The 144,179-nt window shown below is 37.4% G+C and overlaps 5 protein-coding genes across 18 annotated transcripts in view; 2 read left to right on the top strand and 3 right to left on the bottom strand.

The window, feature by feature from the left end:
* Positions 1-22,711: 22,711 nt before the first annotated feature.
* atg4c (autophagy related 4C, cysteine peptidase) lies at positions 22,712-32,243 on the bottom strand. 3 transcript variants are annotated; one of them, XM_039691657.2, is made up of 11 exons: positions 32,102-32,243; positions 31,683-31,809; positions 31,506-31,589; positions 30,983-31,156; positions 28,428-28,752; positions 28,237-28,307; positions 27,287-27,453; positions 25,743-25,821; positions 25,005-25,081; positions 24,360-24,479; positions 22,712-24,036 (listed from the first exon to the last, which is right to left on the bottom strand). In XM_039691657.2, the coding sequence occupies exons 2-11, from the start codon at positions 31,795-31,797 to the stop codon at positions 23,875-23,877; spliced, it is 1,374 nt and encodes a 457-aa protein (XP_039547591.2). In that variant the 5' UTR covers positions 31,798-31,809; positions 32,102-32,243; the 3' UTR covers positions 22,712-23,874. The 3 variants fall into 3 exon arrangements, with proteins under 3 accessions (XP_039547591.2, XP_039547589.2, XP_039547590.2); XM_039691655.2 differs by having other exon boundaries at positions 30,983-31,216; XM_039691656.2 differs by having other exon boundaries at positions 30,983-31,216; positions 32,130-32,210.
* A 1,234-nt stretch (positions 32,244-33,477) lies between these two features.
* Positions 33,478-82,260, top strand: dock7 (dedicator of cytokinesis 7). 8 transcript variants are annotated; one of them, XM_089134217.1, is made up of 52 exons: positions 33,502-33,606; positions 36,814-36,916; positions 37,097-37,272; positions 37,552-37,620; positions 39,339-39,468; positions 39,597-39,809; positions 39,929-40,014; positions 40,104-40,170; positions 41,268-41,417; positions 41,704-41,784; positions 41,887-42,049; positions 42,194-42,336; positions 42,472-42,565; positions 42,664-42,826; positions 49,751-49,868; positions 50,530-50,600; positions 50,814-50,952; positions 52,866-52,967; positions 53,291-53,377; positions 53,463-53,694; positions 54,091-54,255; positions 54,356-54,525; positions 56,563-56,655; positions 57,448-57,537; positions 57,940-58,035; positions 58,151-58,291; positions 59,120-59,233; positions 59,320-59,487; positions 59,615-59,766; positions 59,966-60,135; positions 60,228-60,382; positions 61,077-61,259; positions 61,498-61,654; positions 61,757-61,853; positions 64,157-64,174; positions 65,441-65,494; positions 66,491-66,587; positions 66,677-66,811; positions 66,979-67,131; positions 67,770-67,928; positions 68,006-68,106; positions 68,743-68,935; positions 69,026-69,169; positions 69,599-69,730; positions 71,660-71,674; positions 76,745-76,870; positions 76,957-77,046; positions 77,132-77,368; positions 78,656-78,799; positions 79,513-79,619; positions 79,969-80,136; positions 81,802-82,260. In XM_089134217.1, the coding sequence occupies exons 1-52, from the start codon at positions 33,569-33,571 to the stop codon at positions 81,842-81,844; spliced, it is 6,492 nt and encodes a 2,163-aa protein (XP_088990343.1). In that variant the 5' UTR covers positions 33,502-33,568; the 3' UTR covers positions 81,845-82,260. The 8 variants fall into 8 exon arrangements, with proteins under 8 accessions (XP_088990342.1, XP_088990343.1, XP_088990344.1 ...); XM_089134218.1 differs by lacking the exon at positions 71,660-71,674 and having other exon boundaries at positions 61,519-61,654; positions 76,736-76,870; XM_089134216.1 differs by lacking the exons at positions 64,157-64,174; positions 65,441-65,494 and having other exon boundaries at positions 33,478-33,606; positions 61,519-61,654.
* On the bottom strand, positions 44,016-47,465 carry angptl3 (angiopoietin like 3). The gene is made up of 7 exons (XM_039691722.2): positions 46,849-47,465; positions 46,525-46,635; positions 45,991-46,108; positions 45,793-45,906; positions 45,566-45,661; positions 45,060-45,332; positions 44,016-44,975 (listed from the first exon to the last, which is right to left on the bottom strand). Exons 1-7 carry the CDS (start codon positions 47,359-47,361, stop codon positions 44,800-44,802), a joined length of 1,401 nt encoding a protein of 466 aa, XP_039547656.2. The 5' UTR covers positions 47,362-47,465; the 3' UTR covers positions 44,016-44,799.
* Positions 82,261-82,409: 149 nt separating the features above from the next.
* Positions 82,410-90,435, bottom strand: usp1 (ubiquitin specific peptidase 1). 2 transcript variants are annotated; one of them, XM_039691468.2, is made up of 9 exons: positions 90,277-90,435; positions 89,715-89,896; positions 89,490-89,616; positions 88,363-88,461; positions 86,926-87,092; positions 86,130-86,800; positions 85,766-85,930; positions 85,453-85,654; positions 82,410-84,780 (listed from the first exon to the last, which is right to left on the bottom strand). In XM_039691468.2, the coding sequence occupies exons 2-9, from the start codon at positions 89,882-89,884 to the stop codon at positions 84,021-84,023; spliced, it is 2,361 nt and encodes a 786-aa protein (XP_039547402.2). In that variant the 5' UTR covers positions 89,885-89,896; positions 90,277-90,435; the 3' UTR covers positions 82,410-84,020. The 2 variants fall into 2 exon arrangements, with proteins under 2 accessions (XP_039547402.2, XP_088990345.1); XM_089134219.1 differs by having other exon boundaries at positions 89,715-89,917; positions 90,277-90,415.
* A 1,488-nt stretch (positions 90,436-91,923) lies between these two features.
* Positions 91,924-144,179, top strand: part of kank4 (KN motif and ankyrin repeat domains 4) — a 52,866-nt gene continuing 610 nt past the window's right edge. Inside the window, exons 1-10 of one of the 4 annotated variants that reach the window (XM_039691465.2) lie at positions 91,925-92,184; positions 132,253-132,310; positions 132,624-135,038; positions 136,464-136,557; positions 138,606-138,839; positions 140,505-140,589; positions 140,731-140,950; positions 142,045-142,187; positions 142,392-142,592; positions 143,466-144,179. The exon at positions 143,466-144,179 is cut by the window's right edge and continues 610 nt beyond it. In XM_039691465.2, coding sequence (XP_039547399.2) covers positions 132,295-132,310; positions 132,624-135,038; positions 136,464-136,557; positions 138,606-138,839; positions 140,505-140,589; positions 140,731-140,950; positions 142,045-142,187; positions 142,392-142,592; positions 143,466-143,579 — 3,522 coding nt within the window. In that variant the 5' untranslated portion in view covers positions 91,925-92,184; positions 132,253-132,294 and the 3' untranslated portion in view covers positions 143,580-144,179. Of the gene's footprint in view, positions 92,185-119,972; positions 120,168-121,957; positions 122,057-132,252; positions 132,311-132,623; positions 135,039-136,463; positions 136,558-138,605; positions 138,840-140,504; positions 140,590-140,730; positions 140,951-142,044; positions 142,188-142,391; positions 142,593-143,465 lie in introns of those variants that run through there. The other 3 variants (XM_039691466.2, XM_089134220.1, XM_039691467.2) reach the window with 3 other exon arrangements.

Raw genomic sequence — 144,179 nt, forward strand, 5'->3', positions numbered from 1 at the left:
TGTTCATTAATTATATTAAAATATTTAAATGGTCAAATTAATAAAATATTGGTGTTGTTATACAATTATTCTTGGATGATGGCAGAGATAAATATAAATATATATCTAATATCTAAATATCTAAATATAAAAAATAACTAATTATCAACTTATACTGATGAATAAAAAAATAATTTATTTTGGCTTATAAACAATATAATACTGAATCCTTATAGATTTTATTTATCAAGAATATAATGGATCTTTAAAAAATGGTGATTACATATCACAATGGAGCTAGACCGAATGCAAATTTGCTTAAACAACGAAATGAAAGTATTTATTTGACTATAAACATTAATAAAGAATAGTCAGATGAAGAGTAAATGACTACATTTTGATTAAATATTATGCAGTTCTACTTTTTTTCCCATTAAAATAACAATGAACTGATTAACCGTTTACAATACCAGTAATGTCCATTAAAGAGGGTACATTTTGAATTCACGTTGACTAAAACAAGCACAATTGTTTGTTTATCTGTCTAGTCAGACCCAGCATGTTTTCAGCAAAATATCGAGACACCCCAAGTTTTCAGCTTCATTTGTCACCATTGTCGTTTTCAGTTTACACAGACTTCAGAGATCCATTCAGTCTCTCTATTGTCCAATATGGCCAGCATGCTAATCCTTTAGATCTTGTATTGTTTGAAAAGAATAGTGAACACAAAAGAGAGACAAGTGGTGACAAATGATACACCCCCAGAACACCGTTCCCAATCGCACAATATAAGCAGCGAGAAGAGTTGGACACAAACAATGTATCAATCAGAACTGTCAAGACATTGTTAGCACAAAACATTAACATTCATGGTGCAACGCTTTTAGCCTCAGCCACTGATGACACTACTTTAACTTATTGATATTCCAGTGGGGGGGGGGGGGAAAGAACATTTGATATAAGATAACCCGAAGAGACGCTTCCGTTATTTGTGTATTTCAATCCAACAAACAGTGGGAAATTGGAGCACCGAGGGCAGTAGATAACCTTGGCGTATAAGTGCAGCTAAAATGTTATGCCTACTCTCGACAAGCCGAGGTAATGATATGCCTCGGGGGACTGTTCAACATACAGGCTGATTAGCGATCAGTGTTATAATTAAGAGTAGCTTTGACACAGGCAGTGTTCCAGAAAACCCTCTCAGTGTGTCCCCACCCTCTGCCAGTGTCCATTCATTCATTCCCCGTGCAGCTCTCCTCTGGAGGACCCTTGAGACCGTTTCACAAGGCTGTTTATGGCACCATCCCATTATCTGACAACAAAAGGCGGCAGGGCCACACAAGCCCCTCGCCAGCTGCGTGGAGCGCCTCGGCACGAGCTTCCCGACACCGATAAAGAGCAACTCGAGTTTAAACAAAAAAAGTTACACCATATTTGCTCAGACTAACTATGATGAAAGGCAATGAAGACAAGGGCTCCTCATATAGGAATCAATATAAATATTACTGGAAGGTCAATTAATATGTAAATTAACTCCTCCATTTAATTAGCTATTTAACTATTTTCCGAGGCATGGACATATTAAATCATGCTTAAAGACCCCTCTAACTAGCCTCTTGACAATAGTGCGAGGGAGTCACAGGCTCATAAACCACCGGCTTGACCTATAAAGAGCCCCGAGTCTGCTAATTCCATCCCGGGCTAATTTTATTACTTGCATAAAATAACCATAGTGCTGCTTTGTGGCTGTAAAGAGGATATGGGTGATAAAACTAGCTGGGCAAAGCATCTGAAAATCTCCTCTTTACTAGTGTCCTCATTTATTATTCTATTATTCTTTGCCAGGTGCCGAGCCCATGCGAAAGACAAATGACCTTATTATATTAAATAATTTGTGAGGATATTAACAGTTAATCACACATAAACATCATTTAAAAGGTATTGATTTTGCCACACTCTCAACAGCTTGTAAAATTTATGTCCAATAACAAGATAATAGATAATCAGCGAGACCGGGTCAGTCGTGTATAGGGGACGAGGGAAAGGTGAGTCCACACACCTGCGGTGACCTCTGTCCGTGACCTCACGTGTATCGCTCTTGCGGTAAACAAAGGCACATCCTTTCATATTTCAGAACTAATTGTAGTGTTTCTTTGTGTTGTTTAGCTGCTATTTTGTCATATTTATGGACATTTATATTGGGTGTTGCTGAGAAGTACTGTGTGAGGATGCTGTTGAGAGATCCTCCTCTTCACAATAATGCATTAACAGCAGGTATAGCAGCAGAGGACACCACTAGAGATGCAAATCTGTCTTGTGTCCCTTTGGGGCCAGCACTGAAAAGAGAGAATGCAGGTTTGCTGCTGGTCTCAGAAGTTAATGTGCTAGACTCCACCTGAGGACGTATCAAGAATGATGGACACATATAGACTATTTGTTATACGGCATGGTATATTTGATTCCCTTTAGTTGTGTGTATGTGTGTGATTGTTTTGTTTTAATATTATTATCGTTTTTATTTTAGCATAGTTCAAGGCAATGAGTAATATGGTGAATTTGTAATATAGTAGTTCTATTGTCCCTCGTAGCATCTCTTTAGAGGCCTCAGTGTGAAGCCGGGTTCTTACCTGCAGTGTGTGTGTGTGTGTGTGTGTGTGTGTGTGTGTGTGTGTGTGTGTGTGTGTGTGTGTGTGTGTGAGAGAGGGGAGAGTGTGAGAGGCTGACACTGGTCTGGCTGATTGATTATGACAGGGCTATCTTTTATTAGCCTTGTAGTTCTTATTAAAATTCTATCTTACCAGGGAAATGCTGGAGCTTTTGCTAGATTAATCCAGCAGATTTATTATTTTAACACATATAGATCGAGGTAATTAAGGCAGACACCCAACTTTTGACAGTTATGTTAAATAAGGTGCTGTATTCCATTTGGGTGCACTGTCAGTCTCTCAAATATGGCTAAAGTTTGCTTACCATCGTATCGCTTACGTCTTGCTTACCAAAAAATACAAATCTCTACATTAGCATAATAATTTATATTTAGTATATAGCACACATGCTATACATAATAATTAATGGTGACACTTTACACAATAAGGTTCCTAGTTATAATATATATATATATATATATATATTAGGGCTGTGCAAAAATTAATTGCGATTAATCGCATCCAAATTAAATGTCTGTGTTTACATAATATATTTGTGTGTGCTGTATATAATTATTTTGTATATATAAATACACACACATGCATGTATATATTTAAGAAAATGTGTTATTCATATATAAAATATTTATATTTATATAATGTATATTATGTATTTATTTATATATACAGAATTTAAGTGAAAATTATTCTTAAACATATACATGCATGCATAGGTATTATGTATATTATGTAAACACAGACTTTTATTTTGGATGCGATTAATCGCAATTAATTTTTGCACAGCCCTAATATATATATATATATATACAGGTATACAGGTATACTATATATATATATACAGGTTTGTGTTCAAACCTGTAAGGCCTTTGTTCATTTTGGGAACACAAATTATGATATTTTTGTTAAAATACGGGAGCTTTCTGACCCCATGTGACCAACAGTGGTTCATCTTTAATGTTATGGCTCTGATGTCTCTAGTCTAGTGGTTAAACATGAGATATTATTCGTCTTGTGTATATCTAACGGGCAATCTTTGGTCTCACAAAAATAGACAGGGCTGTGACAATTTATTTTATATATCCTATGTAGGGATATTTTAAAAAATATAAATTATTTTATACATTATCTTCACTGTATGTATTTATGATATTATATATTTATACTATGCATTACTATTTAATTTGCTGTATTTTTTTATTGATTAAACTATGAACTAATTACTATTTTACTATCATATGTATTACCATAATAGCGGATCCATCAGTTATCTTTGTTATTTTTACATATATATATGTGTGTGTGTGTGTGTGTGTGTGTGTGTGTGTGTCTTATTATTTAAAATGATAATCAATAATCTCTAATATAATACAAATTAAATGAAATAATATAATAAAAATAATAAAAATTTGTTATTATATAGCGCTTTTCTGGGAACTCAAAGCATTTTACATAGAATATCTCCTCAACCACCACCAATGTACAGCATCCACCTGGATGGTGCGACGGCAGCCACACACAAATATTAAAATACAGTCACTAATTAAAAAGAGAAAATCAATAGGTGTGTATGGACAAACAATTACATCAACAAAAGCTTTTTTTGTTTAGATATATCAGATCATTTTTAACTTAGTTTTCTCATCCCCCAAAAAAGTAAGAAGATTGTGACCTTTGTATGTTATGTCTTATTATATATATATATATATATATATATATATATATATATATATATATATATATATATATATATATAAATGACTTAAAATAAGTTTAGATATGAAACCCTGCAGAAATATTGATAGAGGTTATCAGACAGTGTGATTCAGTACAGTTCTTCTATCAACAATGGGGAGGTTTTACAATCTTCTCAGGGCAGTGAACAGAAACTGGGCTAAATTAATTTGGAATTCACAGGGTTTGTTACAAGCTGGTCATAAAAAATTAAATGTAATGAAATCATATTCTGCAATGGCAAGAAAGCAGAATATTACAGCAACATAAACTGCCCTTTTTTCTTCCTTTTAATCGTGTAATTCAAACTCAAAAATTGAAGTTCCTTAACACAGTGCACTGATTTCATACATGCAAAGAGTTTAAGTACCCGCGGATGTGTCAATCTGTTTCCAATGTGTCTGTTTTCCACACGCACTCTGCCGATCTGATCTCACGTTTCTTGTTTTTATGCCAGGCAACAGACAGGCCTGCTGAAGCCGTCTGTGGCAATTTCAGGGCTCGGATGAGTGTGAAGATGGCAAGTCTTTCTCTGCTCAGAGGCTGTGACCATCGCCAGAGCCCAGGAATCAATTCCTTCTGTTTACAGACCATTTCACAGCCCTTTACCTGCAACATCACTTGTGTCAGGCCCATAAATAGCCTTGGATATATAATGGTTGGATTAGCATAATGGTCCGAGCCGTAGCCTCTTGCCGGCACAAAAGGAAATGTCAACACATCCCCCTCTTCGCGAAAGCAATTAGAGGCCCATTATGCGGCCTCACTGGAAACATCATCAAGGTTAAAGACAAGTCCAACACCCCTCTGACTGCTCTTTTATTCCACTCTCTGATAGATGAGCCATAGAAACTGAAATGTTGGTAAACAGTGGCTTGGAGTGCTCTCTTTAAGATCAGCTCCAATCAGCCCATGTACTCAGCATTAGAGAGCTCGTGTGTGTGTGTGGGAGCAAGCGTTGGGTAGGAATGCAAGTATTTCCTTAACTACAGCCTGGGTTAGCCTGGGGATGCTGAATGTACAGAGAAGGCGATAGATGAAACGACAGACGGAGAGAGTGGAACGAGGACTTCATGTTGTTAGTCTTGATAAAAAGGCTAACGGGGCAACACTTCCACCTCATTGGATCCCAGTGCTGAATGTGAATTTTTAAAGTAGCTTGCAATGAAGTTCCGCTGAACCACATCGTCTTTGTTTAATAGCTCGTTTCACATATCATGGAAAGTGGTTTGATTTTTCTTGCTCAGAAACATGAGTTTAATTGTAATTATTTGTTATTGTTTTTTTCCCCGCAAAACTGTATACGGCATTATAATACACTTAAAGCTAGGTAACTTTTGTAAACAAATATTTTTTTTTTTACATATTTGTTAAAACTGTCATTATGTTCTGACAGTAGACTATGAGACAGATAATCTGTGAAAAAAAATACACCGCTCCTGGTCAGAAACAACCAATCAGAGCCAGGAGGAGTGTCAATCACTATTGTAGCGCGCCGTCATTCAAACCAATCTTAAGATTGCCGGTGTGCTGCAGCTGTGCTAATGGTGGAGAAACAACCTAAACTGCCAATTTCTCGAGTGGCACCTGCTCATAAAACAAAGAAGGGAAAAAGGAAAAAAAAAAAGATGATAAACAAGCGAAAAAGAAAGAATTAGACCGAGCCTATTGACTCGTTGTCAAAACCTGTTAATTCACTGGTTTGCTGAAATAATATTGTGGCGAGTAGGACAAGGCAGAGGGACAGGGACGTGAGAGCGGCGCGAGGCCTGTGGCGTGAGTGATAATGAACGACACCTGTGAGACCAGCCCGTTCTTATCCCAAGACGTCATCTAACTGACGCTTTTGACCATACTTCAACATCCAACGTTTTAGGGTACCCTTTAACGTCAGTTAGATGAGGCTATCTAATCCTAACCCTACCCCTGACCTAAACCTACCTGCGTCATCTAACTGACGCTAAAGGTAAAGCATCAGTTGAATGACGCCCTAGGATTGTCATCTAACTGACGTTAAAGGGTACCTTAAGGCCGTGTGTCCACCAAAGCGTTTTTAGCCAGCTGAAAACGCTAGACGCTCTGCTGAAGACGCCGTGCTTTGGGTGCTTGAGAGCGTTTTGGCAGTGCAGCGTTTTTTCCGTTGAGACGTTTTGTTGCTATACAGAATATCATCAGCAGTTTCTGTGCTTCAGCGTGAAAAAAACGCTCAGCGCCTCGGTACGCTCATGTCGTTTAAAAAACTGACGTACGATAAAAACGTCAGTTAGATGACTGGGATGAGAATGTGTTGGTGAGAAGCACCAGTCTCGCATCTCTCACGGAAGAGCGGAGGCATTTGTTTACAAAATATTTGTTTACAAATGTCACCTACTGCAGCTTTAAGTCATGTATGATATAATATAATATAATATAATATAATATTGTCACGTTGTGGGTTTTGTTTTGCTTTGTGTATCACGTGTTTCCTTGTTTGTCATGTGATCCTGCCATGTGTCTTGTCTTTTGTTATGATGTTGCTCAGTGTCCACAGGTGTTTCTTATTTACCACACCCCCTTGTTAGCTTGATTAGCTTGTTTGTCTGTGTATTTATACCCCTGTGTTTCAGTTGTTGGTTGTCGGTTGTTGTTTCATGTCACTTGGTTCCTGCCTGTTTATCTGTCCTGCTCATCTGTCCTGCTCTGAGGTCCCTGGATTATCTGTTAGTGTGATTAATAAATGCTTGCGATTGGATTCGCTTTCTGTCTCGTTCCTGACCCGATGTGACAGAACAACCGACCGCAAATGAATCCAGCAGCACAAATCCGGGAGTTTGCTGGTCAGATCGCGGCCTTGGCCCTGAATAGCTGTGATTTGTTCCAGTATACCTGGGGGTTTGTTCCTCTCGCTGCCTCCTGCTCTCTCGGTGATGAGGCTATTAAGCTGTGTTACCAGCTAGGGGCTAAGGAGGTCAACCCGAGGGAGCTCCCCAATCTCTCGGGTCTGAACTGGAGAGAGGCGATCTTCGTTTGTGAAGAGAGTTTCATTCCAAAGCTCACTGTCAGCCCTGCCGAGCCTGCGCTCACCGTCAGCCCTGCCGAGCCTGCGCTCACCGTCAGCCCTGCCGAGCCTGCGCTCACCGTCAGCCCTGCCGAGCCCGAGCTTTCAACGCTGGTTCCGTCCAGCTCTCCAGAGATTGAATGCTCTTCACCGCTGGTTCCGTCCAGCTCTCCAGAGATTGAATGCTCTTCGCCGCTGGTTCCGTCCAGCTCTCCAGAGATTGAATGCTCTTCGCCGCTGGTTCCGTCCAGCTCTCCAGAGTCTGAATGCTCTTCGCCGCTGGTCCCGTCCAGCTCTCCAGAGATTGAATGCTCTTCACCGCTGGTTCCGTCCAGCTCTCCAGAGATTGAATGCTCTTCACCGCTGGTTCCGTCCAGCTCTCCAGAGATTGAATGCTCTTCACCGCTGGTTCCGTCCAGCTCTCCAGAGATTGAATGCTCTTCACCGCTGGTTCCGTCCAGCTCGCCAGAGTCTGAATGCACTTCACCGCTGGTTCCGTCCAGCTCTCCAGAGACTGTATGCTCTTCACTGCTGGTTCCGTCCAGCTCTCCAGAGACTGTATGCTCTTCACTGCTGGTTCCGTCCAGCTCGCCAGAGACTGTATGCTCTTCACCGCTGGTTCCGTCCAGCTCTCCAGAGACTGTAGGCTCTTCACTGCTGGTTCCGTCCAGCTCTCCAGAGACTGTATGCTCTTCACTGCTGGTTCCGTCCAGCTCGCCAGAGACTGTATGCTCTTCATCGCTGGTTCCGTCCAGCTCTCCAGAGACTGTATGCTCTTCACTGCTGGTTCCGTCCAGCCCTCCAGAGACTGTAGGCTCTTCACTGCTGGTTCCGTCCAGCTCGCCAGAGACTGTATGCTCTTCACCGCTGGTTCCGTCCAGCCCTCCAGAGACTGTAGGCTCTTCACTGCTGGTTCCGTCCAGCTCGCCAGAGACTGTATGCTCTTCACCGCTGGTTCCGTCCAGCTCTCCAGAGACTGTAGGCTCTTCACTGCTGGTTCCGTCCAGCCCTCCAGAGACTGTAGGCTCTTCACTGCTGGTTCCGTCCAGCTCGCCAGAGACTGTAGGCTCTTCACTGCTGGTTCCGTCCAGCCCTCCAGAGACTGTAGGCTCTTCACTGCTGGTTCCGTCCAGCCCTCCAGAGACGGTAGGCTCTTCACTGCTGGCTCCGTCCAGCTCTCCAGAGACTGGATGCTCTTTACTGCTGGTTCCGTCCAGCCCTCCAGAGACCGTCCAGCCCGTCCAGCCAGAGACCGTCCAGCCCGTCCAGCCAAAGACCGTCCAGACCGTCCAGCCAGAGACCGTCCAGACCGTCCAGCCCGAGACCATCCACTCCCCATCTGCCCTTCACCCGGGGACTCAACCCAAATATTTTTTTGGGGGGGGCCCAGTGTCCCAGCCACGGCCGCCTGAAGGGCTCTCACCGCCGTGGCCGCCCGAAGGGCTCTCACCGCCGTGGCCGCCCGAGGGGTCTTCACCGCCGTGGCCGCCCGAGGGGTCTTCACCGCCGTGGCCGCCCGAGGGGTCTTCACCGCCGTGGCCGCCCGAGGGGTCTTCACCGCCGTGGCCGCCCGAGGGGTCTTCACCGCCGTGGCCTTCGCCTGGTCCTGCTCCGCCCTGGCCTTCGCCTGGTCGTCTGCTCCAAGTCTGGTCCTGTTCCCCTGCACAGACTTGGCCCTCCTTCCCTCCCCCAGGACCACCTCCGCGTCACCACCCTCCTGAACTTGTGTTTTGGGTTTTGTTTTGGGTGTTACACTAGGGGCGTCGGGAGCCGCCCATAGGGGGGAGGCTATGTCACGTTGTGGGTTTTGTTTTGCTTTGTGTATCACGTGTTTCCTTGTTTGTCATGTGATCCTGCCATGTGTCTTGTCTTTTGTTATGATGTTGCTCAGTGTCCACAGGTGTTTCTTATTTACCACACCCCCTTGTTAGCTTGATTAGCTTGTTTGTCTGTGTATTTATACCCCTGTGTTTCAGTTGTTGGTTGTCGGTTGTTGTTTCATGTCACTTGGTTCCTGCCTGTTTATCTGTCCTGCTCATCTGTCCTGCTCTGAGGTCCCTGGATTATCTGTTAGTGTGATTAATAAATGCTTGCGATTGGATTCGCTTTCTGTCTCGTTCCTGACCCGATGTGACAAATATAATATAATATAATATAATATAATATAATATAATATAATATAATATAATATAATATAATATAATATAATATAATATAATACATATAATATAATGTTTCTGTGATAATTTACATTTGAGTCAAATTTCAAGTATTAACCTTTGAACAAAATTATTTTTATGGTATGTTTAGGAAATATTTACATTTGAATATAACGATAATATAATATAATATAATATAATATAATATAATATAATATAATATAATATAATATAATATAATATAATATAATATAATATAATATAATATAATCCGTATTACGGTGGTCGAGAAAGCTCAACGCGCTGCAATTCAAAGAAAACACGTGCAAACAGAAGAAAACTCATGCAAATAAAAACCGCGCATGCAAATAGAAAATATAACGCATACAAATAGAAAAAAAACACCAGCAAATTAAGAAAACGTCTCCATCAGTTTCACAACACAGGCGAGCTCCAAATACTCACAACACCACCCATGTGGAAATGTAAGGATAATATCGAAAAAAATGTGCCAACCTTTCATTTTTCTTTTCTTTGTAATTTGTGGAGCAGTTTATAACAGCTGGCAAGGAAGAGTTAAGAATCAAAAGGCCTTGCAAGTATTGCCACAAAACTGCAAAGGCAAGCAAGGCCATAGAGCAATGGTTCATGACCACCTATCATTCTGTGTGTGTGTGTGTCTGAGAGAGTGTGGTCAGCTTAGGGGGCTGTAGTTAGCAACCTAAATGTCACGGCCTTCAGCACTGAGAGAAAATAAAACTCGGCTGCACTGACCAAAGTTAGGAAGTGCAAAAGCACACAAATCATAATTCCCAGGCCTAAATCCTTTTGGCTGTACTGCCTAGGTCCAAACAACAATCGCCAGGGCTATGTGCATACTTTTCATACTTTATGTGATAAGAATTTAGTAGTGTTTGCTTTCTTAAAGGAACAGTTCACACCAGAATCATTTACGCAGTGTACAGTTAGTCTACAGCTTAAAATATTGTAATTTTTCTTACAAACACTTATCGTTTCCCTTCAGAAGATATTGATCCATCCATTGGGGTCGTATGGATACTACAGTTATTGCAGTATGTGCTGTTTGATGCTCCACCTTTTATGAACACATTAGCTTGCATTATAAGTGTTCTGAATTAAGCTGTTTTTCATATAAAGGTTTCCGAGTCAATGATATAAGATGTATTTATTTTTATTGTACTTACCGTGTAACTACATGAAACAAGAAGGTAACAACCACTAATGAAGAACAAGTATCTTTCCCAAATTTTTAAGTAAAAGTTAGTATAGTTGTCAGTGGTCTTTTGTTTAAAATATTACTGTATAAATGCATAGATATGTACCCTATAATTTTTTAAAAGCCTATACAATATGTATTGGTACACCATTATTATAAAGGGCAGTGTATGTTCTTGCTAAATTGCTCCCAAATGATTGTTTTATCATAATTGTAGAATAAGTTGCCCTTAGTTATATAATACTTACAGTATAAATATTTTTTTTTAATTCTCCTGGTTGTTAACCCTTTATTTCCCAAACTTTACATATTGTTCCCTCATACTTACATGTAAGCACTTTATAGGTAAACTCTAATTACCAAAAGTTAAACTGTAAAATCATTTTTATTACGCAGTACTTTCCGGGCTGTAGTCTAAAGCATTACCGATTATTTTTATTTTCATTTAGCCAAAAAGCTTTATGATCTTACAGAAACAGTTAATAAATCTCTTTGTCTCTGCAGCAACATTCACGTTTATGTTATGATCCTAGTTCCTTAACCACCATCCCACTGGTAATCCATTATTACAAAAGGTGTGGTTATGTTGCACAGAACAAGATGATAAGTCACGAGGCTGTGTAGTATTGATTGGGGTCCTGGAGACTTACCTAAAGAGGAGGTGGGGGTGAGTGATTGTGTTTTACAGAGGACATTATCAGTCCCTCAGTGGCATTAGAGTCCTATTCACACATACACACAGGCTGCTATGTCACAAACCGACTTAGCCGAAGTACATCCGATCTTAAAGCTACTGTGTGATTTTTACCCCCATCTAGCAGTGAAAAGATATATGACCATCCAGTGAATATTAGTTTCTGTTCCTCTCAATTCCGATTTCGTTTTAACTCCTACGGTGGCCAATGTAGTTCAAGATTAACATGGCTTCCAGTTCGACCTCGTCCATGAGTGTTAACTGAAACGTAAACGCGAAAGGCGAAGCTAACGGGTATGTCCCTCTTTGGCTACTGTACTTTCAAGATGGAGGGTCAACATGGCGACCGACATTAGGACCCCTTACCCATGTATTTTCAATGGCATATTATACACTCACGAGAATACTTTATTACTTGAACGAAGTAAATATAGGCTACATTAATGAGCACATATATTTTTGAAAGAACTAAGTGTTTTTAACTAAGAACTAAGTGTTTTTTTTTCTAAGAATAAACTAGTGTAGCTTTAAAGCCAAATTGTAGACTGAAACCTAAATGCTTGCTGTCTGTCCATGATGTTTTTCATTTCTATTCTTGACCACATATGCAATTGCTATGTCTTACATACCCAGTGGGGAAAATGAAGCACTGTTATTTCCTATGCCTTTTTCATAGCTTCATAAAAAAAAAAAAAAAAAAAAAAAAAAAAAAAAAACGCATCTTCTTTTGTTCCCAGAGTGTGTGTCTGGTTTTAATCTTGTTCACCTGTTCCTTTTCTCTGCAAAGATGAAATAGGAAAGGATGACTTTGTCAAAGAGGCTGTGCAGAGCATTGACTGAGCACGGCACGCCGAGAGCACCAGGATGGATAAATCTGTCCATTAGGAGAATTTAAATAACTTTTACAGTTTTATCAGGGTCTATTTGTTAGGCAGGAGATTTATGGTCAGCCTGTGAGGGCGTCCGTGTTTCTGATCTGCCCAGTCTGGAGATTAAATCTGGATCAGCCTGAGGAGAGACCAGCTTGACTGCCACAATCCACAATTGGAGATGATCTTATCTCTTTAAAAATTGTCTCGAGTCAACGGCGGGGATGAGAAAGAGCCCTTCTCTCTCTCTTCCTCTCTCTCTCTCTTCGTCCTCTACTCGCAAACCGTATGTACGCCATCTTGCTTTAGCCCTCCCCGGACGCTCCACGTAAACTCCATATAATCACAACTGATTCCTTGCACTGATAACACTCACGGAAAGCCTCTCTCAACAGCCAGGTGCAATCTGAGGCACGGGCCAGCCTAATAAGGAATTAAATATTTTTTCATGCCACTGCCCCCCACTTTAATTGATTGATGCTAAAAGTTTAGCTAATAAAAAGCTAGCAGGTGATCAGAGGCAATCCTGGATGCGTCCTCGGAGGGGAACAGGCTGGATCGAAAGTGACAGCTTGCATCTTCGGCTTGAGCCGGTTCTGTCATCTCAGGGGCTGGATGTGTGGGTCTGCCTCTTCAGACCAGAGCCCGTCTGAAACACACATGTACTGCGAATCAGGGAATCAATAGAACACTTAATGAACAATTAGGGGAACAGCTGTAGACCTGTCAAAGACCCATCTGTACATAGCTGGGAGTGAAGAGAGGGGAAAGAGAGAGACAGAAGGATTTTTGGTGAGGATGGGGGTCCTAAACGATAAGATTATTGTGAATACTTGTGCAAGTAGTAGGCATATTGTTACTTAAACATGCTTATTTGAATTTCAAAACAACCTGTGAATAAATGTAGCTGTGAATAAAAGCTTCAATGCCAACAAACTGGTGCCTAATTGAAGACAACATAATGTTTTCAATGTTTAATTGCCTATGATAGCAACTTTAGCTATAGCCTTAGCCTTTAGCTTGTATAGTAAATGATATTTAGGAGCTTAAGATAATAAATGTAATCCATAAATTCCTAATTGAAGAAAACAAAAGGTTTGTTTTCAGTGAGCTTTAATTAGCCTTTAGCTTTATAGCCAAATAGTGAGGTTGAAGCTAATACAGGCTAATTTAAGGTAGTAATAGATTATACAAAAATAATACAAAATCAAATATTTCTCACAGAGGGGACAGGACCGCAATATCACATACACCCTGTCTGCCACAATTGAATAATATCTCGCCCATATTCTGTCTTGACTCTCAAGCTATTCATGATGCATAGAGATATATTCCCCAAAGCTGACAAGCACTGTAAATGATGGGGATGAAGTGAGCCTCTTTGTCCACTTGTTAACTGGAAATGTCGACCTTACGTGCCAATCAAAGGGAAAAATAGCCAACAGTGTGCACACACACACACACACACACACACAAAGTAGTATGCATGCACTGACATGCAAAAACATTTCTGTTAGATCGCTTCAGCCTTCGCTTGCCTCCTCAGACATTATGGATTACTGGTCTATGACTGACAGATATTATGCTTAACTAAGCACAAGTATCTGTACCTGGGGAAAGGAAGATTATAATTGACCTTGGACACCCTCGGTCGTGCTTTATTAAAACTTCATTTAAAAAAGACAAAACCTTGGTGAGACAAGGAGCCACAGCCATAATGGATTAGATGGAAATCCATTATGCATCGCACACAAGAAAAAGTAGGGACGGAGACCTGCTTTAAAAATATATTTTTAGTACAGAAAATTAATGCCCCCACACAGGGCCACTGAATCATTTTAAATGGCCTTTTTTAGTATATAGGTATATGTGTTGAGAAGGCCAATAATTCAGCAGCACAGATTAATGGATCATTAATAGATAAATGTTTTTTGGATTTTTTTTTTCATTTTTCGATGTAGGATGCTATTTTGGGATTTTTTTGTGAATAAGTAAAGAGTATTTTGCTTTTAACAGAATCTGTTCATCATGTATTTACATTTAGATAAAAAAAATGCCAATAAAGTTTCTTAATTTGTTACTTACTTTGTTGTCAAGAATAATCCAATGCTCTTATATAGCATACAGTCACGTGACTATGTTCATAGCACAGCCTACCATTTTTTTTTTTGCTTATTTAAACTTCCAGTCCTCAGATTTTATTGTCCAAGCAATTTTCCAAGAAGGCTGATGTTTAGTCCAACAGCAAATTACTTTTTGTGTATTATGAGCGAGTCACACTTTGGCTATGTCCGAAATCGACCCCGATACCCTTAAATAGGGCACTATTTGAGGGCACAGCCATTTATAGTGGTGTCCGAAACCATAGTGGACGTTTTCGAGTGCACTCATTTAATCCCATAATGCACTGCAATAATGGGTGTACAACCGATGTACACTCAAGGTGGTAATCCGTCAGCTGGAAGTTGAAGCCTCGAGGGAGCCACCATTGTAGCAGAACTTCACCTGCTTTTAGCATTCCATTGACTCCCATTCATTTTGGCGTCACTTTGACAGCGAATAATTTTACATCTGAGGTGTCCAAAGACTCCATTTGTCCATAGTTTATTTCTAAAGAAACATGACTATGTATAAAAGGCTCCATTACCTTGTATCTTACGTCATGGCCCCGAAGAAGCATTTTTTAAAAAAAATAGGCTAACGATTGCGTCATAATGAATCGACTCTCCGTCGCACAGTAGAGAAATTACCGTATAAACAGGAGGAGAAGCTTGCAGGCGATTGGGGGGACGTGGAGGCATAAAGTCTGATAAATTCGAGGGAGAAGCCCATAGAGAGTCATAAAGTTGATCATGCTGCTAGCTCATGGACAGCTAATAATCACTATCTCAGTCTCTGTGAGATTCGGAAGGGAATTATTCAGATTTCACTCAGACCAGCTACTAGAAGACTTACAGGTTGCTCATGTGACAGGCTCAGTTTGAACTTGTGCAGTACGCCTGGCTATCAGCTTTAAACAGGCTTCAATTTTCTCAGTTGAAATCAATGTGAAATCGCTGTGTCAATTTTTTTTTGTGTACACTCAACGGCTAGAGAATACCCATAATACACTGTGATGGTCACGCCAAATTAATTCCCGCGTCTTGCCAGAAGATGCCGCCCGCAGGTGAATTCATGAATATTATTAGCGGCTGTCTCTATAGGCTACTATACAAGCCATCCGCCATTTTGGAATGGTCAAAGCTGGTCCATGAACATTCATGCAAAATGAGTGAGTGGCAAATGGTGAATCATCCATCCATCTATTATCAGTGCAGTCTCATCCCAAGACGTCATATAACTGACGTCTTGGGATGTCTTTTGACCATACGTCAACATCCACCTTTTTAGGGTACCCTTAAACGTCGGTTAGATGACGTTATCGGATCCTAACCCTACCCCAGACCTAAACCTACCCCGTCACCTAACTGACGTTAAAGGTAAAGCGTCAGTTCTATGACGGCCCGGGATCGTCATGAAACGTTTAAGGGTACCCTAAAAAGGAGGATGTTGACGTATGGTCAAAAGACGTCCCAAGACGTCAGTTATATGACTGCTTGGGATGAGACTGTGTTACTATTATCCAAATCACTGGTTCAATGTGGGTACAACATAATATCATACAGGTATAAATTCCTTTTTAATTGAATATTCAATTGTTTAATTAAGGTTTATACATGCTAATTTCCATGACAGAGTTCAAGATTAATCGTTTCATTACTACTGGAGCTGCCAGTTTGCTAAGTTTCAAATGATTATTAAACAACAAGCACAAACTAAGCAAAGCCAGCAGCCCTTCTGGAGCACTCATGGTGCATTCACGTGCTATATGGAAAATATGATATTTTCCACTTGTGAACTGGTATTTACCTGTGTGTTGCTTTCAAGTGCTTTTGTTGTCGTAATGTGGTAAAAAGATGGAGATCCAGACCTGTTATTTAGCTAAAACTATTTTTAATAGTTAAAATATAAAAATGTCAATCTTATTTTAATACATTTTCTAATTTTTAATAAAAAAATATATTCAATTAAAATATTTTCTGGAGATCATGAATAGTACATATTTTTACCTTTCACGACTCGCGTTGCTCTCCGCCATTTTGAAAAGGTCAAAGGTTTTTCCGTCAAGTGGACTAATAGTGAAGTAACACAGGGAATAGTGAATGAGGGGGTGATTTCGAACGCAGCCACTGATTTGCTCTGTGACGCAAATGGTTGATTCTGCTTTGTTTGGAATATTTTCTTTGGCAGAGGAAAAGACGGCGAACTTTACCAGATTAAATATTTTAGCTTGACATAAAAATGTCCATGGAGTTGAAAAACTTGAAATAACACTTTTTAAAATTAACAGCATACTTATTCTATAGAAAGTATAGAATATACTGTTAAAGTAAAAGTATGCTATATACTTTTTTTTCTTCAGAGAATAAAAAAAAAAGTATTTACAGTAGTTGTTCTGGCTTATTTTAATTTAGTTCTCCCTTTATTGTAGAGGTTTCATTGTAGCATAAAGTGGACATTTTGAAGACAGTGATTAAGTTTATTCACGGTTGCAATTACCGTCATATCTCTGTTAATTAATGGGAGACTTTTACAGTGTCTTGTTTAGATAATGAGACAAGCAACCTAATTTGATCTGTGCACCGAAAATAATTTCTGTCCTAACTTTGATTAAAATGCACACCTTGGATATGTTTTTACGACTGTAAAGGTACACTGGATGACAAAAGAGTGTCTGTGAGATAGATGTTGTGCCTCTCTGTGGTGTAAAGTGTCTCCTCTCATTGGAATGAATGTCTGTGTGTGCATTAGCAATACTCCTCTCCAAAGCCCCCATCTCAACTGTGGAGCACACATAGCTGACTCGACAGGCTCAACAGCAGGCAATATCCCCTGCTTTCAAGCCTTTGCTCCCGCCAGCTCTGGATGGATTTGGTTAGTAAATCGTGACAGGGGGTCGGCCATGCCTGAGAGGAGAGGGGAATGAGGAAACAAGTGTTTGCTCCATATAGCCCAAGAGATGCAGGAAACAGCCCCTGTGATGTCCTGTCACCTGAAAGGCGTATGAAAACAGACACACACATCTGTTATCCAAATGTTAACTCCGGGCGCCCTGTGTTGTCACGGTGGAGGGGGAACGGGGTTGTGGCTGGCTAAAGGCCCTCCTCAGGGGAGCCTTGGGTGCTCGGTAGTGGGAAATAATGGGAAAAAAAAACAAACCGATAAACATTTCATTTAACATTTAAGAGTATATTTCACTAAAGTGAAAAGCCTGTAATTTATTTTTATTCCAAATCTGTATGACTTCCTTCTCCATTTTCTGTTCTATACGCAAGCTGCTCTAATCTTTAATTAGGAGCCAAGCGCTGAATGTGCGTAGACACCTATTGAAATCGTTGCCGTCCTTCTTCCTTTTCTTCTTCTTCTAGATGTCTATGGCAGCTCATTGAACCGCTTGCGGGAAAGTTGTGAAATTTGGCAAACTGATAGAGGACAGTCTGAACAGTCATAGTAAATTTGGAGTCTCTGACTCAATCCCTTTAGTGCCACTAACTGTCCAAAATGTCACTGATGTTTATGCTAAAAACTTTTGAAACATAAGGGCTAGTAACAAAATTCCATTATAAAACTACTAGTTTCAGTCCTTGATTCTGATTGGTTGTTCGAAGCCGTTGTAAATTACTCAACAAACATACGCCATCTATGACCATATTACATTAGTATTACTGTGCAACTGACGTTTGTGATTCTTTGTTGCTGCATGTGTTGCTTGGCAACTTCATTGGAACTACATTGCTTGGCGGAGGAATAAATGTGTTATGACGTTATTTTTTGTTTCTGGTGTTTATTTTATGAATAAGCTAAATATTAAAATTTATATTTTTATTGAGTAACCGTTTTATAAAAGCAATAAGCCACTTGAAGCCATGTTTTACAGTAAATTTAGAACAGCTAAGGGGCATAGTTAGGCATGACACGGCTTTGTGGGGCTTTATTGCATCATATGACGTAATTTTCCGTCATATAAATCGAAAAAAAAAAAAAACTTTTTCAAACTCATCGAATGGTTGCTCTGATTTTCATGAAAATTGAAACAGATCATCTTCAGACCATGCCGGCAAACCGTTCTTGTAACCGCGCAATTTTAAGTAGCGCTTGCAAAAACGGACGCAAGGCTGTATCTCCGCAACGCTTTATCGTATTAAGACCAAACTTAGTAAATGTCATCACAAGCATGACCTGAGGCTACATGCTGTGTTTCGGGACAGCACAACTTATTGGTCCAGAGATATAAAAAATGTTTGTTTATATTTTTGGATATAACATCTGAATGGTTTGTCCTAAAATCATAAAAGTGATTTTGTTAGATTCAGGGTGTCATGCTGATTTGACTGATATCCAATTTTTCCATATCAGCCATTGTGGAAAATGATTTATTATAACTTTGGATTTGGTTGACTTATTTTCACAGTAGTCATGTCCTTCCGGAATCCTTGCCGAGTCTAACGATACCAAACATTCCATGTTTTGCCTTAAGGTTAGCACAATGTTGTAAATTAGCACTTAAAAAAACATTTGCCAATATCTTTGAAACCATTAGACCGATCATGACGAAACCATCGTAGGAGGTTTGGAAACATTGGTCACTGGTTAAATGTTACCCCCCCCCCCCCCCCAATCTTTGATCCAATCAAAGCCAGCCGTGGGTCATTTTTTATGCTCTCGTACATATAAATGTCTTTAACTCCAACGCAAAATTAGATATTTTGACCAAATTTGACATGTATGGGCTCACTCTGAGAACACATAAAAAAAGTGGTGGAAATGCACCACTTGGTGGTGCTATAATAGAACAAAATAAGGACAATGCCATTAATTACAATATAATATCATGAAATTAAATGCAAGACTTTACGAATGCATTGGTGTACCATTACAAAACTTGGTATGTGTCTTGATAATCCATTAAATCACATTTTTTAGTTACTGTAAGATTTTCCAGCCATTTTGTCTAAAATCATCTTTAAATATTCTCTTATTGGTTGTTCTCAAAGTGTGGGGCATTGGTGGTTCTCAAGGATACTGCAGGGGTTGCAACAGCATTCAATGGGGCATATTTCTTTTAAGAATTAAGGGGGCACGACGGGGTCTTCTTTGCGCTTGGCCCTGATAATTGCTGCTTGCAGCTATATTTCTTTATTACAGTTTCATGTTTAAAAAATATAGTTTTTAGTAATAATTCTGTCAAATACAAACCGAATTCCATAAAAGTTGGGACACTGTACAAATTGTGAATAAAAACAGAATGCAATGATGTGGAAGTTTCAAATTTCAATATTATATTTAGAATACAACATAGATGACATATCAAATGTTTAAACTGAGAAAATGCATAATTTTAAGGGAAAAATAAGTTGATTTTAAATTTCATGGCATCAACACATCTCAAAAAAGTTGAGACAAGGCCATTTTTACCACTGTGTGGCATCCCCTCTTCTTTTAATAACAGTCTGCAAACGTCTGGGAACTGAGGAGACAAGTTGCTCAAGTTTAGGAATAGGAATGTTGTCCCATTCTTGTCTAATAAAGGCTTCTAGCTGCTCAACTGTCTTAGGTCTTCTTTGTTGCATCTTCCTTTTTATGATGCGCCAAATGTTTTCTCTGGACTGCAGGCTGGCCATTTCAGTACCCGGATCCTTCTTCTACGCAGCCATGATGTTGTAATTGATGCAGTATGTGGTTTGGCATTGTCTTGTTGGAAAATACAAGGTCTTCCCTGAAAGAGACGATGTCTGGATGGGAGCATATGTTGTTCTAGAACTTGGATATACCTTTCAGCATTGATGGTGCCTTTCCAGATGTGTAAGCTGCCCATGCCACACGCACTCATGCAACCCCATACCATCAGAGATGCAGGCTTCTGAACTGAGCGCTGATAACAACTTGGGTTGTCCTTGTCCTCTTTAGTCCGGATGACATGGCGTCCCAGTTTTCCAAAAAGAACTTCAAATTTTGATTCGTCTGACCACAGAACAGTTTTCCACTTTGCTAGAGTCCACTTTAAATGAGCCTTGGCCCAGAGAAAACGCCTGCGCTTCTGGTTCCCGTTTAGATATGGCTTCTTTTTTGACCTATAGAGCTTTAGCTGGCAACGATGAATGGCACGGTGGATTGTGTTCACTGACAATGTTTTCTGGAAGTATTCTTGAGCCCATGTTGCGATTTCTATTACAGTAGCATTCCTGTGTGTGATGCAGTGCCGTCTAAGGGCCCGAAGATCACGGGCATTCAGTATGGTTTTCCGGCCTTGACCCTTATGCACAGAGATTGTTCCAGATTCTCTGAATCTTTGGATGATATTATGCACTGTTGATGATGATAACTTCAAACTCTTTGCAATTTTTCTCTGAGAAACTCCTTTCTGATATTGCTCCACTATTTTTTTTGCCTCAGCATTGGGGGAATTGGTGATCCTCTGCCCATCTTGACTTCTGAGAGACACTGCCACTCTGAGAGGCTCTTTTTATACCCAATCATGTTGCCAATTGACCTAATAAGTTGCAAATTGGTCCTCCAGATGTTCCTTACACTGTATGTACATTTAACTTTTCTGGCCTCTTATTTCTACCTGTCCCAACTTTTTTTGGAATTTGTAGCCCTCATGAAATCCAAAAGGAGCCAATATTTGACATGGCAATTCAAAATGTCTCACTTTCAACATTTGATATGTCATCTATGTTTTATTCTAAATATAATATTGAAATTTGAAACTTCCACATCATTGCATTCTGTTTTTATTCACAATTTGTACAGTGTCCCAACTTTTATGGAATTGGGTTTGTATAATAAAACAAACAACATAAAAATTATTAAATACATTTTTTTTTCTTATACAGTAAAATAGTATTAGTAATATATTTCTTTATTGGTTTGGTAATTCCAGTGTTGTTTTGAAACCCAGTGACATTCAATGCACAAAACATCTATCTATCTATCTATCTATCTATCTATCTATCTATCTATCTATCTATCTATCTATCTATCTATCTATCTATCTATCTATCTATCTATCTATCTATCTATCTATCTATCTATCTATCTATCTATCTATCTATCTATCTATCTATCTATCTATCTATCTATCTATCTATCTATCTATCTATCTATCGTCTGACTACACAGACTTTCCTAAACTTGGTGTAAATGTGTGTCTATTTCCATCTGGAGGAAGCGATCTAGTGCATTGTCTAATTTTGCTTGGGTTTTTACAAGAGATGGTCTTAGAAACTAAAAGAAAGACATTAACACTGAACTGATTGTTGATAGTTCTTTCTGAATGAATGACTGCACTTTCCCCATTACAGCCTGCAGCAAAAAAAACCTTATGTCATATCCTATCTTGTCAAAATGCATATCAAAAAGAGAGAGAAGAGAGAAAACTTTATTCAATCCAAATTGTCTGCAAAACGAAGCCTCTCGGAGAATTCCGCTTCTTTCATCTGTGGAATTCGCTCGCCGGAGCAGATTAGATTTTAAGGAATCTGTCGGAATCAATGCCTCTATTGGCAGCTGTGCTATAACAGAGAGATGAGGTCTGGCATGGTCCAGTAGCCGCTGTTGAGATACAGAGGTCCCCCCTCAGGAGAGAATGATTCATTAATCAAATATTCATACAGGCAGCATCATAAAAATACGGCTCGAACACAAAGTCTTCTCAAAGCAGCCATGCCTCCCAGCACAAGCGACCTTTCATGTAACACTGACGGAAAGGGCGGCATGTTGCCTCACCCCTAATGTCCCAATCTTCCCTTTTTCCGCTCTCCCCCTATGTTTCCTAAATACAGCCCAAAATGAATTTACTGATCACAGACACTGAGACGATGGGGCTATTGTGCGTCGCCGCTTCCGTCTTCACAACATGTAGTGGTGAGACAGGCAGTGACTTATTCTGCTTGCTTGGTTCCACGGATTGTTCCCCCAACCAGACCCTATGGGCCATGACCTTATTAATATAAGAATTTGTATTTTACATGAAAATAGCAAAGCATTGCTCAAACGGAAAAGAAACAGAAGAATTAACCATGGCAACACTGAGTCCAACACAAGGATGATGAATAGATCACCATACAGATCTGTTCCACGAATGGGTTATGAAAAGGAGTTAGTAAGTGCGGGTCATTTGGAGTGTTTGTTGAGAAGATTAATTAATAATAGACTAAAAAAATAGCTCAATAACAAAGAACGAAAGTTGAACCACTTAAAATAAATCGTGTAGGTAATTACAGATTGCAGAAACACGTTTTGATTTTTTAACCATATTAGATTTATTTTTCATTTTTGAAACCAACAATTATAAAACTGAAACGTTCATTGTGCAAAATGATTTTGGCAATCAAAGTATGGTGTTACAAAAAATTATTTTGTTCAAATTATTAACTACAATTTACACAACTCTTAAAATTGACAAATGGTGGATTTAATATGTTTGAATAAATAAAAGAAAAAAAAAATGATGCCAGTTACCTATAATATATCAACATTGTATTAGAGCTAGTGTTACAATTTTGTTCAATGCCAAGTGCTTTGGTTCAAACAAAAATTAAAGCTATTCATGGCAGATCAGTATCATCAAATTTACAATTTTGTTAAAATGATACATCACCAAGAAAATAAACTTGACTCACCCATTACACCGTAAAAAATAACACAGTGAGCTCCCAAAGATTTTTGTAGCGCTGAAATAATGTTTTTTTCATATTGGCTACTGTATTGTTGTTAATTGACATTAATTAATCTTATATTAAGCACAGTTTCCTTGCATATCAATGCACTACGACTAAGATTTCTAAAAACGCTGGCAGCAGAAAGGGCTTTTTTTAATCTAGCTAACACTATATGTAGTTATACGTCATACAGTGTTTTCTACTTACTTGTAAAGGCACATTATTCTTCCAGTTAATATAACATAAAACTAAGTTTTGTGAAGTTAAATCACCATATAATGTAAATCTTTCAAAAAAGTACACTAGATAGGTGTTTTGAGTCATTGTTTTAAAAAACAAATTAATTATAACATGATTCTATTGAGAAAAAAATACATTCTTGTTAAAAAAAATATATGTATTAACCACGCATGTCCATTGCATGTACCCGAGCACACACTGAAATGTTTCCTGGTTTAGTTAGTAAATAAAATTGCAATCAAAACAAATGTGGATGGCCCATGTGCATGAAACATCCCAGACTATGATCACCATCTCTGGATTAAACTGCGCAGAATTATTGACATCAGTATGGGTTCAGTTAAATGGCCAACTCTGTGAAGCTAGTGAATGCACTGATTGGTCTCTTTGTTAAATGGCTTTTTCTGAGGGTTCTATAGTTTAGGCCCAGTGTCATGTTAATACAGCCCTGATTTGTGGTGCATCACTTGGCTCTTGGTTAGAGGCTTGAAGGGTTCTCTCAGAGCAGCACAAAGTCTCCTGATGTTGTCCCTGCTTTTCTTGAGTCCCTGATGAAAGGCCATTCTCGCTTTTCTGCAGCCATCGAAAGTTCATAATCCTTCCAGTGTCCCTTCATAAAGGTGAATGCAGGGTACTTCTCTTTCGACGAGGGCTCCAATATCTAGCAAATTAACAAACACTGTTTATCAACCCAAAATGTATAAAATAACACAACATTTGCCCCTAACAGTAGTCTCTGATGGGAGCAGCGCCAATAGTTTCACAGTTTCAAATTACCTAGTTAAATGCTGCCACCTGCTGACGGAAACTCAAATAGCTGCTTTTCTAAATATTTTTCTGTTTTTTTCTTGGACAGTTTGTGAATTTAGACATACAACATTTTAAAATTAAAATTAACATGCCATTTATCATCTAAAAAATATGGATATTGTTCTTCAATATTCAATTAAAACATAAACAAATGTTATTGAAAGGTTTACCCACCTTTGAAAGTTCGTTGAAAATTCTTTCATAGTGTTCGACATTTTTTGAGTAGAATCCAATGGTACAGCTCGGGTCCATTTTACTGAAAGGCATTTTCTTTGGTGATGGGCAATGAAAGGACTTTAAAGAAGAAAAAAGATGAGTCAAAAGCAGCAATTTGTTTTCCATGTTTGTGAAATCACAGTAATCCATACGCACAACTAAAGAATTATATACATTTCCGTCTGTAATAACCATCTACAGCGCAATAGGTGTGTTAAACTGTTCGATCCTGCGATTCCAAATGATGGATGCGTGTTCAGGCGAAACAATCAGATTGCAGAAATAAAAAAATTCGACTTTTTGACAAATGTTGAATTCTGCCGGAGATCTGAAAGGCTTAGACAGCCGAGTAAAAAGTATGGCCCAATATTTCTCTTTTTCGCCAGGCCACTTTCTACAGCATTCAAAAAGCGTAAAAATAAGTTATGATGCATCGTTGGAGCTATATAAAATGTTGGAGCTGATACAAAGACCAGAACAATGTAAATCTCGAGCGTTCGTAATTGAGTGTGGAGGTCTACTTTCAGATTCATACCCTTAAGTACAGAAACTATTAAATTCACATCACTGTGCGGCGGTCAGCTTTTTGTAATTCCACATTACCTGCAGAGGGAAATCGCTTGTGCTGACATCCACAAAAGACTGACAGTAATGAGGATCCATGTAAATCAAGCTGTCATCTGCAAGGACAAAACAAAAGACAAGTTATTCAAAAAACACAGTGATTATTATAATGCCCATCCTTGCCCAATTTCTATGCAGAGCAGCTCAAAGTCACCCACCCCAGTTGGGCTTCGAACAATCAAATACGAGAATTTTTTTTGGTTCCTCCTAAACTCGGTTGGATTAAACGCCGCATAATCGAATCTGGTTGTACAAGCACATTCTTTATGCAGCAAAGGGGGCTGTCATTTAATTTTGGTGGGGAGAAATTACTTTTACAAACATGCAATTATAATACGTCATTTGCATATGATAAATGCAGACGACGGACTGGGCCTGGCAGGGAGAATGTATTGCTTGTCATTTAGACATCATCGCCGAGTGTGTTTCAAATTGCTAAAATGTAAATGGGTAAATATTGACTACCAACATGTCCAACTGAAGGTTTCCACTGGCTACTGAAGGTGATGGAGAGTGGGCTACTCTGGGTAGCTCTGAAATCTATGCAAGCTACTTATGTAAGTGGAGAGAGCCTGCTATTTCAGATTGCCTCACATGATAAATGGTGTAGTATTTTTGATGGGTTCGGGAAAAAAATAAAAAGCTTCTCTGATGCCGCTGGCCTTCTCTTAGCATGCTTGAAGAGTGTGCACAATGACTTGTGAATAAAAAACTAACCTTGAAATCCAACAAAATAGTAGGCCTGCTTTGGCTTTCCTCCAATGATGCCGATACAGTACTCTAAGCTTAATATGCTCTGAGGAGGAAAGAAAAAGAGCACAGTTAAGATCACTGTATTGTAAGTTGATAGCCACATCTTTAACAATGATTTCTCTTTTTTTGTCATTGTATGATCTAGTTTTTATTTGTACAAAAGGGTGATCTCCAAAGTATAGAAGCTCGTTTCCGCTACAGAATACAAATTAAAAAAGGTAATCGCGACTTAAATCTCGTAAGTCTGACTTTTTTTTATCTCATTAAATTGATTTGAGATATAAACTTGCAATTGCAGGAACTAATCTCAATTCTAACGGTTTTTTTTCTTTTCTCAGAATTGTATGTTTAGATCTTGCAATTCTAACTTTATAACACAATTGGGAGATATAAAGTAGCAATCGTGTGTTATAAAGTCAGAATTGTGAGATATATTAGTCTTTTTCCCTTAGAATTGGACTTCATAATTCGCATTTGCAAGTTTATATTTTACAATTCGGAGAAAAGATGTCAATCGCGAGATATAAACTCGGAATTGCGACATAAATTTGCCATTGTGTGTTATAAAGTCAGAATTGCGAGATGTAAACTTGCAATTGCAGGAACTAAACTCATTTTTTCTCAGAATTGCATGTTTAGATCTTGCAATTCTGACTTAATTATACACAATTGGAAGATATATCAGAATTGCATGATATAAAGTTCCAATTGCATGTTATAAGGTCAGAATTGTGAGATATATTAGTCTTTTTTCCTTAGAATTGGACTTTATAATTCGCATTTGCAAGTTTATATTTTACAATTCTGAGAAAAGATGTCAATTGCGAGATGTAAATTTGGAATAGCGACATAAATTTGCCATTGTGTGTTATAAAGTCAGAATTGCGAGATGTAAACTTGCAATTGCAGGAACTAAACTAATTTTTTCTCAGAATTGCATGTTTAGATCTCGCAATTCTGACTTTGCAGAATTGCATGATATAAAGTTGCAATTGCATGTTATAAAGTCAGAATTGTGAAGTCTTTTTTCCTTAGAATTGGACTTTATAATTCGCATTTGCAAGTTTATATGTTACAATTCGGAGAAAAGATGTCAATTGCGAGATATAAACTCAGAATTGTGACATAAATTTGCCATTGTGTGTTATGAAGTCAGAATTGCAAGATGTAAACCTACAATTGCAGAAACTAAACTCATTTTTTCTCAGAATTGCATGTTTAGATCTCGCAATTCTGACTTTATAATACACAATTGGAAGATTTTAAGTCAGAATTGCATGATATAAAGTCGCAATTGCATGTTATGAAGTCATAATTGTGAGATATAATAGTCTTTTTTTCCTTAGAATTGGACTTTAGAACTCGTATTTGCAAGTTTATAATTTACAATTCGGAGAAAAGATGTAAATGGCAAGATATAAACTTGCAATTGCGAGATAAAAAGTTGCAATTATCTTTTAAAATGTTTTATTCTGTGGTGGAAACAAGCTTCCATACCAAAGCCTCACCTTGACAAAGCTTAAGTATTCTGGGTTGATCTTCTCTCCACCCAATCTCACAGGAATGAGGATGATGACAGCTCTACTATCAGGGACAGCTCCAGTATTGAGTCCCTGAGGATCACAGTGGCTGCTTGTCCGCGCTGAATGGCTATCAATAACATCAGCACTGTACACTGCAAACAATCAACAACAGAGGTCAAAAAACAGGTACCTTACATGTGAAGTGGGAAAAATATAGCCATTACTGAATCTAAGGGTGCTTTCTGCTTTCACACTAGCACTTTTGGTGCGCACCCGGGTTCGATTGACAACAGACTTTGGTTCGTTTGGATGATGTGAACGCAGTTTTCCAAACTCGGGTACACACCAGCGAACCAAATCAAGAGTGAAAGTGACCTAATTGTACTTGTACTCTCACAATATACAATTCAGCTACAATTGTATTATGTCTGCGGGTATGTTGATTTATATTATATATACACACACACACACACACACACTACTATTCTACTATTACTATTAAGACTGCATTTATTTGATCAAAAATACAATAAAAAAACAGTAATATTGTGCAATATTACAATTGAAAAGAATTAATGGATTATTTTCTAAACTATTTTAAAATGTTATTCATTCCCGTAAGGGCAAAGACTTTTCAGCAGTCATTATAGCAGTCATCAGTGTCACATGATCCTTTAGAAATCATTCTAATATGTTGATTTGCTGCTCAAGAAACATTTCTTACTATTATCAGAGCTGAAAATGGTTGTATAATATTTTTTGTTGAAACTGTGATGGACTTTTTGCTTATAAAATATTTATTTTTAATTAATATTTATAATAAATAAAAAGACAAAGTATAAGCAATTTCACTAGTGGTTTTAAATGTCAGAAGTCTTCTATTAATCACATTTGCCCTTTTTCTGTGAAAGATTTTAGATCGAAATGTTCCATACCAGTGCAGTCCTGTGCTACATAAACACTTATCCCTTTCAGCATTGCATCTGCTGCCTCATCCACAGCTTTTCTAGGGGATGTATAGGAAGAAAGAGTGACAAGGTGAGATATATTTGACATCCTGAACATTATAATGAGGAATGGGTGACTTAAAAACTATAAAAACATGTATGTATTGTGGACTCTTTACCTGAGTATGTGTGCCACCACTGCTGGGCCGTACCAATCTCCAGCCTGTTTTCCAGAAGTCATTCCTAGCTGCACTAGTCTGTGGATGCCCAGCTGGGCTGATGGTCCGTCCCCAAACCAGGACACAATGGTGCGATGATATGCCTCTTGTAGGTATGAGTCGGCCTCCTCAGCCCCTCCTTGAGCAGGACAGAGAGGCAGGGTGACCTGTACTCTTTCTCCCTGAATGGAGGCCTCTAATGTGGCCACCAGTCTCCGTGCAGCACTGCTGGTCCATGTCTCTGCATCCAGCGGCTCCAAGGTCAGTGCTTCGGACCAGGTCCAGTCTGGTGACAGAAAAAATTATTTGAAAAAATTTAAAAAAAAAAAGAGAAAAATACTTTTGTGTTTTTTAAGGATGCAGAAAGTAAATACTTTTGCAGAGCTTGATTTGCATTTACTTTTCAACATCAGTTGTTAATAATATGCCATTCTCTTAATACTAATTTTTATTTTGTTAACTACCTCATAAGTTATATCCATATACGTTGCATTAAGAAACAATGAAGCAAAGGTCTTTCAGAACTCCTGAAAGTTTGTCCTAGATTTTTTCAAATGTGACAGACATAAATTTGACTTTTAAATGGACAGTAGGGCTTGGGCTAGAACAAAAGTCCAATTATGATATTCAATGTAGTCAGTATTTCACTTTTACTACATTTTATCCTCACAAACAGAGTGGGTGTCTGAAGTGCTGAGGGTCATAAAGGTGCCGGACCTGGCAGTGGGGCCATTAGGTAATGACCTTGCTAAGTGTCAAGGCCTGTAATTGGCCAATAAGTATATTTTATTAGCCGTTAGAGTCTTTATAGACAGATATTTCTATAATGACATATTTCATTATAGGCGTGGGCTCTGGATGACGCTTCAATGTTGTTTTTTGAATGAAGGTATTAAACTGATAAATGCCGTGGCCTGTTCAACATATTACACAAAACTGCCCTCTGTTAATCATTTGAGAACTCATTCTTTAGTGAAAACCTCTGGCACTGAAATACCTCAACCCCAACCTCTAAAATACTTTTTTAATAAGAATTTCATTATGTAAATGAGAAAAGCTTTGTCTAATTATATTTCACACCAGAACATTTTTCGTGAGCTCTCTCTCTCTCATTTTTGAAAGAAGTCTTTTATGCTCACCAAGGCTGTATTTATTTAATTCAAAATACAAAAACAGTAAAAAAAAACATTCATTATTATTATCAGTCTTAAACAGTTGTGTACAATTTGTTTTCAACACTTCTTATATATATATATATATATGCACACATTATTATATATAACATTCAATTTCAGATAAATACTGTTCTTTTGAACTTTCTATTCGTCAAAGAATCTTGATTTTTTTTTACAAAACTGTTTTAACTAATAATATTAAACGCAGCAAATCATCATATTAGAATAATTTCTGAAGGATCATGTGACTCTGAAGACTGGAGCAATGATGATGAAAATTCAGCTTTGCACATTTTTTTTTGTATTTTTAATCAAATAAATGCAGCCTTGGGGATCATGAGAGACTTCTTTTAAAAATATGAAACTTAACGATCCCAAACTTTTGAACGAAAGTGTACACTCACCTAAAGGATTATTAGAAACATCTGTTCAGTTTCTCATTAATGCAATTATTTAATCAAACAATCACATGGCAGTTGGTTCAATGCATTTAGGGGTGTGGTCCTGGTCAAGACAATCTCCTGAACTCCAAACTGAATGTCAGAATGGGAAAGAAAGATGATTTAAGCAATTTTGTGCGTGGTATGGTTGTTGGTGCCAGACGGGCCGGTCTATTTCACAATCTGTTCAGTTACTGGGATTTTCACGCACAACCATTTCTAGGGTTTACAAAGAATGGTGTGAAAAGGGAAAAAACATCCCGTATGTGGCAGTCGTGTGGACGAAAATGCCTTGTTGATGCTAGAGTTCAGAGGAGAATGGGCCGACTGATTCAAGCTGATAGATGAGCAACTTTGACTGAAATAACCACTCGCGTTATAACCGAGGTATGCAGCAAAGCATCTGTGAAGCCACAACACGAACAACCTTGAGGCCGATGGGCTACAACAGCCGAAGACCCCACCGAGCACCACTAATCTCCACTACAAATAGGAAAAAGAACTAAAATTGGACAGTTGGACTGGAAAATGTAGCCAGTCTTGATTTCTGTTCAGATGGTAGATTCAGAATTTGGCGTAAACAGAATGAGAACATGGATCCATCATGCCTTGTTACCACTGTGCAGGCTGGTGGTGGTGGTGTAATGGTGTGGGGGATGTTTTCTTGGCACACTTTAGGCCCCTTAGTGACAATTGGACATTGTTTAAATGCCACGGCACAGTATTTGTTTAAATGCCACGACACAGTATTATGGTGTTCCAAATAATCCTTTAGGTGAGGGTATATATAATAGAAAAGTGGGCAGATGCTGAATGCATCTACTCATTACGCATCATCATCATCATCATCATCATCATCATCATCATCATCATAACCGATTCTCTCTCCAGCTGATCTTACCTCTACCCAAGATGTGAAGCATGAGAGCCTGGGCCAATATCATCTGCCCTGCCCGAATTGTACAACCCCACCCACAGTCTGAAGTAAGGGTGGAGCCTGGAAGGGCGGGAAACACTTCTCGATAGGTCAGCCAAACTCGTGAGGTGAAATCCCTTCGAAATCCATCAACATTGCCTGTGACAACATCGACATCTAAAGCCTCAGCAGAACAACTCTCAGTAGGACTTTCATCATCTGAAGGGCAACAGTTAGAACAAACATTCATTCAAACATTCACACCCGTTGTATCGGTGTGAGAAATTAGAGCCATCATTTTATTACATCATAATATGGTTTCAATAAAAAAACTAAAAAAAACAAACTTATTGGACTACTGAGGAAGTTAAGTTCTGAGAGGTTTTTACAGGACAATATGACCTACATTAAAGAAAATTAGATATTCATGATCCCTTTAAATAAAAATAGAATGTGAAGCATGACAGAATAAGAAATTGGTGTAAATGTTCTGTATAAAACATCTTACCCACAGCCTTGAAGTGGTAACATTTCCCCAACAAGAAAACAGGAGAATTACGGCTGAAGGCAGTTTTTGATTTGAGAGCCCAACCTTGAAGGGTTAAAGTAAATACAAGATTAGTCACGTGCACAGATATGTCACTTGACTGCAATTAACATCCCAGTGAGATCTGTCAATACATACTGTACTTCACATTGTTCCATGCTGACATAAACTTGGACTTCAGTTTCTCCACCTCGTCGGCCTCTTTAGTCTCCATTTTAATATTAGCCACGGAGCAGAACCCATCACAGCACATACGATGGAGTTTCTATTAAAAGTTTTCAGTATAACCAAAACAAGTTATGTCGTATTGGAAAGATGTCATTTAACTCATTTACTCACACAGATCACATTTCCATAATAAAGTTGCATAGAAAATATAATAATCATCAGAATACGACCGTATTAACACAATTGCAGCACAGAAAAGAGGCTAGTATGCTAATTAATAAGTGAGCGTAGCGTTACACTTCAAAACGTTACGACGTTGTCTACAATAAATACAAATGCGAACGGATTGTAAAATAAACAATTAAATATATAAAAAGACACTTGCTCACATGTCTTGTTATACAGAAGAACTCACTGTGTGCAACTGCTCACTTCTGTTTACATTTTGAGGAAGTGGCTATTCTCGTTGGGTCTCGCGGTATTTCAAGAAATTCTCCCTTCTTTTTTATGGTCTGGCACCACCATGGTCTGTCTGGCAGACTGGCACATTCATGGGGTCGTCTGGATTATTGCAGAGCATACCTCTAAATTACATGGCTTGGATTAGTGGATGTCTGACTCATTTCCAACCGGTTCTTTTGAACCACTCGTTTTTTTTTTGTTTTTTTTAAAAAAAAGTTAATAACCTTTGGAGATACATGGTGCTTATTACGGGTTTACAATTTCATGTTAGGGATTAGGTTAGTGAAAGTGTTATTAGCATAATTTAGCTCCGGTTAGACCCACTAGTTATTTGATAGCTACCAGTTACAATATTAACAGCAACTAATTAGGCTATGTGTTTATTGATAAAACGTAGTGAACAATATTTTGTAATAACGTTACAAATACTTTGTTCAGTACTGCGTAAACGAATAATCGTTTAGATGGGTTTTGTAAACGGTTGGATTTTCCTTCACGAATCGGACGATATCACATGATATGGATCACTTTTTTAAAAAAATACCTTAATAACTTATTCATGGGAGAGACATCCAAAATACCATATCATATCAAAAACTCATTTGGATATGCTTTACTTTAGTGGAGATGTAGTAAATAAAAATTGACATTAAATTATTTTTCGCTGATTATTTTCCACTCTTGCTTGTTAAGGGCTGAAATCTACTTTTTTAATTATCAAATGAAATAAGTAGGCCTATCTTTTCTCTAAGCTTTCTTTTCTTCAAGCTAACATAGCCTATTTCTCTTTGCAATTAGTTATCGAATGCTCAAAATTAAGCATGAATATTACAAAAAAAAAAACAAAAACAAAAAAAAAAAACGATGTGGTTATACACAAATAAAGATGTCATTGACTACAGATTGCACTATCCGTGGATGTGGAAACGGATGTATTTCACACTTTTTAAACATTGATAGCTTCCTGTAAAAGAGCCCTCTATTGTAGGCACAGGATATGAATCATAGGAGGACTCCAGCCCCACGATCCCAAAAGACTGCTCTGTTAATTCCCTATAAAATGTCATGCTGCTAAAGAAAAATCTAAAAAACAAATAGACAAAAAAAAACAACAACAATGATAATAATAATTTCATTTAATCTGTAAAATATCTGCGCTTGTTTGTCCAGTTTTACGGTACGTTCTTCTCCTTGTGCGTTTTCCTGCCCCTGAGCTACTCTCACTGTTTATTATGGTTACTACGGTTTTGTGAGTGACTTTGCAACTGTCCAATCACAGACGTCTTTGGGGAGTCAGGGGGTGGGGCTTAACGGAATTCGGGTACGGGTGGGGAAGGAATATCGCGGCTGGGAGCGCTGGAGTGGAGTTACTCGAGCACTCAGCGGCTACAGTCATGGCTGAGCGCCGCGCCTTTGCCCAAAAAATCAGCAGGTAAGGATATCTAACGCATCTTCTGTTTATATATATATATGTTCTCCCCGAGCCGTGCGACCATTCTTTGTATTCTGCTTGATGCAGTTGGCGAGTGTGCCAGTCTTTTCCAAATAAGGCCTAGGCGTTGAGTTAGCTGGATCAGACCCTGATTTATAGGCTGTGTTTTAAAACCTAGTGAGCTCCCTACCCAGCCTACACGTCTGAGACGGATAAGCTCGTCTGGAATGCTGCTATGTAGACAGCTCTCTAGTTTTTGAGTCACAGCCATAGAGATGCCCGAGTGACCCACCCTAAGCTGCAAGACAGTAGTATGATGCCTTTGTGCTTCTGTGCATTAAAATCAGTCTTCATCGCTGGGTGTATAAAATCCACAAATGCGCCTTTTGTTGAGTATTAGGGAATTCACGATGCAGACTTGGAGTGGATCAATGGGATGCAGTGTTTGGGTTTTGTGAGACGATGGCTTGACATACTGACACATCGATAGGATCATGAGATGTTATGCTGTCAGTATGCAATACATGAAATATATTACGGCAGCAGTCAATATTGTAAATGTACAGTTCACTACGATTTTGATTTCAAGAATATGATTCATTAAATCAAAAAGAATGTTTATTGAAAATAATGTAAACAATGACTTTACGGCAAGAGATCATAATTATGCATATTATGAGTAGTAAGAGTAATAATAATGCATAGCCATTTATCTTGTATCAGAGAATATCAACTTCAACTGACAAGTGGTCAGATTGCATGATGTAGTGGTCATAAAGGCAATTTCAGAATAAGATCTAAAATAACCTGAAATACAATGTATGATTAAATTTAATCAGTTACTTAGCCCTGTAATGACACTGTGATTGATGCTTAAATGAAATCTGCAAGATTTTGGCTAGTGGCCTGTACGTTATGGAGCAGGCCAGGGTCCCTGGGTTATTGTAATAGAATATAATTAAGTCTCATCATTGACTTTAGACATAATTTTTCAATTGAGATTTTTTTTTGTGATGATAAGTCACAGATTAGAGCTCATGGATCTAAAAAGGAAGGGACCTATCTCCCCGGTGTTTTTTACATGGCATATCCCAGATGCTTAAAAATGTTGTTTTTTTCTCAGTGACGTGTAATGTGATAAGATCATTCAATATAGACTCGTTGGCACCCTTATTCCAATCGTTAGTTCTTACTAACTACATAGAAATACATGTTTATTGATATGATCAAAAACTATTTTGTTTTATTCATTGAGGAATAAGTCAGTAGATGTTTTATTATTATTACCGATAGTATATATAATATAAAGTCTCAGAAAATTCAATGTATTTCAAATTTTTTCACAGTCAAAACAAAAGTGAAAACTCTGAACATTGTGGATTTCCCCCTTTTTTCCATTTTATTTTTATTGAATGCAGTGCTAATTGGATCTGAAAGCTTTTCTCGTAAGTCACTGAAACGGTTTCTCATGACTCTGTTAAGACTTTTTCAGAGGTGTGTGAAATGCACCGAAATTCATGCTTAGCCCGGTCCTCGGTAAACAAAACATCTGTGGGCTAATCATATGTTCCCTCTTCAGGAATGTCCAGCCTAAATAAAGGTCCCTCCAGAAGCAACTGAGGCAGAGTTTTTGTTTTGGTGTATGTACGTCATCCCTACACGTAGTAGAAGAGGATTCTGATTAGTAATATTGATGCACTACAAAGACATTCTGAAAAATAATACTGCCAATTTGACTCTTACTGCAGAAATATAATTCAGCTAGCTATAATTCAGTCTGTGAAATCTAAAAGTAAAAAAAAAAAGTAATACAATGAAACGTATGTTATACTCAATAGTAATGCAATTTACCTTTGGCAATAAGCTGTTGGCAGACATAAGCAACAGGCACTTGAGTGTGTCTGTGTGGATATATATATATATATATATATATATTATTTATTTTAAAAAAAATTGATGTGAACTTGCCAAGCCGAGTCCCATTAAATATCCATTAGTAGTATGCTTTTGTGTCTTTTTTGACTGTTCCTCCTGCCTGATTGTACATGGTCATCTTAAAGGATATTTTGTTAGATAAACATGTAAAATACTGAGCCCTATATGCTGTATTTGTTATTTAATTTATCATATATTGTTGTTATTTACAAAAGCCTGAGGCAAGACCATAAAAGATGGCTGTTTGGAATGGCATAACTACTTGTTTCATTTAAGCAGGAAGCAATTTGCATACTGTACACCGGTTACTGGAATACATGGATGGTGTTTTACTGTACTGTATTGAGTGCTGTTTTTTATAATGCTGTGTGCTTGATTTCCAGTGGGATGGACAAGTCAGTAAGATTTATCATGAATATAATTTGTTGGGTCACATTTTAAGAAAGACACTTTAGTCTTATATAAAAATGCAAAATAACCATATTTGTTTACAAGGTGATGATGGCATTGAATTAAACATGCAAACCTAGCAAGGTCATGCGACAACTGTTGTGTTTTACACTTTCTTTCGAAAACATATCTGGGATTGGTAAGATCTTTTAATGTTTCAAAAAGAAGTCTCTTATGTTCACAAAGGATGCATTTATTTAATAATAATAATAAAAAAAACAGAAAAAATTATTAAAAATGTGAAATATTCTCATATCATAGTCAAATAACTATTTTTAAAAATATTGAAATGTAGTATTCCTGTAATGAAAAAGTTATTACTCCATTGCCACACGATTTTTCTGAGTTAATTATAATATGCTGATTTGGTGCTCAATGAACATTTCTAAATTAGCCTATTATTATTATTATTATTATTATTTTCAATTTTGAAAACAATTGAAAACAGCTGTGTTATTATTTTTGTGGAAAACAGTGATGCGTTTTTTCCAGATTGCTCCATGACTAGTAGTTCAAAAAAGCAGCATTTGAAACTTAAATCGTGTTACATTATACACATCTTTACTATCGCTTCTGATCAATTTAATGCATCCTTGCTGAAGTAAAGTATTAATTTCTTTCAACAACAAAACAAATATTGTGTATTATTATCTTACTACCCCAAACTTCGAACAATAGTATGCATACATAGTAATTGTGTAGTCCACTCTCCATAGCCTTCATTCTATGATTTATCTTGCATGTGAGATGACTGTCAGGTCATGGGAATCTTTTTTGTGGTTTGTATTATAATACCATCTACGCTCTCTTGTTGTTCTCCAGGACTGTAGCAGCTGAGGTCAGGAAGCAGATTGCTGGTCAGTACGGTGGCTCTCCTCAACTTCTCAAAAACCTCAGTGTGGGTGGGAATGCCACCAGCAATGCTGTAAGTAAAACATTTCCAAGATAATATACTTTTCTATGTTAAATCTGAGAGATTGACTCTTCAGAAAGTATATACCCCTACTATCCCTTCAGTGTGAGAGTGAGACTGTCTGTCTTGGTGGATAGTGGCAACAGTTCTTCTCACATTCTCTTTATTTCCTCTTTGAATTTCTCTCTACAGATTCCTCTGACAGAGGCAATAGAGCCAGTGGATTTTGAAGAGTATTTGATCACACACCCTCCCATTATAGAGTCAGGACCTCTGAGAGATCTGATCGAATTTCCTCCAGATGACATTGAAGTGCTTTACACTCCAAGAGAGTGCCGAACTCTTGGTCTGGCTGTGCCTGAGGAGGGGTGAGTGTGTTTGGAAGAATTGAGGCAGACATTAGTATGTGAAAGTACGCAATGAAAAAAGTGATTTTGAATTGTCATTGTGAACAGTTTTAAAATCACATGCTATGAATATTTCAATAGTCATTTAGGCCTAAAATGCCTCTAAATGAATTTGTTCATATTTTTTATATGAATAGCAGGTAACCACATTTTTCTCTATGTTACGTATGAGTTGTGAAACTCATAACTGTCATTAACTGATTTAACAAGTTTATCTTCCTATTTGAAATGATTTCACAGTGAGAATGATTCACACGTCAGAGACTGCATCCGGTCTTACACTGAGGACTGGGCCATCGTTAACCGCAAGTACGATATTTATAAGTGCTACATTTTATGAGCTTCACTAGATTTCATTTTTCTCTCCCCCAAGCGGTTTAGTTCCTAGCTTCCTTTTTACATTGATGTTTTTGGAGGACACTCTGAATAATTCTACTACATGGATTTAAATATTGAAAATGTGTTCAATGGAGCTGATGGGGTAATGTTCTTGGTGCCTCGTTGTGATTGACGGATGTTTTAATCATGCGGAAGTATCTGCAACACTATCTGTCGATTTCTGCAGGCATCATTTTTGTGTGGGCCTGTTCATAATTGAAAAAAAGGAATTCAAGTGTATTTTGCCTGCAGTATTTTTTACAACCCAACATGCTTTTATGATACATTAGACTGGGACTTTTAACCAAATTTTAGGGCCTTAAAGGGATACCTTACTTTTTTCGGAAATAGGCTCATTTTACAACTCCCCCAGAGTTTAACAGTTGGGTTTTACCATTTTCGAATCCATTCAGATGATTTTCTGTTATTTAGAAGAATATCAGTAACCAGACAGTTTCTGGTCTCATTGACTTTCATAGTAGGAAAAAAAAATGGAAGTATACTATAGAAGTCAATGAGACCAGAAACTGTCTGGTTACTGATATTCTTCTAAAAATCAGAAAATCGGCTCAATACATTCAAAATGGTAAAACTCGACTGTTTAACTCTGGGGGAGTTGTAAAATGAGCCTATTTCCAAAAAAAGTGGAGTATCCCTTTAATAAGTTACTGTGAATAAGTTGCTTTGGTGATTCTTAATTGATAATCCTAAACTCTTATCCTGACTGACATCATACAATGTTCTTAATGTTAGCCAGGGTTAGTGAGCTAGACATGCCTGCTTTCACACACAAGGCTTCAGCGATTCCCAGACTAAAATGCATGTTTGAGTTGTTTTAATTGAGAGTCATTGTGCTAGAGAAAACAGCATTATGTTGTTGAGAGGCAGAAGGGAATACTTTTTTATATGTGTATAAAAGTTAAGTAATTACTGTCATTCAGGAGATTGGAAGTTTAGCTTGAGCCTACAAACTTTCACATAATTATGTGGACTGAATTTCTGTAATTGTATCCATTAACAAAGCACTACTGAACTGAATTTTTTACATTATTATGCAAACTACTCATCGCAAAAGATAAGTGTGAAGCTTTACTGACAAAATATAAATATAAAAATGTTTTCTTGCTCATTACAATTTGAGTCGTGACTAATTTTAATTAGAAATTAGTTATATATTCACATTTTGTTATGAAAAAAGAATAATTATAAAATTGGATTTTTTAATTTGTCATTGTTACACACACACAAACCCTATATATATATATATATATATATGAAGAGTTCAGATGCAAAAGCCTCTAAATGCCATTTGAAATTTTCTTCTAAAATGATCATTTTTATCAAGCTTGTATATTTAAGTTCAGTAATTTCACTTAAATGGCAATGAAGATTAATTGTAATTTAAGTGAAATTACTGAACTTAAATATACAAGCTTGATAAAAATGGTCATTTTAGAAGAAAATTTCAAATGGCATTTAGAGGCTTTTGCATATGAACTCTTCATATACATATATATATATATATATATATATATATATATGATTAGTTATTTTTTTTAAAGGATTGAAAACAAATTACATGGATTTTATCATTCCATGTATCATTTCATTAGCATACAGGTAATAATCAAGATATTTTGGATCCACAGGTATCACAAGTTGGGCACAGCGTTTAACCCCAACACTTTGGATAAGCAGAAGGAGAGGCAGAGAGGTTTACCCAAGCAGGTTTTTGAGTCTGATGAGTTGCCAGATCACAGCAGCTATCAGGATGATCAGGTAAACCTGTCTTTGCTACTGTTTGCCCACCTAGTAGAATAATACCTTTGCACAATTCCACTGTGTCCCTCTGCTGAGAGTTTCTCTCTAAATTCTCTGAATATAATCAGTGATTTTGCATGTTACAGGATGATCTGAAGCGAAGGTCCATGTCAATTGATGACACCCCGCGGGGCAGCTGGGCTTGCAGTATTTTTGATCTGAAGAACTCTCAGCCTGATGCTCTGCTGGCCCACCTTCTGGATCGAGTACCCAACGAGGAGATCGACCGCCACAATGAGGACCAGCGCAAGTCAAACCGTCATCGAGAGCTCTTCGCACTGCATCCCGCTTTGGATGAGGTAGAGTATGGCATTTTGATTGATTAAATCTCACAAGTCCAAAAACACAAATTTCATATTCATTCTTTTCTGGATTAATTAATTCATTTCTTGCAATCTTTTCCCCTTCCTTCATGTAGGAAGAACCTATTGAGCGCCACTGTGTGCCTGATGTTCCCAAAGAACATTTCGGTCAAAGGCTTCTTGTCAAGTGCTTGTCCTTGAAGTAAGTGGGGAACAGCCGTTGTGGACTCAAATTTAACCTTACAACTACAATTACGATTTTGCTGATACGCTTCTCTTCTTACTTTTAAGGTTCGAGATTGAAATTGAGCCAATATTTGCAAGTTTGGCCTTATATGATATCAAAGAAAAGAAAAGGGTGAGCTGTTATGATTCCTTGTGTAATGTACAGCCCAAATAATGACTATTAAGTAGTTTACTGTTAAACAGAGGTGGGGAGTAACAAAGTACATTTACTCTGTTACATTTACTTTTTTTGGAAAAATTTGTATATGTACAATGGAAGTCAATGGGACCAGAAACTGTCTGGTTACTGATATTCTTTTAAATATCAGAAAATCTGCCGAATGGATTCGAAATTGGTAAAATCCAACTGTTTAACTTTATCTAACTGTTTAAAAGGGAGTTGTAAAATGAGCCTATTTCCAAAAAAAAAAAAAAAGTGGAGTATCCCTTTAACTCGATTACATTTCTAATGAAAACTGAACTTTCACTTTGCTACGCTAGGCGACGTTCCTCTCCTTACTTTATTTACATGTTAATAAATGCATAGTTTATTCCAAGCGCAAGTAAGTTGGCAAAACTGTCTAATTTGGTTTGCGAATCCGTTTGAGTTATTTGTTCAGTTTTCTGCACACACTGAATATTCTGAAGTGATTTCTCAAATTGGAGTCATAACAGGAAGTTTAAGAACATCAGGAGAATAAAAGATTATTACGCTAAATACACAATATTAATACTACAAAGTATGACATTAACAGTTTTTTTGGATGTATACCTTAATTTATACATTAAATACGCAACCATTGTTCACATAGTATGAAATTAAAACCTGCCAACCCGCAATTTGTGTCAGTGGTCCCCTTTAAATGCATTTGAATGCAAAACTCTGCAGGTATGATCCGAAGAAACTACTAGTAACTTGCTACTTGAGAATTTTTTTCTTTGGATACTTGTTAGCTCTTACTCAAGTAGCTATTCAAATGTTTACTTTTTTTACTTTGAGTAAATATTTCTATAAGTACTTGTACTTTTAGTTTTTGGATACTCTACCCACCTCTGCTGTTAAATAAAATGTAGTTTACATTTGTTTGTAGAGAAAACATGACATTGCTAACTGATTCCAACACTAGATGGTAGTAGTCACCTGTTTTCGATTACAGAAAGATTACAGTTGTTCCTAGAGACTCTCACACACATTAATGCATCCTATCATTTTCCTGTCTTAATCCTCAGATATCAGAGAACTTTTACTTTGACTTGAACTCTGAGCAAACGAAGGCCATGCTCCGACCACACATCCCATCTGCTGCTATCTCCACCCTGGCCCGCTCTGCCGTCTTTTCAATCACCTACCCTTCCCAAGATGTTTTCCTTGTTATCAAGGTTGGTTACTATTTATAATCTTAAGCACCAGTTCATCATATTAGAATGATTTCTGAAGTATCTGATGTGATATTGAAGACTGGAGTCGTGTAATAATGTAATTCATTTATTTATGTGCTTTCTAATTTCAAGCCAATTGGACAGTTTAAGTATGAATGGATTTAATAAATGTAATAGTTTTCTTTTTGTAGTGGCATGTTTGATGATTATTCCATTGATTTTTAATATTGTGTTAATGTTTTCTTGTCACATTATCAATGCTCATCTGTTCTGTGTTTGCTTTCAGCTTGAGAAGGTGCTACAGCAGGGAGACATTGGAGAGTGTGCAGAGCCTTACATGGTCTTTAAAGAGTCGGATGCTGCCAAAGTAAGCATTTTATTATAGTTTTTTTACATTATACACCAACTCCTGGTGGAATTCTCTTTAACATGGTGACTGGTATTTCTTTTCTTTTCCTGGGTACCACAGAATAAGGAAAAGATCGAGAAGTTGCGCAGTCAGTCCGAGCAGTTCTGTCAGCGACTAGGGCGTTATCGGATGCCCTTTGCCTGGACGGCCATACACCTCATGAATATAGTGAACAGTGCAGGCAGTCTGGAGAGAGACACAGAGCTGGAGATGGGGCTTTCAGGTGAGTCTACATAAGGCACCAATGGTTGTTGCACAGTTTGAGGTTAGTTTTCCGCACAACATTTTGAATGGGTGACAGAACCCATTTTCATTTTTGCTCTTTATTGGCTCTCTTTCTAACTCTTGACTCTACACCATCACACAGAGAGGAAAGGCTCGTGGTCCGAACGGAGGAACTCCAGTATTGTGGGGCGTCGTTCGTTGGAGAGAACCACCAGCGGAGACGAATCATGCAGTCTGACTAGCTTCAGGCCTGCCACCCTGACGGTCACCAACTTCTTCAAACAGGTTAGACTGTTAAAACAAAAATCATTGGAAGTTGACTGTCCAGTTACCCGACCCGTCATTGCATAGGTCAGACTGCAAAGCTAATGAATGAAATCTTTTCACATGTTATTTATATTATGTTATATATCATATTAGGAAGGAGATCGACTAAGTGATGAAGATCTCTACAAGTTCCTAGCCGACATGCGGCGTCCATCCTCTGTGCTGCGTAGACTGAGGCCCATCACAGGTAGAGCTCTCTTGGCATGTTTTTGCAATATATTTTGACCTCATGTCATTAACCATTTATGCATTGAGCTATGCAACTCATTTACTTTATGCCCTTAGCCCAGCTGAAGATCGACATCTCTCCAGCCCCTGAGAACCCTCACTATTGTCTGACGCCTGAGCTGCTCCAATTGAAGCCTTACCCTGACAGTCGAGTGCGGCCGACAAAAGATATCCTGGAGTTCCCTGCCAGGGACGTTTATGTGCCAAACACCACTTACAGGTATAACCAACTTTTAAATGTCTACATCAGTGATTCTCAACATTTTTGACTCTAACACCACAATAATAATTCAAAGGCCACTATGGGCACTCTTAGTTACTCAAAAAATACAAATAATTAAAATTAAAATAGTTACATTTCACTATTCTAGAATGTTCTTGAGGGATTCTACACTTTTAAAACCAGTGAATTTACATGGATTAAAAAAAAACATATTTGGCTTAAAAGCGTGGCATAACTAATAAAATGTATATTCTTTATAAAAACGTTTTAGCTGGTTATTAATTTACATGACTTTTCCAGGTCAAGAAATCGCCATTTTAAAATTAGACTACCTCATATGTCCATGTTTTCCAAGACTGGAAATCCCAAGAATGGAAAACAGTTGTTGGGGCGGGGGGTGAATTGAAATAACAAAATGTTCTGTTTTTAGTTGTTTTAGCTTATTTAGTCTTATTTTACACAGTTTGTTGGATTTTTCTTTGGATGTTTGTTGAAGCCCTGCCCCCTAGATAAGAACCACTGGTCTGGATTAAATTTAGAATTGGCCTCACTTTTAGCCTCGTCTTACTTTTTCTCATGCCATCAGTGTAAGCAGTCGGCCTTACTGTATGGTCTAAACCCGCTATTTAAGCTTAGTAGTTTAGTTAAGGTTGGTCAGATAAAGATACTTGTCTTCTGCATATATTGACATAACCTGTCATTCAGAGGACATGTTTGTCCACTCTCAGCCTGTGCCAACGTTGTTATCTTCCTTAGGACGATCCATGCAGTCAGCCTTGATTTGAGCTGTGCTGAATAGGCAGATTGGGACAAGTTTACTGCAGACAAATTTCATGCTCTAGATTTATCACACGTGTCATGCAGGTCGTATAACATGTTAATTATGAAGGGTTGATTTCCCACTTAGGTTAAGCTTGATCCTCCTGCTGGTTTGTTATCAGTTAAATAATTGTTTTTCTCCCCCACATACTAACAGTAGCTCGTGTGGAAACTGGTTCATTTCATTTATGTGAGCCCCCAATAAAATTGGTCATATATTGTGTTCTCTGCTGAGAAGATATTGCTGAAATTTGTTTTCATTATTTAGTGGTTTACAGTTATTACCAGTAAAAAAAAAAAGCTTACCCGTCGTGTGAGTCCAAGTATGTAGTCAGAACGAGAGATTTACTCGAGTGCTGTAAGTGGCTAATTTAAAGAAAGATTTATTTTTATAATTTTTTAATATTGTCTAAATGTGTTGCTATAAATATGATGCACCCAACCATCAATGAGAAACATTCTGTAAACCAAATATACACAATACAGCTGAGTATGTACAAAGCATAACCAGGAGTCAATATGACTCAGTAACAGAAAGAGACATGCAGACCATAACGATACATGTTTTTGGTAACACTTTGTAATAATTTTCAACATCAAAATTACAAGAGCATATTTATGGCATTTTTTTTGTATAATATAAATGTGTTCTTAAGCATTATCTTTATGATTTAATGAAAGTTATTATAAAGTGTTACCCATTGCTTTTTTTTCTACTGTTGCACATTTGTGTAAATTGCTTAAATACATTCTTTAAGTAAACATACAATTATGTTGAGTAGTTCTATAGTTGAATGCAGTGCAGTTGTATAATATTATCCATTCCTGTTGAATCTTGATAATAACATGCACCACATCCTGTTTCAGAGGTGTGCTCTTGCCATTTTAACTTTTTCAGTTTTAGAATTTTTTTTTTAACAACTCTTCTTGGTCAGTAAGCTAAAAGTGTGTTATCTGGTGACCTATGAAGTTTTTGAACTAACATGTTGCAATAACCCTTTGACTTGGTTTTTACCCTCTACCAGAGTCAATGACCTCTTGCAGTTGCATAATTCAAAGGGAAAAGTTTTGTTGGCCAGTGTCTACTGCCAGTGTGACACCTCTAATTGATCTTGAATTACCCAATAAGAGAGTGAGAATAGGGTCAGGGATTATTTAAACTGGGTTGATGGTCTGATGGTGATCTTTGTGGATTTGAGAGTGAAGGAGCTTCCTTTGTCTGGCTTCCAGTAGATTCCTTTCCTGCGCTGGTGGCGAGTCCTCAGCCTCACCCAGGCGTATCTCCCGTTTAAGTTGGTGTCCCCACATGCATCGAACCACCAACCACCTGAAACCAGCGAACAATTATTATTCGAGGGATACTTAATTATACATTGTATGATATTAAATATTTAATTTGACCGTTTGATACCCGTGTAATTGCGGGCACAGTTGGACTCGTCATGATTATCGTTGTCTCTGTCTTTGGTTGAGAACTTCATGCCCGTGTGGTTGCTCATGGCATCAGGCAGATCTCCGGACAAAGGTGCCACGTGAAGGGCGTAATCAGATGCAGGGCCTTCCAGGGTGAACATGTACTCTATGAATCTTTTTTCCTCCTTCCAGTCTTCCAGTTCAATGTGTAAAATGTATTCTCCTTGTTGAGCAATGGAATGGATCTTTTCCAAGCCAAGCCAAAACTCTTCTGTAATACAAGAGCATTTGTGCTTAGTTGAAAGCTGAAGTTTACATTTCTAGTGGTCATGCCTTGAATAATTTTTAATCATGGCAGGAAGAGACATGATTAGAATCAATTTGAATCTGTTGCCTCTGCTTTAGCTTTTTTTTACAGTGTTCTTCCGCTAAAGATATTATCAAGCATCTATAGTAGGAGTAGTAGAGAAGGAAACATGACATGACACAAAAGGGCATACTTACTCTCCAATTTGCCGAAGCCATGTTCATATTTTTCCCATGACTGGTCAAAATCAACGGAACCATCCTCCCTCTTCTGAATCACTGTTGCTGCTCCATCTTAAAATAAAGAGTTAAAGGCACAACCTTCTTAGTTAGGGTTGTAACCACCTAGGTAGGGTTTCTTGTGCCGGATTTTGTAACAGATATCAGTAGGAAGTCTGATTAGAAGTGCATTATTGGTCTCTTACCGGAACTTATCTCGCAGTAAACATAGAAAGGTTCAGATTGGTTGGGTTTGATTGGGTAAATTCCACTGGTCCTCTGGCCTCTTCTGAACACATCACTGCAGTCTGTTGGGAAGTCTGTGCAGAAAAGCACTCCGTTGATGGTTTTGGTTTTAATAAAGCAACAATTTAAATCGCTAATTGATTTCATGCTCTTCTTACCGTTTATTTCTGTAGTTCCATTGGTGGAGTTGATTGATAGGTACCGAAAAGGGTCTAGCATTTCTGGGTTTAAATCCAAAGGTTTTTCTGCTGTGTCTTGAAAAGTATCATAGTTCACCTGAAAATAAATGCATATATTTAATCTCAGTAAATGCAAATAAAGCCAGGAGAGTTAAAGTGATGGTCATTTTAAATTCAGTAAATATTCTTTGTTTTAAATTCTGAAGGATTTCTAAACACTTTAATTTTATCAAACTGCTTAATTTATTAAAAAAATATTTTAATCCAGTTATAAACAAATAATATATATATATATATATATATATATATAAAACACATATTTACACACACACACCCACACATATAATAAATATATGTGTGTGTATATGTATGTGTGTGTAAATAAAATATGCTACATTTTTTTGCCTGAAAATGTTCATTGGTGAGTGCAATAAGTGTGGGGGACCCTTTTTTATTACAAATATACATTGAATGATACATTTAAATCTGAATTTTGTTATGAAAATAACATACCTTATCCTCAAGACTCTTAATTTTGATCTTCTGGTAATTTAGCTGTTCGTGTTGCTCTTTAACGGATTTAAGCAAGTCTGTAATGGTCTTTTCTTGTGTTTCAATCACATCCTGCAACAGATAAACGTTGTTAATGAACCTGTACAGCTACATGATCAGTACATTTTATCTGTACTTTTATCGGTATACTTATTTTTTTTTTGTAGCTCCTGTCATCAAATATGATTCACATGCATTATTAGACATCAATTTTTTAAAAACTGGCATTGCAAAACCCTATATTTATACAAATTTGGACCTTTATGATTTGAAATTCTGACTCACCTTCAAAGCAGTGATCTCTTGAAGTTGCTCCAGAGGCATCATACTCTGAGACAAGCCCTTCAGCTTCTCCTCCAGTCCTCCAACCTTACTATGCAACTGGTTTCGCTCTTGGAGAATATTGTTAATTTTTGAGTTGATCTCCAGTGACAAGTTTCTGATCTCCTCGTTATTGGCCTTCAGAAATATGGTCGTCTCCTTCAACTTCTCTTCTTCCTCTTTGATCTCACTGGTGACCACTGAGAGCTGGTAGAAGGAGCGATCAAAGATGTTGAGCTTCTGGAAGATGTCGTTGATCTGAGACTTGGTTTTGTGCACAAACTCTCGGAGACTCTGGCCGAGCTGGAGTAAACCGTTAGCCAGGAGTCTTACGTCATCTAACATGGCAAAGCGGGATCTAGCCTCAGTTGGCGGCACAGTTATTAGGATTGGCGCCTCGGTTGGCTCTTTTCTCAGGTTAGAGGCTGCGCTTGTTGTGGACAAGCTTAGCCAAAAAAGCAGGAAAATCAGCATCATTTTTGTCCAGTGTGTCAGTCCGTTGCCAATGCCTGTCTGTATGCTAGACTCTTTTAACCTCCCTTTCTCGCTACTCTTCTCATCTCCTACTCAGAGAACAAAAATGACAGAGACTCCTCAAATATATACCACTACACTGAAAGGGGAGGGAGCATTTGGTAATTATTAATCTGGCCTTGTTTGAGCCTCCTCCTCCAAATCTGTGGAAAGTTTACTCTGTGCAGACAATTTACAGTATCACACACACACACACACACTTCCCCCACTCACCACACATTCATAACCTGGTCCCTGGTTGCATCTGATAAGCAAAGATGAATGATGCAGATGAATCTTCCTGCCGATCGATCACATCATAACTGCGGCCACTTGGTGCTCTGTGCATGCACCGCTTGATGGGAATTAATTATAAAAGTATGCGATTTATGGTTCTGGCTTTGATTTAATGGCCTCCTGAATCAGCGGAGCATCACTCTCAGGTGCCACTGAGAGGCTCTGCATGTACAAGCAGGATCGTCGCTGGATCTCAGAACGGTTCGGCTCGGGTAATAGAAATGAGTGATGACTGAAGTTGGGGGATGTACAGGCTTTTTATTTACTGCGGCTTCATATTAATCTCCCCTCAGGGTTCAGCAGTGCTTTTATTTTTCTGTTGGCCTGGTCAGGCCAGTAGTTTCAATTGTAATATAACTTTAATTTAATATAATTTTGTTCATATATTTGAATAATTTGAACAAATTCTATGGTTTAAAAACCTTTACTACAAGGTTTTTTTAAAAAAAATTTTAATGCAGTATTCACTCTTGTTATACACACACACTATTCAACCTGTTACTATTTTTGATGTAGTGAATCCCTGTTGTTTTTACAGATATTTTAAATGTGGAATATTCTCCTCTATTCAACACAATTTTACAAAAAAATACGTCAACTATTAAGGATATATTCCTGTATACAAGATAATGAACATATTCTGATTAAACATGAACGTTATTTTCCATTAAGTTGAGTTGTTGTCATTGAGTTGAAAATTGGATTTATCAAATATCAGCATATTCTTGCGCATGTAAATGCAGACATCTAAACTATTTTGATATACTAATATGTTATGTCTGAAATGTCAAGTATTTTTGATGTAGTTTAAAAAATAACGCGAATAGCCAAATATATGGTTGTTTGAAACTATTTATGGATGCTGTTCTGTAAATTTTAGGGTGAAACAAACTTAAAAAATTTTCCTGCCATATAACTTGTTTTATTTTTGCTGTGTTTCATTGATGTATAATCATTGCCCTGCTGCAAGTACGTACTAACTGGTTCTGTTCAGATAGGTGTGCAAAGTTTGGACTCAGTCCATTTATTTGGATACAGCAAACAAGACCTGACTTCCATTGTGTATCCAGAGGCCATTCAGCTTGTGGGCGTTGTGGATAGAAATGTTATCTCCAATGTCCTTTCTTACACCCTGTGCCAAATCAAAAATTATTAACCCGTTATTATTTGATGAATTTGCTGATCTAGATAGAACTGAATAACATTTTGTCATTTTATTTTATCGAACCTCTTGGTTTTTTTTTTCTTTTGGATTTGAATGCAATTTATAAGGGAATATTCTGAATAGCACAATGTACAAGAACTTATTCACTCATTCCTTGCTCATTTTCTCTTTTGAGAAAATTTGAACCAAAGATCACAGTATGAAATAAGTGATGCATACACACCACATTAGAGAGGTGGTGATATTGAGAGTGCATGAGAGTTATGTGCTCCTTGGAAATCTGTGACCTTTGCGGACTGTGGGGTTTCCCAGGAGAGTATGTTCCACGTCATTGCAGTATTTCTGTCTGTTCCTGCAGCTACTGTAACCGCAGAACGGAAACGGCTGTGCAAGAATGGAAAAGATAATGTTAATGCACCAAATTTTATTACTGGCCTTTTTGAAGATCTTTTCACATGTGAACAGAAACTGCTTTTGAATTTCTGTTTTGTGCAACTTATGTACTTTGAAATTTAATTTTGGTGTAATATTTTGAAATTACTTTAACTTTCAAAGTTTCCATTTCCAGTTAGTTTTAACCATGGGTTGTTGATTTCATCATCATCTTTGTTTTTATTTCATGCACAGTGGACCCATTTCTGTCTCATTTTCAAATAGTCTTATTTCACTTAAGGAATCGGCTGAGAAACCAGCATAACCAACATTTCCAGAATTATTTACCTTTTAAATATAAGATTTACAAAACCTGCTTGAAAAAACATCCACAAATATATATATATATATATATATATATATATATATTAAAATGTCTATTTAATTGAATGGGAGCAGTAGGGAACAAACATTTGATGTATAAACAACTTTCCTTCCTCTGTTTACCTGCATTTGTAGGAACCTACTATACGTGAACCCACAGAGCCTGAACTTCGCAAATCGTCAAGGTTCTGCCCGTAACATTACAGTGAAAGTACAGTTCATGAATGGGGAAGATCCTAGCAACGCTATGCCTGTAAGTTCTGACAGATTCATTTACAAAGTCTCATATACAGGGGTTGGACAATGAAACTGAAACAACCGGTTTTACAACACAATAATTTGTTAGTATGGTGAGGGCCTCATTTTGCATCCAATCACAGCACCAATTCATCTTGGGAATGACAGATAGAAGTCCTTCACAGTGACCAGAGGGATTATGAGCCGTTCCTCTTCCAGAACAGTGTCCAGGTCACTATATGATGCTGGTGGACTCGCTCCTCCAAAACACCTCAATAATATTTAGATCTGGTGACTGTGCATGTTCAACGTCACTTTTATCTTCATCAAACCCTTCTGTCACAAGTCTTGTTGTGTGTGTTGGTGCATGATCATGCTGATACACGGTTTGAGCATCAGGTGCTCATGATCCTCCAGAAGGGTTTGGTAGTCCTCGGCAGTGTCGTGTCCGTCAAATACAATCAGGATTGTCATGATATTGGAGCTCAAACCATAACTGATCCACCCGTGCTTCACTCTGAAGATTGGCCGCCAGGCATATAGATGTGAAACCTCCAACATTGGCCAGTGTTTCCGTTTCATTGTCCAACCCCTGTAGCCAAACATGTCATGGGAAAGCACTCTCGTTTTGGTGAGGTGGAATCATACTTACTGTTCTTTCTTCCACGGTCTCTTAGGTAATATTTGGGAAATCCAGCTGTGCAGAGTATTCAAAGGAGGCTTACACTTCTGTAGTGTATCATAACCGGTGAGTTCATGGCTGCAGCATCTATTAAAAACTCATGCAGAAGTCTTCAACATGAGATCAAACATCAGCTCAGTGACAGTGTTAGTTGGATGTGATTTTTGGACAGTTGGTCAAGTTTTTGTTTGATTTGCATAATAAATGGATTGTTTACACTGACATTTTTACAAATATTTCTTTTTTTTTTTTTTAATTTCTCAAATGTTCTTTCCTCAGATCACCTGATTTCCACGATGAAGTTAAAATCAAGCTTCCAGCCTCGCTGACCGATCATCACCACATCCTTTTCACTTTCTACCACATCAGCTGTCAACAGAAACAGAACACTCCACTGGAGACGCCAGTTGGATACACGGTACATCTTCTTCTTACCTGTCCACCGTGTATGGGTTTGGGTTTAGTGACCCCACCGCTAGTGCCACTTCTCGTGGGCTTTGAGTCCGATCCTTGAGCCGCACACTCGTCCGCAGATGGAGCAAGGGAAACCAGATACCAGATAGTCCGTCTTGGTTGGTTTGGGCAATTGGTGTTCAGCCATGCCTACGGTTCGTCCTATCCAGGGCAGATGTTTTTTTGGCAACGGCTGCTTCCATACAGATTGAGTCAGTGTTGCTGAGGATGACTGTATGGGGGATTCAATCTTCCCAGGACAAACTGAGAATCTTCTGTAGACAGCGAATATGGAAGGCCTCTAGGTTGATGATGTGCTGGCGGTATGGGGTCCATGACTCTGTAAACAGCGACCTTGGTACTGACATTCAGGTTACGGTTTTCAAAAACCCTGCTGCGTAGGCGTCCAAAAGATGATGAGGCTTTATTTATCCGGGTGTGTATTTCTTTGTCCAGGGAGCAGAATGAGGACAAAGTGGAGCTGAGGTAGATATGTTAGGCATATGTTAGGTAGTATTTCTGTTTTTTTGAATCAAATAAATGCAGCTTTAGTTAGACTTGAACAAGACTGTTCACAAACACAAAATTACCACTCGCACAGTGCTAATAGAAAACACATCTATGATCAGATTACACCGATTTTGGCAACACGCCACCTTAAAGGCACAATATGTATTTTTTTCTGCTTTAAAAATAGCAATAATAATAATAGCTGTATCTATGTTATATATTTCTATTAGATGTGTACTTACATTATCCCGACAGTTTCCACCAACTTTCAAATACGGAGAAATGTATAGTTTAATTCGAAGACACCGGGACGTTTCTTTATTTCCGTTTCGTCTATGGCGTCATATAACCTTTGACTATTTTCTCTAACTTCCTGTGGAATCCGGGGAAACCATAGGGCGAAACCGGCAAACACAAAGGGGAACACTGGACTACCGCCAAAAAAGCAAAGTACGTATTTTTATGTGTGTAAAGCACGTGCCCGCTCACGAGCGCTCACTCCCCGGCGCTGCTCGCGCTTCACAGAATGTTCATAAAGCGATCCCCGTTCACAGTAACCGGGTCGTCGCATTCAAAACAGCCAGCTGTTGTTGTCAGCGAGCCGCGCACATTGAATACTCATATGAGTCAGGCTGCGAATGTAAGTTACGTGCCCGCCCCAGCGCGCTCATGCTTACTAAATAAACGTCTCACCTCCGGCGCCGCGCACTCGCTACATTCCCTTTAGCCTTTAGCACATCTAGTGGATGCATAACGCAAACCCAGTCAAATGTTTGACTGCAGTATCTTATGCGGCTTATAATCCGGTGCGCCCTATATATGAAAAATGTTCTAAAATAGATCATTCATTGAAGGGGCGTAATATAAATATTTATATTCGTCTGTATTATAGTTATGGACCACGATTGTGCTTTGCCTGCACGTTCTGCTGCTACAGCCAGCTCAGTAAAGCTCAAACCTACGGGTGAAAAATATGACCCGAGAAGGGTTTCGGACAGGAGAAAAAGCGTGACACAGGTAAACATTGGGGTTGCATTTAAAGCTTCGCGACAAGCTAAATCTACAGAGAGATGCCGTATATCCGTATATTTTGTGAAACGATGATGTCATGTCATGAGCTGAGCTGGTTGTCATTGACAGCGACAACAACTCCCGTGAGCCCACGCTCTTCCCCAAGTACGTCTTTTGTTATTATTTTAAATGAGTGACCCCTGGTGGCCAAAAATTACATACTGTACGTTTAATTCGATAACATAGATTTGCTTTGTTGTGAATTATTGAGATGCATGGAGAATTTTGGAATTGGAGAATGGCTCCTTGAATCATGGTTCCCACCTATAATAAATGTTGTGTCTCTGTCTCCCTCAGTGGATTCCCATGCTGCAGAATGGACGCTTGAGAACAGGTCACTTCTGTCTGCCCGTATCGCTGGAGAAACCCCCTCAGTCTTACTCTGTTCTCTCCCCTGATGTAAGGCAGTTTCTGTCATACAACACACATAGATAAAGCTTGGAAGTTCTTTAATGAGATTTGGTTATGTCAAGTACCTTTCATTTAATGCATTAGGAGTTTCCTCATTGAACAACAATATTTTTCAACAATGTTAAAACAAACTGGAACATGATTTTACAATTTTGTTTACAGACCAAGTATCGAGAGGATACCATTATCGTTAGCAATGAAAAAACAGTGCAGTGGGATGATACAGTACAGATGATTGTTTGACAGCATTTTAGGATAGCGATGTATAATAAGAAATTATACTAGAAGTTCATTCATGCATTTGTGTGTAGGTTCCTCTTCCTGGAATGAAATGGGTGGATAACCACAGAGGAGTGTTTAATGTAGAGGTTGTGGCTGCATCCACCATCCACACGCAGGTAACTAGTAGTTAAACTGTCAAAATACTGATTCATTTAAAGCCTACAAACACATGCCTTCTGATGTGTTTCTTTCTTTCCCCAGGACCAGTATTTAGATAAGTTCTTTGCTCTGGTGCATGCGCTGGATGAGCACATGTTCCCTGTGAGGATAGGAGACATGCGCATTATGGAGAATAATCTGGAGGCTGAGCTGAAGTCTAGTATCGCAGCTTTGAATTCATCTCAGCTGGAGCCAGTGGTGCGCTTCCTTCACCTACTGCTGGACAAACTGGTTCTGCTGATGGTGCGGCCTCCTGTTATAGCCGGGCAGATCGGTACTTGCAGTCCTCCAACCTACATACTCTCAGAAAACACACAGAATATTAGTAATATTTACAACTTTAAAGAAATACTGGGCTAATAGGATAGTGGGTTCCAATGGCAAATCAAAAACAGATCAATTCATTTCACAAATTAGACTGAAGGATTCGTTTGTTAATCAAATCAGAAGTTGGTCGTATAACTTGTTTATTTTTTTAAAATTGGATTCCTTTTTAGAATCGCTAGGATCAACTCATTTACATACAAAGCTGGATAGGAGACTCTAGACTTTCTATTACACTCAAAAAAATATATAATTTTGTTATTTAATTATTTCAGAACTGCATAAAATAGTTGCTAGTCTCTCTGGTTTCCTAATTATCTTGCGTTTTATTTTCTATTCACTGTAGTGAATCTTGGTCAGGCCTCTTTTGAAGTGATGGCATCTATAGTGAACCGTCTACATAAGTACTTGGACACTAGTCAAGATATGCATGGGCGAAACAGCCTTCTCTCCTCATATATCCACTATGTCTTCCGCCTGCCCAACATGGATCCCAACTCCCCCTCTCCAGGTCAGGTTTCTGCTTGATCTTTAAATCTGGGGATTTTGGTGTTTAAAATTGGTTAAATTAGTTGTGTTTCTTATTTAATCTATTCTGTTCTGCATATTAGGCCCAGGAGGATTGGGTGGTTCAGTGCATTATGCCACAATGGCTCGTTCTGCTGTTAGACCTGCAAGCCTCAACCTTAACCGCTCTCGTAGCCTTAGCAACAGCAACCCAGACATCTCTGGCACTCCCACTTCCCCAGATGATGAAGTACGCTCCATCATTGGCAGCAAGGTAAGTAGACACATTTCAGCTGCTCTGTTGGCTATTATACTTTTCAATTAATATTATAGGCAGGTCGTCATAGTTCATATACATATCAAAGTGAATTTTATTAGTGCTGTTGTTAAGACATTCTTTGATTGCTCCAGCTGGATGTGATCTACTGTATGCATTATTCTTATGAGTGCTTTTATAGTTCATTGACATTCTGCTCTAGATTGCTGACTTAGCTGATCAGCATTTCCCAATGTTACAGGTCAACCTATAGCTCACCAGAAAGACAAACTTTAGCTGGAACATTTTATGGACTTAACCCATGTTACACAATCTTGCAAAAACTAAAAAATAAAAATGAACTGTAACACCATCGGTGTGTGGTTGAGAACGGTGGCCAACATCCATTCTACAGTTTGCATTTGATGAATGTGTAGCTGATTGCTCAGTGATTTGTTTGCACTGACTTCCTTGCTGTAGTGCCCAATTTACTGAGTAAATTATGGAAATCAGGTAAAACGCCAAATTTAATAACAGATTTATTATTCCACCATAAATAAACTGAAATCTTTCATTAAGTAAATGGCTGTAAATAAACTTTATCTGAATAAACAAAGTCTAACGAGACTAGATTCAAAACTACATGTTATGTAATGTTACATGTAATGTAAACTATATTTATTAAATGTTTTACAAAAATAAATGTAATAATGTATCTGCAAATCTGTTGAATGTTCTCATGGCATCTCAAGAATTTACTACATACACCACCTATCAGAAGTTTGGGGTCAGTAAGATTTTTTTTTTTTTTTAATGTTTTTGAAAAGTATTTTTATGCTCAACCAAGACTGCATTTATATGATCAAACATACAGTAAAACTGTAATGTTGTGAAATATATTATTTCAATTTAAAATATCTGTTTTTTTTTTGTTGTTTTTTTTTTTTTTTAAAATGCAATTTATTCCTGTGATGGTAAAGCTGAAATTTCAGCATCATTACTCCAGTTTCAGTGCCACATGATTTTTCAGAAATCATTATAATATGCTGATTTGGTGCTCAAGAAACATGTCTTATTATCATCGTTGGAAAGTTTGTTGCTTAATTTTTGTGGAAACTGTGACATTATTTGATACTCTATAACAGCTTTTATTTGAAATAATTGCAATTATTCAGAGTCTTTAAATGCATCTTTGGTGAACACAAGTATTGGTATTGATTTCTTAAAAAAAAAAAAAAAATCTTACTAAGCCTAAACTTTTAAATTTGTAGTGTATATGATGTAGTTGACATGCTTTAAATAATGAACCACATTCTCTGAACAGTTTTTTTTTACTTGAGGTTCACTTAAGTATCATTGGTGCTAACCACTGATCTTTTTCTCCCCTGTTGTATGAATGAAATCAATCTGATTTCACAATCATGCGCTCTGTGCTAACTGTGCCAAACTTAAGCCCAAAGTATATTTCAACCATCCGCATTTCGCGACGGACCGCACAAACACTGACATGATTTTCGTCATCAGGAGGGTCCGCCGACCTCCACACACACGGCATACAAGATGAAAGTTGATACAGAAGAGCCCACTAGTTGGCAATATGCAGTTGTGATACCGGTATATTATGCAGTAGTCGAAAAAGTGTGATGCAGGACAACATTCTGTTCCAAGAACAGTAAACAAATCAGCATTGCATTTTCTTTTTGGGTCTTCTTCTAAACTTTGCATACACTGGCGAATCTACTACTTTTCTTCTTCTATTATGCTATAATGCCCATGTGTGGAACTCGCGTATCTGCTCTTATTGAGTATACTTTAAATGCTGTGTGGACACGGAATGCGGAAAATGAAGTATACCTGGGGCTTAAGCCTTTTTTATTTTGTTACTGAAAGATGCTAGATACTCTAACCTGTTGCTGTTCAGAATTGACAAATTAATATAAACTAACTTGCTCCCTTGCTCACTTGTTTCAATGACCTGTGACTTTTGACCTTTCACTGTTCCCTGGCTTGCTTGCGTCTGCCTGTGATCCTTTTGATGCCACCCTTGGCTTGCAGGGCTTAGATCGCTCCAACTCCTGGGTGCATTCCATGGGGTGCAAAAGCGCCCCCTGGGGGACCAGCCCTGGCTCAACATCCGATTCTAAGCAGGTCATTTTGACTATCCCAACCCCCAAATACTAAGCAGAAACCCACTCTTCACACAACCCTTCACAGTAGCACTAAAACAGCATTATCTAATAACTTCATGGCACATTTCTCCTTCCCTGCATTTTCCTTTTTTTTTTTTTCATTTTTCCATACTTTTTCAACTCATTCACTCTTCTAAAACAGTTATTTTCGAAGCTATCTCATGTTTCTTATTCACCATTTCACTTTGAAAAGCATTGCATGGGCAGAACTAACCAATTTCCATTTTCTTTCTGCTTGGCATGTCATGATATGCTGCATGCACATGTATGCGTGTGTTTGTGTGAATGTTTTGTTTGTCTCGTGAAACTTTTTATTTATTTAATTATTATTTTAATAACTGGCACCTGGTTAAGGCTAATCATTTTACTTTCTCATTACTCAGTGCCTGTAATACTCTTATTCATTAAAGCAAGCATACATGAACACGTGTGTACATACATAAACACATAGTATGCATAATTTATGTCACTCAAACACTTTTTAAAAAATAAATCTCTTCAGTCTCCTTATTGAGTAGACTCTGTAAAGATACCATATCCCTCAGAATTTGTCTGATGAAAACTGTAATTATTCAATTTAATAGTCATTGTGTATATATATTTAATCTATTGTGATATTACAGTTTTTGCAGTCTTGTTGTGTGTGTGTGTGTGTGTGTGTGTGTGTATAGGTATCGGTTGGTGAGTGGCACCACATACTCCTGTCCTCCACACTAATCTATTGTCACCCTTCCATTCATCCCACCCGTAGGCCATGGAGCGCAGTGGCAATCGCATGTCATCGCACACTGAGAGCGCCAGTTTCTTGCAAACATTAACAGGACGCTTGCCGACCAAAAAGGTAGAGAACCAATTCCTGGAGAGCAGGAGCCGACCCTCTCCTCATCTGCGCCTGTCTGTCTTTGGATGACTGGATGTTGTTGTTTTGTTGCTGTGATTGTCGTGTACTTGTGGATGTTGGGTACAAGATCTTCTCTTTACTATGTATGCCACCTGAAGACTGTATGAAGAGGGAATGATCACTATTGGTCTTACCCCAGTAATGGGCACTGTGTTTGTTTGGGCGGTTTATTTGTTCAATGTTTGATCCATAGAATAATGAATCCTCCCCACTCTTGCAGCATCCCAATGGACATTATGTCAAAGGACCGTTTCATATCCCACACTAGAACTAAGACACAGTGACTTATATGCAGTGTATTTGGTGGTGAATGGTTCTTTGATGGTTCCTTCCTGTTCTCAGCTCTTTCATGAGGAGCTTGCCCTGCAGTGGGTGGTCAGCAGTGGCAGCGTGAGGGAGGGAGCCCTGCAACAGGCCTGGTTCTTCTTTGAGCTCATGGTAAGAACTACCACACCCATACGTTTCCATGCTTCCTCCTTTATGATCAAAAGTGTTGCAACTGCTGTTGAGGTTGTGAGAAGAACGGAGTGTTCTTGATCCTTTCTCTTTTCAGGTTAAGAGCATCATACACCACTTATACTTTACGGACCGACTAGAGTCTCCCAGGAAGAATCGCTTCCCTGAGCGCTTCATGGATGACATCACTGCTCTGGTTAGCACCATTGCTGGTGACATTGTCTCACGTTTCCAGAAGGTGAGTGTTTTTTTCTTTGTATTTGCATTATCTATCTATCTATCTATCTATCTATCTATCTATCTATCTATCTATCTATCTATCTATCTATCTATCTATCTATCTATCTATCTATCTATCTATCTATCTATCTATCTATCTATCTATCTATCTATCTATCTATCTCTCTCTCTCTCTCTCTCTCTCTCTCTCTCTCTCTCTCTCTCTCTCTCTCTCTCTCTCTATATATATATATATATATATATATATATATACTGTATATATATATATATATATATATATATATAAGTGCTCTCAATGTAAATGTATGTGATTTTTTTTTTTTTTTATAATTTATGCATTTAATGCAGCATCCATTGTATTAGTATCAGTGATACTGGCCTTCATTCATAAAAAAAATGGCATTTAAACAAGTATTTAAAATAAAGGCTACTTTTTAAAAACTCTTATGTTATTTCTACATTAATTTGGAGATTAACTGACATTAAAATATTAAAACTTATAATAACATAATAAAAACGGAAGTGTTTTTAACTGCAATTAATCGGAAAATGAATTGTGATTTTTTTTTTTAATTGATTGACAGCACAAATATATATATATATATATATATACACTTCAAAATCTTTAACTGGGCACAGTATATATATATATATATATATATATATATATATATATATATATATATATATATATATATATATATATATATATATATATATATATATACTGTGCCCAGTTAAAGATTTTGAAGTGTTGAGTTTGCTCTTTGTATTTCTTTATTTCTTTTGTATTTCTATGTATTTCTTTTCTTTACTGTCTTTTCAGGATCTTGAGTTGGTGGAAAGGCTCAACACTAGCTTGGCCTTCTTCCTCAATGACCTCCTGTCAGTCATGGATAGAGGCTTTGTCTTCACTCTCATCAAAACCTACTGGAAACAGGTACCTTGAAAATTGAGCTTCAAACAACATGATGTGCTTTTTACACATGGTCATTTCTGACGATCTTCTATTTCTCCTATTCCCAGGTGTCCACCAAGCTCTATGCACTACAGAACCCCACTCTAGAGTCTCTGAGACTGGATTTCCTGAGGATAGTCTGTAGCCATGAACACTACGTCACCCTAAACCTGCCATTCAGTCTACTTACACCCCCAGCATCACCTTCTCCTTCTGTCTCCTCTGCCACATCTCAGGTATAACATAAACATTTACTAACATAAAAGTCAAACTGTGATAAATTCTAAATGACAACAAAATTGGATTATAAAGACTTTCTTCCCATTTTTCTTTTGTTTTTCATTGTCTCCCATCTCCCACCAGAGTTCTGGTTTCTCTACCCATGTGCAGGACCAAAAGATAGCCAACATGTTTGAGCTGTCTGTGCCCTTCAGAGAGCAGCATTACCTCGCCGGTCTCGTTCTGACAGAGCTGGCTGTGATTCTAGACCCTGAGGCTGATGGCTCAGTACCCTGGTGTGTGCCCTATTTTCATTCTTCTATGATTTTTAAAAAAAAAGTATTTTAATTTAAAGCAATTATATGTATATATGATTGTATGTTGTATTTTAATAGTTTTATTATTATATCATTAGTTATAATTTATAATTTAATTTAATTTTTCCATCTGGATTTTACCAAATGTGTAATTTGACACTCTCGGCTCTTACTGTAGGATGTTTGGTCTCCATAAGAAGGTTATCAGCGTTGTTCATAATCTGCTGTCCAGTCATGACTCTGACCCACGTTATGCTGACCCTGAGGTCAAAGCCAGAGTCGCCCTGCTCTACCTACCACTCATAGGCATTGTCATGGAAACCCTTCCTCAGCTCCATGATTTCACTGGTATGTGTATATATATATATTCACCAAATTCACCCATGTTGTTTTTTTTTTATTTTAAGGTTTTTATTTTAAACTTTCTATTATCATCACAGAATCCCATAATCAGTGGGGGCGTCCTGTTGGTCCAGGTACTGAGGAGCAGGAAGCTGAGGGTAACAGTATGATCAGCCAAACTGTTGCCATGGCAATTGCAGGAACATCTGTGCCACAGATGTCACGGCCTAGTAGTTTTCTGCTCAATCCACAGGTATTGTGACCTCACTGTTAAAGATGTGTTTGATGTTAGATTTCTTTATCCTATCGCAGCTTAGTATGAAGAGACGCTTACATTTACATGCATTTTTATATTACATTACATTGCATAAAATATGTAATATACAATCAAAACGTTGAGTTTGATCTGATTACATGGGGAGAGTTTTTAGATAGGAAACCTGTTTGAAAACAGACATTTATGCAATTCCATCTGTTGCCCAACTGGGGTTTGTGAACCGCTGGGGGTTCATGGAGAAACTCATAATGAATTTAATTTTACAAATATAGCATTTAAAAAAAAGACATTAACAAATTCTGAATAAAACATCAAATATTTGAAATTTTATCAAAAAACTAAAAATGTAAACATGTTAAAATATTGAAATTTCAATCTCTTAGTAAATATTTTAGACTTTCAGAATCCATGCTGTAGAGGGACAAAAATGGTACCCTTTGCAAGGTTTTGTGAACACCCTTTTTTATTTTCATGAATATTAAGCAGTAATATAAAATGTCTATTATAATAATTCTTCTGAATGAAAAGAAAAGATTACTTGGTTTTACAGACAATTAGACCAAAGCAAAGTTATATAACATGAAAGCTTCATCATGCAGTGTATGGAAAAAGGAGAACACCAGTACGTACTGTACCAATACTCAAATCTATAATACACCTTGTTCTCCAGGCCACCCGTCAGCATGGCTCATTTTCGGCTGAGTCCAGTCGAAGTCTACTCATCTGCCTACTGTGGGTGCTGAAGAATGCAGATGAGATGGTACTTCAGAAATGGTTCACTGACCTGTCTGTCTCCCAGCTCAACCGTCTATTGGACCTGCTCTACCTCTGTGTCTCCTGCTTCGAATACAAGGTTTGAATAAACTCATTTACATATTTGAGGGATTTTTAACGTTATGTATTAATCAGAAGTTGCTCCACAGCACTTTCGGTCTCTTGGTTGCAATATATCTGTTGTCTCATTTATGTCTGTTTACTTTTCCATTCATCTCTAAATAAATGCACACAATCTGCTCATCTATATTCCTACAACTGTTGAGTGAAATTAATTAGTTTTTGTGTGTTTCTACCCATCCACCTCACACAAAAAGGCCCATTTTTTATTCATGCAGGGCAAGAAAGCATTTGAACGAATGAACAGTCTAACCTTTAAGAAATCTAAAGACATGAAGGCTAAGTTGGAGGAAGCCATCCTTGGCAGTATTGGAGCCAGACAGGAGATGGTGCGGCGGAGCAGGGGGCAGCTTGGTTAGTTGCGGGGGAAAAGGGTCAATATTCTGTTGGAAATTTGGAGTTTCAAAACCAATTTGACACAGAAATGTTGCCATTTCTCTATCCTTTCCTATACAGAGAGAAGTCCATCAGGCAGTGCTTTTGGTAGCCAGGAGAACCTGCGCTGGAGAAAAGACATGACCCACTGGCGTCAGACCAGCGAAAAAATGGACAAGTATGGTTTTATTATTTTATTATTATTATTAGGATTATTAAATAATCTTTTTTTTTTTCAGTGTGTTTCAGAGCCAAAATTAAAGTATGTGAACTTTGACTTCCTTTTCAATTATGTAACTTTGCTGATACAAGTGGAAACATTGTAATCTGGTCATCATATAAGGCCAGTAGTAAGATGAAAGAAAGAAAGAATATAATTTTAATAATAGTTAAAAAAGATGAAAAATGATTCAATTCTATTTAAAGCTGCAGTCCGTAGCTTTTCTGGGTTAAAAATTATCCAAGTACATATCGAGCCAGTGTTCAAAACTATCTGCTTGCCTTGGCTCAATTGGCTTTATGCACAGCTGCACTACTTCCTGAACTTAAGCCAGCTCCTTTGTTTCCTGTCTGCCATTATTGGCCAAATTGATTAATTCAGGTGTGCCTGACCTCAGTAGTCACGGCAACAATAATCAGACACACCTGAATTAATCAAGTTTGGCCAATAATGGCAGACGGGAAACAAAGGAGCTGGCTTAAGTTCAGAAAGTAGTGCAGTTGTGCATAAAGCCAAATCAAAACAGTAAGCTTGTAATAGTGTTTTTAATGATGATTTCCGTGGGAAATTCGAGCATGTCTTTGTGTCATTACGTCACATCTGTACACATAAAGAAGGAGTCTCGGCTAGTAGGCTATATTGCGTGTGAGGATACTGGAGGTGGAGATTTATAGCCTTTTCTCACAGCACTTGATATAATTAAACTTATCAATTTGATGGCGGATCCAGAAAGGTTCAAACGACAATCACCAGTGACACCTGGAGATTCACCCACTGCAAAACGCAAAAGACTTTGTTTGGACTTCAGAGTGGCTACAGAAAAAAAGAGACCGCAACAGGACCCATGCGAAAACAACAAGGATACATATCGGAAGGGCATTAATTGTAGTCACGCAATGCTGATGTTGTTTACATTAACAATTTGAGTATAATTTGCATGGTTTTACGTGATATGATAAGCGTTCGTTATATTTAATCAGCGCAATTTACTGCAGTGCTTTTTTCCCTTATAGTTGGTCAGAACAAAAGTGGATGTTACTTACTAGTTCAGATGACATATTTCCGGTAAAAATTCTTATGTTGGTCATTAGAGCCCGACCGATAAAGGATTTTGAAGTCCGATACGATACCAATATTTATTGGTTTCAAAATCCGATATTCCGATATATCAGCCGATATTTTTTAAAAATTATTATTTCAGAAACGCGCAACAAATTGTAAAACATACATTTACAATATAACAGACCATGGAGATGATGCGTCTCATTGCTATAACTGTCACGCGCTATTAAAGAAATACTTCAGTCACATTGTCAAAAGTTAAAAGGACTACACTGTAACAACATAACGTAACTATTACTAGCTAATTCCGCTTCACTCTCGGCTTATTTAACAGCAGCAAAACTGGACATGATAGTCACAAATTTTGTCATGCTTATTTGAGTTAAGAGAACTGATGGAGATGTTCTTTTAATTGTTATTCAAGCAATGTATGTCTCATGACCAACTCAACGAGTGTTGCCAACAGGGACTGTGTAGAGTGCCCTATGGTGGACAAACTATACAACCCCAACACTCATGACATGGTTGAAGCGTGTTTCCTCCGTTTTGTATTTTATTTTTGAAATATTCATTTATCGGCCATTATAACTGCCGATACCGATAGTTTGGAAAATGCCTAATATCGGCCGATAATATCGGCCTGCCGATATATATCGGTCTGGCTCTATTGGTCATACATCCAAAAAGAATAATCTGTGATTCTGAATCCACTCTGAATCCACACTTATCCACACTGGCATGGCGACTGACAGACTCACATTCTCCTCAAAACATCGGGTTCATTCACAATGTGCCATACCGAGGCACAACTCGCGTAAAGTTAATTCCGCAAATAAGATTTCGAACAGAGATGATGACAAAGAGGAAAACCTGCGGACTGCAGGTTTTAAAATAATAATTTAAGTGTTTTTAAATAAAGACATGCATTTATTATTTTTTAAATTCACATATTAGTTATCTAAGTTGTTGTAATTTAGTAATTAGTTTGTTTGCCTTATGGATTTCATGCATTGTCTATATGTTCTATATGTTCATATTGAGAAAAGTGCTTTTTTCCCCTCCCATAAAACTATTAATTTGATCACATTCATAATAGTGTGAACCATATTTTCCCATATTTATTCAGAAACAACTATTAACCATTTGACCTCAAATAACCCCTTTATTTGACCTTGTTCTTTCATGTACCGTGTGTTTAGGGGCCAGAGATCAGTCAGGTATTGTACAGCTGAAGTGTTCTTGTGCTTTCAATGACCCTTGCTTTGCTTCAGACCTCAATGTAAAGCCCCTCCCCCTCTTGCTTTTGTCCTGCTCTCCTCTACTGGTGCTTAGATTGGTTTGGATGCAGTTGTTACTGACCACAATCTGATTCTGCCCCCAGACCAATGTGGGTGTGTGTGTGTGTGTTTATTTGGGGGGATGGTATAGGATGCGGCTTGGATGACATGACGAGTGTGTTTATAACAAGAATGCTACATGGATCTTTAACCAGCCTCTCAGATCGCATATTTAGCTGTGTTACTTATCAGTCTTAGCCTAAGTTTTGCAATTGCAATGTTTGCTGGTGCCACTCGATAGTGTTTTGGCAAAGAATTGCATAGGTTATGTTCAAAAGCTTTTGATTACATTCATCATGTTGTACTCAAAATGACAGTGTTTTTATTTGAATGCTACATGGTGAATGTACACAGTAGTGTTTTTTTATATACAGTGTATTAGTAAATACATCTTCATACAAAGTTTTTTTTTTGCCACTATTTTTCATGCGTCTTTTAACATGCATACCCTGGACGTTTTCTAATGACTCTTTGGGTCGTGTCCCCTCAGTTGATAACCACGGGTCTTCATTCATTTCTCTGGTGGTTATTGTTTGATGTCATTGAATAAAAGACTTGGCTCCCCTCTTGAAAGGGACAAGCACCAGGCTTTGTGGATGCTTCTGAACTTTCCAACCTTATTCAAATCAATCCCATTCAGTAGTAATTCACATGGAATTCAAATTGCAATGGGCCCATTCGAAATGCTACTCTACCTCCTGGAGCCGCTGTGTGCAAACTGATTTTCAATATAAAATAGCTTGTAAAATAAACCTGCAGAAAAATAATTATGCATTTTATGGTTTACGTTTGAAGTCTAACTAAAAAAAAAGACTATATTCAATTTATACTCAAGTTTAATTTAAGTGATAATGCAAGTTTTGTTTAGATTTGGCTTGTAAAAAAATGTGAAACATCCTGATGAGCAAAGCCTAATCACAGATTGCATGATATATGTACATATTGAACCTCCAGGTGCAGAGATGCAGTTTAACAATACGGTTTATACCACATTTTCAAAAACCTTTTAACAACAGGCCACCCTCTCTGCTTCTAACAATAATCAGCCAGGGCCATGGCTCTCTCCTTCCTTAAAGCTTTGGTACAGGGCTATGATATAGACAAGTTTGTGTGTGGCCTCTATTGAATGAATCGTGTACCATGCAGGTTTAAGGGAACCATACCACACAATGGGAGACGCCTGGAGCCCTTCTTAGTTAGGTTTGTAAGCTCATTGGGATATGCTTGCACATAAAATAAGGCAAAGTAAAAGGATAGTGTAAATATTAAAAAGTCTATTTATTTTTTATTATTTAAATATTTCCTTCCTTCCTTTCCTAACTTCCTTCCTTCCTTCTCTTTCCTACCTTCCTTCCTTCCGGAAATATTTAATACTTCCTTCCTTCCTTTCCTTCCTTTCCTACCTTCCTTCCTTCCTTTCCTACCTTCCTTCCTTCTCTTTCCTACCTTCCTTCCTTCTCTTTCCTACCTTCCTTCCTTCCGGAAATATTTAATACTTCCTTCCTTCCTTCCTACCTTTCCTATCTTCCTTCCTTCCTTTCCTACCTTCCTTCCTTCCGTAAATATTTAATACTTCCTTCCTTCCTTCCTTTCCTTCCTTTCCTACCTTCCTTCCTTCCGGAAATATTTAATCTTTCCTTCCTTTCCTACCTTCCTTCCTTCCTTCCTTCCTTTCTTACCTTCCTTTCCTACCTTCCTTCCTTCCGGAAATATTTAATACTTCCTTCCTTCCTTCTGTTTCCTACCTTTCTTCCTTCTCTTTCCTACCTTCCTTCCTTCTCTTTCCTACCTTCCTTCATTCTCTTTCCTACCTTCATTCCTTCTCTTTCATATCTTCCTCCCTCTCATCCTCCATCCCTTCCTCTCTCCCTCTCTCACTCCCTCTTTATTCCTTCCTTTCTGTCTCTCTCCCTTCATTTCTCTCTCACTCTCCCTCCCTCACATCCATCATTCCTTCCTTCCTGTCTCACTCCATTCCTTCTTTTTTCTCTCTCTCTCTCTCTAGGATAAAAACTTACTCAAGTACAAATGTGCAATTGGATCAAAATATTTGGTCTGCATGCAGAGGACACCCTTCCTCTCTATGCACTCACTTGAATGATTGTGTGAAGATTGCGGTGTCATTCAAGGATACACTCCATGTTGTAACTGCCATATTGCACCATTCTAACCATTCGTTTCCTCATTGTTTGTCAGGACCAGGGCTGAGCTGGAGCATGAAGCAATTATTGATGGCAACCTGGCAACTGAAGCTAATCTCATCATATTGGATACACTAGAAATAATAGTTCAGGTAATGATCTCAGCTACTATCAATAACTGTCAATATTTTAAAAGAAGACTTTTATTGTAACTATTATGGTCTCTCTATGTGCCATGTAGACCGTGTCAGTGACAGAGTCCAAAGAAAGCATTCTGGGAGGGGTTCTGAAGGTCCTTCTCCACAGCATGGCATGCAATCAAAGTGCCTTATATTTGCAACACTGCTTTGCTACACAGAGAGCTCTTGTGTCAAAGGTGAGTAAACGCTGAGCAGGTCAAAGACCAGATTTGTTTTGATGAGTTCAGACCAGTTTAGCTCCTGTTAATCTATGCAATTTTGTTTTGGCGAATACTGGACCTTAAATGTTGTACCTTTTATTATGAAGTGTGACCTCATGCGAAGTCTTAATGTGTGTGTTTAGTTTCCAGAGCTGCTGTTTGAGGAAGAGACAGAGCAGTGTGCTGACCTGTGCCTGCGTCTCCTGAGGAATTGTAGCAGTAGCATTGGCACCATCAGAGCCCATGCCAGCGCCTCCCTATACCTCCTCATGAGACAGAACTTTGAGATTGGAAATGTGAGAAAAAAACACTGTCATAGGCCTTGTCCATACGGACAGGGGTATTTTTTTTTATTTTTTAATCTCGTCCACATTAAAACGCAAAAAGACGTTATCAAGCGTTGTCAATAGCATGCAACACCAGTAGGCCACATTATAACCCTAACTGTTAAGCCACGTTAGCCAATCAGAAGCCTGACAAAAAGTTATTACAGGTTCCGGTAAGCGGATAACAGCGCACACTATGACGTTGCAAGGCAAAACCCCCGGTTTTACTGTCTACGTGACCGCACTAACCGGCGTTTCTGAAAATCCTCACCCTGGCAGGGGTTTTTAAAAATGTTCGGTTTCAGTGACCTGATACTGCCTTTACGTATGGACAAGGCCATAATCCCTATAAATATTAGTATACTGTGTGTGTACAATTCTGTACAGCAGCACATGTACATGTAATCTGTATCAGTCTAAATGTGCTATATCTCTACTACTGAGTTGTTTATAGAATTTTTTGCCATTCAAAATTTGTTAATTGTATTCTAAATTATTAAATAGACATGTATAAACTGATATATTTGTTACTTTTTTTAGTCTATTTATTCTCTTTGTTGACAATATGTGTGGGCCTTTGTCTTGTTTGTTCTTTCTCTCTCCTTCAGAACTTTGCTCGAGTGAAAATGCAGGTGACCATGTCTCTTTCATCCCTCGTGGGTACATCCCAGAACTTCAATGAGGAGTTTCTGCGGCGTTCTCTCAAGACCATCCTCACGTATGCAGAGGAGGACCTAGAGCTCAGAGAAACCACCTTCCCTGACCAGGTGAAGCTCACAAATCTGTTTCCATCATTTACTTACTAGCTCTTGACACAAAGCACTGATTTTTGCTTTGGTTTCAGGTTCAAGATCTGGTGTTTAACCTTCACATGATTCTATCGGACACAGTAAAAATGAAGGAACATCAAGAAGATCCAGAGATGCTTATTGATCTCATGTACAGGTACTATACATTAATAAATTAGCTACACTATTATCTGACGTGTTAATCTAGCGTGAAAAATAGTTAAAACAGATTTTATAATATGTACATTATATATATATATATATATATATATATATATATTAATAACTACAAACTAACTATTACTGTCAGTACTGATTGTATTTTTTATACATTCTTTTTCAAAAGTTTTGTCTCTTTCAAAGGGACAATGTGTACTTTTTTTTTTTTTTAGATATTTTATTATTTAAAATCAATATTTTTATTCATAAATATGTCCTCAGTGGTATACAAATACCTCTGCCAATTATCTGACTTATCCTCGTAAACTAAGAATTTATTATCTTTATATACATGGGACGGGTATTTTTTATAATATTGGAAAATATTTCACAATATTAATGTTTTCGTGTTTTTTTTTTTTTTCATCATAAATAAATACAGACTTGGTAAGCATAATAGACTTTCAAAAAACTTTTGGATGTTTGTATATATAGGAAAAAAACATTCTTATAATTTCCTAAAATAAAATCATGCAGTTTTATAGCTTCAATTATAGAAACATGCAAAAAAACTAAATAAATCACAATTTACTCCAGTATTTATCTAGACAAATATCTCATTTTTGTTATGTAGGATTGCCAAGGGCTACCAGACATCCCCAGACCTACGGCTGACTTGGCTGCAAAATATGGCAGGGAAGCACTCCGAGAGGAATAACCATGCAGAGGCGGCCCAATGCTTAGTACACAGCGCCGCCCTGGTGGCAGAGTACCTCAGCATGCTGGAGGACCGCAAATACCTGCCTGTGGGCTGTGTCACATTTCAGGTTCCTGCTGCACCCTGTGACAAAGATAATGATGCATCAGTCATTTACTTTTTGATTGTAATATATTAATGAGGTTTTCTCACACCACAGAACATTTCCTCTAATGTTCTGGAAGAATCTGCTGTGTCAGATGATGTGGTGTCCCCGGATGAGGAGGGTATCTGCTCTGGGAAGTACTTCACTGAGGCAGGCTTAGTTGGGTTGCTGGAACAAGCTGCAGCCTCCTTTTCTATGGTGAGATATTTACTATGTTGTTTAAAAGACCTCTTATCATGATCTTGGCTACATTTCTAATTGTTTCTTTGATTCATATGTATAATAATATTTAACTTGTTAAATTAGTGTTTAGTATCATATTTACCTTTTGGTATATAATAATTTATTTTAATGCATTGGTTTTTTTTTTTTTAATAAATTAATTTTTACTGATAATTTATCATTTTTTTATCATTATGTTACTATGTAATATTTAAATTTAATCTTTTGACCAATTCCACAAATATCTCATGTCTAAAGACTCCTAATAAACCTATTTTCTATATAGGGATATATAGTATATACTGTGCAAATTAAAAAAGCAATCTAGTATGCAATCATTTAACTGCATTGCATCATATTGTTTTATATCGGACATCAGACACTTTATCATTTATTTGTCTCCAGGCTGGTATGTACGAAGCAGTGAACGAAGTCTACAAAGTGCTCATTCCTATTCACGAGGCCAGCAGGGATGCCAAGAAGCTAGCCACTATTCATGGTAAACTTCAGGAAGCCTTTGGCAAAATTGTGCATCAGGTAAATGCTTTAAAAAGGGAGTTTTCATTGTTTTGGATCCTAAAATAAAGACTCTGTTAGCCTCTTGATGCGTGCTGTGAAGCAGTATAAAGGGGATTTCGCACCGGAGGAACCTTTTCATAGTTCCCAGAACTATTGGCGGAAGTACCCGTTTTTTGGTGTGTTCGCACCACATGAACTAGGAACGATTTTAGTTCTAGGAACTCCTTTTGGAGGAACTAATTTAGCTCCTACTTCAGAGTCGGGTCTAAACCAGCACTAAATGAACTATCGGTGACGTTAGTGTACGCTGATCTTCCGAACGCACGCAAAACACCAGCAACCTCCATTTAAAAAAATAAATAAATAAATAAAAACCTGTGTAAACACACAGATTATAGCCTAAATATTTACTCCAGAAGCTTACTGTACGAACATGGAAAAACGTGCTAGATGGGCATTAACCTTATTCGCTAAGGAGAAAATCCAACGCAACTTTGAGGGGACCAAGAGAAACACGATTATGTATTGCTGCTCAGCTAACGACATTGGGCATCAATCACACGGCAAATGCTAATACTTTTTCATATACTGTCTACTTTCTTTGTATAACCATTCTATCTAAGAACGTATTAGATTGTAAACTAATGAACACGTAAAATGCGAGCACTCTGACTGGCGTTCTCATAAAGGTCACAACAACGCGTGGCTTACGTCACTTCAGAGTTCCTTCTGGCGGTGCGAATGCAACCAGGAAAATGTTCCTAGAGGAACCACCCTTGTGGGTACTTCCTAGAACTACCCGGTGCGAAAGCCCTTTAAGACAACAGGACTTTGTATTTTGGCCTAGTAGTACAAAGCATCTGCCAGATGTTTAACTTGGCAATATTTTGCTTGTGTATACACACAGTCGTGATTTATGTGTGACACGTGAAAGACAGAGACTTTGCGTTATCAAGACTGCATGTCTCTGTTTATCTCTTCTACATCAGAGTGAGAGTGAGCATGTGGACTCTTTTTAGTTCGTTTTCTTGGGCATTATGAGTAGTATTCACACTAAGAATGAGAACTATAACGATAACTATATTAGGGGTCCACACCAACGGATGATAATGTTCCGTTTATTATAATCGTCATCTCCCGGTTTAATTGTTCAAGCTCTTTCAAGTCAAATGGACTCTGACTAGCTGTCAATGTTTTACCATTCTTCAGCTTAAAAAATGCTCTGAAAATGATTTTAACGTTATTGTTCCTGTGATGTTATAGTTGTGGTGTGGACTGCTATTCTCTTTTATTCTCAGTTATAGTTCGCATCATTAATGTGAATGGGCCTTGCTCATACTGTGCATAGGGTTAATGATTTGAACAACTACTCTATCTGTGCTATCGATATATCGAATGATACCACAAATTGTGCGGCTGGTTGATGAGAAGTGTGTAATTAACTTCTGTGAGCAGTCAACACTAGTTTATACAAAAAAAAAATCCCAGACATAGATTGAAAGAGATGACAAGAATGTCATAGAGGCATGGGATGACCCTTTTGACCTGGAAACCACGCAGAATATCCTAGACAGTGCATAGCAACCTGCTAAAAAACGCTACATTCACCCTTAGCGTTTGTATAGAAAATCCATGGGAACCACCCAAAACACTGTATTTAAAAAAAATAAAATACATAAATATATATATATATATAAGTTTTTCATATTATTCCATGGAGTATATATGGATTAATTGGATCTTTGACCCATTTAATGAATCCTTGCTGAATAAAAGTATCAATTGTTTTTTTTTTTTTTTTAAATCCTACTGTGTGCAAACTTTTGAACAGTATGGTTTTTCAGAAATGATTGTTTCCCACAATGCTTTGCAATGAGTCTGGGCTTTTAAAGAGGGTTATTGTGACCTGTGAATGTTGATTTGTGCTGTATTCTCTCTGTTATACAGAGCACAGGCTGGGAGGTAGGTGCTAAACTTCATGGTTAATGCTTGGCCCATACGTGCAAGCTGTGGGCGTTTATCATGACTCTATGCTTTGAATTTGACCCATTAACATTTTTATGGACGTTTTCATTTCTTCGTCCATCCCTCCATCTCTCTTTCCATGGGACTGCTGTCAGTGGTGTGTGGGCAGCAGCATCCCTCTTCTCATCTTCCTCTCTCTCTCCCCTCTCTTTTTTTTTTTTTTTTAAAGGAAAAAGCGATGTTAACATTGTCAAATTTGACAGGCCATGCATGGGAGCCACTGTGAACACTAATAACAGATTTATTCACGAATGCCTCATTTCACTTCCTCATCCATCTGTCTCATCAGCACTGTCATCTATGTCTTATGTCTCTCAAAAGCACAGGGTTCGATTTATGCGAGGCATGTAGATGACCTTGAAGGATCGGTTTGCCCAGAAATGAAAATTCTGTCATAATTTTCTCACCCTCGTGTCATTTGCCAAACCTGTATGACTTTATTTGTGCCCTGAAACATAAAAGGAGATATTCTGATCCTGAATAATATACTGGTTTCTTCATTCAACTGGAGTTGGAGCTATCAGACTTTAAATAGGACATGAAAGTGGTCAATTTGACTCATGCTCTATAGTCCAAGTTTTCTGAATTTATAAAATGTCTTTGTGAGACAATCCAATGTTAGCTTCACTTCCTGTCTCTTGAGATACTTTCATCTGATTGAATTTTGAAGGCAGCATAGATGTATCCTTCGCTGCCTTTTGACCACAGTCCTGTTGGTTCCATTCTGTGACAGTTTAGCTAAAAAATATTAAAAAGATGCCATCTAAAAGTTGCGTTTGGTGGTCAGTTTGTATGTTAATGACCAACATTTTCCACTTTTGAAGCCATTTCTAGTGAGAAATGACTATTTTAGTAATTATATATTTGCTTATCACCAAAGCTTGATTTTATTTGGCTGTAGATCATTAAACCAATCCTGTCCAAAATCAGTTTCATGAGGTATGTTTGTGTGCCAATGCTGCCTGCAAAGTCATTGCCTGTCAAGGGCAGTAAGGCAACAAGTCAGCTTATCTTGAGTTTAACTTGAACTTAATGAGTCAGATTCATGTATATTATATGAACTGGATCAAATGATTCATTGCAAAAATCAAATCACAATTTTTGTTTTTCTTCTCGCTTTTGGATTGTTTGTGTGACATTAGACTTGGAATAGAATCACTTTTATCACAATTTAATAGTGTTTGTTTCCCCTAATTTGGAGTTTGACGGCAACATCAACAGACATTTATGGAATGCAACAATCAGGTTCCAGAAGTACAATCCCATTAATTTATTACATAGGAAAATTGATTTGTTAATGATAACCTATACATACTGTGAACTCTGAGGTTGAAATGGATAGCTTTTGTTGAAGTCATCAGTTCACATTATTTGACTTACTTTAAGAACTAATTGTGTTTAACAGCTGGATTCCTGTAATCCAATTCAACTTGTTCCTGGTTGGTTTAGTTCAGGGCATACCTGTATAATTGTTGTTGTGTTTTTTAATCCCTATGAGAAAATTATTAGGAAAATGCTTCCGGAAATCATAGTTGCTGACAAAGTGGGCGGGCACTGTTGTGCTTTTATATGGAAAATAGCAATCAGTATGTCTTCAACAAATCATCTTTAGTGTTCCACGGAATAAATAACGTCATACAGGTTTGAAATTACATGAGGGTGGGTTAACAGTGACACGAGTATCAACTTTGGGGTATGTCTTTAACAAAATGAAAAATAGCATGAATTAGGGACAGGAGCTTCTTAGAAAATATCAGAACATTTTTGGTATCTTGGTAAATGATGTGGTTTTCTTCTTCTGAAGGGTCATGTCCTGGTGATCATCAGTTTAAAACATCTATATTCGTGTGCTGAAAGGGACATCCTTCTCTTTATATGAGCTTTTGTTTCATTGCAAACTAAATCGACCCCTGAGTTCTCATTTACACCGATATGTTTGTATATTAATCTCACTTGATTATTTGCATGGCAGCGAGTCAACAAAACCTTCATATTTGCAGCATTACACCAGGAATGCACTGTCTCCTAATTGTCTATTTAATAAAGACCCTTTAGTGCACTTTTCACTGCCTGCTTCTTCCCCATTGCATGTTTATTGTTGGGTTTTAGTCTTTGTGTGTTTCTTCGTAAAGTATTGATTTATGGAGTTTGGTAGTATTGCTGTTTGTTTTGTGTGTACGTGTTTTGTTTAGCTTTTCAAAGAGTTTCTCGGTTTCCTGATTAAAATATGTTCTGTTCTCTCCTTTTTTTTGTTTCCCTGGTTGCTGACCCCTCCTCTTCCCACTTTAATTATTGTGTCTTGTGGTAAGTTCATAGTTTGAGGGTTTATTTCTGTAGCTTTTATGATGATCACAGTGAACCAGAGACGGGCTGAACCATCTCAGACGCCTTGTAACCAGGCCCACACAGAATCTGAACCCCAAAACTTTAGATTTCTACAGAATTAGAACACACAGTTTTGCACATCCTTTACCCCTTACATTTTGTTTATACATTATTTTGGCTAATTTTAAAATGCGTACTATAGTTCTCTAAAACCTTTTGCTGATAATTTACTCACCCCCATGTCATCCAAGATGTCCATGTCTTTCTTTCTTCAGTCGAAAAGAAATTAAGGTTTTGATGAAAACATTCCAGGATTTTCTCCATATAATGGACTTCAATGGGAACCAAACGGTTTAAGGTCCAAAAGACAGTTTTAGTGCAAACTGCAAACTGTTCAAAGAGCTTTAAATTATTTCAGACGATGAATAAGGGTCTTATCAAGTGAAATGATTGCTTATTTAAAAAAAAAAAAAGAAAAAAAAGAAACAAAGTTTAAGATTTATAAGCTCAAATGGTTACCTTGCCGGGTTCTGTGATGCGCGTTCGTGACACTCCTGTTCGAACTCGTTCATCAAAATGAACTAACCTTTTCCAGAGTCAACTCGTTTATTTAGTTCGTTCAATGAACCAAAATGACACGAAAAAATATTTGTTCATTTGGATAAATGAGTTCGAACAGGAGAGTCACGAACACGCATCACAGAACAGAGCAAAGTGACCATTTGAGCTTATAAAACTAAACTTTGTTTCTTTTTTTTCTTTTCTTAAATGAGCGATCATTTCGCTTGATAAGATGAATTCATCGTCTTATTCATCGTGTGGAATCGTTTAAAGCCCTTTGAACAGTTTGCAGTTTGCACTGAAACTGTCTTTTGGACCTTGAACCATTTGGTTCCCATTGAAGTCCAATATATGAAGAAAAATCCTGGAATGTTTTCATCAAAAACCTTAATTTCTTTTCGACCGAAGAAAGAAAGACATGGACATCTTGGATGACATGGGGGTGAGTAAATTATCAGCAAATGTTTTTTTTCTTTTTTTTTTTCTCCTTTAACTAATGTTTCCATCTAGGCTTACTGACAACTTATGATTTAATGTGCATATTACCATTTTGAACAGCGTGTTATAATCTGAACCAAAGACCGTAGTTATGGTAGTATTTTTGTGTTACTTCTTCAGGAACTTATAATAAATGGGATGTATTACACAAATGGACATTGGAATTTCATGCCTTGCTAAAAACTGACCAAAGTCTATTCAGACTTTTGTTTTATTGTTTTATTTGCACAATCTGATCATTGGCTGTATGTTTGGCCTGCTTTGGTTCAGCCCTTATCTGCACTTTCCTGTTTGTAGAGCACTCAAGACATGTTCCCGGCTTTGTGCAAATACAAACACCTTTCCTTTTCTTTTCTTTTCTTTCTGACCCTATCACTCAAGTACACTAATTCTGACATTCTATTTCTATTATCATAACTATTTCAGTCTGGCGTTCTGTATTAGGCCACAGCAGCACGTTAACTTTCTGACAAGGAGCTTGCTACAACCTAAATGTTCTCTTTTGTTCCATTCTTTCTCTTCTTCGGAGTACAGTTGCTTACTTACTGTTTAAGGACATGGGGTTTACTCAGGTCTTCCTCCTGTTATGTCCACCTTTGCTTATACAGTTTTTAGAGAAAAGTCCAACTTTGTTTTGAACTGCTTCTCGCACCACTATCCACAAGCTTGGCTCAAACTCTCATGTATTTTAGTTAGATTTTGTCTGAAATGGATATCTCACTTTCTTAGCTACTACTTCCTAAAAAAGATCAAATAAATAATGCATACATACATATACTATTCAAAGGTTTGGTGTTGGCAAGATTTTTTTTTTTATGTTTTTTGAAAGAAGTCTCTTATGCTCACCAAGGCTGTGTTTATTTATTTGAAAATACAGTAAAAACTGTAATGTTGTTGCAATTTAAAAAAATAACTCTTCTATTTAATATATTTTATGTAACTTGTTCCTGTGATGGCAAAGCTGAATTTTCCGCATCATTACTAAAGTCTTCAGTGTCGCATGTCAGCCTTTAAAAATCATTCTAATTTGCTGATTTTGGGCTCAAGATACATGAAATAGACATCTTTTAATAAGATGAAAATGTCTTATCACTTTTGATTAATGCTATGAAGAAAAAAAAAAAACTTTCTGATCTCAAACTTTTGAATGGTTGTGTAAAATTGAGAAACTATGCAATATCTGTTAAAATAAATAAATAAAAGTGAAGGTGAAGGAGGATAGAAGCTAACCTTTTGCTTGCTCTTTTTTCGGAGGTTGCAAAATATTCTCAAATATAGTTGATGTTTGTACTATAACAATACTGTATTAGTGTCTGTTTTCCTGTATTTCTCCGTTATGATTGCAGAATCATTGCCAGTGTTGAATGTAGGTTATTTATGTAAACATGTTCCAAACAATGTTTACATTTGTTGTTGTCACTTGATAACCTGCTGCCAAGAGTTGTGTTTGCCTCATTGCACTTTACCTTTCTTTATGAGTAACTGTTTTAGAATGTAAAACCATGCACTTCAACATGAGTACCAACAGACTTTATATTTGTTACGTTATATAGCATTTTGAAATGGTAGCTTCAACGACATCAGATTAGTAATTCACACATTTGTTTGTTTCAGGATGGAAAGCGAATGTTTGGCACCTATTTCAGGGTCGGCTTTTACGGTTCTAAATTTGGTGACTTGGATGAGCAGGAGTTTGTATACAAAGAGCCAGCCATCACCAAGCTTGCAGAAATCTCACATCGACTTGAGGTAATTGAGGAATTGTTTGCATGGGTGCGTTTTCTTCTTCACATGTTTTAGTAGAGTGATTTGACCGTTATTTTCTTAATTCTCAGAGTTTCTATGGCGAAAGGTTTGGTGAGGATCAAGTGGAAGTCATTAAAGATTCCAATCCAGTCGACAAGTGTAAATTGGACCCAAATAAGGTGCGTTATGGTGCAAAATGTGTTAATGGAAATCAAACAATAATACTTTGCACGGAGAATAATATCTCTTTTCTCTCCATCTCAGGCCTTTATTCAGATCACTTATGTTGAACCATATTTTGACACTTATGAAATGAAGGACCGAATCACTTACTTTGATAAGAACTACAACTTGCGGCGCTTCGTGTACTGCACGCCATTCACACTCGATGGAAGAGCTCACGGTGACCTGCATGAACAGTTTAAACGAAAGACCATCCTCACCACCTCCCACGCTTTCCCTTACATCAAGACCCGCATCAACATCATCCACAAAGAGGAGGTAACTCAAACGCGCATGCTTTCTGTAGGCTTATTCATGCTAGACTGAAATTATATGGAAACTATGAAAACATTGTTTTGGTTGTGTTTCGGCTCTGCGTAACTGCCCTACTGCTCATAAAACATTCACTACAAGGCATAAGAGATATAACTTGTTTAGATGGAAAGGATCTCAAGCTGACTAGCTGAAGATGTTACTATACTCATTAATAGACACTGTACTTCACAATGAGCTCTGTTAAAGGGATAAATATGGCAATTTATTTGTTCAAAAAAAAAAAATCCTTGCTCACCTGTTGAGTAATACAAATCAAAAAATGTTGTGTAATTAAAAATATATATATTTATTTATTTTTATAAACATTTGAAATCCCTTAGTTCTCACCATCTATGAAAAGCCAAGCCAATGTTGATTCTTGTTTTATTACGAGCGCTGTCGTATTCTCTTTTTGCAAGCAGGCTCACTTTTTTTTTTTTTTTCTTAAATGGGTAATTTCCCCAGAGGTTCGAGATTTAGCATGTTCCATATCAACCTTTCTTTTTGTTTTTGTCATAACAATGTATGTAAACGGACCATTTTTTTGTGTTTTTATGGATATGACTAGACGGGTGAATTACGTATTTGTGCATATTTCCCGCAAAAAAACATCCCGGTCTAAAATATAAATGCTTATAACAGGCTAATCATAGAGTGCCGAAGTGATGACGTCACTTTGTAGGACAAATCCGAAGCTAGCGCCGCATGGGTTCCCTTGGTCGAAAAGCAATGCATTTTCCCCATAGACTTTTGGAAAATCGCAGAAATTAAGATCTGTGTTATGACCCTCACACGTTTTGTCTAGCAAGATCATTTTTACAAGTTAATCCAAAATGTATACATTTTGAAGCCTAAATCAAGATTTTAAAAACCACAATCAGACACATTGAAGTTTAAAAAACCACAAGCAGGTTATAACTGTGTGTTCTATGTCATAGATCAAAACGTGAAAATATTTAGAGGGTTTGTTCACCACAGACCTTATTTCAGGCGATTTAGCAAAAACCCATTCAAAAATCCCATAGGCTTTAGAGCGAGGGAACCGTAGTGGTAAAATGCTAACTCACTTCCGCGTTTCGGCCTACAGAGTGATGTCGTAACTTCGGCACTCTATAGTGAATCAGGGACAAAAACATGTTTTGGATGTATTGACTCGTTATTTAAATTTAAATTCGTTATTTACATAAAAAGTTGTAAAGGTACTGTGTACCTTTAAGGAAAGATTCTAAGACATTAATATTTGCTTTTCAGATCATCTCCACACCCATTGAAGTAGCCATTGAGGACATGCAGAAGAAGACACAGGAACTGGCCTTTGCCACTCATCAGGACCCATCTGATGCCAAAATGCTGCAGATGGTTCTGCAGGGGTCTGTTGGCACCACTGTTAACCAGGTGACTCCTTGGGCATATTCACTAAATAGTACATATGCAATATCACAGTCATTATTTTCTGGATTAATTTGTGTAATTTGGGCCTGGTTTCACAGAAAGGGCTTAGATTAAGCCAGGATTAGGCCTTGTTTTAATTAGGACACTTATGTAGATTTTATAAATGTCCCTTAGGAAAAAAAAAACATACAGTAACTGACTTGAGACAAGCAACTTGAGACAAACAGTGGCACTGACATATTTTTAGATATGCTAGTGCTAGTTGCTTCTTGTTAAAAGAGCTCAAGCGTGCATTTTAGTCTGGGACTAGGCTTAAGCCTCGTCTGTGAAATCAGGGGTTTATGACACAGTAACAGTATAAATAACCATACAAGTAATTGCTGGAAATTGAACCTCTAGACTTTTTAATATATTGCATTACTATGTAACAGTGCTAGCTATTTGATGAATGTAGTTACTTAAATACTTTAAGAATGATAGACTTCAGAGCTCATTTTATTTTACATGTAAATTATTTGTTTGGAACCTGATGGACAGGCATGAACTAAATATACTCAACAAATTAATTATAAATTTGAATAATAATAGTTTTTCATTTATTTGTATCAAATGGCCATTATTGCACAGCCAAATATCAGTGTGAAATTTGTGATGGTAAGTGGTCAAGTGAGTTAATAATTTGAATATTTCTAACCAACGTGTGTATTTCTCTTCAGGGCCCTCTTGAGGTGGCCCAGGTGTTTCTGTCTGAGATCCCAAGCGATCCTAAACTCTACCGGCACCATAATAAACTGCGACTGTGCTTCAAAGACTTTACTAAGAGGTTTGATTCCAGATGCTCTAACTCTACATTTACATGAACTGCAGTAGTCCAGCTGACTACTTGACCCAAAGTATTTCAGTATATTGAAGACATGTATACTCTGTAATCAAACTTTTTTTTTGTATCAATCAAGAAATACAGCATAGTATATAAATGGGATGATGTTTACATTCTATACTATAGATGATGCCATTAAATTGAAGTATAATCCTAAAAATAGTTGAATAATTGCAGTCCGGTGTTATGGACGATGATTAGAAAAAAATCATTATTTTAATTTTTAAATGATGATAAATAATACAATTAGAACTTGAAATTGCCTACAATCAACCTTCAATTACCTCCTCAGGTGTGAAGATTCCCTTCGCAAAAATAAGAGTCTGATTGGTCCGGACCAGAAAGAGTATCAGAGGGAGCTGGAGAGGAACTATCACAGACTGAAAGAAGCTCTGCAGCCTCTCATTAACAGGAAGATCCCACAACTCTACAAACCTGTGTTACAGGTCAACTCACACAGGTCAGACAATACAAATGATGCAAAAAAAGATTTTAGGAATGTATATTGCAACTGATAATCTAGCTTATTGCAGAAATTTGGTTTACCAAACTATATTGTTTGAATGAATAACGGTAGGAGCTTCCCATTCCCGATAGCACCTTTAGGCCTTAATATACGGTGGCCCAGTAGTGCACAATACAACGGAATTTAAAAAGCAAACATAAGTTCACAACGAAATGAATCCACAACACAACATAAATGAGACACAACACAACGTAAATAAGCCGCAACACAATGAAATTAAGCCACCAAACCGCGGAAATGAGACATAACACAACGGAAAATAAGCCGCAACACAACAGAAAATAAGCCGCAACACAACGAAATAAAGTGCAACAAAGGAAATGAGACACAACACAACGGAAAATTAACAACACAACGGAAATAAGCCACAACATAACGAAATAAACGGACGCATGTGACGGACCATGAAAAGAGAATACATAAATAAATTAAATGAAATTTATTTGCAGTAAACAATTATTTTTGGGTACATTTCTGTAATATAAGTTTTTTTTCTTCTTTTATCATGTAGCTTCAAATGTTGTAGTTCCTTTTAACCAGACTGACTTACAACAGGTGGAATTGTACCCAACCCTAACCCTATTTCTGTATGCACAGTATACAATTTGTTTTTTTATAAAAAACATTAGGCCTACTGTAATTCACCTAAATATCCCAAAGCTTGTGTTAGGTTCATAGTGACCAGACTGACTTACAAATTACTGGTGAATTTGTGCCAATACCTTCCTGTAATTCTGCAATTCGCCAAATGGTTTTTATTTTTATTTATCAAATTATATTATAATAAATTATGTTTTAGCCACTTGTTTGAATTGCCAGACGTTCCCTTGGGGATCATGCGCGTTTGCGCAGCTATAATTCATGTAGGTGATTTTGAAGTATATTTTATGTCGATATACAATGGGTTACATACTGTTAAAACTAATCGTGGGGTTGATATAATTAGACCAGACTGCTGGTGACTCGGAAAACTAACTTTATCACACTCCGAGAGCCCTCTAGTGGTCGGGAGCATTTCCGTTGTGTTGCGGCTTTATTTTGTTGTGTTGTACACTTTCCGTTTTGTTGTGAACTTGTTTGCTTTTTAAATTTCGTTGTATTGTGCACTACTGGACGACCTTATTAATATTTTAGTGACACACCAAGCCAAGGAGTTGAAGAGTTTCTTTAATTTGAAAGCAAAATTGTCGTTTAAATTGAATATTACATATTGTGAAATTAATGAATTCAGTTATTGTGAATCAAAATCAAATTACAATCAGGAAATGGACTCTAATAGCCTATCCTATTTAGTGAAATGTAAACGTGTATCTTTTAAGGCCACATACAGGTCAACTGCAATGAGCAATAGTTGGTTAATCAAAAGGGATGACATGATTGCTATCGCGATTGACATGAAAGCTGTGGGTGTTTTAGAACGCATTTAACCTCTTTGTTCCACTTTAACAAGCAGCAAAAGGACGGCTTGACAAGGTAGCCAAGGTTGTTTGAAAGGATTTTTTTTTAAACATTTTTGTTTACCATTAATAAAACTTGATTCCTCATGAACTTTTTCTTCTTCTATTCTTTCATAACATTAAGCTTTTCTTTTTATTTCAGAGACTCTTTTAGCAGAATGAGCCTTCGCAAGCTAGATGTGTGAAGACTGAAGACATAAAAAGAACATGCAATTTTATTTATTTGTATATATCAATCTTCCTCACCACATCAGTGTTTTTGCCATAAAGTAAAAGAAAAAAAAAGTTGAGTGTTAAGGTCACTGGTACATCGTTCCAATTTTGTATTATTTACAAAATTGCCTGTTACATGATCATATGAACTGATGGTGAATTTAGCATACAATGTGTCAAACCTATAATCAATTCCTGTGTGCACTTTTTTTTAAGTTAAGTTTTTAATTTTTTACTTCATCCCAATGTATTTTTAATAGTCACAGTACAACTTAAGAGTTTATTTAATCATCATGGAAAAAGCAAAAAAAGGTGATGAATTTTTTTCAGCATTATGTACCTTTTGTTTACTTTAAATATTTTACTAAATAAAAAACTCTAATAGCAATTCCAGTGTGGTCGTGTTAAAGAAACTGCACCCAAAGACATTTTCATATGCTGGGGTTTTAATGTGGTAAATAAGAATCTACATAACCAGTAATAGAAAATATTTTAATTTCACCTCCCTTCTCAAATACACAACAGAATGCCATGTAGTGATTTTCCATGAAATCGTTTATTTATTGCTCATGGATATCTAACTGTAATTTCAGGGCCTGCTCACAACATGGAAAAAGGACAAAAGCTTCTTAGACTGGACTGAGGTATGGCTGATAAACTATAAAAATAGAAAAATAGGCCACTTTATCCCTGTGGTCATTTATAGGCAATCAATACTCTGTACTTTCAAAGTAACCCACCTCTTAAACTAAATTTGATTCTCTGTGCAAATAGCCAAATATTAGACCATAACTGCAGCGGGGAACAAAACATTGCCTGTGCCTTCCGATATCAAAACTTAAAAGACTAACATGGAATATACTTTGGATTTGTAAGCCATTAATAATAGCCTCCAAAAGAGGAATGTAAAAATTTGAATTCATACTCAAGACAAACCCAAACAAGCAAGAATAATTGATCTTTAAAAAAAATATATAAAATATCAGTGCACAAGAAAATCATTTTGTGTTATTCACTACAGCTTCGAGGGAATGCTTAAATGTACAGGAAAACTGTCACATGCACTACTGTAAGTGCCAAGGTGCATTTGAAAGCCAAATGACTCAGGCTCACTGAACAACAGAAGAGAGCAAAGTACAAAAACTGTAAAAGAGTGGAGGGGGAGGGGCCGGGGGGGGGAGTGGCAACAAATGTCATATCCTTGAAAGTTTCACATTGGTTTTCCACTGACAATTGTCACACAAACACATGTATAAACTAACACATCCTGACTTGCTTTTCCATTTACCTGCAAATGTACTTTCATAGTCCACGTTTTAAAGGGATAGTTCACCCAAAAATCAAACTTCTGTCAGTAATTACTCACCCTCATGTAGTTCCAACCCCATAAGACTTTCGTTTGTCTTTGGAACACAAATTAAGAAAATTAAAAAAAAATAGATATATATTAAATCTGAGAGCGGTCTCACTCCTCCATAGGCTTCTATGTTATTGAAACTTGACGGCCCAGAAAGTTAAAATAGTCCAAGTGACAACAGTGGTTCAAGCTTAAGTTTACCAGGCGAGGAGAACAAAACTTGGTGCACAAAAAATATTTTAAAAAATAACGTCTTTATTCAACATTTAATTTCCTTCTCTGTGAGCCTCGAGTGAGTTCACGTAGTCTAACAAGCACAGTGCTTCTGTGTTGTACGTCACACGCATCACACACGAGCCATTAGTGAGCCTACATTCCAGTGTACAACACAGAAGCACTGCACTGTTACACTACGTGAACTCACTCGAGGCCCACAGAGAAGAAAATTAATAGTTGAATGAAAGCTTTTTATTTTTTTGCGCACAAAGTGTTCTCCTCGCTTGATAAACTTAAGCTTGAACCACTGTTTTCACTTGGACTATTTTAACAATGTTTTTACTAACGTTCTGGGCGGGCAAGTTTCAAAAACATAGAAGCCTATGGAGGAGTGAGACAGCTTTCAGATTAAATAAATATCTTAATTTATGTTTCGAAGATGAACGAGCTTTATGGGGTTTGAAAAACATGAGGGTGAGTAATTACTGACAGAATTTTCATTTTTGGGTGAACTATCCCTTTCATTTCAACACAATTCATAACTGTGAGGAGTGTCCATATCCAATTACCTATTATTACTGAGAGACTCTCTTGTAGAACAGCAGGTAGGGCGTAGAGGTGGAGCACGTCTCAGGAGAACAGGCTCGGAGGAAGTCCTCTTCATCAAAGAGTCTTACTTCGGAATCATCAAACAGCATCCACTTTCCCTCAAAGTCCAAAAGGTTTCGCAGAGCGAGGTCAAAACTCACCTGGGTCTCGTCGCCCATGGCATCAGCTCCCTCTTCCTCTGTCTCTTTCTTCACAGTGTTCTGAAGCAGAGTACCGGTGGCTCGACTGGCCGAGCTGGAAGCCTTCTCTGGATTGGTTTGCTTGCCGTTGCTGAGCTCATAACTGGTGACGCTCCTCTGTCCGCCTAAAAGCCCAACACCCTCAGAGCTCCTCTTGCCTCCTGCTTTGCCGGACATGCTGCTTGTTGAACTGGCTCTTGCCACATTGCGGCCCCTGCCGGACAAGCTGAAAGACACCTCGCCATCATCGTAATCTGTTTGAGGTGCCTCCGGTTTCTTCTGTTTCAGATCTTCCTCTGTGTCTTGGTCTTGCTCTTCATCCTGAGACTGTGGCCTGAGATTGGTGCGATGGAGATCCATCATGCGGATGTAAGTGGTGTAGTGACCACTGCTGATGGTTACTCCGCTGTGCATGACCACGGCGAAGAGCTCGTAGTGATGGCTCTGGTCAGGAGAATCAGGTTGAGTGCACCACTCGTGCAGTGAAAGTTTGAGAGGGGTCTGCAGAGGTGTGTTCACCTTGGAAAGGCCAGCATAAGGGTCCATCCTGTTAAAAGAGAGAAGAATTAACTTCAAGACATATGATATAAGATATAAATGATATAAAACTGACTTTGCTGTGTGTAACAAAAAAAAGGCAATAATGTTTGCACATTGTTCATGCCCATTGATTGTTTTTTTCTTGTATGAAATTAGTTGTTTCCATCCAAATTTAACTTATGCGCAAAATTGGGATATTGCATAAAACATTTAAGAATAAAGCACCGTTTCCATCCAGCGAGTCAAAGAGAACAAAATAATCAAGTCCTGATAAACTGGTACTAAAAATAACTAAGAGAAGCTACTGTATATAAACATTTCCGTATATAACATCGTAAACCGTAAATTACTTGTTTGGAATAATTCCCTCCCAGAACTGTGTTCCCAAACAGCAGCATCTGCCTCCGAACACAAGATGACATTTCAGAACAACCAAAACAGCATTTCAAAAACATTGTTCTGCTGGTTAGTCCAGTTATGCTAACCCATCGCAGAAATTTTTGATTTTTTTTTTTTTTTGATGCGCACTGAGGAATTGAATGTGTTTCCATTATAGTTTATGTACATGTTTTCTTATCAGATAAAAAAAAAGACTCATGGGAGCTCTTCACTGTGCCCTTCAAGGCTTTAGTAGTTAAAAGAAAGGGATTAAGCTCTAAAATCAAACAAGAGTACATACTCAGAGCCATTGGCAGCAAAGCATTTCAGGTGGATTGTTACAACTTCTGGTGTTTTATCAAACAGAAGACTTCTCTCAGCTTCTGTGTAGTGATGACAGGTCTCACAGAAATATTTATCTTGACCCACAATCCGCTCAACAGATGCAAATTGAGATATGGCCCACTTGAGAGTTTTCAGATCAGGCTTGGGATCTGGAGAAACTGAAAAGGAAGGATACAGTAATGAAAATATGAAATGTTTTAACCAGCATCAGAGAGTGTTGACTGATGGACACAGACACAGATGGATTTAAATGCTTTCAAGGTACTCACTCTCAGAACTGGAGTCAGGGGAGCTGGTCTCATCCTCTTGCACAGGTACGCTGATATCTTGAAAGTCCTCTCTCCTCTCTGTGAAACACTCACATTCCAGACAGCGTGTCCGCAGCACCAGCTGACCCTGGAACATCCACTTCAGCACATCCAGGCCTGATAGATCTAATCATACATTTACATAATATATATACATATTTTTTTTTAAAGTAACATTTCATTGCAACTCTTCAAAACATGTTTTTAAATAAATTGTCCAGCTCAAATGTAGAGACAATTAATGTGTCAGTGAATAGTACAGATTTTCTGTTTCTAAAAAAATCTGGATCGAAGATAGCATTTGATTGCTGACAAAGATATTTACCTTCACTCTTTTCCAGACTCTGTTTAACATCTTGAGTTCTGCTCTCGTTCTCAGATGCATCCTTCTCCTGCTTCTCTTGGACACCACAATCGGATTTCTTCTTGATTTCCCCTTTCCCTCCTATGTGTGAAGTAATCCGTCCCATGCTGCGGAACTTCGAGAAGATGCTAGGCTGCTTCCCAGATGGTTTTAACCAACCAAGCTTCCCTTTCCTTGTCCTCTTTCCCACCTCTTTGGGGGAACTGTCATTATTCTCTTCCTCTGTAGTGCTCCCTCTGTCCTTTTCTTGCTCTTTTTCCTCTCGCTCCTCTGCTACATTCTTGTGGTTAGTTTCCGAACTCTCTGTGGTTATGTCACTGGAGGACTTGCGCTTAGAGCGGGTCATAGGCACATTTTCCTCATTTTTCTTTGTCTTGCTTTGAGATTTTGGCTTTTTCTTAGCGTTGCCTGCTTCTGTGTCGCTCTTTCTCTTTCCACTGAGCTGGCCGTCTGAGCTCCCATCTTCCTCGTAGGTGGTCTCCCCCGTTCCATTGCTCATTGTGCTCTCCTTCTGGTTGTCTATTTGCTCTTTTTTGATAGTGTCACAGGCCTCCTGGATACTTGCTAGGATGCACTGCAGTACCTCCTGTGCATCATGTTGTAAGTAACCCTCATACATTGGATTGAGCTGCCTGTAGAGGAGAAATCGAACTGGTTTGTCTAGAAACTAATTTAAGCCAAGGTGACGGTGGCAAGAAAAACTCAACGAGATGTTTAAATCTCTTTTCAATGTTGTTGAACGACACTCCGGCATTACCTGAGCGTGTTAAGTAGCTTGCGGGGTGGTGTGGCAAGCTCTCCGTCGCTGTATTTTTCAGGGTTAAGCAGGAAGCTGGATTGCAGCTGTTCCACAGAGGAGATGAGGCTGTGGAAACTGCCCAGAAGCTCCATGGGAACAGGTAGGGCATTCTCTCCGGAGTCCCCCTGATAATATCAAACATACAATGTTTATTGCAATCAACTATGGTCAAGGCAGCAATATTACTATATTATTTTCATGTATCCAATTAACTAATTTAATAAATTTATAAAATTGTTTATCCAATAATAAAAAAAAAAATATATATATATATATATATATATATATATATAGAGAGAGAGAGAGAGAGAGAGAGAGAGAGAGAGAGAGAGAGAGAGAGAGAGAGAGAGACAGAGAGATCTTTTTTCTAATTTAGGGCTGTGCCGGTTAGGCCTGTCGTGATAGTCAAATCAACTAATCGCACGATAGAAAAAATGAGCTCCATAATTTTTCCAGCCGCGATAATTTCCATTTGCAAGCTTGTTTGTTTTCCTTATCTCTTTACCAAAGAGACTCGATGAGAACTCTGTTCATTAGCGTAAACTAGAGCTTAGATTCTCTGCCCGAGCCCGAACTTGACCCGACCCGCGGGCCGATATTTCCCGACACTATCCTCGGGCCAGGCCCTTGATCTACAGACGTGCACTCCCAAGTAACGCAAAAGAGTGCGGCGCGGCACTAGATTTGATGGCCGAGCGTGGGCGCAGGCGGTAATGCACTCACTCTGTGTGTGCGGGTTGCAGGAGAATAAAACAATTTGCGGGACTCCCGCAAAATAGAAATATCTATGAATAAAACAAAAACGAATGGATTTTTATTCATCTGTTGCAGAAAAAAAATAAGAACAACTAAAACAAAATAGAAACGACTTAAAAGCCAGAGTTTCTATTCATAACATGTTTAGCGATATAGCCAATCGCAGTCATAATATGTTGATTTACTTGTGGAAGAAAAAAAAAAAAAAAAAAATCGATCTTCAGACCTTTTACAACACATAGAAAACATGAAGATATCAGAAAATAAATCGATGGTCTCTTTCCTGCTCGTGTCCCACATCCCTCTATATGGGCATATGACATGTTTTTTTTTTTAATTGTTTAACTTTATAATATAAAGTTACCATTATTTACTGATATTTATGTCAATGCTTTACAGGATTTAGTGTGTGGTTACTTTTTTGCTCAAATAAACAGTTTTGTTTTTTTTGCACCGTGGTGGTAAAAAACTGCCACCGTCACAGCCCTATTCTAAATAACAAGGTGCTCTAAGTGATGTTGGGTGACGTCACTTCTTTTTGACGTTCAAAGTATTGTCAAACAAAACAGAGGCTAGCTAGACCCTCCTCCTCATCCGCACACTCTCTTGATCTCTTGAAAGATGAAATGTAAGACCCACCTCATTTTTGGCACCATCTTCTTGCTGTTGGTCTTTCAGCTTAGCCAAATGACACAAAGATTTGATGGCCTCTTTAAAACCAGGACAGTAATACAAGACCTGAAATTTGAAAGAAGGGTAAACTCTGTTTAATTAGATCCAGAACGCTATAATATTAATATGCAGATATTTAAGGCAAAACACCACTTGCAAAATAGCCGGTCAATTTTGAAATTTCAGGCTATATTGCTTCCTTAACATGTCTTCTTTCAGACTAGGGGTGTAAATATTAATCGGTTTGTATCGATCCATCGACACATACAGCCGACGATTCAATGCATCAGCAAGAATATCAATTAATGTGTTTATTTTGCCGCCATTCTGTTCGCCTGTCTATTTTCAGCATCCGCTCCAACATGCGTACAACCTACTCCTAAGCTGCGGGTGGCGCTAACCTCATTATTGTCTTCTACTTCACACCGCTTCACATGCGTTACTTACGTTTCACAGTCCATCTACTGTATTTTCACACAGATCGTCGAGTCAGACTTTCAAGCCTAAGGTCTGTATATGAAAGGTATATGAAAGGTGTGAACATTTCCTTTCATACATTCTTAAATTTTGTCATTGTAAATCTTATTATTCATGTATGTTTTTTATGTATCTTAGCCTAACATCAGCCTGCCCAGGGACAACGGGTTAAAAAATTACCTCTTGAGCTAAAACCCGGTACAATGCATCTTCCCCTTTGAGTTTAATGTTTATTGTACACTGTCCCTGTTTCTCTAAATAAATAAATTAAATTAAGAGAGATGGAACCGTCAGAGCGAGCTGACAATGAAAGTGAAATGTTACACACAACAGTCGGCATCAAGTCATGGGTGTGGAAGTATTTTGGCTTCAGGAAAACAGATGGAGCAGTGGTAAGAGATTGCAAAGGCGACAGCTATAATGTAACATACACATTATGTGAATAAAATACCGTGACGAGCAGGCCGAGGGACGTGAGAGAACGGCGTGAGCCTGGTGGTGAGTGTAAATGAACGTCACCTGTGAGACGCCCTGGTCTCGCATCTCTCTCTCTCTCATCTCTTCCCTTAAGAACAGTGTAATGAATAAAACATTAGCAAGTAAGCTAAACAGCATACCTGAAGGATGCTATTCAGATAGCAGGTGTTCCCCAAATTATTAAGCCCTACAAAGGGTGTCAGGCTCTCTTGCTTATCACCAGTAAGAGGAGATGAAGGGCACGGCATTGGCACAACCTGGTCATGACTTGAGGGGGAAAGTGGGAACAGTTAGGAAGAATAATAATATGGTAACGTTACTTCAACATAACCTATATTTGATAGCTCAATAACAACATGCCATACTTAGTGGTCTCTTTTGGTTCAGCGGCACAGCTATCTTCTGCTGGGGGCTCTGAGAAGTCCAGGGCTCGTTTGGTGTCTTTCTTCTGGAAGAACTTTAGAGAGAGTTTGCTTTTCTTCACAGGACTGCCCGCTGCAGCCACCACTCCACCTTCACTATGCAGCCCGGGCATTTTAACAATTCACTAAAGACGATAAAAGAGAAACTAAAGCGAATGTCAAAAACGTTACGCACTCACTCAAAATATTGAAGACAAGCCTCGAACCGCGTGAGAGCCTTGGGCTCAGATGTGCCCTATATAAAACACTAGAAGCTGATCTGCGGTAAATAACTTCAACTATCAAACTTTTATTCATATATAATCGTTTAATGTTAAATATTCGCGTCATACTGTCTCGAAATCCTTAGTGTGATGATCATTATTAATTCATTATGTATGAAGGCATATAGCAGTGTGGCTAACGTTAACCGTAGCGGCCCAGCCCACACAACATGCACATTCATTTTCGCAAGAGTAATTCAGAATTACGTAATAGGACATAGAAGCACATTTAATGTTCTTACCTATTGAGTCCTATTATTCATGCGTTACATTTTCGGAAAAGACCACACAAAGTATGCAGTTCTGTTTTAGACATAAACAACTTGACATTATTATTATGCGCGCCTCCTGTAGAACTTGGCGCTTTTTCCAAGATTGAGACTCCCTGCTACTGCCTGAACAAAATGAGGTGGTCGAATAAATTGTGTGAGATTAAAGAATGAGAGCAGCACGAATTTTAGGATTTATTTTTGTTTTTGCTTGTAAAAATATATATTTTTCCACAATCTTGAATAAAAATGTAAATTAGTTTTCTGGCATAATTTTGGACTACCACATCGTGTCTGTCAAATGCCATTTTAAGCCGATCTGAGATCAGTAACTCCGGTTTGTAATTGTGTTGCGGCTGGAGTTTGTGAATAGAATCTGAATCTGGATCAGCTTAAAAAGGGAGCTTCACAGGTAACCGTCCGCACGGCAAATACATAGACATAAAACTTTTCTCTTTGTAAAATATTCTAAATGATGTGTTTTACACGATCATCCTAACTGCATGCTTTTGTGTGTTTATTTGAATGTGTTTATGGCGTAGCCAAACCAACATGCTTCTGTTATTCATATGTCAGTTTCAAGAAATATTTAAGATATATTGTAGTAAACAAAACCAACATTTTTAAACAAAATAAGTATAAATAAAACAGATTTAAATTTGCTTAAAAATACTAAAATATCATGATTTTGTTCAAGTAGTTTTTACCTTTCACCAGCAGATGGCCATCAATGCACGAGGAAAGCTAACATTCAGCTACAAACCATCACATTTACTTCTTTATTTCTGGTTCCCAGAATTTAATGAACTGTTTAAAATTACGTGGAAAGTGTAGGCATTTATAGATGCTGTAATTGGGCACTTATTTGTGTTTTTCATTATTTTAATGATCATTTTGCAGTAGGCCTACATGTCATGTGACAAATGAAATGTTAAACATGGCATGCAAGAAAATGCTGTGTAGAATAGTGTTATATGGAGCAAACAACACAACATTACATATATATATATATATATATATATATATATATATATATATATATAATATTTTAAATATCCACTGGAGTGTGACTAGATCTGGTCACCCCCTTAAGGTCAAAATAAATTCTTTAAATTTTCAAATTCTCTAAAAAAAGTATTAAAATATAAAATATCTGTATATCTGTGCTAACAAGAAATGCACCTCTTTTTATTCCCCTACAGTGTAAACCATGAATCCTTGTAGAATGCAGTTGCTGTCAGAGGCAAAACAGCCCTGGGATGAAGCTTTTGAGTCTGGAATCGCAGAGAAATAGACCAGCACACTAAAAGAATGAGAGGCATGTCCTGCACTCTTTCAGCCCCAGCTGAGCGGTGTGCTGTTTTTTAAATCACTTTACCACACTACCTCAGTGTCAGTGACACACACACTGGATGATACACATACACACACAGAGAGAAAGATGCAGAGCTCAAGCAGCATATGGGCAATATGGCTAAACATCAGTTTAATCTTTTAGAAGCCATGGTGTACTACTTTAATCCTATAGCATTTGATTGTGATGGGGAAGCTGAATGGGGGGGGGGGGGGGGGCTACTGATGTGTGTGTGTGCTTATGTGTGTCTGAACCAGCTATTGGATAGCTCTCTGGGAGGGGTGTGTTCAAGCTCACAGGATAGCGCTTGTTATGAGAGCATTCTGCCGTCCCCTTCCACAAATCTCAATAACAACAGTATCACAGCCCCAGATTGTGAGTGTGTGTGTGTGTGTGAGTAGGGGAGTGAGGAGTGCCTACGCCGTCGCAGCTGGTTGCTGCTTCCTCCTTGTGCTGGATTTCCCTGAAGGTCTGCCTTACCTCTGCAGTGCCTATAGGAAAAACATTAGGGTCCCCCAGAGACTGAGGTAAGTGATGTGAGATAATGCATTTCTCTAATGTCAGCTTCATTATTCAACTTTTGTCATGTTTACGTTAGGAAAATACTGCAAACCTCTAGACAGTAGATCCCACTCACCCTCCCTTAAATCCACCCTTTTCATTTCTTATTGAGCATTTCAGGAAGCCTTATTATGTGCTGTTTTTCTAGTAATGATTTATTTATTTTTTTTAGACTGGTTGTCCACAAACTAGATCCTCCTTCATTTCAGTCCTGGCTATTTTTATAGTGAGCTGGCCACCTTGACAGCATTGGTCATTTGGCCGTTATTAATGCTCTCTATGTGGGAAGCCCATGTTTCATTGCACAAATAGTCTCATCTCGCGCTTGGCTGTGCTGTTTCAGTTTACCTCCCCGCTGGGTTGTCATAATGTCGACCAGCTGGCTGTTACTATATGTCAATCTGGAAGAGATGTGAGACCGTTTGATTGTGCCGTAGTGCAGCACTGCGCTCGTGACGCTGGGCTGCTAGTTCTCGCGCGTCTGCAGTCAATATAGCGGCTTGGTTATTTCGCGATGGAGGCTGGCTCATTTGTTGGCTCATTTTGCCACCCAGAGACGGTGAGCTCAGCTGGTAAAGATCTCTCTAATATCCTACGATGCCCGAGGCGAGATTATTAGCTGTCATGCAGCAAGGTTCCCTGTTGGATTTGTGTGCAGACCATAGACTGTAGGTGCAGACGTGCTATTCCCTGCCAGTTTCAGTCGCAACACAGATAGTGTTTTTTTTTATTATTATTATTCAGATGCCATGGGTTGGTCAATGTGCAGTCAGTGCATATTATTTTGTACATACCATGTAGCTTTATTAAGCAATGCATTTTCTAAACTGCACGTTGACTGTAGCAACACAATTTGCTTATTTGTCACTGTCATGATGACTGGGAAAGTGTCCAAATTAATCTGACATTCACCCTCAATCAGTGAGTTTATGCAGGAACCAAACTGATTTTGATATGAACAAAATAAAACAAAAAATGATCTCATTAGAAAGGACAGACGGTCATTTCCTTTGCATAGGGTGTAGAGGGGGGGGAGACCATGATGTACCCCAACAAAGGAAGTCAAAACAACCGGCTTCAGGGGTTTCAAAAGTTTAAATAAAGGTAAAGGTTAGATTAGGAGTTAGTCACAGGGGATGTTTTGACCTGTAGCCGAATAGAGACGCTAATGAACAGGCCCGTGTTCTTCCGATGAGGTAACCATGTAGCAACACTGCCGATGGTCACTTTTTATTGCATTTATTAAAGATATAGAATTTAAAAGATAATAGAAGGATTTATTTTTTAAATGATTTTTTAAAAGAAACTTAAAGGATTAAAATCTTTTTTTTTTTTGTAATGTATTATTGGCTTTATATATATATATATATATATATATATATATATATAGTTATCCAAGCCCCTTTGCAAGTCATGTTTATTGGCAAAATTTACTGACTTTCAGCTGTTTTCGCTGAATAAATAAACGCAAGTTGAAACAGCTCAACGCTATACAATTTCAAGTGGTTTCAAAATTCTACTGAACTTTGCCACTTTTAATGTCTTCTGCAGTCTCAAAATTATTCAACCCCTTCATGGCAAGCATCTTTAGTACTTAGAACATCCATTAGATGTTATGCTTCTGGCAGTGTTTCTGCTTAGCCCCTTCCTCATAAGCAATGGCCTCCAGTTCAGTAATATTCTTGGGTTTGCATGCTGCAACCCCCTTTTTCAAATCCCACCAGAGATTTTCTATGGGTTCAATTAAGATGACTGTGATGGCCACTGTAGAATCTTCCAGGACTTCTTCTGCAACCAAGCCTTGGTGGAATTTGAGGTATGCCTGGGATCATTGTCCTGTTGCTTGGATGGTTGCTTGGATGCTCACTGATGGCATGACGTTTTCTTCTAGGATTTCATGATGCTTCAATGAATCTATCTTGCTTTCCACACGCTGCAGGTTTCCAGTGCCAGAGGATGCAAAGCAGCAGATGAGCACCACCATGATTAACTGTAGATAGAGGATTCTTTTCAGGATATGCTTCAATGTTCTACCGATTTTGAGCACATTTCTTGTGATTTTGAGTCAGTAGTCGTATAGTCTTGAAATTCTGCCATGGAAACTGTCTGAATTCAGTACTCGACTTACTGTGCACCAGTGTTAATTTTGACAGCAAATTTTGATTTAGTTTTAGTCTCAGTCTTTTGACTAAAATGCCATTTAGTTTTAGTCATATTTTAGTCATCTGTATTGTTTTAGTTTTAGTATAGTTTTAGTCAACTAAATCTACAGGAGATTTAGTCGACTCAAATATAATGGGTTTAGCTAAATTCTAATGCGTTAATGTAGTATTTCTCTAAATTTTCCAAACCTCCCAGAGAAAACATCTGTTAATCTATTAATATGAATGATTTTAAGTTTGAACGTGCAATACAGATACAGATTTAACTACTGTGACTTAAAAATATCTTAAAATTAAATAAAACCACTTTTCCTAAAGTAGAACAGTCTTCTTTTCAATGAATGAAATATGCATTCTTTATAACTACTTGCATACATCATTCTTCTTTCAAGTAGACAATTATTTGTATGAATTAAATATAATTCATCCTTATTAAAGCTATTAACAAACAGTGAATACTTTTCTCTTTTTCTTCTGTTGCTTGATCAAAATTAAGAACACAGACCGCATTAGGTTTATTGCCACTGTCACTTTAATACATCGGATCATGTCCAATGACATGCGGATACAATTGCACTGATGCACATCCGATACACTCACAACTTGGTTTACATTAATACTCTCCAAAACGGAGATTTAGACATAATGCTGTGTGTATTTGTCCATTCAGACACGAAAGAGCGCTCAATTCAGTACTCGCCCCCTGTATAGGTACATGTACACGGTCTATGTATACGCATGCTTCGGGTTGGTGCGTGGTTGGTTTACATTTTTTACATTTTATGAGACCGTGGATAGATTAGCACGTTACAGTACAAATGTGCATCTACCACACATGCAGGACATCAGTTCTGACTGGATCGATTCCCAGATCGTCACTAACATTTTCGTCTACTTTTGACACTGCTGTACATGCTGAAACCCCGGTGTCTGTTGCCATCAAGTCTTGCTGCAGGTCTTTTGCAGTCTGAACCTGCCTTCTCAGAAATCAAGTTGCAGCCATGATAGCTTCCTTTTTCGGCCCTGTCCAGATAATGTAACCACTGTTCCTTTAACTTTGAACTCGCAAACTATGCTTCCAATGGTGTCTCTAGGTACATTTAGGGCCTTTGCTAAATTTTTGCATCCTGTTCTTTGTTTGTGAAGGGTGATGACTTTTTGGATCATTCTGTTGACTTAGCCATATTTCTAAAATGCAGTCAAACGTGACAAACCTACTAGCAAGTTCAGATATTTTATGTGTTCTAGCTCAATCACACCTGGTGCAACTAATGATCCCTTGATTAGTTGCATGAGGTGTGCTTGAGACAACACATGTTTTGCAGATTTGTGCTGTTGTAAAAGGGAACTCTATTCAGGGGGCTGAAGAATTTTAAGACTGCAGAAGTCATTAAAAGTTGCATTTTCAGTTCAGTCAAAACCTGATTTGCAATGGGGCTTGACTAATTTTGATTAAAACTGTGTACTATGTGTAAGTTTATTTCAAAATATGCATTTAAATATAAATATTAGGCCTACTATACAAATAAGTATTTTTAGAGAGTCGAGAGATTACATAATTCGCAGTGCTTCTTGGGAGTGGGTGAGGCTATTTTCCACGTTTTCCTTGTCTCCACTTTCTGAAACCGCATCATGGTTAATGTAATTTTTCAGTACAAATTCTGATGTTAAACTCATTATTCTAAAATGAAGTTGAAACAATGCGGGCACAGCTTCAACAAAAGCTAATACCATCAATTAACAACCTCATAGCTCACACTAGGGCTGTCTTTAAAGGTTTAAGTTTTGTTATGGAGAAAATAGTATATATTTTCAGAACTCGAGTTGTACTTTATTCCTGTTCAGCTTCTGAGAACAGTAAAGCCTCAACTTCTTTGATTTAATCGGTCATCTTAATCATTTTGACAGTAATGATAATTTTTAAAAATGATTATATTCCAGAAGGCACTAAAAACAAATAAATATCAAACACAGCTGAACATCACGACATGCTTATAAACACACAAACAGAATAATTTATCATCGCTGAGCTGCAATTTTAACTACCCTTATAGACTATCTTGGCAAATCTCATTATTTACATGGCAAACAAAAAAAGATACCATCAATGGTTAAACTATGATGTTTATGTAAGTTTTTAAAAAAATAAAAAAATAATAATTCCAAAGTGGTTATTTCCCCTCCCGTACATACTCTGCAAACATAATATACAAAATAGATATTTAGCTAATTATGCTAATGGTGTCAAATTACAATTTGTGTTGCAACAGGGACTTCTAAAGATTGCTCCCTAAAAATTGCCTTTACATTTTTTATAGTTTACCAGAGTTAAAGAAGAAAGATTAAATTCCTTAAAAATTGAAAGTCATTGTATAATTGGCTCACTGCCTTTCTTTGCACATGTAATGTCTTCCTGGTAGCCTACAGGCTGTTTGATGTTCTCAGAAATGCAGAGGTACATTAAACATGTGACCTAAGGGCCACCCAGGAGGTCTGACTCCCTAAAGATATTCTACAAGTTTACCATAATTTCTATGTTATTTTGCTGACCCTGTGTTGTTGCAGCCCAAGCATCCGTTTTAAGTCTCTCGACTATTGCTGTTATGCTAAAATATTGTACGTTCCTCAGTTTATTGGATGTCTGAGGTGGTGGGCATGAGAAAGCTCTCTGTGGAGGTAATGGAATTTGGCATAGCTAGGTCTCTTGGGGCTTCACATGTGAGGCTTAGTGACGGCGATTCCTTGTCCATTGTTTTCTGCTGAAGGACATTTTTCATAGAACGGAGATGGAAACAATGGCTAATATAATCTGCTCCTGCCCTTTAAATGTATTCCTCATATGTGCTTACAATAAAATGAAAAGTAGTATGAGACCATGTGAACACAGAAAGATCTGTCTAAGAGCTCCTCAAAGGAAAATCTTCTGTGAATTGTAGTTTAGCTACTCCATGGATCTCATATTCACAATGGAAACTTTGATTTGTGTAAGAACCACAAGAGCTGACCAAAGTTGTACTGTTATTGTGTTTTCATGTGAGGAAATCCCTGTGGGTCCAGTGGATGTGAATGTGTAGATGGTAGAAACACTTTGACCTCAATGAGGCCCTGTGTCTATGATTTTGTTAAGCATAAAACTCATTATAAAGGTAGTTCACCCACAAGTGAAAATAATTTCATCATTTACTCTCCCACATGAGTTTTGAAACCTGCAAGAGGTTATGACTTCTTTCTACAATAAAAGTGAATGGTGACCACAGCTGTCAAGCAAGATTTTCAAGGAATGAGGACTTTCATTCTTTTACATGCACAAAGCTATCGTTTGACTTTAGAAGACTTGGAATTTTTATGATGGTTTTAAGGTATTTTTGGTTTTTGTTTTGTTTGACAGTACCCTTTCCCAATATATTTGCAAGAGAACAACTTGAACGTATTTTGACATATTTCAAAGCACATTTTGAGTTCCATATCTATAAATAAATATTTTTTTAAAAATCTTAACCACCCCAATCTTTTGAACGGTAGTTTAAATTAGACTGACTCTTTGGCCATGTCCACACTAATACGTTTTCGTTTGAAAACGTATATTTTTCTCTCCGTTTTGGCCTTCCGTCCACACTGAGACGGCGTTTTAAGTCAACAAAAACGTATCGTTTGGAAAACGCTCTCCAAAGTGGATAAATTTGAAAACGCAGTTTTCGCGTTGTAGTGTGGACAGTGAAACCGGAGGTATTTCAAAACGATGACATAAGTTTAGTCATGTGATCCATGTAGTAGTACCAATAGATATTCATGTTTATCGGTATTGTGCCTGTTATGTGTTATTCATTTTTACACTATTGCTAAAATATGTTACTTTCTATGTTACTTAATATGTGCTATTCTTCATAGCACAGTACTGCAAAGATAACAGATAATGTAGTCTACTCACATATGCTGTCCTGCGGCAAAACAGGAGAGCAGTTGCGTTTTAGACCAAACATATGGTGACTGAATGCGACCTGGACGCATCCGTGATGGTGAGATATTTTGCTAAATAAAATTATCCTGTTATTGTGCGATGACATTATTATTTATTTTCCCATCTGTATCATCTCAGTGAGCTTTTGTGAAGTTTCACGCATGCGCAGTAAAGTGAATTTAGAAGTTTCTCATCCACACTGAAACGTCGGAAAACACCTGAAAACGCTAGTGTGGACGGAGAGCGTTTTTTAAACGAAAACCCCGTTTTCAAATGTATCCGGATTAATGTGGACGTAGCCTCAATTGAGAGCTGAGAGAGTTTGTGGAATTGAGGGGTTGTGGATGTTAAGCTGTGTGCTGTCATCCTATTTTCTCTTGCTGTCTATCCGTGAAGGCAGCACAAAATGGTTCGCATTGAGAGTTAGGAATGTAAATAAGCTTGGCTGCATATCAGTGAATCAAGTGCAATATCAGTAAATCAGTGAGCACGAGTACCCGTGTGCTGCTGTGTGTAAGAGTGCATGTGAATGTTCAAAGAAAAATGCTGGGTTTTAAGTATATTCTTGTGGTTAACCTCTTGAACAATTGTTCAGTTCAATTTGTGGGATCTATCCAGGCACACACTGTCTTCTTATTGTGTCCAAGACCAGTGAAAGACACATGGCCCTTTGGGTTGCACTAAATTACCATACCACCATTTTTTTCAACCTCTTAAGTCTGACAGCTCCGCAACTTCTACAGACTCGTGGGATAGCAGATTGTCTTCTGGTGGCACACTTCAAAATCTCAGCAGATGAAGTGTATCATCTGGTGATAATATTTGCCTACTGTATTGGTAACTACTGATAATGAATAGTGAATATTTAGACAAACAATTATACAATGTTGCAGAAGAGCAAATGCATGATGTATTTTTCTTGATCTTCAGCCATAGAGAATCTGCAGATAGAGAAGCTTGGAAAAGAGGTCTACACAGATGCTGAATAGAGGAGTTGAAACCTTCTGACCTCTTTAGGCAATAATTTCTGTTTGCGTCAGCTTTTGGATGTTTTTGTCTGAATTCTTTTTTGTTTTAAGCAATAAAAAAGAAACTTGCGCAACTGTCAAAACATATTTCATGATTTCATATTTCATTTAATTTCATAACAATGTATGTAGTCATAAGATGTCAACTTTGGATTAGAAAGACACTGTTAGTGCTACATGAGTTAGGGTTTACTATATTTATACTTTTTTAATGGAATCAAATCATATTATTTTACACTCACCTTCATTCTCGTTCACATTTGCACAGCTTGGGCTGCATATAGAGGTCTTTATCGATATAATTTGTCCCATACTGTGAAATCTTGCATTCCTTGCACTCTCAGCAGTGACATCAACAGTCTCCAGGAGAGCTAATGTTGCTGTATGGAACGTGTTATTGTTTTTTAGTTATTCTACGCTATCTCGCGACCAATTCGCACGAATTCGTACGAGTGATTAAAAAGTGGCTAATTCGTACGACCTCACTCATACGAATTCGTACGATTTGTCCAAACCCACGTGATGGGTAGATTTAGGGACGGGGTCAGGGGTAGGTCATTCGTACGAATTCATACGAATTGGCCAATTCGTAAAATATGTAAGATTTAGCAAAAAAAAAAAGTGAGGTCGTACGAATTGTTACGAATTAGCCAAATTCGTACGAATTCTCGTGAGATCAGGTTGAGTTATTCCACAAGTTTTGATGCATATCTTCTGATCTTGTATCCATGAATAGCAGTCCATAGTTTTCTTTGTCATTATTTTCCAAGTCAACAAAGAATCACATTTCATTCAGTCTTCATAATCCTCTTGTGCAACAACCTTCTTTTAACAACTTGTTTGTTGAGATATATTTATGTACGTATATGAGAAATAAATATATATATATATATATGCTATTTTAAAAAAACTATACATGGTTAAAAGCTTTGGTGTCTGTGCGTCTGAATTTATTGCATATGTGTCAATAACTTTCAGCTGAAGTGCTTTCAGATACAGAGATAAAAATAATAAAGAAGACATTGAAAAATCTTACAAATGCTGAGATTTTAGTACGCACATTCTAATGTGGTGTGTAGAAACAGCCCCGTTAGAGACATACTATTTATTTATTGGAGTGTGCTCAAATTATGTATCCAGACTGTTGGGGGTGTAGTAGTGTCAGAGATGTAGGTCATATGTAAATATGTTTTTAAGTAATCCTTTTTTTTATTAATGCCCTGTCTGGCACCAAGCTTCTCGGTATATGTCTTTGTTATGAGAGTATGTAACCTATAAAATGCTGGTATGCATGCAACAGCCAGAAACTAAAGTGTTGTTACAGATGTTATAAGCTTTCAGATTGTCAGATGTTTAAAGCTTCTTGTCAGACAATTTGCTGCTTGCCAACATAGTAGATTTGTCAGTCATGAGGTGTTGAACATTAATATGCACGACAAAAGTCTGTTGCTGTGTTGCTATGTTGCATCTTACGGCTTTTTCTTATTTCGAGTGTCTTTGACGTCTACATGTACTTGTATTTTTGATTGAGGAAGGGGTTATTGGCATGAAAAAGTGAAGTTGACTGCTTATAATAATATTCACAGCTCAGTATCATACACAAATGGTTAAAGAACAATAATATACTGGATTTGTGTCTTTTCATCAAATCTTTAAAAGCTACTGTAAGAACATTTTATTTACTTAGTTAACTATAAGTTACCTTACCACATGGTGAAAAACGTCCTGGTTGCGTATGCAACCGAGGACGTAGTTGACGGTCGATTGAAAGGGAATATGTTTTATATTTCATTTAATGCTTTCTATTTACAAAAAAACAACAACAGTAAAATGACTTTTCCCAGAAGTCCCTGCATGACACATTATATGATTATATTGGTTATTTTTATTTTTCTGTTAATAGTAATGTTGTAAATTAAGGTGTTTCGGCTTATTCCGTTAATTCTTATTCCATGTTACCCTGATGTTTTTTTGGGGGGTTTTTTTTGTCTTTGCGTGTATGACACTGTATATATATAACATTTTTGGTAGGTTAGGTATCTTGGTATACTAACATATCACTTAATGTAATATATGGTTATAATTTGTAAAATATACATTCTAAATGTCATATCATAATACCATAAACATTGAATTTCTGCTAACCAAGGCTGCCAATATTTTTTTGTTGTTATTTTTTATATTTACAGTGTCCTTGTTACTTACTGTAGTAATAACAGTAAATTATAGTAAAAATAATTACAAGGAACTACCCCTAAACAAACCCTACTCCTTAACCCCTAAGTACATATTAATTGATATTACTCAGTAAGTAAATGTGTAATTAAAAATAACAAGGACCTCTTAAAATAAAATGTAACCTTTTTTAACAGTAAATTTTTTCTTTTTTTCTTTTTACTTTGATTTAGTTGCATTACATTTCAGGCAATTCAGAAAAAGCCTTAAAATGTAAAATGTCAAAAATTCTATAATTTCAATGATTAATTGACTGTTTAATTAGCTGTTTAACATATAGTTTGGCTTCACTGAAATTCATTCGTAGGAATTGTAAAATCAGTTGATAACATGCATTAAATAATCCATAAGTTTAAAGCTTGTTCGACAATATGTGATTTACCTGTCAGCAAGATTTAAAAAAGATTGAGAAAAATTGGCATCATAATCTTGGTTAAAATGTCTTAAATGTTGCCCTACATGTTGTTTCTCATTCTTTCTAATTTACCTTAGCAGACTTAGTCATTTTTCCCCCCATTCTTCCAATTTCTTTTCAACTTCTTAATTATTATTGCACCCTGGACGTCCGGTGCCAGCCTTAAATACACACTTGAAATATGTTTCATATTAATAAAGCAATAAAAGGCAGCAAAAGTGTTTCTTTTAATTTGAGAAAACCTTTTATGGTGGTTATATTAGTGATCTGTCTAAGAAGTATAATCCCCATACCGAGAGCAGCAACAAACTCAGATGTGACAGATGTGCAGTAGAGCAAACAAAATGAGAGCCATTTTATTTTTCCACTGCAACCTTTATGCCCATCTTTCTTTGGACTCTAGCATTGGTCCTACTTATAACCTGCATATCCGATGACATGATATGTATGTAGTACATCTTCGTGAGTCAATTGTATTGTGACTACTATTTTGAAGAGGAAGTCTGGACTGTTGTGTTATGACATAAAGTGTGGAGAACGGAAGTGATGAATAAACAAAATGGATGAAGTTCTTAATAACTCCTGACAGACACCACAACATCATTTCGCTATTACTGTGTTATGTGTAACATCATCACCCATTGAGCAGTACTTGACAAACCTTGTGTTTCTGCTGCCTGATATTTTGCATTGATAGTACTGTAATGAAGAGGCGTGTAAATTGCTCCGCAAAGCACAAAGCTTGACTGTGAGTGGTTTCATCCTACTAAATGAATGCAGAAGAAAAGCTGCACTGAAACTGATTAGACACTAATCCTAAGAGATGGTCATAATTTACAGCTGTGCAGATGGAACCAACACTTCCAAAGCGGATCATGTTGATGTTCTCTCATCTAATCTTTATCTTTTAAAATGCCTTGTTTCATTTCAAGATTGTTTCCTAAAACTTGTTTTCAGATTCCACTTTCTTTGCTCATTTCATTTAAAATACTGTGTTTTTGTATTGTTTATTTGAATGGGATTATAAGAATTGTTTGTTCTGGTCCTCTAATTTGAAATGGACCAGCGGTGTTCCAAGATGCCAATATTTTATATAACACTTTTATATCACTGGAACACTACTATCACTCTATCTGTGTTTGCAGCTTTCCAAACAGACTTTTGCTGCTTTCATGAAAGCAGCTGTTTTAATACTATTTATATACTATTTAAATATGCATTCATATTTTGAATTACTTTTATTTTTATATACGCATTTATATTTTAATCCTAGTTTTGCTTTATTTTTTATTGTTTGGAATGTTAGTTCACTTACACTTATTTTATTTCTACTAGGCAATATTTTTATTTAAGTTTTAAGTTTTTCATATAATATTTTTGGTTTATGTTTGTCAGGTAAATCTAACAGTATTTAGGTACAGAAATGGAATACTCAATGTAAAATAACAGTCTTCACTGTATAAATGAAATATAACTACAATTAATTAATTAATACAATTTATCTTTGTTAAAGCTACATGTCATTTTCTCTTTCTCTTTTGTTGTTTGATCACTAGGTGACACAAACGGCTACATGTGCATTACACTAGTGGTTCCCAACCTTTTTTTTTTTTTTTTGTCTGAGACCCCCTTTTTCCCAAGAAAATATTTTAGGGCCTCCCTTCACATTTAATGATATTTTCGCTCTTGTAAGCTTGCAGCAAGGATGACAAAATATGTTGTTTTCAAATGAACAATATGTTTAATATAATCAGATATGTTTATGCACAAATAATAGCCTATAATATTGAAAATACAATAACAAAAACATCAGTAGGCCCTTTGTAATTAAAAAAATTAAATTGATATTTGCCATTATATTTTTAAAACAATAATATCTTAGAAGAGGCCTTAAGTAATATTGATAAACTATATATCATTTGAATGCTTATCTCTAGTTTCCATATTTGGTGACTGATTTTCAAAATGAATTACAGAGAGGCATAATTTATCCATTTGCAACAAGAATATTTTCATACTCCTAAGATGTGTTCAGACCTTTATTTTGAAATAGCGATGAGCATGAGCATGAAAAATCATGAAAAAAGGTAGAAACCTTCATGCCAAGAGTTCAAAAGATTGCATTCATTCAACTAGTTTAGAAAAATAGGTCTGAAAATGTTTTAAATGTAAAGAAAAAAATAATAAATTCACCATTTGTGATGTGGCAGGAAGCTATAACGCACATGCGTGTTCTTTGTATGTGTTTGAGGTTGAATTCATATCAAAAACTGCCAAACTTCCCATACTACTTCTGAGGATCTCTACTTCATAAATTGTATGAAAATTTTGGAAATAATGGTTCAGATCACTCAAAAGACATATGGAAAGAAATAGAGGCACCCTTATATGGGCAGTAATGTCTGGTTGTGACCTAGTGACAAAAGTTTGGTACTGCGCCCAAACAAAATCTCACTGAAAGCTCATTTTTGGAGATATCAACCTAAAATTTTAAATACAACTTGTTCAGATTTTTGGCTTTGATTTTTCTGCAGTTTTAGAGTATAGCTCAGATTTTGAAAATATTATATATAAAATATGAATACTATTTTTTTTACATTGAACAGTTCCATAAACCATAAACCTGCCATATTTATGCCTTATTTAAAACAAGACCTTAAGTCTATCTTAAGAATCTTAAGCCTATATTGCAAAGGATTCTTGAATTACAACCATTAAAGTTCGAAATTTGCATTTCCATGTCTATTCAAAAAAACGGGGGTGACACTTAAGAGGTTACAACTCACTTTAAACCAGCAGCGAGTGTTTGTAATAACTTCTGATTGTGATCTGGATTTTGGTCCTATAATGTTTTTGAAATTTGTTATAGCATTTTATATAGCTAAGCGCAACACCTGCTTAGCATGTGCTGTAAATATTCTTTATTCATATGAATATACACCAAACCGCATGAAAATCATAACACAAACCATCGTAATCGTTTTTTTTATTCTCTTCATTTTCAAGGAGCTGTGAAGGAGAAAGTGTACACATCTTCGATTCAATATGTGCCCTTTCTCACGATCTAACAGTAAAAATCTTGTAGAAAAGGAATTCGAGCTATAATTTAGGAAAACAAATCTGTTTTTCATTCAGATAAGTCAGAGTTTTGGGAACCACCACAGAGAAAGTATTTGGCCACCTGCTTTTCACTGCTTTTCTCCTGCTGTTCCAACCATCCAGTTGCTCTATTTAGATTACAAATCTTTCCTGTCTGAAATAAAACCCTCATCCAACCTGTGCTATCTAGAACAACAGCTTGAGACGGTTTGAGAATCAAAATGGATTTGACACAGTGAGAAAGAACAGTAAGAAAACAGATAGTGACATGAGTGGGGAACTGAAATTGCTTCGGAGAGCAGCTCTGATAAGAATAAGATGGCATCACTGGATTTAAGAGCAAGGGAAAGACAGAGTGATTAAGACAAAAAAAGATATAGATGCAATATGCTGCATTGCCTCTAGCTCTGCTTTGGCCTTTTGAAAAGGTATCAGACAATATGGAAGATTCAATCCTCAGGGTTCCAGATACTTCCTGTTGCAGATGACTGCCAACTGATACCCACACCACAAATAAGAGATGTCTTAATATCTGTGTGTGAGAACAAATAGACACAATCATTTCTCTCATTCTCATTTTCTATGCTGATTAAAGAACCAATTTGTTAATAGTTAAGAGGAAGCATAAGAGGCAAAAATGAATAGGAGAAATTGGTATGAGTAAAATGGAGCCTTTAAGTTAAAAGAGCCAAATGCCTTAATAGGGATTGTTTGTGCACTAGCTCAAGTTTTACTAAAAGAGTTCATATTGATCAAAAATACTAACACAGTCTCATCCCAAATCGTCATATAACTGACGTTTTGGGACGTATTTTGACCATACGTCAATATCCGCCTTTTTAGGGCCCCCTTAAACGTCGGTAGATGGCGATCCCGGGCCGTCATACAACTGACGCTTTACCTTTAACGTCAGTTAGGTGACGGGTTAGGTTTAGGGTTAAGTTTAGGTATGGGGTAGAGTTAGGATCCCATAACCTCATCTACCGACGTTTAAGGGGGCCCTAAAAAGGCGAATATTGACGTATGGTCAAAAGACGTCCCAAAACGTCAGTTATATGACGATTTGGGATGAGACCTTGTTGATTTTATTAATGTTTATTCCAGATGTTTTAGAATGTTCTTGTTGAATGTCCTGATCACTCACTGTTTAGCTAAGGACATTCAATATAATAGAGTAAATGCACTTCAGACCTCTGACCTTCTTATGACTCAGAATATTCCCTGTAAGTTCAGAAAAAGGGCAGTGTTACGCCTACAGGTTAGGAGCATGATGATAGTTTCTATTTTAAGCATTGTGTAATTGTGAAATTAGAAACAAGCTGCTTTCCCAGGGCTTGATCCATGCTGGTTAAAACGGTGTCAATTAGAAAACCACAATGCCAGTACATAAAGCATTTATGGTTCACAGCATGTGAACATTTAGGCTTTCCTCTGTGGCTGATCCCCTATAGATTTTATTGCTGTTTAGTACCGCAGAATCGCAGTCCTTGTTATTAAAATGTACAGTACAAAAAGTATCATCACAGGGCTTTATCCTGTTGTAGATCTCAGTTGTTGTTTTTGTGTTTATTAGCAGGTGCCATTAGATAATTGTTTCAGCAAATATTTTTAAAGTGCCTGTTTACTATGCAATTTTACATGACATCTGCTGTGCAGGTTCATACTTATAGTCTTAAAAGACACAGTTCAGTGTTGGCTTAGATGGGATTGTCCTCGGTGGTTCTTATTTGTCCTTCAGAGACGTAATGATGAGATGTTTCACCATCAGCGGAAATGGAATAGGAGCCTTGCCCGCAGTTCCTTAGAGACAAGCCGGACTACACGAATGTGACCTTGGGAACTCTGTACTATGTTATTTCCTCTTAGAAAAAGCTGGAGAAGTTTTGCATTTCAAATGGCCTTTCTTTTTTTTCTTTTTTCTTCTTCCTCCTACTTTCTTTTTGTATTTATCCTCAGGAGCCATAACAGGACGAACAGTGTTTTCCATTAAATGCTAATTTGGAAAGCAGTATGATTGCTTACAAAAGATAACACAGCTTCTCTTGATAACATAATATCTTGCATATGATATAATGTATGGCTATGTATAGGGGACTGATCCATAAGCAGAATCAGTAGCGATATGTGATTTCTTGAAGCAATAAATAGCTAAATCAATGTCGAAATGTCAAATATTTTCTTAGATATGTTCAATGCATGGATTACCAAGACTCCTTTTCCAGCAAGTATGTTGAAAAAGAAAAAAAAAGAAAGACAGCACAGCACATGCCAGTTACTGATAACAGAGGGCACTTCAAGTTCAAGTTGTAAGTGAAATGGTGCCAGGTGTGGGAGAAGATTCCTTTTAAAAACGGGATCTGTTTTTCTAATCTGTAACTTCTTAAACACTCTCATGCCTCTGATCTGAGAGATTCACTTTTGGAAGCTTCCAGCCTTTGGAAAAATAAGGATAGCCAAGATGGAAAAAAGAGGGAAAGAAAGAAAAAAAAATGAGAAAGATGAAGTAGGCAGATCAAAGAACAACACAATGCTTCTTGTCTGTTCGAGTAGGACGGAGCCAAAGCCTGTGAGCTGTGGGTCAAAGAGGGAAAGTTACCCTTCCAACTTGGAAATCTGGTGAAATTCCAATTTCCAAACATCATTTTTCAAGAAGTAACATTAAAATATGTTTAGAAACATATTTATATAGAAATAGTCATTGCACTTTCCCAAGAACTTGAGCAATTGGTGTCAGAAAAGTGTTGGAGGCGCTATATGCTTTAATTAATTAGAAAACTTTATCAAACCTCTGTAGGCAGGAAGAACTTTTTCGGGTTTTTATTAAATTGTCTTTGCAAAAGAAGAAAACGTCAAGCTGGAGCTTTCACCATTAAAATATTTTAGGTCCCCCGAGAGGTATTGTGTACTGCCTACTGAAATATAACGGTTATTTCCCACAAGGTAAGAAGCTTTACTCTCTTTGTGACCACCCATAATAAAACATCTGACCTGAGTGGCAAGATCTACTATATTAAAGATTTAAAGCTACACTGTGTAACTCTTTTAGTTTATTTTTAGCTTAAAACACTTAGTTCTTTCAAAAATATATGTGCTCATTAATGTATATTTACTTCGTTCAAGTAATAAAATATTCGCGTGAGTGTATAAAATGCCATTGAAAATACATACGGGTAAGGGGTTCTAATGTCGGTCGCCATATTGCCCCTCCATCTAATTTAAGCTTCGCCTTTCGCGTTTACGTTTGAGTTAACACTCATGGAGGAGGTCGAACTGGAAGCCATGTTAATCTTGGACTACATTGGCCACCGTAGGAATCGGAATTGGGAGGAACATAAACTAATATTCACTGGATGGTCATATACCTTTTCACCGCTAGATGGGGGTAAAAATCACACAGTGTCGCTTTAAGCATTCACATCCAATACATGTTTTATTAGCAGTTTAAGTATTTGTGTTGAAACCCTGAATATAAAAACCCCCCAACAAACCCTGTGTGTAGATAAATCTGGTACATGCTGTTGTTGCTCTGGTAGAAGTAAAAAGTAAGGATTTACATGTGCGCTTTTGTCAGACACTTCGATCCTTCTGTGCCACTAGCAGTGCAAACGTCCACTGGCAACCACCAAAATGAGATAAATGACCCCCACTTGCAAAGAGTAAAAAATCAATTCACTTTCTCTTTCACTCTTTTTCTCTCTCATAATTGCGAAAGCAAACAGAAGAGCATGCATCGTTTTAAGAGTGATTCTGTTGACAGCAAATTTGCAAGTCAGAAAAGCAGCATGAAAGTGCGTACAAGTTCCTCAATCGATTAGACAGCCTATTAAATAGAGCTAACACTGTCTCATCCCAAGAAGTCATATAACTGACGTCTTGGGACGTATTTTGACCATACGTCAACATCCGCCTGTTTAGGGGACCCTTAAACGTCGGTTACATGAAGATCCCCGGCCGTCATACAACTGATGCTTTACCTTTAACGTCGGTTAGGTGACGGGGTAGGTTTAGGGGTAGGTTTAGGTCTGGGGTAGGGTTAGGATCCGATAACGTCATCTAACCGACGTTTAAGGGTACCTTAAAAGGCGGATGTTGACGTATGGTCCCAAGACATCAATTATATGACGTCTTGGGATGAGACTGCGCTGATAGAGCATATACAGTATTGCTTTAAACCGAATCATTGTTTTGCATTCTGTGTTTTTTTTTTTTTTTTTGAACTGTTGTATTTTTTTAAACTGTCATCAAAGTGCTGAATGAAGCATTTCAAAAATACAGTACGACATTTTTATAAATATTTATTTTTTTATGAGTGTATGTGCAGCCCTGTCAGCATTTTTTGGCTAAAGTCTGTCTGTTTATATATAACAGACAGACTTTAGAGATACATGCAGGGGTTAGAGATACATGTTGCTAAAGCTTATGTGAACTAGCGGCACTGGCCTTTGCTTGTCTGTCATCGCATTTCTATATGAGCATTCTTGCTTGTTTGCAGCTGCTTGTTTGTGTGTGTGTGTGTGTGTGTGTGTGTGTGTGTGTGTGTGTGTGTGTGTGTGTGTGTGTGTGTGTGTGTGTGTGTGTGTGTGTGTGTGTGTGTGTGTGTGTGTGTAAGTTGAAAGTTCATGTTTCTATTGGGGAAAGGATGATACAATGACAGCAGTAAAGGGGGCATTCTTTTTTCCATACATGAGCAGCAGACTAGCTTTCAGACTAGTGTTTAAAAGAGTGTGCATGTGTTGCTATTTAACCAATGATTCTATGCTTTAAAAAAATAGTCTATACACTACAGTTTAAAAGTTTAGGGTTGGTAGGATTTAAAAAAAAATGTTTTTGAAAGGTCTATTGTGCTCACCAAGGTTATATTTATTTGCTTTAAAAAAAAAAATCAGCAATTTGTGAATTATTATTAATAAGTACAGTGTATTTATTTATTATTATTATTTTATTAATTTCTGTAATGGCAAAGCTGAATTTTCAGCAGTCGTTGCTCCAGGTTCTAGTGTCACGTGATCCTTCAGAAATCATTTTCATATGCTGGTTTGGTGCTCAAGAAACATATCCTAAAGATATCCTGAAAGGAAGGTTTATAATTTATAAATGATTTGGTTACACTTTATTTCAATAGTCACTTTAGACGTTCTACTAATTGTAAGTAACTTTTCAACTACATGTCAACTAACTCTCATTAGAGTATTAGTATATTATAGTAGACTGTCAGTAGACTGTTAGGTTATGGTTAGGTGTTAAGGTTCGAGTTAGGAGAGTACATTTACTTGTAGTCGCCAAGTTACTTATAGTCAGTTGAATGTCTGTTGGGGGACCAACAAAATAAAGAGTTAGCAGATATTAAGCTGACAGTCTACTAATACTCTAATGACAGTTAGTTGACATGTAGTTGAAAAGTTACTTATAGTTAGTAGAATGTTTAAAGTGGACTATCGAAATAAAGTGTTTATGTAAGTGTTGATTTATATAGAAACAGCAATTATTAAAGGGTATTGTTCACCCAAAAATGAAAATGAAAACCATTTTGTTTCAAACCTGTGTAGATTTCTGTTTTGCGCGTGCACACACACACAAACATAAACACAATCTATATTTTAAAGAATGTTGGGAACCAAACAACATTTGGACCCATTGACATTCGTTGTATGGACAAAAAAAACAAACAAACAGACAAACCATTTCTCAAAATATCATTTCTGGGTGAACTATCCCTTTACTATTTAATTTTCAGTTTGTATTCCCAATGGACAGACTGTAAGGTTTTGAGAGGAGCAGATAGAGCACAGAGATAGACATTTCCAGCACAAAGGAAAGAGTGACAGTAAGTTATTGGGGAATGGCCCGAAAATAGCAGTTTCATGTCAAGACGTAAATCAAGCAGGAGGGATGGAAAAATGGCCCAAACAACATATGTGTTTGCCCTCACACATACAGTATACACCTCTCTTCATCTGTTGACATCAGGTCACATTTCCTGAGAGCATCTTTATCTCAGAAGAGTGACAGCTCAATTTCTCACACACCTTCATTATCCCACCGTCACCCCTGTGTGTCCGGCCCAAAGCATCTCTCCACGGTGACTCGCACTACAATACCTGCCTTAGTTTGGTATGGCTAATATAAAGCCAACCAGTCAATATTGCATTATTTTTACTTTACAATAATGACTGCTGACGGTTCATTAACCAGCGTATTCCACTGTTACATAAAAAAATAGATGTTCACATGAACATGAAGTATTTTTTTTAATTATTTTTTAAACTTAGTCATAGTCTTCCTCTTAAAGTAATAGTTCACTTTTTTTTTTGTCATCATGTACTTGTCCTCATGTAATTATAAACCTGTATAACTTTTACAATGGAAGCAAATGGTAACCAAAACCTTTTGGTTATCAACATTCTTCAAAATATCTTTACTTTTTTTTCTTTCGTTTTTTGTAAACCATCCCTTTAAATTGCCCCTGTTTTCACTGATGACATGAATAAAAATCAATGGAAGACAGAAATAGCATGTGTAACATGAGGGAGTTCTGCATAGACTGCTGCACACATCCATTCAGACAAGACTCTTGTTTGCTTTGCATATTTGTTTTTGGATCCATTTTCAAACTTTTAACCTCTAATTATTTTGTCTATTTGTTTGTCTGTCTGTACTTCTAATACATTCTAATACATAATGATTAGAGAAGGAGATGGTTTCTGTTTAGGCTGAGCAACCTGCATCCCATCAGCCTGTGTATGTTTTCAACGCATTCTCACCCCAAGGCGTCACCTTTGACTATGCTTCAATATTTGACGTTTTAGGCGCCCTTTAGCGTCACTTACATGATGCGATCCTACGGCGTCATCTAACTGACGCTAAAGGAAAGCGTCAGTTAGAGGACGCGGTTAGGTTTGGGTGTGGGGGTAGGGTACACGCGATCCTAGGGCGTCATCTAACTGACGCTAAAGGGCGCCTAAAGCGTCAGATATTGAAGCATGTCCAAATGCTTCCCAAGGCATCAGTTAAGTGACGCCTTGGGGGTGAGAATGGGCTGATGTTTTTCATCTGAATGAATAAATAAAAAAAAAAAAAACATTTTTGTTTACCCATGTGGGATCCATTAAATAGTTATGCTCTTAACACAATATTTTGTTAATGCTCAAGATGAATTCATTCAGCGCTCGTTTTCCATGGAAAAAAAAACAAAAAAAACATTGCATAAACAAAAAAGGAATTCCCTAAACGGTGGATAAGTTTAGGGTTATTTTGTTTTACTAAACTCTAAAAAAAAAATAATGCATAGAAATGTGCTGTTCAGGGTATTGGTAACTTTATTATTAAATAAAATAATAATTTGACAGATTTATTTGAATAGTCACTGTAAGGGTTTTACAGTACTGAATACCTTTATTTTACATGATGTATTTGCTAACTAAAATCGGTTTCCACTAAAGAAAGTCGTACCGATTTGTGCTCGCCCCTATTAACCCAGACGAAAACCTTGCACATTTACTAATTTATCACAAATAAATCCTATATGTCAAGAATAACTGCAAAGATGTTATTTAAATACTGCAATATGTTGTTGTTTTTTTCCACTCTGGAACATTATATGGGTTATGTTTTAATTAGGAATGAAATGCACTGTAAAATAATCTTTAAAATTAAAATATCTAATCGTGCATGTAGAGAACAAGAAAGAAAAGGGAAGTAAAAATGGGGTTAATCCACTGAACATATTTTGAGCTCTTGTTCTCAGAGCCCCCCACACACACACACATGCCTGGCTGGGAACCTCATGATTATTGATAGTGGGAGCAATTTGGCCACATCTTCAGCAGCAGAGCACAAACAGCCCCCAGCAGCAGATCTGCAGAGTTCCAGAATGTGCCCTGTACACACAAAACAGATCTTGTCCATTTAGGAGACAACGAAAAGAGCTTATTTTCTTTCTGTCTTTCTCTCTTGTTCACTCAAACGCACAGTGGTGCATTGACCAAATTACTCAACAGTGGTGAAATTTTGCAGGGAAAAAAGGTCCATTGTCTATAGCGATGCATGAAGCCACTTTCACAACAAAGCCACTTTCAAACCAAGCAGCTTTCTGTTGGTCAATGTGGCGCATTTAGAATAAGCAACTTGAAAATCTTTGTGGTGCACTTTTTCACTTTCATGCAAAAATCTTAGAGATAAGACAAGTGTCCCCAACTTTACACTCAGTTTCAGTTTATTCAAGCACAATTTGCTCTGATATTTTTGTGCACTCTATATATTGTTTTGGGTGAACTATCCCTTTAACAATAAACTTTCATTATATATATATATATATATATATATATATATATATACTGTATATATATATATATATATATATATATATATATATATGAAGAGTTCAGATGCAAAAGCCTCTAAATGCCATTTGAAATTTTCTTCTTTAATGATGATTTTTATCAAACTTGTATATTTAAGTTCAGTAATTTCACTTAAATAACAATTAATGGGTAATTATCATTGCCATTTAAGTGAAATCACTGAACTTAAATATACAAGCTTGATAAAAATGATCATTCTAAAAGAAAATTTCAAATGGCACTTAGAGGCTTTTGCATCTGAACTCTTCATATATATATATATATATATATATATATATATATATATATATATATATATATATATATTCTATGTAATGTAAATTTATTGTTAAAGGAACAGTTCACCCAAAACAAGAAAATTCTGTCATTAATTACTCACCCTCCTGTCGTTCAAAACCTGTAAGACTTGTTATTCATCTTCGGAACACAAATGAAGATATTTTTTATGAAATCTGAGCAATTTTTGTCCCTTCATGTACAGTCTGCAACTACCACTTTGACTCTGGTTTCGTCCATATTTCCCGAAGACACGATTGCTTTATATGATGATCAGATTGAATAGGCTTTTATTCACATATAAAAATTGATCAGTGAACATCAACCAAACCTGCTTGACCCACAAGAACAAACCTTATGATTCTTGTGGAAGCTCAAGCATGTTGCGTAACACACAATACACAAAAATGTAGCTAATTGATTCTTTCAGAAGCTAAAATGTGCCGTGTAACACGAAAATGAACATCATTGGTTCTTGCAAAGAATGAACCTCATTGGTTCTTGTGAAAGCTTAAACGAGCTGCATAACATGAGAATTTACTTCATTGGTTCTTGCAGAGAATGAACCTCATTGGTTCTTGCGGAAGCTCAAACATGCTACGTAACACGACAATGAACTTTCTAGAGACAGAAATCCCTCAAATTTCATTAAAAATATCTTCATATGTGTTTCGAAGATGAATGCAAGTCTTACAAGTTTGGAACGACATGAATGTGGATGAGCAAATGATGACATAATTTTGGGCGAACTAACCCTTTAAGATATAGAAAGCACTCAGAAACAGAATGAAAGTTGAAGAATCATGCCATGTAAATTTGTACATTATGTTTTTTAGCAGTAATTTTGCTGTTACTTGATTTGCATAATACCTTTACAGTATGTGTAAATACCTTTACACCAGTGTTTTCTTGCTGTATTTTCATTTCGTACTTTGGTCTCATTTCCTTGTAGACTAATGGTGAACTGATATGCTACAGAATGGCATCAGCACCATTTTAAATGTGGGTTGGTGGGGGATGTTAGAGCTCATTTTTTGAGAGAAAATCGATACCCATGCCTTAATGTGCCTCCTTTGCCCATAGTGGCCCCTGACTGGATTCTAGTTTCCAGCCATTTTGTCTTCTCAAGTACGGAGATTTTAGTATGAGGTTCGAGGATCATGCAAATTTGATGAGATTGATTTCCCTGAAAAGTAAAGTCTGTGGCAAAGTCAAAACATTGCACTTTTTCAGCATCCCGACCAGCCCAAAACTGTAACCTTGTAATCTAATTGGCATGAATTTGGTGGTGGATCTGTTTGACTGACCAAACTTTTTTCCCTTTTAAAACCTGTTGTTATAATTATTTATATATTATTTTAATATATCGATATGATTATTTCCAGATGAAATAAATGAAATAAGAAATTGAATTCCTGTCAATGTTTATGTATAAGCAATATGAGTACTATTTTCCATAATAATTTTCTAGCTTTATATATTTATTTTTGCAATGTTAAAACCATAACGATATAATTATTCATTTTATTAGTATAACATTTTTAACAACATATCATTTTTGCAATTACAATTTAATCTGTCTCGACAATATTTTGTCAGATGTGATTGTATAATTAATTTCAATTGAACTTTACGACTACTTTTGAATTCACTGAAGTATCATGCAGAGCAATTATATATATTTTCATGACTGTGTGAATTTGAACCATTTCTGGGAACTTCCATGCCAATTACTTACGACTAAATCTATGCTAGATACTCTTGACAGGGCCACACAGTTTTATTGTTGTGGTCTCTCTCTCGTTCTCAGACTTCCCCATTATTCTGTATCCTAGTCTGGTCCAGACATGGCAGTTTGAACACAAACAGCCTGACGTTCTTATCTGTCTTTCTCACACTGCACTCTTCCCCAGGAAACCCATTCAAACCTCACTTTATCACAAGTTCAGCTCTCCACTCCTCCCTCAGCTCCAGCCGTTGCCAAAAGCATACTTTTTACATTCCTTCTTCTTGCTCTCCTCTTCATTTAAGATGTTACCGAAGAATTGCACATCTTTCTCTTTCCTTATAAACATCTTTTACCAGAAGCAATGTCTGTCTCTCTCCTCTCTCAACAGCTCTCTCGCTCTGCTTAAGTCATTCATAGTTATTCCGGTTCATATCTCTCTGTCTTTTTTTCTCTTTTTGTGTAAGTCTGTGTTAGTCACATGCTAGGGTTCCTTTCTTTCCTCCCTCTCCTTGAGGGTCTTGAAATTCCACAGTCTCAAAATTTCATCCCAGTGTCAGTTCATCCCAAGTTTGCAAGCATTTCATTAATCTTTGGGAAAGTTTAAATATATATATAAAAGTTTAAACTTTATATTTATTTATATTTATATATTAAAGTTATATATATATATATATATATATATATATATATATATATATATTAAAGTTAGCAAAAAACAGATATTACAATAGATTTTTCTTCCCTATTGTGATGTATATCTGATTTAAACGGCTTCTCAAACAAGAAAAAAATAGGGCGTGATCTGATTTTGTATGATTTTGTATTTAAACCATTTATACTGCACAAAAAAAATTATATATATATATATATATATGGCGAACATGACGGCCGAGGGACGTGAGAGGATGGCGAGACCGGTGTCCTCACAGTTCATTAGCAATCGCACCACCAGCCTCGCGCCATTCTCTCATGTGCCTCGGTCGTCCTGTTCGCCACAATATACAATAATCATGTGAACACTTTTGTACAAAAGGTAATTTTACTAGCCTCTAATCAAGATCTAATTTGAGCAAGATGCCAGATTTACAAACCCAGTAAATAGAAACACAAGATATGCCATTTTTTGATGTGGGAGCACTTGATCTGTTAAATAGTTTGGTCACCCTTACTCCAGCCAAGGGTGGTTTTGAGGTTTACCGAAGAATGATGAGTAATGCCATATAATTTGTAATCTAATCTACAAAGATGCTCACATAGCTCACTTCACATTGTGTGAGCATTAACATCAGTTCCTCTCATGCCTTAAGAGAGCCGCATGACACAGATGCCAGTGTGCAGTGAAGCTTTAAGGAGAGAGCAGAATTTGATACAGGATTGTGGTTAAAGCCAGCGGAGGGCATTCATGGCTCACTGTGTTGTCACTGTAGTTAACACGTTTTTCTCTTTCTTCAGAAAGTCGAGTCACTTGAAGTTGGTTACTTGATTTATCTAAATAATTTTGTTTGAAACAAGTATGAAACAAAATGTTAATGCGTATTCACTATCGCTGAGCAGTATGGTGTTGAACATGCATTTGATTGCTGACTACCACCAAGTCGAAATTGTCAAATTAATCATGAGATTGGCACCCCACACTGTCCGGCCCACCCTCAACCTTACAGTACATCTTACATCTCAGAATTGGAGTTGGACCCGCAAATCCCCCACCCCTTGAATGTTCATTTAAAAAAATGGTTAATTTGATAATGGTTTCAACCACCAATGACACTCTCAGGTCCAATTAACACCATCTATATAATTCCGAATTCTGTATATTCAAAATAAGCAAAAAAAAAAAAATAATTCACTGGGCCGATAGTCATAGCTGAATAGCCATAATATGTCTTTGCTACTTAACTTAAAGGAGTAAATGGAAACTACCCCATGATTTACTCACCCTCAAGCCATCCTAGGTGTATATAACTTTCTTCTTTCAGACGAATACAAGTTAGCCTATATTAAACACACTGATGCTTCAGAGCTTGAAAATGGCAGACAGTGAATTGTAACCATAAGTATGAAGCTCAAAAAAAGTCAGTCTAACATAAAATAACTCCACGGCTCTGGGTGTTTAATAAAGGCCTTCGGAAGCAAAGCGACGAATTTGTGTAAGAAAAATATTCATATTTAACACATTACTGACTCATTGAACTATGCTGATAAGATAACGACGGAACTTGCGACCATAGTTGGCTAACGATGCTTTCGGAAAACGCACCCCTGATTGACATAATACAAAGCAACTAATCATTATTTGGATTGTTTTTTAAGTCAAGTCAAGTCAAGTCACATTTATTTATATAGCGCTTTTCACAATACATATTATATTGTGTTTTAAATGCCTTTTATGGGTGGGTTATATCATATCTATACTGTACATTATGTCTAATTATTATGCTAAAATAATAGACACATATGGGAAAAAAAATGTTTTTACTTGAACACTGAAAAAAGGCAGCAGCAAATGTGATCATAGTTTCTCATCGTGATTATTTCGAATGAACAGCCTCTGGGCGGTCCGTGAGCATTCCGTCTGAAGCTGAGACCTGTTAACACTATACATGGAAAAATATGCAGTGAAATGTGCAAATATGTGAGTCTGACATATGTTAGGGCAGATATGATATCCTGCAGCTTTACCGGACCTTGAAATAATAGATAGGGCCATAAGTTTCTCAAGTGTGTGTACACAGCCCTGTACTGTGTAAAGTTGTCAGCTTTTATGGCTGATAAAGATGGCTATGTTTTGGCATTGGGTATTTATGTGACCTATTTTATGAACATCACTGATATTGATTGCTTATACGCTCACTCTCGCTCTTTCCTTTAGACCCACAGTCGACAACCGCGTTAATGAGCGTGTTCGTGTTCAACTGCCAGCTCGCGTGTAAAATGTAGGGGGTCTGAGTATTACACATATTTTCCTCTAATTCAGCCAAGGGACAGTCAAAGGAACAGTAGGAGTACATTCAGTCTTTGAAAGATTAAAGTAACCATGAAATCAAAATTGACAATTCTTATTTTTTATGGAATATTGCAGTATTGAATATAAATTATTTATCCATGCATCACATTTGCAGCATGCCTGTGTTTTTAAAAGTGTGAATGATTGTCGGTCTGTATCCGAGAGAGTGAGAATACACGAGTGAGTGTTTTGTATGCATGTTTGAATTCTCCTTTTTATTAGTGTCTTCAAGGCCACTGTTGACTGAAGTAGGAAGAGCACTTTATGGCTACAGGGTGCACTGCATTTCACTGAGCACTAAACACCTCCACCTCTCTCCAAGTCCACTTTTAAACTGGGCTCTGAGACTGGACAATGACTCACTCTGGACACCAGTGAATTATAGACATGGCAGGGCCATCTCAATTCTGTGATTAGACAGACCTCTCAAGCACATTGCAGAGTTGAATAGCTTCCTCCTTAAGGGGCCACTTCAATTTGTTTTCTCCAAATGAAAAAGGCAAAAGGAGCACTTCATAGTAGAATATGTGACAAGAAGACAAGCTGGCTTATCTGTGGGGTCATCTCAGGCACATACAAATAAATACTATTTTTTTAGACCTTTATGAAGGTGCGTCATGGTATTAAGAGCCATGTTTCTAGTGACTTGATCATGCAATGCACAATAAAGATGTGAGTGGACATATTAATAATAATTTTGCATCTCCTGTCAGTCTAATCCTCTTTTTCTGTTTCTTTTGACACATATACATAACAAACTAAGGATGATAAAAATGGCATCGCTCACTGTCATGTCATTCCAAGCCAATACAACTATCATTTATGTTTATATGTTGTGTTCCAAATATGAACGAAAGTCTTGTTGGTTGGAATGACGTTAGAGTGAGGAAAGGATGATAAAATAGTCTGTTTTGGGAGAATCGTCCATTGAATTGCTTAAAATCATCCCTTTCTGTGTACTGATAATAGCCGTAGCAACTGCATTATTGTGTTTGTAAGTTGAGAACTGAACCAGTCCTGTTTGTAAAGGGATCAGCCACGGTTTTCGTGAGGCAAAACATCCGCTAGAATATTTCGTTCAAGAACTGGACATTGCCGTTTCTTTCTTGAACTCTTATGAAAGTGCCAAAGAAAACTACGGTGGATGTTATAATTTTCAGTGAATAACTACTTAAATTTCAGTCTGCTCCTCACAAAACACCGTTTCAAAAGAATCAGAATATAATGCATGAGACATAGAGACTTCAAGTTAGAATTGTCATGTTGTCTTACACTTGCACCTCAACAAATGAGCTGCTGCACTCCTGACTGAGGTGCAAGTGTTATGAGAAGATAAGTTGTGGTGGAGATCTGCTGCATTGTTACTGGTTAACCTCCACCCCTTTGGCGGGACCCATGCCACACAATTTTGACATTATCCTGGGGCTACAGGGAAAGTTAACTTCAGCAATAAACAACTTTTTAAGAATAGAGTATTAAGTCATTGAGGGAGAGAGAGAGTTATTGAAGGGGAGAGAGAATGTAAGAAAAAACCACATGAGAAAAAGGGTGAGAAAGTAATAGAGCTCCCCTCTATGGGTCATTTCATTAGGCAACGGTCATCGTCGGGTCAATTCTCTGATGGTCTGTGTCAAAAGGAGGGCAGAGGGAGTTACTGCAGCAGTTGACTGAACCTTCAAAAAAGTATGAGTAGGCCTACTGTTTTCTAATTTTTCTTACTCATCTTTGATGCATTTTCTTGCTTGTGTTTTGTGTTTTTCTTTTCGTCCAGGACCAATATCTCGCCATAGCAGAATAAATTGCCTGTCCAGTATCTATGCACTGTAAAACTAATTGTCTTCAAAAAACTTTTCCAGTAAAATTTTAAACATCCTTAACAATATACAGTACATAATTTTATATTTCTTATCATGCAGATAATATATATTGAATTAATATTATTTTTAATATAATTTAAGCATATAATTATGTCATGTAAAATTGTTTACAAATTTCATGCATAAACACTAAACTTATGTCAAGCCATATTCTCTGAAAGCAATTATTATTATCTTATTTCTGCTTCATCAGATTTATTTTGTTTGAAGAATGTTTAGATATTTTACTGGAAAACAACATATTTTTAGAATTTTAGATAAAATTGTGGGGTCAGTAGGATAAAAATTAATTAGTTAATATTTTTATTCAGCAAGGATGCATGAAATTATTCGAAAGTGTAAAGGTATTTACAATGTTTCAGAATATTATATTTCAAATCAATGCTACATCCTAAAAAAATGCTCAATAAGGCAGCACAACTGTTTTCACCATTGGTAATAAAAAGAAATGTTACTTTTTGCACTAAATCAGCATATTAGAATGATTTCTGGAGGATCATGTGACACTTAAGACTGGAGTAATGATGCTGAAACTTCCAGCTTTGCCATTTAATCCAATTTCATATGAATGCAGCCTTGGTGAGCTTAAGATACATTTTTGATACATTTTTTAAGATACACAGTATGTATATATACTGTATATATATATATATATATATATATATATATATATATATATATATATATATATATACAGTATAAAGTATTAAGTATTAAGTGAAATTACTGAATTTAAATATATAAGCTTGATAAAAATGGTCATTTTAGAAGAAAATTTCAAATGGCATTTAGAGGCTTTTGCATCTGAACTCTTCATATATATATATATATATATATATATATATATATATATATATGAAGAGTTCAGATGCAAAAGCCTCTAAGTGCCATTTGAAATTTTCTTATAGAATGATCATTTTTATCAAACTTGTATATTTAATTTCAGTGATTTCACTTAAATGGCAATGATAATTACCTATTAATTGTTATTTAAGTGAAATTACTGAACTTAAATATACAAGTTTGATAAAAATCATCATTAAAGAAGAAAATTTAAAATGGCATTTAGAGGCTTTTGCATCTGAACTCTTCATATATATATATATATATATATATACATATATATAAATATATATATATATGAAGAGTTCAGATGCAAAAGCCTCTAAGTGCCATTTGAAATTTTCTTCTAGAATGATCATTTTTATCAAGCTTGTATGTTTAAGTTCAGTAATTTCACTTAAATTGCAATGAAGATAACCTATTAATTGTCATTTAAGTGAAATTACTGAACTTGAATATATAAGCTTGATAAAAATGATCATTCTAGAAGAAAATTTCAAATGGCACTTAGAGGCTTTTGCATCTGAACTCTTCATATACTGTAGACTTCCTTTGCATGTTTCCATAGCAAATATCAAATCCATCTCCCCTCTTTTATCCTTCTTGCGTTATCAGGTTGAAGTTCAAAGAAAGGAAGGGAGGGGGTGTTACATGTTTTTGGTTGACAGAAGGGGAGTAGCATTCACAGCACATGCTAGGTGAGAGGAATTCCTTTCCTCCCCCACCTCTCTCTGTCACTCTGGGGCTGTCTCTGTTTCTCCCTCTCCCTATCTGTCTTCCATCATTTTCCATCTCTCACGATGATGCGTACATACTTACAAGCTTTGGGATGCATGTAGCATGTGAGTACAGGTGAGAATCTCAGTCTGCCATTGTATTTACATGTGCATGCATGCGTCTGTACATACGTGTGTGATTGGACTGTGTCGCTGGGTTTTTTAATGACTCTGTTGCTGATATTACTGCAGTGCAGGAATAACTGCCGGTCTCTTTTTTTTCCTTTCTGGCATATAGCCAGCTCATCTCCTCTCCATTATGTGTGTGTGTGTGTGTGTGTATGTGTGATAGTGTGTATAGACCTTGCTTAATGTAATTCTTTGGGTACATAGTGAGGAGCGCTTCCTGATACATTTAAATTGTGCTGTTTTTCTGGAGCCCTCGGGAAGACGGAAGGAAGGCAGCATCTAATGAAAGTATTGTGCATTTTTATGTGTGTGTGTGTGTGTGTCCATATGTGTGTGTTTGCTGAGTGCAATTGCAAAAAACAATAGAGGTGTTTTATATGTATACAATGTGGATTACACTGGCTCTCACCATGTGTTTGACTCTCACAGCTAGCAAATGATTATCAATGTGGGGCATCGGTCTTATCTCTGTTGGAACCTGGCTGTACATATGTGTCTGCTGTTGTGGATCCCGTGGGATGTGAATGATCCACACAGACACAGCTAGCACCTGGCTGTCACTTGCTTGGGCTCAATAACCTCCCTCCTCTCTGTCGCCACCAACCCCTCTCTCCCTGTCATCTCCCTGTATCCGTTCATCCCTTCCCCCTTCACTTCCGTGTTCTCTCTGTGCAGCTCAAGAAAACACCTTTGCTTTTGCTTTCTCGCTCTGTAATCCAGAGTACTAATGAGAACCTCGGGCTCGTCTGCTTGTAGAGTTACAAACAGGGTACTACTGTAATGAATAATTAATAGCCATTTGCTTCACATCCTTAATGAAAGCTCTATCTCTCGTACATTCTCTTTTTGCTATTTGCTCTCACTCTGTCACCCAACCAAACACGATTATGGTTGAAGGATAAACCAAGGCCCCTATTTCCATAATTTCAAACAGGAAGTACTTAAATTAAATGGTGTAAATATGCATTTATTGCTAAAAAAATAGAACTGTCAGGTTAACCAGCTAATTTGTAAATTAATAATATAATATAATATAGATAGAGCATGTCACTATCAATGTCATGGACATGGGTTTGATTTTTAAAGAATGCATAAAACGGATTAATGCATTTCTTAAATCCAATGTCAAAATCAATATAAAAGTGTCTGCCAAATGCATAAATAAAACGTAAATGTAAATTAAAATTCTCCTCCTGACCTGTATGCAATTTATGGATGTTTTCCTTCCATTTTTCATACAGTTGCCATACATCTGATCAATTAATTAAGACATCATATTGCGTAACTGTACGTACACACTGCTGCCGACTTGACCTTCCAAAGTTACCAGAAGCTGGCTTCTCTCTGCAAGGAGCGTCAAATCCATTGGCGTCGCGTTTTGAGCGACCAGAGCATCAATCAGAAAGTTGAAAGCAAGGGGGAATCCTTGGTAAGCCATTGGCTACCAGGCCTTCACCTGCTGTTAGCATTCATTCATTTTGGTGTCACTTTGACAGTAAATAACTTTACATCTGAGGCGTTTAAAGACTCCATTTGTCCATTGTTTATTTATAAAGAAACACAATAATGTATAAAAGGCTCCATTACCTTTTATCTTATGTTATGGCCCTGTAAGCAGTTTTTTTGTAAAAAATAGACTAACGATTGCGTCTTATAACAACATAAAGTTGCTCCTGCTGCAAGCTCATGGACAGTTCCAATTCATGCTCTCCAGCTTTGCAAGATTCAGAAGAGAATGATTCAGATTCCTCTTGTCATAACTACTAGAAGACATACAACTGTGAGACAGGTTGCTCACGTCACATCTACGTCGTCAAGCTCAGTTTGAGCCTTCGCAGTGTGCTTGGCAATCAGGAAGTGAGTGCTTCTAATTGATTTCACTTGTCTCTGTTGGAGTCTATGGGGTCACTGTGTCCATTTGTTTTACTGTCTATGGTTGAAAGTAGCTCAACTTTATGGTAATGAGCTATGACACGGTTCAGTGGCAAAACGCCAGGAACCATTCGGAATATAGACGTCCTTTGAGCTGGTTGATTCTGGAGAAACATACAATGTAAACTTTCATTCCTACCAAAACATTAGTTCCGAGAAAATGGAGGAAAAGCAAATCATCCCCGTGGCTGGGTTTCCTATCATTTATGATATGACGTTGTTTTCATATAGGGACCAGTTATATTTACGAACGCTTGTTTCAAGCTAACACAGTCTCATCCCAAGACGTCAGTTATATGACGTCAGTCTTTTGACCATACGTCAACATCCGCCTTTTTAGGGTACCCTTAAAGGATTAGTTCACTTTTCAAAAAACTTTTGCTGATAATTTACTCACCCCCATGTCATTCAAGATGTCCATGTCTTTCTTTCTTCAGTCGAAAAGAAATTAAGGTTTTTAATGAAAACGTTCCAGGATTTTTCTTCATATAATGGACTTCAGTGGGAACCAGACGGTTCAAGTTCCAAAGGAAACTTTCAGTACAAACTGCAAACTTGTTCAAAGGGCTTTAAACGGTTCCAGACGATAAATAAGGGTCTTATCAAGCGAAATGATCGATCATTTTTTTAAAAAAATAACAAAGTTTAAGTTTTATAAGATCAAAAGCTCACCTTGCTCTGTTCTGTGGTGCACGTTCGTGACTCTCCTGTTCGAACTCGTTCAACAAAATGAACAAATCTTTTTTTCCGAATCAATTCGTTCGTTTCTTTCGCCGAATGAACCAAATGACTCTGAAAAAGATTTGTTCATTTTGATTAACGAGTTCGAACAGAAGTGCATTACAGAACAGAGCAAGGCGAGCGTTTGAGCTTATAAAACTTAAACTTTGTTATTTATTTATAAAACGAGCAATCGTTTCGCTTGATAAGACCCTTATTCATCGTCTGGAATCGTTTAAAGCCCTTTGAACAAGTTTGCAGTTTGTACTTAAAGTTTCTTTTGGAACTTGAACCGTCTGGTTCCCACTGAAGTCCATTATATGGAGAAAAATCATGGAATGTTTTCATCAAAACCTTAATTTCTTTTCGACTGAAGAAAGAAAGACATGGACATCCTGGATGACATGGGGGTGAGTAAATTATCAGCAAAAGTTTTTTCAAAACTGAACTACTCCTTTAAACGTCGGTTAAATGATGATCCCGGGCCGTCATGCAACTGACGCTTTACCTTTAACGTTAGTTAGGTGACGACGGGGTAGGTTTAGGGTTAGGTTTAGGTCTGGGGTAGGGTTAGGGTTACGATCCGATAACGTCATCTGACCGACGTTTAAGGGTACCCTAAAAAGGCGGATGTTGACGTATGGTCAAAAGACGTCCCAAGACGTCAGTTATATGACTCTTGGGATGAGACTGCACTGTTCAAGCGGGAATGCAATTGATTTGCTCATGGTAACACCGATTTAACCAATTGCACTAGATGCAAATAATAATAATAATAATGATAGCTTTTTTTCCGACCAAATGTGACCAAAACGGTTATAAAAATGCTGTTATTATAAAAGGTTTTTAGTGTCAATCAATGTATTGCTTTTTTTTTTTCTGTTTACATTTCATGTAGTGACACGTCTTTTCTCTATATGACTATGGATCGAACATAGAATACTGCTAGGTTAGAGCGGCCAAAGCGTCAACAAGCTTCCCCGTACTTTTTAACAAGCGTCCTTTCCTTGACATTCTTTGCAGCTCAAGTTGGCGGAAGTGTGTATGTATGTACAGTACAGTAACTCATTCAAATAACTTTTATTTTTATTGTTTGACAGACATTATTAAAATACAGGAGACTTGTTACCATGTGTAAAAGAGTGTCTATGTCACTCATCATTGGTAAGTTTACATTGAATAGAACAGACAGACATACACATTTTCTCACTGGTGGTCCAACCTTCATTCCATAGCTGTTCTCTCCAGGCCTCTTCTCATCTCAGTGGGACAGATGCTTTGTGTTCTCTACCTCCTCCAGATGTTTGAAGCTTTGCAGATCTAGAACCATCAAGGAGGGGAAGTGCAGCGAGCTTTTGTTTCCTGTCAGACAGCCCACTTGCTATCTGTTTATTGTCATTTGAGCTACTGGGAAAAGAAAAGAGTGGGAGATGATTGTGTCCGTTTGAGAGGAAAACAGAGCACATTTATTGGCTTAGACAAATGTGAGGAAAATGATTGTGTGTGATACTGTTTTTGCTAACAGTTCTTTAAACAAGAAGTAAATAATTGAATAGTTTACATTTTAGACAAAGAATTACTTGTTTTTTTGTGTGTTTGTGCTGTACTACAGAAAATAGTTACAAATGAAGTCGAAGCTGAATCATCCGCTAGACATCTCCGAGCAAACACACCGCAGTGGTATTTTGTTGCTGATTAAATCGATGTTTTATTTTGAATAATCATTTTGTGTGAATGATTCAATGACTCACTCATAAAGACAGTAGCTGCATCCTAAATTGCATACTGTCTACCTAGCAGGTACTAGATTTGGTTTGAAACTTACTTTATGACTAATTATTTGCCTTGTTGTCAGTTCAGTCACTTCGCTGCATTTTGCAATTCACAACTCCTCTCCTGTGGCTTCATGGGATAGTATATTGTCCATCAAATGCACACTCCAGGATCTTGGCGAAGGTAGTAGTAATTCAGGGTACTCTTCACCTATGTTATTCAAATTCTGTGAATTTGGAAATACTACTCTCCACTTTTTCAAATACTGAAGGAGGAGGAGCAAGTCACTTGAAACCACCTACTGGCAATAGCTGTGTCTCATTGCAAAGGCTGCACTGTGTACGTCTTTGAGGATGCCTCATTTCAGAGAAGTAAGTAACCATTAGAAAATTGACTGTTATTCATCCTGAGGCATAAATTATTATAATTTCTTTTTTATTTGAAATGCAATGGTTACTTTTCTGAAATGAGGCAGCATCAATGACGTATGTGGCAATGAAATGAGACCTATGGAGGGCACAGCCTTCAGACTACAAATTTAACCTGACAGTTTGTGTAGAACGCTGCTCAGCCAATCTAATTGGAGTAACGGAACTAACTGTTGTAGAAAATACTTGAATAAGAAAAAAATATGCCTAAAATAAGCCTATAATAATCAAATTAACGTCTTGGTCGAAATGCCTGTCCAGGTGAGGTATTAATATAAACGCAGTTGATTATATCTTGTAATTTTACCTGACAGTTTGTGTAGAACGCTGCTCAGCCAATCTAATTGGAGTAACGGAACTAACTGTTGTAGAAAATACTTGAATTAGAAAAAAAAAATGCCTAAAATAAGCCTATAATGATCAAATTAACGTCTTGGTCGAAATGCCTGTCCAGGTGAGGTATTAATGTAAATGCAGTTGATTATCTCTTGTAAATAGGCTCGATCACCCCACCCACCCCCCACTCCTGGAATGCGATTTCACCCCTGCCCCAGCGGATGTCTGTGTGTGAATCCTCAGACCTGAAATCACAGGGTTATAGGCATGTGGAATATTAACAATATTTCCCTGCATGTCCAGCTGGCATGCCTGAGAATGCCCACAGATGTTGTTTTGTTGGCTGTCCAGGCAGTTTCTGCTTTCTTTGGCTCCGTTTGGTTCGATTTCTTTTCAAGGCTTCAGCACTCCTAATCAGCAGTAGATGCTGAGCTTGTAAGGTTGCAGGTGGATTGTGTGTTTGTGTGTGTGTGTCTCTGCAGTTTGCCCCTACATGGTTACACAGACAGCAAATGAAATCGATCTCCTTCCCTCACTTCCTCTCCTTTACTGCAATTTGTTTAGTTACATTAAATTAAATCTGCTGCGAATGGCTAAATAAACAGTGCCTTTCCAATATAGATCACCAGTACATGGTCCATTGGGCCACCTGTAAACAGATGAGTCTTAACATTAGTTTTACAACAAGCTATCTTTCATAGGAAAGGTGATTTTGAGACAAACTGGAAACCTGAAGTCTTAAGATGTACTGTACTCAAATAGCCTATCCCCACTGATAAGTTGAAACAGATTCTTGCAAATGAGGCCAAAAAAGGATTGCATGAATATCTTCTTATTAAAGTAATTTCTCTCCAGTGGCAATGATTTGCCATCTCTTTTTTCTCTCTCTCTCCCACTTGCTTCCTCACTTATTCTCTCTTTCTTCTCTCTCTGTCTCTCTCTCTCTCTTTCTTCTCTCTCTTTTTTAGTATCTAATTAAATAGGCAGTGTTGTGTTCTTCAGTTCCATGTGGATAATTGACAAGCGGCTAGGCCTCACTTTACTCAGAAATTACAAGCTGCATTCCAGCTCTGGCTAATTAAGACTCAACGACAGACAGTGTATTTGAATCGTATTAAACATTTCTTATGTTGCGGATGCATCTTATCCCTGCCGTCCCTGCCTTGTTCCTTTCTTCGCCAGGAGGACTTAAGAAGCTGTACATTTTCCATGCTGTGTGTGTCGGATTCTGGGGATTCAGCTGTCAGTCAAGCTCAGACTTACACTATTATGGGGTTCTTGCCTTAAAACCTGGGGATAAATGCAAGCTGTTTGTACACTTGAGTAGTCTAATTAAGATGCTCAATATTTCTTTAACTACCATTGTAGCAGCAAAGTTTTAGCATTATGACCTGTGACAGTGAGTTTCGTAATAGCTGTCCAGTCAAACTCTTTATTTTGATGCAAATTCATCTCTTTAATTAGGCAAGTGCCAACATGTCATAGAGTATGTTCTCATCCTTATGAACAAACCTATATAAACGGTCTTAGTCAACTTGCTCTGAGCGGGATTTGATCAATGTCTACGGCATGGGAGGAATGCAGTCTCTAGCACACCTCATGGGGCCAGGGCAGTGAGGTTTTCAGACACTACTTTTGCTAGCTGGTCTCTGTTAAACTCACCCCCCTAAACATCACTCCCATTCAGGTCACGACACTAAATGTAACCGGTCCTACTTGACCTGCTTCGAGCGTGATTTGAATTGGGATCTCTGGCATGGGATGCGGACGCACTAACAAGGATACTAAAGACCACAGTCTCTAGTGCACCTCATGAGGTCAGGGCAGTGTGGTTTACACGTGCCTTCATTACACGCAACAAACAAATAAAAATGAATTCATTTTCATTTTAGTTTGTTGTAGCAATATACATTTTTGCCTAAAGGATTATTAGGAACACCTGTTCAATTTCTCATTAATGTAATTATTTAATCAACTAATGGCAACCACATGGCAGTTGCTTCAATGCATTTAGGGGTGTGGTCCTGGTCAAGACAATCTCCTGAACTCCAAACTGAATGTCAGAATGGGAAAGAAAGGTGATTTAAGCAATTTTGAGCGTGGCATGGTTGTTGGGGCCAGACGGGCTGGTCTGAGTATTTCATGATCTGCTCAGTTACTTGGTTTTTTCACGCACAACCATTTCTAGGGTTTACAAAGAATGGTGTGAAAAGGAAAAAAACATCCATTATGCGGCAGTCCTGTGGACGGAAATGCCTTGTTGATTCTTGAGGACAGAAGAGAATGGGGCGACTGATTCAAGCTGATAGAAGAGCAACTTTGACCGAAATAACCACTCGTTGCAACTGAGGTATGCAGCAAAGCATTTGTGAAGCCAAAACATGCACAACCTTGAGACGGATGGGCTACAACAGCAGAGGACCCCACCGGGTACCACTCATCTCCACTACAAATAGGAAAAAGAGGCTACAATTTGCAAGAGCTCAATTGGACAGTTGAAGACAGGAAAAATGTTGCCTGGTCTGATGAGTTCTGTTGAGACATCCAGATGGTAGAGTCAGAATTTGGTGTAAACAGAAGGAGAACATGGATCCATCATGCCTTGTCACCACTGTCCAGGATGGTAGTGGTGGTGTAATGGTGTGAGGGAAATTTTCTTGGCACACTTTAGGCCCCTTAGTGCCAATTGGGCATCATTTAAATGCCACAGCCTACCTGAGCATTGTTTCTGACCATGTCCATCCCTTTATGGCCACCGTGTACCCTCTGATGGCTACTTCCAGCAGGATAAATGCACCATGTCACAAAGCTTGAATCATTTCAATTTGGTTTCTTGAACATGACAATGAGTTCACTATACTAAAATGGCGCCCTCAGTCACCAGATCTCAACCCAATATAGCATCTTTGGGATGTGGTGGAATGAGAGCTTCGTGCTCTGGATGTGCATCCTACAAAACTCCATCAACTGCAAGATGCTATCCTATCAGTATGGGCCAACATTTCTAAAGAATGCCTTCAGCACCTTGTTGAATCAATGCCACATAGAATTAAGGCAGTTCTGAAGGCGAAAGTGGGTTAAACAACGTTTTAGTATGGTGTTCCTAATAATCCTTTAGGTGAATGTATTTTAAATGTCTCTTTATATTTTTATTTTTTATTTCAGTTTTAGTTTTATTAATTTTAGCACTTCAACTACAACTTCAATCAATACATTTATTTAAATTAGCTGACAGTTTTTTTTTTAATTTCAGAATTGTCATTTATGTTTTCATTTAATTTTTATATTTGATTGTATCTTATTTTATGCCACTCTCATCCTAACTGACTTTACCCTGCTCTTACTAAAGGGAAAAGTCCCCCTAGATCAAACCAGGGTTAAATGCCTTGCTCAAGGCCACAACAGTGAATGCTCATGGCTTGGTCTTTGTGGTAAACATTCTGATTACATCCCCAGAGCTTTAACCACTATGTCCTACCTCCCTATTTCTGTTTCACAGTAGCATCAATTTTAAAACATTATTTTCTGAGGTAAATGTGCTGTGAAAGGAAATCATGGAAGCTAGTTGATTGATGATCTGATCACCAAATGCTGTGTTGGCACTCTATTATACCACTCTGCTTCAGAATGCATAGAGCTTGTCTTCTCAACCAAACAATGGCTCAAAGCCCATTTCTAAAAAGCAACCAAAGCATATTTCTATCCTTGCTTGCACTTGGTGAAATAAATATTTCAAACAGGTACAAACAACTTATTCAGAAGGCTGTGGTCATCATGATGTTGAATAGTGAAAATGTTGGGCCTTTGGCCCAAAGATGTCATGTGTTTTTGTTGTTGTTTTCTTTTTTTTTACTGAGCATGTCAGAATCTACCTTTTTTTCTGCACCAGTCTGTCCAGAATCTGGACATCCAGCAGCCAGCTCGTGATCCAGATTTCATGAAACGTAGTCAAATTGCACCTTTGAAGAAAATCCTTTTCCAAACTGCTCAAATTCAAAGCCTCTGGCTCAGATTGCAACATTAAAATCAGAGCCAGATGACACATCTTTCAGTAATCTTTTCCCATCTTTTCCAATCTTTTCAGTACATAGTTAAGATCTGCAAACATGCCTTGAGGGGTTTGACCATAGTTCCATTAAAACAAAAGGTTGGAGAAGCATCATCTTCACCAGCAGAAGTTCCACATTTCGTGTATCATTTGACTATATATATCTCAAGGGCTCCAATAAATAGGTTGTGTGAAGTGGCATCCAACAGCATTTCAGTGCTAAATACACTGTATTTATTTAGAAAAGGCACAGTAATCATCAACATCGATTATACTGTATGATCAGATCTCAAGCATTACATTATGGTGCTGCTTTAGAATAACAAAAGAATTGAGCGTGTCTTTAGTGACCACTGAAAAGTAAGTGGTCATGCTAAAACAAAAACAGTTAGCTGGCAATGTTTTTGTTTTTTGTTTTTTGTCTCACTTTTTGGACATTGAGAACGTTCGGGACGTAGATCTCCAGACCTGAAGCCTGAGGGTGTATTAAGTTTGTATTAACATGATGTATTTTGATCAGTGGCCTTACGTAAGCCCCTGAAGAATCTTAAATCTAAAATGGCAAAAATTGTTTTCCATTGCCTAAATCAACCCCACATAAACTGTGACCCATCTGGAGTAAATTAAACAGAATGAACTACTATGTCACTGTGGTTTGAATAGAGGTGCAGGGTTTTAAAATGGTACAAAACAACTAATGTAAAATCATGTTGTACAGGAAGTATGGATTGTAATTATTGTAGTACATGAACTGGCAAATCACTATAGGCTACACAATGTAATTATTGTTGTAATGCCCTACAGTTTATGCATAATGTAATTATTGTTGTCACTGTCCTGTTAGATGATTAGTAATAAAAACAAATAATTTTAGATCTGTATTTCTTTATTTTGATCTGTCTACAGGTTTTCAGAGTTTACACCCATGATACTGCAAAAACAGAAATAATGGACAAGAAAAATGGTAAGAAACCCATCCAGACTGTTTATCATTTGCAGTTTCAAATGTGTAAATACATTCCTTCCACTTGTAACAAATAATCTGCAAATATTATAATGCATTTTAACTCTGGTTACAATTAGTTATAAAATGATATAAGGCAATAGAACGTACTTTATGAATACCTTTACAATGCATTATACATAAAGTCTTTTTTTGCTTTTCATGTCTTCTAAATCCTTGCACAGTGATAACACCTTTATTAATTATGTTCCATATCCTTAATAATACAAAGGCAGAGAATGCTAAACGTGTTACAATGTATCTTATATTTCAGCAAATGGCTTTTCTTCCAAAGCCTCTGAGAGTGGAGTACAGCGGAAACAGCTGCCATATTCTGTAGAGACCCCCTATGGGTTTCACCTGGATCTGGACTTCTTGAAGTATGTTGATGACATAGAGAAAGGCAACACAATCAAGAGGGTACACATTCAACGCAAGAACAGGGGCCCAAAGTACAGCACACTGCCACGCAACTTCAGCCTTCCTGGACATGGCGCTCGACCTCTAGCCAAAGATACATGGGCCAATACTTCCACTTTAGGGTCCAAGCCTAAGTCACGTGTTACTGAAGTACAGAAGCTTTTTGAGTTCAGAGCCAGTGATGCCACTAGTGGTAGCAGTAACACCAGTAGAAGCTCCCTGGCCAGCCAGTCAAAGATACCTGGGAGTGGTTCCCCCCCCTCACCGAAGCCTGCGGAAGAGTCTCAAGTACAGACCTCTTCTCAGAATGAACAGTCCATGGGCCTTACTGTTAGGCCTCACCTGTTAAGAGCCTCAAGCATGCCTGTTAATGTCCCACGCAGGAAAGGTTCAGACTCAACTGATGAGCAGAGTTCCCAGTCTCAGAATGGCTCAGCTGAGAGGCTTTTTCGACCGGCGGCGGATGGAGGCGACAGGAGAGGCAGTGTTCCCCAGGACAGGGCCAGCTTGCATCAACAGATTACAGCTGCGCTGAAAAGGGTGCGAGAGTTAGAAGAGCAAGTCAGGACCATCCCTGAGTTGAAGGCTCAAATATGCTCTCTTAGAACAGAGAGGGAACAACTGCTTCAAAGAATTCAGCTACACCAGTCTGAACAAAAGAGCTCTTTGCAGTTGAACGAGACTGAGGTTTCTCAAGACACTGCTGTTCCTCCAGTTATCATTGAGAAGAAAGATACTTGTTCCCTTTCCACAGTTACTGCAGCTGATCATGAAATGGTTCAAGCAATACAGTCTGACAAAACCACAGAAGAGGAACAGTCAGAGGAACAAAATACTGTGGTAGAGGTTACTGTAGAACAGGAGTCTGAAAAAAATGAACCAGTAACTGATACAGAATCAGAGAAGGAACAAGTGCCAGCTCCAGTATCTGTCCCAGTGATACTCATAGACAAAGCAGAAACTCCAACTGATCCAGATGAAGAAGAGGGACTTTTGCAGGAGTCTACACTTCAAGAAGAGGCATCGAAGAGTCTTTCAGAGCAAGTAGAAAAGCAAGAGACTTTGTTAGAAGATGAAAAGTCAAGGCTGGAATCAGAGGAATCGGGTGCTACATCCGAGTGTACATCCGCCCGAGAAGATACTACAACTTTTGAGGGAAGTGTAATTATAATTGAGGAAAATACAATGCCTCAACCTGCTGAACAGAAACTTCTCACTAACCTGGAGCTGGAAGCAAAACTGAAAACTTTGGAAGAGAGTCTAAGCAAGGCCAGTTTGGAATTGGAACATACAAATTCCTTACTTGGGGAACAGATACACAAGAATAGACAAAAAGATGAGAGAATACAGGAACTGATGGACCAAGTGAAAGAGCAGAAACTTCAAGGTCCTATCGAGACAGAGCCGCTTTCTGTATCAGTTGTCACATCTGATGCAGCAATCAGTACAGACAGCAAAAGTGTCATGGAGAGAGGAGTCTCGACAGAACCTCAACCAGCTGAGGGTCCCAAAGAAACCGATTATAAATGCTCAAGCACTCAGACAAATATAGTAGAAGCTCGAGACATTGAAGTCTTAGCACAAGTCACTACAGCAGAGAAAATTGTAGGAGTAGAGATTGTCATGTGTGACCAGGCAATGGTGACTGAGGTCCAGGATGATATAGAAGATAACAATAGTCAGGAAGTCTCTGAATTGCTAGAGAAGGCCGACTCTGTAAAAGACAAAGAACAAGAGGGTGATATCAAAGATAGTGTGTCAAGCCAGATTATAGATACCAAAGTCAGTGAAAATGTTGTTGCAGAGAGTGACACTGAGGAATATGTCATGGTAGAAAGTGCCATGGTTGAGTCTATGGCCAGTGAAAATGAAATCCCTAAGCTCACAGTCCAAGAAATAGAATCTGCTGAGAATAAGGGGGTTGAAAGCACAGTAACAGACGAAGCAAGAGGAGAAACAAGTTCAGATTTGCAAACACAGCAGGAACCAAGAGAAATACAAGGACAGGATCCTCACCTTCAGCCTCAAAGGGCAGCTGAAGCCACAGCTTCTCCTGCTGCAATCGGTCAGGTTGTTAATCGTATACAGGGGCTTCTTAATGAGCAGTGGGCCAGTTTGGGAAGTGGGGGCCAGGACGCAAAAGGAGAGAGCTCCCAGAAACCTCATTCTTCCAAAATAAGCTCTATTCAAAGCCACCTGAGAGGGTCCCTCAGTGCCCTGTCTGCCTTTTACTCACCTGTTCAGAAAGGAGGGGCTACACGGCAATCAGGTTGGTTCTTATTCAGTGTAGTTATGCAGTGTAGCAAGCTCATTAAATGTACAGTAATGACTGATGCAACAATCTTTGGTATTGGTGTCAATTACTTGTATTAGGCCTGTTTCACAAAGTTTGCTTATTCATTCTATCAACATTGAGGGGGAAAATGAAAATTTCATTATTCAATGAACCTCATGCATTTGTTATTCTACAAACCTCAAAGAACTATTTGTATAGTTCCAAAATAAACAAGGTTTTTAGATGCTGTCAATACATGAGGATTGTCTAAATGTAACATGTCCAAAATGTACATGCTATAAATACACTTTACATACACATTACCTACAAATACTAATGACATCACATTGACATACACACCACTTACACGCTTCATATGTGCAATGTGTGAAACAGGCCTCACTGAGTTTGAAGTGAAGGTTTTGAGAGTCAGAAATGACAATTTAATGAGCTGAAGCAAACCTAAAATTCAACATGAAATCAAATAAGACGTTCTAATATGCATATTTTTGCCTGATTATAAATGCGTGTGGCACAGAAAGCCGTCTGTTGCAATGCAGACCCAGTGGCAATGCACTTTACTGAAGTTCTAGCTGCCAAGATAATTTAGGATTTTGTGTTGACAGTTTAAAAGCATCTGGCTATATTACAGTGCTTGCAAAATTATGCAGTCTCATAAATTTTGGCATCTATTGTTATTTGTGCAGCCACAGTTAATTATTATTTTAAATGCTAATTATGTTCTTCTACAATTACACTAAACTATGGTAATTTTAAAGTTAACTGTTTTACTCAAATATGAATTTCCTGGTTATTTTTATTTTTGATTATTATTTCATACTCGTTTTGTTGTTCCCTTGGAAAAGTCTTTATGGGACTTTTGAGCTTTTTCCTAGTTCCTGGAAGCATTCCAATCTCTTTGATGTGTTCTGTTGTAATTGCATCCACTGACTCTTTTAGTTATTATTCACCTCTGTTCTTCGCAACAATCAAACAAACTCTACTGAACAAATCTCTGAACATTTTGTGGTATAATCCTTTAAAATCACATGACTGATGAGAATTTTTATGGCAGGTGAGGATGGTTTTCTCTTTAGAGTATTTCGTTTAAATTGTCAGTTCCTTTGTGACTGTAACAGTTGTTTTTACAGTTTGTTGTGCTGCATTATGAATGATTACAACTGACTTACCCACTCTCTGGAGCACAGCAAGTGTACAGTTCAGCATTTTGCTGGTTATATTACTTCTGGTAAAGGAATTTTGAGAGATTCAAAAGTACTATCTCATATGCTGTACTTTATTTTTTTAGGTTGGACAAATGGACTGAATAGTTCATAGGTTTAACTTATTGCTTGGGATGAAAAACAGGTGCAGACTTGGCTTTCATTTTCAAATATCTGACCATCTATCCCATATTAGGCCTCAAATCCATCATGAAGAAGAATGACTGTCCTGACAAGCAGGGCAATGGGGGAGCAAAGAAGAACTTGAAGTTTGTTGGCGTAAATGGGGGGTATGTTGGTTTTTTACGTGTATATCAGACTGTTTTGGCATATTTATTTGCATGCACCAATACAGTTTATGGATGATAATGCTTTTCATAAAACCGCCAGCCATCAGTGTAGAAGTTAAAAAAAAAATTGTTTAAAGTTAAAAAAACTCCTAAAAATCTAAAGTTACCCACCTTACATTTACAAATTGCCCCAGAATCACACTCGCTGGTGTTTTCATGTGAAGTGTTGATGGATGATTCTATTTCATCAACATCCATGACATCATATGTCTGGCCTGTCCTTTTGCATCCCTTAATCTGTTTCATCCTTCATCAAGGTGCTCTGTTAGAAATGGGCCATGAGGTGTCTGTACTGTTTTCCGTGAGATCTGTTGCATGATGAGTGAGGCCTAGTGAGATGACAAGAAAAACAAAGTCCTCTCTCTGTCCCTCTCTCTCTTGCAGTGTCTTTGTCTGTCTGCCTGTCACTGTGTGCGGTGAATGATTTGATAAGCTTGGCAGCAGAGATGGTTCTGTCTCAGCTGTATTTAACCAGCCGTCAACAATAAGACAATTATCATGATAGACTTGGGCAAACAGCTGGCCTTTCGTATGCCTGATCAGAAAGGAATAATCCTATATCAGTTAACCGATCTCTTTCTTTAGCCCAGAGAGAGTATTGAAAGTTGGAGAACTGTAAGTAAACCAAGACCTCTGAAATGAGGTGGCCCCATCCTTGCTATGTGTTTGTTTTTTAGTCCAATGTAAATTCATGTTTCAGTTGATGCTTTCTGGATAGTTTTATATCAATTTATATTTAATACAAGCATATTATATTAATTAAGTGAGCTCAAGGAATGCAAAAGAGTAACTTAATCTGGTTATTTTGGTCAGTCATCTTTAGACCCTTGAGCAGAAAGGTTTCAAAATGAATTAATTTGAATTACTGATACTTATCAGTATGCCAAAACATGCTGGAATAGTTATTTTTGTGAATTATATGAAGTGACACACATGTGTGACCTTTAATTTGTATAGCTGTTTTGAAATGAGTAGACTCTCAAAGATCGTGTGGGAGTGTTGGCAGATTTGGCTTGTGTCTTAGTCTGATAGACTGTGATTATCCTGAGAAAGGCCTTGCACTGCTGTTGTTTGATGACAGCTGGTGATTTTTAGAATTTGCACACAGTTTTGACCTAAACCACCATAATATATTTCGTTCTGTTATTTAGCTCTGTCAGCCAAGCGCAAACAGCAGTCGCTGAAGCCTCGTCTTTGGCTGACCAGCATATTCATTTTCTGTCCAATTTTCTTTTTTACAAGCCGTATACAAAGCTATTGCATTAATCAAATTTGGAAATCATAATTACTAAGATGTTATCAGCATAATAAACAGTTGCATGGCCCTCTTGTCTCTAATCTGAAGTACTCAAAAGAGGCCCTCATGCTCAACACCCTAATACATGTGTAGTCACCTGACTTGCTACTATAGGCCTCCATTCACCCATGTCCTTGTGGGAGTGCCATTCCTCTGAAAACATCCATGAAGGAGCAGCATTCTTCAGACAGGCTCAACACATACTGTAAGAACCCCTCAGACCCCACAGAGGTCTCTCTCATTTGAACAGCTTGTATAAACACTTCGTTTGTGGATGTCCTTTCACAACTGACAGATTACATTTGTTTGCCATTAGCGGTAAGGACTGTCGAAATCAAAACTAGATTTAAAGACTTTTTATATATATATATATATATATATATAAACCAGAGCATTTAAAAAAAAATACATGGTGCTTACACCTAATCCTTTAAAATCACATGACTGATGAGAATTTGTATGGCAGGTGAGAATGGTTTTCTCTTTTTAAAGCATTTAATTTAAAATATCAGTTCCTTTGTGACTGTAACAGTTGTTTTGACAGTTTTTTGAAGCACACATAGTCAGGTGGTATTTGTCGTAAATAAGCGCAGGCTTGTCTGATTTCAAATCCTGATAATAGAAAGTTTGCAAATGCAAAGTGGGTTACAATCAAAAGAACCCCCTTGACTTAAATGATCTGTGTGTCCAGCTATGAGACCACCTCCAGTGAGGACTCCAGTGGGGAGGAGGATCAGGACGAGGTTGAGGAGGTGGATAGCTCGGAGCCTGAGGTGGAGCAGGGAGAGGAAAGTGGAACGGCCCAGGAGGAGGCTGCTGCTACTGGGGAGCAAGGTGATGGGGTTCAGGCAGAGGTGGCAGAGGGCTCTGAAGAGCCCGATGCAGGCCAGGCCGCCATGAGTCCCCAGGAGGAGCAGCCTGTCAGGTGAGATGGAGGGCCTTGCTCAAAAGAGTTACAACTGCAATATAGGTTTTTACATTTTTTTTTTCCAAGTCCCAATGGCTTAAGTCGTCAGTTGGGAGATTTATGGGAGTTAGATATTATGCAATCAACACAACCTTCAAAGAGTATTTTAGGATGATCCACATGACTCTTATTCTGTGCTAGTCCCCTTTACTTTTTCAACCTGTTGTGAAAAGCTCATTAGCTCATAATATGAGCTGGCTTAACACATGAAAGTGTGCAGTGACCATGTTTCCCAAGGCAGGTGCCTCTGTTATGAATAGGACACAATCCTGCCTTTTGTTCTGTCCTTCACCTGGCAAGAAAGTACAAGATTTGAGTGACAGGTTTAATATGCCCCGTGACTGCGGTCCACTTAAAGAACGGCATCATAATAAAAGGCTGAACCATAAACCACATGAACGTATGGGGAAAGCAAAGGGTATGGTCTTCTTTTATGATTATTTAAACACTATTTCATTAGAATAAATGTCATTTTGGAGTAGGTATTATGTTACAATTATATACATTCCCAAAATTATTTCAGATTTTTTGGGTGAGTTAGCAGACAAATAAATGGCGGATGATCACACCAGATACAAAGATACATTTATATCATGCTTTAGTTCTAATTTTATATAAATAAAACCACATTAAATTCACCTGAGATACATAATGGATATTCTTGTGTAACTAGTTCCGACCAATAATTTCTAATATGGTTTATGAAAAACAGGAAGGTGTCAAAGTTTGGGCTTAGTAATAAATTTTTTTTTGAAAGAAATTACTTCTATTCTGCAAGGATACGTTAAATTGATCAATCATGCCAGTAAATACATTTATAATGTTACAAAATAATATTTCAAATAAATGCTGTTCTTTTGAACTGCTTTTGAATGTCGATGGTTTTCACCAATATATTAAGCAGCAGTTTCTTGAGCACCAAATCAGCATCTTAGAATGATTTTTTTAAGGATCATGTGACACTGAAGACTGAAGGAATACATTACATTGTAAAATATTATTATTTTAAAATGTAATAATATTCCGCAATATTACTGTTTTTACTTTATTTTTGACCAAATAAATGCAGCCTTAGTGAGTATAAGAGATTTATTTTAAAAACATTCAAATCTGACCCCAAACTTGTAAATTTACAGTGTAGGTAGGACCACCACTAGTGCACAAGGGTCTAAAACACTTGTAGAAATATAAACACAATTCATACTCCTCAAGGGACAGAACTTTTCCAGAAACTGCATGTGCTAAAAGTTGTTATGAAGATGTTTGAGCCATTCAGATATTGGTAACCATTTGCTTGAGAGGCCAGTCCAAAATGAGCCACTCTCAACTAATGTTACCAAGATTCAATGACCAAAATGCATTGTATTTCATAATATGTATCAAATACAGATTTCTGTTGAGGCTCAGATGTGCAGCCAATCTGTATTTGAAAATTATTTTACATACATGTACGGTATGAACTTGAAAAAACTACTGCATGATTTGATATCTTTTTTTGATATTAGCTTCTATTTTTCTCTCTCTGTAAACAGACATTTTCTGAAAAGACACAATGTTATATCTTGTTCATGAGTTTAATATGCCCCTTTGATTTAAATTACAGCTCAATCTGTGTCATTGCAGTGAGTTAGTTGATAAGAACTTCATGGCTGCTTGTCATTTCCTGAAGGATCGCATGGCTGAGGTTGCTGCCCCAAATAAAGACATGGTAAGCAATTTGTGTCTTTATATATATAACTTGTACACTAGAAAGTTATTTTTCTGTCTTTTCGATTTAACACAAAAATGAACATACTTTAATGTTGATGTATGTTTAATTCGACTGGACTCTTGTCTGTGTGAATCTCAGAGGCAGGTTCTGATGGTGTTATATCAGGAGTGGTTCCGTGTGTCCAGTCAGAAGGAGTCAAAGGCTGAAACAGTCACGCTCCACCTGAGAGAGGTGGGCTTCCACACTCCCACCCTTCTGCGCTACATAGTGAACCTGGCTGACGGTAATGGCAACATGGCACTGCACTACAGTGTGTCCCATTCCAACTTCTCTGTGGTCAAGCTTTTACTAGACACAGGTAAGAGACTGTTTAGACCTGAGGCAAGATGAACTTGGGCATTTTTTATTATTATTATTGAGAATCTACATTATCTATAATAATCTATCTACTATTATTGAGTATCTATCTATCTATCTATCTATCTATCTATCTATCTATCTATCTATCTATCTATCTATCTATCTATCTATCTATCTATCTATCTATCTATCTATCTATCTATCTATCTATCTATCCATCTATCTACCTATCTATCTAAATCTGGCTGTCAATCTGTTATATCAATCTATATATCTATACAGTATATATACAGTGATTTTTACATACATTTTTGAGCGCTTTGCGTGTTGAGAAAAGCACTATATAAATGTAATGAATTATTATTATTATTATTATTACTACTACTGTATTATATATATATATATATATATATATACAGTGATTTTTTACATACATATATATATATATATATATATATATTGTCTTTTTCTTTTGCAATATTGCAATTTTACTGTAATTTGATAACAGACCAACAGTACTTGATCTGTCAGAAAACTATGAATCCCAAATAGAGTAGTGTATAAATTTGTACTGTTGAAATTTATATATGCCAGATAAAGTGCAGTCTTGTGCATTTTCAATCATTGACATCCATAGTTTACATCTGAAAATAGTGACAGAGTACAGTAAGCATAGTGTAACATGAATAAACATTTTGACTTGCATCTTGTTTGTGAACAATGACACAATGACTTGTCATTCTGATGGAACTAGTATGTTCATACACATATTTACTTTTGAGAAATGAACTAAATATTATGAGCAAGTTACAGGCTTTTGCAGGTAATCCATTGTGTGGTGCTGTTTGTACAGATTGTTTTAAGAAATGCACTTTCTGGTTTGCGAATATTAAGGATGATTTGAGAAATGTACCAAAGCAACTTTTAGCAAGATTTTAACTATGATTTACATTTCTAGCAGCAATTTGCACTTTTATCAATGCATTTATATTTTGGCATGAAAACAGTTTCAATCTCAAGTTCAGTTTTTCACTCTTTTTAACTTCAAAACTTTGAATATACCAACATTTTCTTGAATTGTATGTCCATCAGGACTGTGTGAGGTGGATCACCAAAACAAGGCCGGCTACACTGCTATAATGTTGGCAGCTCTTACTGCGGCAGAAAGCCCTGAGGACATGGAGGTGGCTCAGCAGCTACTGAGAATGGGCAAAATCAATGCACAAGCCAGCCAGGTACACACAGCGAAACGCCACAACATCCGGTACTGCAAGAACACACATACGTTTTGTTACTTATGTAGTTATGATATACCAGACGCAATTCTCTAATTCTCTATGAGTGCAGCAATGAGTTATTTAGCATATAATGTTTTTATTATAATTTATGATAAAGGTTGTTTTATGTAAATAAGACTCTTTTTCATTACTCCCCACTAGTCAGGGCAAACAGCACTGATGCTTGCAGTTAGTCATGGGCGGACAATGATGGTGCAGGTTCTTCTAGACTGCGGGGCTGATGTGAACATACAGGACCGGGATGGCTCCACTGCTCTTATGTGTGCCTGTGAGCACGGTCATACTGAGATTGCCAAAATGCTGCTAGAGAGACCAGAGTGTGACATGTCACTCATAGATAAGGTGAGAGAGACACTGATATATTAAACCTTACACCAATTCAGTTGATATTTAAAATCAAGAGATCTACAAACAAAATCCAACATTTTAGGCCACTACATTTCAAAGCTATTCATGAAAAGAGGAACTTAAATTTTTACCTAACTAGAAATGTGATATGTACTAATTTCTCTGCTTCTTTTTTTTTCCATATGCATGTAGCAAAATAGTTGTGCAACACTTAAAAATACAAGACCTAAAATAAATGTGACAAATGTGAATTTTTAAAAAATTTTAAACACTGTTGAAGCCAGGAAACTTTCATCCTCAGTGCTGTCATAATATAGCTATGTGAAGCCATGGGTTGCTTCATTTCAAGAAAATACAACACTGCCCCTTAGTGGTAAAAGGTAGTTATGTTAGGTTTTTTTTTTTTTTTTTTTAAGGTAGTTCATTACTATTACTACATTTATTATTACTATTACTACATTTATTACATTTATAATTATTAGGAAAAAATATTTCTTATGTTATTAGTAGGAAGAAATAATAATCTAACTATCGAATTACTTAATACTTCCTGCTTCATACTTTATTGTTCCCAATATTGTTTGCTTTTTTAAATAGATTCATGATTTTTTCATTTATCAATCTCTCCGAATCTTTAATCCATCCAACAGGCTCTGGGAGTGTATGATGGAGCCATAACAAGTTATCTTTTATAATTTTATCATAATATTCACATCAAAATCTGTGTGTCTATTTGAAACTCTTTAATCACTTGTAGGATCTACACAAATTAGGCAGATACTATCGTGGGCAGGTCCTCAAAAACCACAAAAATACCTTTCAAAATCATTTACATGTTTCACGTTTCTTTCCCTCTCCCTCTACTAGGATGGACACACAGCTTTGTCAGTAGCCATGAAGGCGTCCCACTCTGAGATCGTTGATCTTCTGAAAGCTCGTGCTGATCCAGCCACAGTTACAGATCCTACAGCTCCGCTCTGAGTCCAGTGGACTTGTCTTCTTGTCCAACTGGCTCTGCCAGAATCGTCTTTCTTCTGCCTCAACCTGACTTGCTGGCCAGGCCAACAGTCAACTAGAGAGAGACAGCAATTGCCAGTAATTCGCAGATTCTCTGTATGAGAAACGGCCAATCAGAAATGTACTTCCGTACGCCAATCAAAGATGCCATGGAGGGAGGGCTTCCCTATAGACTCCCCAGAAGGTCCTCATTTGCCCTGAAGCACAGCTACTGTAGCTTTTTAGCAGGCATGGTACATTGTTACATGTTATTTTCAGGTAATGTGACTATATTTTTGTCAGGCAATGAAAATTAATCTACGAATGTTATTAAAGAAGTGATCAGATATACACTATATTTATTTTTTATTGCACTTTTCTGTAATATTTCACCCCAGATGTATCCAAGGTCTGTCTTACTATAACTTGATGTGTCTTCCTATAAATATGAGGGTGTTTTGGGTCAGGCCCAGTACCGAACCATTCCTTGCCTTTCCAGAGGGAACATTGAAAGGATTTTTTTCAGTCAAACACTTGTGTTGCCAGTTTGTCTTCCATCTTAGTTTCTTTAATTCCCAGAGAGCC

The sequence above is a fragment of the Pimephales promelas genome, chromosome 8 (assembly GCF_988280905.1).
Source record: "Pimephales promelas chromosome 8, fPimPro1.hap1.1, whole genome shotgun sequence".
NCBI classification, from domain to species: domain Eukaryota; kingdom Metazoa; phylum Chordata; class Actinopteri; order Cypriniformes; family Leuciscidae; genus Pimephales; species Pimephales promelas.

Excerpts from the sequence above, each read along its gene's own strand:
- atg4c (XM_039691655.2), bottom strand. The coding sequence starts at position 31,797 with ATGTGCTGTGATGGGTTCTGCTCCGTGGCTAATATTAAAATGGAGACT. Across the intron at positions 31,217-31,505 it reads TTACCACTTCAAGGCTGTGG|ATGATGAAAGTCCTACTGAG; the intron begins GTAAGATGTTTT and ends GTTGCCCTTCAG. Across the intron at positions 24,480-25,004 it reads CAAGCGATTTCCCTCTGCAG|TCCTTTCATTGCCCATCACC; the intron begins GTAATGTGGAAT and ends TCTTCTTTAAAG.
- dock7 (XM_089134217.1), top strand. The coding sequence starts at position 33,569 with ATGGCTGAGCGCCGCGCCTTTGCCCAAAAAATCAGCAG. Across the intron at positions 58,036-58,150 it reads GGTTCTTCTTTGAGCTCATG|GTTAAGAGCATCATACACCA; the intron begins GTAAGAACTACC and ends TTCTCTTTTCAG. Across the intron at positions 78,800-79,512 it reads TTGGCACCACTGTTAACCAG|GGCCCTCTTGAGGTGGCCCA; the intron begins GTGACTCCTTGG and ends ATTTCTCTTCAG.
- angptl3 (XM_039691722.2), bottom strand. The coding sequence starts at position 47,361 with ATGATGCTGATTTTCCTGCTTTTTTGGCTAAGCTTGTCCACAACAAGC. Across the intron at positions 46,636-46,848 it reads AAGAGATCACTGCTTTGAAG|GATGTGATTGAAACACAAGA; the intron begins GTGAGTCAGAAT and ends TATCTGTTGCAG. Across the intron at positions 46,109-46,524 it reads TTAAGAGTCTTGAGGATAAG|GTGAACTATGATACTTTTCA; the intron begins GTATGTTATTTT and ends ATTTATTTTCAG.
- usp1 (XM_039691468.2), bottom strand. The coding sequence starts at position 89,884 with ATGCCCGGGCTGCATAGTGAAGGTGGAGTGGTGGCTGCAGCGGGCAGT. Across the intron at positions 85,655-85,765 it reads CCCTGACTCCAGTTCTGAGA|TTTCTCCAGATCCCAAGCCT; the intron begins GTGAGTACCTTG and ends CTTCCTTTTCAG. Across the intron at positions 84,781-85,452 it reads TTTGCTGCCAATGGCTCTGA|GATGGACCCTTATGCTGGCC; the intron begins GTATGTACTCTT and ends CTCTTTTAACAG.